Below are 144,179 nucleotides of genomic sequence, written 5' to 3'. Positions count from 1 at the left end.
CCTCGCTGACACCTCAGTCGGCGTGTAGCACAGCAAGCTCAGGTGAATTCGGGGCAGAAGGCTTGGGGCTGAAATCAGATCTGGGAGTGGTGCAGGCCAAGGACTTCCCCAGGCTTCCCCTTGCGCAGCAAACCCTCACCCAATGCCCTTTCTTGCCACAGCTGGTACACACTGAGTCCTTTGCCGGGCAACGAGGTCAGAGATGCTGGTTCTTGCCACAGAAAAAAATCACTCTCTAGCACGGGAAGCAGCAGCTGTTAGGGCTGGGGTAGCGGGGAGCAGCCGGTCCTTGGAAGGGATCACCTGGGTGAGCGAGCTCACTGGCTTCAAGCTCATCGTTTTTGAGCTTGGCCTGTTCCAAAGATTTGGCCAGTTCAATGTGGCCAGGTCCTTCTTTCCCAACTTGAGCAGTCGCTGCCTCATGTACGTCGATTGGACCCCTACAACTAGAGGGTCCTGGATCTGTTCTTCCTCACAAATGCGGCCCATAGCCACTTCATACCTACACTTCTTGCCAAGCGTCCACAGATCCAGCAGGTAGTCATCGATGGTCTCCCCTGGTCATTGGCAATGTAGAGCGAATCGGTGCCTTGCTAGGGCCTCGTTTTGCGACTTCAGGTAGCAAGCCTTCAACACCTTGATGGTAGCATCATATGTCGTGCAGTCCCTGATGACTGCGTACCCTTTTGCTCCTACCCTCGAAATGAGTGTGGACCTCCTGAATTTATCAGTGTGGAAGAAGTTTCTGGTCGCGTTCAGGTAGGCCTGGAAGCAGTCGAGCCAGTATGTGAACTCCTCAGCTGCGTCGGGGGTGGAGTGGGGGACAGAGGGTCTATCAGCAGCGTACCAGGCTTGAGTAGTGCCTCCATCATTTAGGGAATATGCTAATAAAATTGTAGCGTGAATAAAAGCTCTCACAACAGGAGGGAGAACAAATGCTTTTATTTGCTTATAACTATGGGTAGGGTTTCAGACCAGTCTTAGGAAGAGTTCTGGGTTTAGGCGGGAAACCAGGGTTATATGTGAGCAGATGGGGGAAAAGATGGCAGGCAGAGCCAGCCATCAGCACAACACACACAGTGAATCCCAGTTCACTGCACACAGGAGCTGCCATCTTGGGACTCAGGGAACTTGACTGCTGCTGCTGAGCACATGAGGTGAAACTACTGCAGCCAAACCAAGCACCGAGGAAGTACTGTCCGACCTGTAGTGTAGTGAGACCTGTTCGAACTGCAGGAGGAAGGGGTACTATACCAAGGTTCTAAACCTTCCTCTTGCAGCGCCATGTGCAGACCATGACCTGTGTTGCCATCTTGGACTGACCCACTTCCAGCGTTACTTGAACGGCTGAGGACTGAATGGCCGGAACAGGAGGAAGACAACATGGGATGACATCACATCCTGCGTCTCTTCCAGACTCCACCTCGTGCAATCCATGGGGTGGCCGTCTTCAGGATCTCCAGGGCGGCCATCTTGGTGGCAGCCATCTCGAGACAACAGCAGCAGCAACTCAGACAAGAAGCTAACTCTGGCCTCTATTGAGCTGGACCAGAACAGGCCACACCAACTGGCGCACTCTATGATGGATGTAGAGGTAAACGGTCACACCACAGGCTGTCTATTCAAGAGAGGGAGTACTGAAAGTTTTATACAGCCGGGAACAGTCCAATACTATTCCCTTGCAGTGTCCCCTAGCTCTAGCATCCAAATCCCATTCCACGGAAATCTGCAGGTGCTGCACTATGACCCTAACTGTGTGGGGCATAAAGTATAAAAACTTCCAGCTGTTCATGATGCCCACCTCATGAACAAGGCTGGAATTTCCCTCCATACCAGCCTTGGATCTGGGCCAACAGCATGTAGAGACATGCCCAATATTTCTGGATATTTAAGCCTTTAATCACTCGCTTTGTGTTTGATTATGGTTATTGATCGTGCCACACAAAGCTAGAGGAAAGGAAAAATAGGGATGGGGAAGGGGAGATATGGGGTGGGGTGGTGGAATGCAAACAGAAACCAGAGAAGCCAAATTAATGGAATCTGTTGAAAGGTATCCAGACAGACTATGAGGTAAGGTGCTGTTCATCCAATTTGTAGGTGGTCTTTATCTGGCAGTGCACGAGACCATAGACAGACATGTCAGCATGAGAATGGGATGGGGAATTGAAATAGGTTGCCACTGGGAGATTTCCCTATTGCAATAGTCAGAGTGAAGATGCAGAAGGTAGCGATCACCCAGTCTGCGTCCAGCCTCTCCGATGTGGAGATGACCAGAATGGAAGCACTGGGTGCAGGAGGTGACCCCTGCAGATTCACAAGTAAAGTATTGCTTTATTTGGAAGGACTATTTTGGCCCTGAATGGTGGTGAGGGAGGAGGTGTGGGTGCAAGTGCAGTATTTCTGCAGTTACAGGAGTAGTGCCAAAGGGGCGATTGGTGGGAAGGGAGGAGTGGATGAGGGATTCACAGAGGGACCAGTCCCTGCAAAAGATGGAGAGGGGAAGATGTGTTTAGTGGTGGGATCACATAGTAGGTGACAGAGGATGATATGTTCGATGTGGAGGCCAATGGGGTGGTAGGTCCTTGTTGCATGTGGGGGCGGAAGGGTTTAGGCAGGTATGCAGGCAATGGAGGATAAGTAGGTGAGGGCTGTGTTGATGATGTAGAGGGGAAGCCACATTTTTTGAAGAAGGAGGACATCTCAGATGATCTCATCCTGGGAGCAGATGCAACGGAGATGGAGGAATTGCTCCCTCCATGAATTCCTCACTTCACATGTGAATCTGCAGGGGTCTTGTACTGCATCTAGTGTTCCCATTGTGGTCTCCTCTACATCAGAGAGACTAGACCCAGACTGGGAGATCACTACGTTCTGTACCATCGCTCTGTCCATTCCAATAGGGAAATCTCCCAGTGACATTCATGCTCAGTTCCCCACTCCATTCCCATGTGACATGTCTGTCCATTATCTCATGCACTGTTAAACTGAGATCACCCGGAAATTGGAGGAACAGCTCCTCATATTCCACCTGGACACCCTCCAAGCAGATGGCATAATTTCTCTGGTTTCTATTATCTCTCTCCTTCCCCTTCCCCTATTTCTCCTGTCCTCTTGCACTGTCTCCTTCCTTTCCCTTTCCTTTTGTCGCCTTTCTTCCAGCTCTGCATTCACAGAGCCATCCCACTCCCAATCGGTTTTCACGTTTCCTCTCCTGTCTTCCTACCATATTCAATTATTGCCTTTTGCATGTTAGCCTGTGCTTCCCACTCCACCCCCCCCTTCCCCTTCCCTCCCTTCTCTCCCATCTTTTTATTCAGGTGTCTGCCTGCTTTTTTGCTCGTATCTTGTATATCTTTACTTCCTGCTGAATTCTTCCAGCATTTCTGCGTTTTCTGCATTTCTTACAATCACAGCAACTGCAGGCTTTTGTGTTTCACTTGTTTTTAAACAGTGATCTCCTCGTTTTAGATTATTTCACCAAAGAAAATATTCTCTTCATATTCAGGAGTCCTTAAGATCTTATGTGTTTCAAGGTAATCCCATTTCACTTCATGATCAGTGACACCAGCAGATGCAAATTTCGCCTGTCCAACTTTTGTTCATGAAACAACCTGTCCCTTCCACCTCTTGGTACAGTTAACCTTCTCTAAAATGATTCAAACATTTTTTTTTAAATAAAGAGCTCAATTCTGCACTCAGTACTATAGATGTAATTGAAGCATGATTTCCCCACTTTCGTACTTATAATAGAACATATTATATCCTGATCTCTAGTGTAAGATGTGCAAAGTTTGTGCTTTTGACTGAGTTCATGTGGATTTTCCCTACATATTATGGCTTTCTCCAATATCCCATAACAATATCAATTTAAATTGCATGACTGGTTAATATGTTAAAGAAAATTACCTCTAGCATAGTTAAGCAGCAAATTAATTAAAAGGAAGAAGATGTTTGAGAGAATAAATTGCAGAGCTCCATAAGAATAAGAAGGGAAGTGCTCTGCTGGGAGTTGGCACATACTTGCAGTACTGAGTGGCTTTCTTCTATGCCACATTGTCCAACTACATAACAACCTGTGATGGGGCATCTAATGAAATGCCTTCTGGAAAGCTGAGCATAGTGAATCCACTGGTTCCCCTTGATCCACGGCACTTCTTCAGAAACCTTCATTAAATTGGTCAAATATAAATTAATTTTCACAAAGCCATTGATAAACGTTATAATATGAAGGAAATTTCAATAACATGAAAACGTGAATTACCAAAAAAAAGTTTTGAAAATGTTGCTTTGATTTCAAAGGTATTGACAATGGATTTTCGTAGGATTTTTCTCCATCCCTGATGTAACTTTGAGGGAAAGTTAGTGGGAAAAGGGGAAATGGCAGTGTTGACAATACTTTTGACAACCTTTCATTAAAGCTCTGGCAAAAACTTCAAGGGAACCCCCTGTGGAAATTCTTCTATGCAACACTTTAACGAAAATGTTATATACATTTACTCAATGCATTCTATTAATGTTTCTAAAATAATTTCATATCATACATGAATTTATCCCTCGTTAAGATGGCTACATTAGTTCATTCATGTAAATATTTTCTGATTGACTAAAGTCCCTTGTTTTTTCTTTGGCTTGGCTTCGCGGACGAAGATTTATGGAGGGGGTAAAAAGTCCACGTCAGCTGCAGGCTCGTTTGTGGCTGACAAGTCCGATGCGGGACAGGCAGACACGGTTGCAGGGGAAAATTGGTGGGTTGGGGTTGGGTGTTGGGTTTTTCCTCCTTTGCCTTTTGTCAGTGAGGTGGGCTCTGCGGTCTTCTTCAAAGGAGGTTGCTGCCCGCCGAACTGTGAGGCGCCAAGATGCACGGTTTGAGGCGAGATCAGCCCACTGGCGGTGGTCAATGTGGCAGGCACCAAGAGATTTCTTTAGGCAGTCCTTGTACCTTTTCTTTGGTGCACCTCTGTCACGGTGGCCAGTGGAGAGCTCGCCATATAATACGAGTATTATACCAGTAGAATTACTCTTCAAAAGACAACGTGCAATGGTACACAAAGGAGGAAGACAGCGATGAGCCTCACACGTCTGGCTGGGAGTGTGAAAAATCCTATTATTCTATAAAGAATTTAGAATATGATATCCAACAACAGCCTAAATTTAGAACAACAAATGGCAAAACAGACATTTTAGCTTCTTGATTTAGCCATTTAAGTTCCTAGAATACACTGCTGAGGTGAGCAATAAATTTCCAGCTCTGAGGAAATCATTCTATTCATGTTGTGAAATGAAAGTGTAACTCAATCTATGATTTAATGAAGGTGAAGGAACCTTAGAAAGAAAAAATATTACCTCCTCTCATTAACATTTCTTTCTTTCTTTCCCCCTTACTCATGTCTCTGTACCTGTCACACCTCTGTCCTGTCATCTCTGGGCCCCTTCCTCCGCTTCTTTCCCCCTTTATATACGAACTATCATCCTTTCCCTCAAGTCTTGGTAAAGGGTCCAGACCTGAAACATTAACTGACCATTTCTCCCCATGGATACTGTCTGACATGTTGAGTTCTTAACAGCAGTTCTTTGTCTGGTGAAGTAACAATAGATTTTCTCAATGACTGGTAACATGATACATCTCTGTACTTATTGCCAATGGGCGAGAGACAGAGGTCCATTACAAGGTCATTGTTAGTTGGATTCTTTAAGTGAAAGTTAAATGAGTGTATACACAGACAAAGGTGAGTGCATTTCAAGAGAAGTTCTCAATTAAAAAAAGTCTAGTTAAGAAGATGATCAGAATTACCCAGATGCTGTGAATATTTCCACTATCATTTGAATGGATTTTGCTGAATTTACATTTTTTAAATATTATTCTTATGAAGAGCAATCATAATTGTTTTCTTTCAGAATTTATGTTGTTGGATCACATTTGACAGAATATTCTGTCATATTTGACTGAATGAGGCTACGAAAGAATAAACAACAATACAGTCAAATAGAGCAGGGGGCTTCAGTTTCATTTTCATTCTGGTGGGAAATGATAGGGTCCGTGGAAAAGAAATGAATCATGGTTCCAGTAGGTAGTTGCTATTGAAGTAACCCTGTTGAAATAACTTTTCTGTGGATTTTAGATGAGAAAGAATTGGTTGTTGTAATTTTTCATGTGGTCAACTGGCCACGCAATTGTCAAGTTCAGGCTTGTTTATGATGAATGAAGTCACATTTTGGGACTGGTGAAACCATACCCTTGGCAAAGTATTAACTATTTCTTTGAAAACTGTTTTAGGGCTGAGGGAATAAAGTATTGGAGGGATTGAAGAATTGGAGGGAAAATTAAGAAAATCCTGTACACTCATCACTTTTTAGAGATGTTGGTGCAACTTCTTCCCACTTGCCTTGATGTGTTAGTTCCAAGAAAAATCTTTGACATGCGGGTTCATGGGAATTTAAAGGCACTAACCCTCTCCACTACTGTTTTGTCAGTGAAGAGATGTGTTGTCCCCAGGTCTCCCCTTCCTAAAGTTTACAACAAGCTCTTTGATCTTGCTCATATTGTGAGCAAGATTGTTGTTCTGGCATCATACAACATTATTATCTCCATCCTATGTTCTGACATAATTTCCGAACATTCTGCCAACAATGCTGGTGTCGTCAGCAAATGTATAGTTTAAATTAGAGCCAAACCTGGCTACACAATCATGAGTGTATAAGGAATAGAACAGGGGACTAAACATGCAGCCTTCAGGTACCCCAGCAAGGAGGAGGTGATTTTGCCGATCCACACTGATTGGGCCCTGCCAATGAGGCAATTGAGGATCCAGTTGCAAAGAGATGAACAGAGTCCCAGATCCCTGAGTACGATTATTTGGTTGGCTGGATGATATTAACTTCAGAGCTGTAATTAATGAACAACAGCCTGTGGTCCAGGTGATTTAATGCAGAGCGAGATAGCATCTGATGTTGAGACAGCAGGTATATTGAAGAGGGTATGTCCTTCCTATTGCCTTTGCTCCATACCATCTGATCTCTCTCTGTAACACTGCACTTTTGTACATTGTCTTACTTGTGCTGTGTATGAGATGTCATACTGGTCTGCTTGCACAACAACCTCAACCACTGCATCTTGGTCCATGTTACAATAAGCATGAACTTAATAGAATTAACAAGGCGAATCAATCAATGAGTATCTATCTATAGGGACATTGTTTCATCAAAACAGCTACTCATGTGGATGGTGAAAAAGGTGTTTGACATGCTTGCTTTCATTGGGTGGGCTACTGTTTACCAAAGCTGGGACCTCATGATTCAACATTACAAAGCACTGATAAAGCCACACATGAAGTATTATGAGGAATTCTGATTGCCAAGGAAAAAAAAGAAAATCAATACCTTGGAAGGAGTGCAGTCAATGCACAGTCTTTTTCCCTAGGGTCAATGATTCTAGAACTAGAAGGTACACGTTTAAAGTGAGAGGGCAAAGATTTTAAGAGAGGCCTAAGGAGCATTTTTATTTTCAGTCAGAAGGAAGTGCATATCTAGAACAAGCTGCTGGGAGAACCTGTAGAAACAAGTATAATGACCATGTTCAATGACATTTGGGTGGAGAGTTTGCTGAGCTTCTCCAGCATTGTGTTTTTACTTCAACCATGGTGTCTGCAGATTTTTCATGCTTTATTTTTGGACAGAGATACGGGTAGCAAGGATTTAGAAGGATGTGGACTAATTGCAGGTGTATGAGACAAGGCCAGAATGCCAGCATGGTCAGCATAGATGAGTTGGGCTGAAGGGGGTCCAAGCAGTAGGCTTTTCATGTACTGTACCAGAGGTTTAAGCAAAACAGACTTCCCACTGGAAAACACCAAAGTCTTTAACAAAAAATTATGCTAAAAAATGGCAGTATTGAATCCTTTGACACAGGTTGAACTTACATCAGGGCAGAAATCTATAGGTCTCTATTTTGGGACTGCAATTGCATGGCATTTATCATTTTCAATGGGAACATTTCAACTACATTCTGCTATAAGACCAATAACAGCAAAGTGCAATTACATAACTTTTATAGAGATTGAATATCAATTTAATTAACAGCAGAAATGAAACCAACTTTGTCAGTTTATTTTCTTTTTTTTTTGCTTGCTCTCCACCCGACCAGTGTTTGGCAATCATCTATCAGAGGAAGGGGAAATCCATGTCAGATGTCTGGTAAGCTGAGACTCCTGGGCCTCATTTGAATGTTGTCGACCAGCTGTACAATGAGCTGGCAGAGGGAGGGGTTAAGGTCAGGACAACAAGTGCTACTGGATGTAATAGGATGGCCACCCTCCTATGTCCTCCAGGGAAGGAAATCTGCCATACTGATCCGTATGTGACTCCTAATACGACAATGTGCTTGATTATTGTCTCTTCGGTTTATTGACAACTAGAAATGGCCAATAAATGCTAGGATTGCCAGCAATATCTGCATCCTGTATAGAAAAATTACAGGAGCAAATAAAGGGAGGAAACCCAGTGGGTTATCTAATAACTATAGATTCATAATGACAATAAGCCACTGGCCTTCAAATGGAGTCTTCTTGTTTGTTGAAACTAGACAAAATTGATGATTTTATAAAGAGGGAGAACAGATTAATTCATTTGAGCTATAGTATAAAGCATCTGGATTGGAAATGCAATGCAAATCTTGGCTCAACTGTTTGGTCTCATCATTTGGGACTGCTCCAACGTCAAGCCAAAAGCAGTTAATGTGAGTAATTTTGCATGTATTGCTCAACCATCCTTAATATGGAGAAGCAACTGCCTCTTCACGATAAGAGTAATTTTCTGTTAAGTGTTCCGTTTTCCAGTTCACATCCCCTTTCTCACTACTGAAAATGCTAATCTGTTAATTGCTCATCTGTCTTCTCGTCTAGACGGTGTACATAACCTATTGTAATGAATCCTAAATCAGCAATATAATTTGGTTTGTTTAGTAGTATATATCTTCAAGTGTCTTTTTTTATATAAATACCGTGCAAGAATAGTTATTGGACCACACTGCATCAGAAATCCAACACCTCCAAAAATCTCCCACAACTGATACATAATACATTTCTTTCATTGATAGGAATCATGTGGCTCTAGGTGCTAGCGATAATCTGATGACTATTTAGCATTTGATTGGTAAATTAATACTGCCAAACTCAGAATTTCCTATCAAGCCAATTAACAAAAGTACAGAGATTATGATAGGTTTTTGTTATTGCAGGTGTTTTCTCAGGAAGTGGTATTACTGATTTTGCCATCTGTTTTTAACTGTGTTACAAAGGTCAACAGAAATGTTACCTTATTTCTGTTGCTACTGCTGAAGTAATAGTTAAATGGAGCTGGGCCTGTATCTTGCAATCAGAATACAAAATTTCAAGTGCATTCCTTTTCTTACTATTTTAGCTTGATTGCCTTCAGCAGCCGTTGATTCCTGGTTCTCTATCATTCCATCCTCCACTGCTTAGCCTACATGCAGATGGTCAATTGCCATGCAAGCCTGTGGAATAAAAGAGACAAAGTGAGCTGGAACAGTATCTGCTGTCCTCCCTTATCTCTAATGCACCTGGTAATCAAAAATCATCTATCTCAGACTTGAAATCAATAATGGATCAACATTAATTATCATTTCAGATATTTTACATATTTCAATTTAACATAGAGGGTGGCCGCTTGGCCCATCAGGTCCATCCCGGCTCAAATAAATCCCAGCAGTCCCAATGTACCTTGCTATTTACCTGCAACATATTCTTTCTCACACGCCCATCTTTTGCCTGTTCGCTACACTGAGTTACCTTATAGCAGCCTATCTTTGGCATTGCAATAGTGAATTCCAAATACTATCACTCTTTGAATGTGATTTTTCAGCCTTCCTCAACATTTTAATTTTAATTGTCTCAGGCTTCTTTGGGCCTCCTTTCTTTCCCAGGAAAAAGGATTCAGGCAGCACGCTGTTCCTGAACTCAGCAGCATAAGATTGGGGTCATTTTTAACTTCTGAGAACCTCTTGCTTGATACAGATTGGTTATTCCACTGAAACAGATGGAGTACGAAAATGTTGGAAGTTGACCAAAGGAAGGGGAACTGGACCTCAGCTAAGTTGCGACGAGGGTTGAGATGTTAAGTGGGTTCAGAAGAACTATTGCTATTGGTCCTACGTGGGATTTGTTCTTCTTGATGGCTTCCCAAGGGGAAAAAGAGGAAACCATGTTTTTCTCCTGGTCTTTGCTCTTCTTCTTTCCCGATTCACCTGGAAGAGATGCATAGATTCCCAATGATGGCATTAGAACTGGACATTTATGCTTAAAGTTAGATACTTTGGTTTCTGCTAGGTTTCATTCTTGACTATTTCGGAGACAGATTAAAATGTAAGGGAGTAGAGACCAGTGGATATATCCCCTGGCAATGTTAACAGCTTAGTTTCTACTCAATTATAATCAACCACTGGATTTCAATGAAAAGCAGGAATCCTGTCTGGCTTTTCCTTTCCTAGCCCAAGGCTTGAAGGGTAAGCACTGTTCTGAATTACATTAATACAAGGACTGGGAATGGATCACGTGCACACCAGCAACCATCAAGGTAACTAAAGATATTAAAAAGGCAAAAATTGCTTCCCATTCTTTTTTAGCATTAAAGTTAAATGGGGCAATCTCTATCCAAGAAATATATGCTCAATGACTGTAAAGGGAGTTTTCAATTTTTCCAACTGTAGTGAAAATGTTCTGAGCTGCAATAATACTTGGTATTAAATGGCTGGAATCACACCCTCATAACAATAGTATTATTATCTTGTTTTAGAGTAAAGGTGAAAGTTGGGAGAAATTCACACTGATTCCACTTCATCATCAGTTATTTTGCAATATAAAAACAGGAAAATATTGCCTCATTGTTTGTATAAACCATTAAAAAAAGGATCAAGCAGTAACCATGGACCTGTTTACAACATTATTTCCAGAGCTGATAATTGCATAAAATTTGCTGTCACAACACAATACTTAACTAAAATTATCGGAGTATAACTTAATGTATATTTGCTGTCAGAAGTGTCAGTTTTCCAGTAACAACCTCTTGACATAAATGGTTAAGAAAATAGCACAATTACTGAAATATCCTAGAGGAATACCATGCATTTTCATGAGTTCTCTGTATGGCAGTGAGTGCTGAAGCAGGCAGCCTTTCACTGCCAGTCGAGTTGGCAAATAACAGCTTCTCTTCCCTGAAAGACAATTAGAATCAATTAAATTAATTAAATGAAGTTCTACACGGTTAAAACATGGGCAGAGGTTCAAAAGACTGGCATTTAGAATTATAACAATCTTCTGTCTGGAAAAATAGGACCTTATGTTGCATTAAACTGAAGGCACATGATAATAAAACTGGGCATAACTTTTCCTGTTGTTCGGCTCTTCAGTATATATTCTCTGCCTGATTTGTTTCATGAACTTTTGACCACAAAATCTTAACCAAACAGCCACAGTATATTAATTGCTATTTACAGTTCAATGTGCAAACTAATTTCTTTGGACATAAAGAGCTAGTAGATATAATGGTTTATGTATAGATATCTGAGCTGGTAATTTTAAAAATACTGTATAAACAAAGCAAAACCTGAGCATCATCTAAAAAGATGATATTTAGTGCAACTTGGAAAACGTCCAGATGTGTTTATTGCTGCTGGACAATGTTAAGATTGGGCCAACCAATTGCATGTTTGTTTCTGAAATGTAGCCTGCAGCGTGGCAATGCTGATCAAACTTTGAGTTAGCATTATTGTACCATTACTAATCCTTTTACTTCTTACTGTGCCGGCGCAACTTTCAATTACTGATCTTACCACTGGAAAAATGCTGCCAATATAAACTGTAAATGCTGCATGAAGGTTAAATAACAATCAGACCTCCTTAATTTTTTTAACTATTAGGAAATTGTATAGAACCTACGAAATGGCTATTTTAATACCCAAATAAAGTTCAATGTCACTCAGTGAAAAGGCGGCTCTAAGATTTCTTTGGAAACAATGTATCATAGTCTTTTTCAAAGTCTTTGAAAAACCATTAAAAGAGACTTTAAAGTTGCACCTTCAATTCCTCTGTTCCTAAATATCACATTTCTTACACTTTAGCAAACTTAAGCATTGCTTATGCCATGAATTTTTCAAAGGCATTAAATGTATCATGAGGCAATTTTTTTCTCCTCTCCATTTAATTTTAAAGGGTTAAACAAGCTATTTATTTGGCTGTCAAGTTTCCGCATCCTGGGTTTTCAAAACGTCTGGTCTAGTTTTGTTCAGTATCGACACTTGTCTGCATGGTCCGTTGTTGTTAAGCATCGTGTAATATCCATGACAATCGTGTTGTGCTTTCAGCGCTCTGTAGTGCTAAATCTAAGAGGCCATTTCTTGCCCGTAAAGGGCTTTATTTATGTGTATTTGAAAGAGTCTGGTGAAGGGCCCTCTTCTTAAAATCCTCTTCAGCAGGTCATCGTATTTTCAAAAGGCTTTAAATGAAGAGGCAGTGATCAGTACTTCCATCACGTTCTAATAGACTGACATGAGCATTTGGGCTTGAAAGAGGGGGGAAAAAGTGACGCAGATTTGCCCTAAATTGGCCTGATGCACAAAGCAATGAGTGCAATTGACTGGCAAGCTAACCCCTCACACCCCTTCACTTCTAACCGCTCCTGCACAATGAGAAAAGCCGTGGGAAGCTGCTTGGGAGCACAGCGTATCCATTTTCATGGCCCATATGGAAATTTTGTTTTGTGTACAGAGAAAGTGTCTGATAACAGTGACCTTAACTGCCATATGTGTTCAGTGAATAGTAAACAGAGCAAGGCAGTCCAGCTCTCTGACCCTTAGCATATGGGCATCTATTCCGGAGGAGGGCTTTTCACAACACATCCGCTTTCACTGCCATCTTGCCTGGGGCCTGGGGGATTTCTCTAGATTTGTTAATGAAATGCTCTATTGACTCATATCTGAGCTTGCCTCATTAGAGTTGAAGAACAAAATTTTTATCTATGTTTCCTTGAAGGAGACCAGAATGCCTCTCTTTGTGAAGAGGTGTTAAATGCTGAGACCCATCATCTGTGCTGAGCTGATTTATTTTGTCATTTTAAGAAGGTTCTGTGCTGTTCAATGATGCTGAAATCTGGCCTCTTCAGATCAACCATTTTTTGCCACAAGTTCTATTTAAGAAAAAAGTAGTTTTTAAAGCCAGAGGCTGGTTTACAAATAGTTGTTACACAACGCTGCCATGGAGTTGGCTGTCATCACCGTGCCAAGCACAAGTGCAGACGGTGGGTCTCCATAGAAAATACCCACCTGTTATAAAAGGCTTTTATTTTAAAATGTGTTCGCGGCACAAGTACAACTTTGCACCATTGATCTCCCCCATGCTGAATCACTGGTACATTTTGATTTGTTACCTTTAACACACACTTCTCAAAGAGGTTGTGGAAAGGGGGAGAAAAACATCCAGCCACATGCCTCACACCCAGGCCCTGAAACTATTGGCACCATGGCACTGAGTGAAAGATTTGGAAACTAATTTAACTCAATGCGTATCAGAAATGTAATAACAATCCTGATTTAATATGCTACTCACGGTATAGGGTGTCAGACACCTGACGCCATGTTACAAAGCTGCAGTAAAATAGAGGGGTTTACACAAAGTCATAAACTGTGAGAAATGGAATTGAGTAATTAATACAGATATTTGAGGGCTGCAAGTTATTCCAGTCTTGTAGTGCATTATCAGAAATGGCTTGATTTTAATTAATCCATGCAATTAAAAGTTGTGTAAAATTCAGCTTCATCAGTATGCTGTGGTAATTAGCTGTTATTGCTGAGCAAGACACACATCTCCACATTTTCACAATGGTAATTCTGCTTTCAGAAAAATATTAAAAATAGTTCTGAGATCCTCTGTTTAAATGCAAAATATTTTATTTAGTGGAATTGTACACGTTTATATATCAAAGTTTTCACCAACTTGTTGGCAAAATGAAAGCAAAGAAATAAAATAAAATTTTGAGAAAAATAACCAGATTAGTTGTATCATACCTAATGCGAGTAATTTTTGGATATTAACTTCAAATATACACAAGTAACATTTTAAGAAAAGAACATTTGGGAGCAACACTTAGCTATTGATATGACTCAGAGGCTAAAGGTGTGACCTTATAGAAGTTCATAAAATCATAAGGGGCATAGATAAGGTACCTCTTATTCTCAGGGTAGCAGAGTCTAAGACTAGATAACAGAGGTTTAGAGAAAGAAGGAAAAGATTTAAAGGGGACCTGAAGGGCAACTTTTTTTAGACTGTGAGTTGTTGGTATGTTAGAGGAAGAAACAGTCTTACCACATTCAAAATATAGAGTGACATGGATAGGTAAGGTTTAGCGGGATATGGGCCAAATCCAGACAAATGGAAGAAGTACGGGTAGGCAATTTGGCTGGGATGGAAGAGATGATCTGAAGAGACTCAACCCATGCTGTATAACACCAGGGCCCAATGAGAACTTCATCTATCCTGCAATCCTCATAACCTTTGATTCTCTTGGTATTCAAAATTCTACTACTCTCAGAGCAGCTCAGTATCCACAGATCTCCACAGGTACAACTGTTTGAGTAAAAGATGTTGCCTCTAAAGTCAGTTTCAAATGCCCAATCCTTTATTGTGAAATTTTCACTCACTATCCAGCAAAAAAATCCTCCCAACACCTAACCTGTTAAGTCCCTTGAGTTTTTAAATATGAATTCCATTGATATTACTTCATTTTCTTCTCAATTCTAGGGAGAATAGACTTGATCCAATGAATCTCGAAAAGCTGTCACATCGTTGCACAAATGTATTCTTTGGATAATTATCTCTCTTCTTAGGTCAGGTTCCTCACTTCACAAGCCCAATAAAATAAGCATTTTTACTCTTATATTCCAATCCTTCTGTTACAAAAGTCAGTATTTCATTTGATTTGCTATCCTATTTGAAATGCTGGAGTAACCCAGCCAGCCTTTTAGTGCCCATAGGAGACAAAGACGCTGAAAAGACCGGCTGAGTTCTTCCATCATCTGGGTGTGTTTTACTACAATCACAGTGCCCGCAGACTTGCGTGTTTCACTGCTTTCTTCATTGCTTCGTGGAGCAGTAAGAATTTTCTACGACTGTCATTCCGTTTCCCTTGTCCTTTTGTAAAGTTCTGACAAAGGTCATAAGCTTTGTATTCAAATTAATGGGGAAAAATAATTTTTTTATCATCGTGTTATGTTATGTGCAGAGGAACCTTTGAAGGACAGGGTCTAGCATTCAGCAGTTATTGTATTTATTCCTGGTTTGACAAAAAAAATGTGTTATTCAGTAGAGCTTTGGTGCATCACTTTTGGAGTTCAGCCATTCAATTGCTTCCTTGAACCGAAAACAATGATATGGACGAGAATGATGAAGTACAACTTATTTTCTAAATTTCCTTTTTATTTGTGGAATGAAAATAAACATAACCCTTGACTTTTTCCAAACATATTACTCCCCTTGGCATCCTGAATGTTTTTTTTTAAACTAATCCAAGTATAGTTACACCTGTATGAATTGACTTATACGGTCAATTTACAAAGATGAGCCTAAAATGAGCGCATGGGGTTGTTTTTTAAAAAAAATAAGGGGATTCAGTCAAGCTTCTCAAAAGCATATCGCCAGATGACCTGCTAGTGATGCTGGGCAGTGATTGAGGAAGTGGGAGTGGAGTTGGAGATGGAGGAATGCTAGAAAAACTCAAGCAGCATCTGTGGAAAGAAAAACAGTCGACATTTTGGGTCCACAGCTCTTCAGATGACCAGATACAAAAACAATGTGTGGAACAATGTTTGCAAGTTTTCCACCCAGTTAAATTGTGATGCGCAGGGGCCAGGCTTAATTTAGTGTGGATGTTGTGACTTCACCGTTGCAAAGGATGAGTTACAATAAAGCATGTCGTGGAGGGGCACCAGGCACTGGTGGGCTGAATCTGGCACAAGTGGTTAACTATCAACGGAGATTAGCAGGCCCAAATGCTGGAGCTTTCAACCATTGCTACCAACGATTGAGTAGATTTCCTTCAAAGGAGAGGGGATTGGGTATGCAATTCAAAGTATTTCAAAACATCCATTGAGATGCTGTAGTAAGAATGTTAAATGATTGAGCAGATTTTCATTCCTTGATCTACTACATGCAATACAGGTACAAAGAGCATGAGGGAAGATAATGACTCATCTCAGTTCCCATAACATTTTCCTTGTATAATGATTGGGAATAAAGATGGTCTGGAGAGATTTATGACTAGTCTGGGGATAGTCAATGGAAGTACTCAGCATTCATGAGAATGCACTCTCTGTCACAGAAACCCTTACAGCACAGCCAGACATTCCCTCCCACCATTAATGAATGAGATGCTCCACGTCACATCCAGATCCAGGTCACATCACAACCCACTGTTCAAATTGTACTGGGGATTTTTGGTCAATTTGCCTATCATAGCAACAGTCTATGATGGATGCCATTTCACTGGTTCTACACAATGCCCTGGAGCACATGGACAGCAAAATGCATTCATCAGGATGCTCTTTATCGACTACAGTTCGGCAGTTAACATCATCATCCCCTCTTTACTCAAGAAATAGAGGGACAGTGTGGTTGGCTCACAGCTAAACATGAAGAAAAGGTGGAAATGGCCATAGTAGAAATGACAGTCAATGCTTTGGCTTGGCCCTTTTCTCAAGACCCCTTGTCTCAATGAAGGATCCCGGCCTGAAACATAAACTCAACATTTCAGAATCAGTATCAGGTTTATGAAATTTGCTGGTGCAAAAATTACTATATAAATTTCATGCAAAAAAAAATGAGTGGAAGCGAACAAAGTGAGGTAGTGTCTGTGGTTCATTGTCCATTCAGAAATCTGATGGTGGAGGGGAAGTGGCTGTATTTTGTAACATTGGATGTTCATCTTCTGGTTCCTGCACCTCTTTCCTGATGGTAGCAGTGAGAAGAGGGCATTGATCTGGGTGGTGAGGGTCCTTGATGACTGGGGCTGCTTTCTTGAGACACTGCCTCTTGTAAATGTCCTTAATGGCAATGAAGACTGGTGCCTATGATGGCGCTGGCTGAGTTGACAATTCTCTATGGTCTTTTCCTGTCTTGTACATTAGCACCTCTATAACAGACAATGGTGCAACCAGTCAGCTTTCCATGGACTTTGGTGAGGTACCAAATCTCTGGCATGCCTTCATCATGATTACATTGAAATAGAGCCCCCAGGATATTCAGAGATGTTTACACCCAGGAATTTGGTTCTTTACCTTTTCCTCTTTAGACCCCTTGATGAGGACTAGTTTGTGTTCTCCTGATTTCACCCTTCTGAAGTCCACAATCAGTTCCCTAGTTTTGCTAACGTTGACTGCAAGGTTATTGTGGTGACATCATTCAACTAGCTGATCTAACTCACTCCTGTGTGCTTCCTCACTGCCGACTGTGATTCTGCCGACGGACCATGGTGTCATTGGCAGATTTGTGGATGGCATTTGAATTGTGCTTAGCCATACGGTCATGGGTGTAGGGAGAGTAGAGGAGTGGGCTAAGCACGCATCCTTGAGGTTAATTGTCAGTGAAGAGATGTTGTTACTGATCTGCACTGTGTAGTCTTTCATTGAGAAAGTCAAAGATTCTGTTGCAGAGATGCTTGCTGTCCAGTACTGAGGGGATGATGGTATTGAAAACTGAGCTGTAATTGATGAAAAGGAAATCTGATGTAGGTATTGCTTTTGTCTGGGTAATCCAAGGCTGAGTGAAGAACCAATGAGATTGCATCTGCTGTGGAATGATTGTGGCAATAGGTGAATTCCAAAGGGTCTAGGTCATTACTGAGGTATGAGTTAATTCTGGCATGACTAACATCTGAAAGGATTTCATTACAGTAGATGTTACTGCTACTGGGCAATAGTTATTGAGGCAACTCACTCTGCTCTTTTATCCGTGGATAAGGTCTGACCCATTGAGACCGTCCAGCAGTTTGTTTTTTGCTTCAGATTTCAGCATTTACAGCCTCTCCTGTCTCCAGGTTTGAATGATGTTGGGAGATCAAAAAAAAATCAAGTAAAATAGGATAGTTGCACAAATAGATTCATTCATTAATTTGACATGATGAAATATTTGAAATTGTGATATCATTTTGAATTGTATCCCAAACTTATTTGACACTTTTTGTACTGTTTATATATTTTAGTTTCTTTTTTAATTTAGACATACAGCATGATAATTTGCCCTTTCAGCCTGCAAGCCCATACTGCCCAATTACACCCAATTGGAAGAGTGGAATGAAACTGGAGCACACAGGGAAAACCCACACAGACACAGGGAGAATGTAGAAACTCCTCACAGACACAGTAGATTCAAACCCTGGTCACTGGTGATGTAATAGCATCGTGCTAATCGTCCACAACGGTGTGAGCTGAATTTGGGAATGTGGTTTTGATCCCATCATTTGCAGATAGTGTTCCCATTCACAGTTAACACTTACAAGTCTTGAAACCCGTGATGTTGACTGATCATCTTGACCCGTGGATGCTGTCTGGTCTGCTGAGTTCCTCCAGTTATTTTTTTGTCTGCTCAAGATTTGAGCATCTGCAGCGTTTGTGTTTCTCCACACTCAACTTTTTCTTTCAAGGGTATTTAGTTATTGTTACCTGCTGAATGTAAAAGCAGAGGAATTCAGGTTGGTTTGTAGAATGTCTGGACCAAGTAACAAACAGCACATTGAAATTGGAACCTTCCAAACTCATATTCACATGGAGTTTATTTGCAATTACAATCCTTGGTTAGGATAAGTCCATTTTTGTCTTTTTCCATCAATACTTCCTTTAAAATAACATATAGCATCATATGTCTTGTATTTTATAATTATGGATTTCATAACTATTATTATAAGTAACAGCAGTAACACAATTTGTGAACAGACTTTTTGATAATCCCTGAGGAAATATGCTGGATGTAAAATGTGGATAAAGATCACTTTGACGCCTGCATTGTTTAAAAAAAAGATGTGCAAATTTGTTTCCTGAAATTTTGCCAGTTCTTGCTGAGCCCAATGGCCCTGAAAAGTGATTGCTGTTGACTATATTTTACAGATAAAGTTCACTTGTATTTTCCTTTTAAACTTGATGATATTAACATCAATTTAATATTTCAATGCAGTGTCTATGACGTGAATAAATTCCGAACAGTGAAAAAAAATCTGGGTGGTTTCTCCTCCCTTGGGGTCTAAGACAATCTCAAAGGGAGGATGCACAAGGAAAGATCGAGTAATCTCCGCCCAAAGGCAAACAGTCCCTGGATAAAATTGGTGGAAGCTGCTGGGTGTTTACATCAGATATTTCACAGAAATTTTATGAGACAAGACAACGATTGTTATTTTTTCCTTTCACTTTTTAAAAAATGTTACCATCTGTGAGAGTCCTGACTTCCAGTTGACCTTGAACCTGTGTTTTTATAGTGGTCATTTCATTCACACAATGAGCCGATCCTGGTTTATTCTGCATGACCTTTTCTGCTTGCTCCCTCTTGCATTTACAGGGCATTGAAAACTTGGCAGAGAAAAAAACTTAGGTTGATGCACAGCAGAGCTGTAAATAACAATAGCAAGGTCTGGCTAATTAAGGAAAAATTAGTTCTGCTTACAGGGGAGGCTACATCCTCGAAAAAAGCTGTTATGCTTCAAGAGACTGGGCAAATCAACATCTTAATGAACAGCCAACTCTGCTGCATCAGCCTATCTCCGCCAATCTGAAGTGCACAACTAAAATTTGTGAAACAAATTAGGAAAACATTTGATCACAAATATTTAGCTGTAGTATAAGCAATTAACTGATGATGCCCAGACTGCTTGCTCTTTCTGTCCCTGTCTTCCCCCTCGGGGTCCCTGTCTTTGTTAGCTTGCCATGTTGATGTTTCTCAGCTAGTTTTAACTGGTTTTCAATTTATCCCCTGCTTCCACGTCAAATCCTTGGTCTCGCTCACTTTCATTTTAAGCATCTCTGCTAATAAGGGCAGCAGAGATGTTTTGTTTTTCTGTCAATGCAATTTTGTTATACTTTACTACTTTCAAGGCTAGACAGTCCCTGTTTAGTACTTCAAATATGTGTTAAATTGAGATTATGGAAATGGCAGACCTCACCGGTCTGGGAGGAAAGTGTTTCATAAAGAAACAAGGGTATTAAAAGAGTTGCCAGTCACTTGCTGTATGTGTTGATCAGTAGCTGAATGATGTGTCAGTGGCCATGAAGGGCTGCTTGGATGCACTGGCATATCGTCCTAGAATTTGAACAAAATACAACAAATTGTGAGCAGTACATACAAATTGCCAACCAGTTGAGTACAAAACACAAATTGTAGTATACACAGACAAAAGCATCGAGCTGTTACGTAGTCTGCAGTTAGGGTGGTATACACTTAGAACATAGACTAAAATAAACAAAATATTAACATTTGCTTTGAGATTTTTTTTGTACCAAATGAGGAATGCCTAATGTTTTAACATTTGGAAAATTTTAAGAAATATTGAACCAGATTGAATGACAGTTAACTCAATGAAGAACTTTGATACACAAACATGGAATCTGCTGGAAGAAATGTGCAGGTGCATCTGAGCTTTTTTCTTTGAGTGCAGGGGTATTCCAAAGTATCCCGAGCAGAGGGGCTGGTTATATTTCATATCCACCCTTCATTTTTATGCCAGTCATGGAACATCATTTGAATGAGATCACCGATCTTAAATAAAAGAAGCCCAGCTTAACTTTTTATTTATTTTCTTTATTGCTCTGAATAATCAAATTTTTGACCAGTTAACAGCAGTTTAATGTTTTAAATACAATTTTTTTTTCAAATTTTAAATTTCAAAGTTCCTTAACTTAGTTCCATCCAATCGATTATAAAATAGATCTAAAAAATAGTGAAACAAGTCTTTGACAGCATATCTGGTGGACTGATTTTTTTAAAGACATACAGCATGGCCCTTTGTTCCACAAAACCATGCCACCCAATTGACCCACAATACCACCCCATACATTTTGAAAGATATGAGGAAACTGGAGCACCCAGAGGAAACCCACGTAGATATGGGTAGAACATACAAACTCCTTAGAGACACCACTGGATTTGAACCTGGGTCGCTGATGCTGTAATAGCGTTGCGCTAACCGCTACACTAATTGAGCTGCCCTGTGGGACAGTCAGGAAAGTGAAGATGCAGACATGTTGAGAATCAAGTATTTTGAAAACCCTGCTCGCAGTTATTGGGCTAGTTCAATGGATGAGCATGGGTGGTGGGCACGCATGGGAACGAATGAGCACAATTCAGCCCATTGACTCAATTAATGAGAACATTTCGGCCAATCAGAACTGTTTGCAAAATTTTGCACATTGGTGAAGCAAGTAGGAAATAATTATATCAATTACAGCTCCCCTTTTAACTACAAAACTCAGAATTATTTTAATTTATGCATCAAACTCCAGTCTGATAATTGGTGCCTCATTCACCGTAAATATTTTTTTGGTGGTGCACGTCCAGCTTGAATCTTAAATATGGCAGCCTTGATGCATCTGTCAAATCTTTTCAAGTCAAATCCAATCCAATCACTGTTGAAATTAAAGTCAAATAATCTTCTTATAAGAATAATAATCTTTGTCCCACAATTTATTGCCCACATTTACATTTAATTAACATTGCAGTTGGATAGGGAACAAAGGTTTACTTATTGTATTACGTTTACTGAAATTTAGAAACATTCTGATAGAAAAATTCTGATATTACAACAAATGTGTAATAGGTTTGTCAAAATTCAGCTATGTTCCATCAAATTCCTGTATTATGCAATGCAAAGTTGTTTTTGGATTTTCCTTGCAGTAGACATATTGGAACAATTCAAAGCAGGTTGCTTCATGACCATTCATTTCATAGCTTTGTGTCAGTCAATGCACTGTGAGAGTCCACCACAACCCATCTAGTACAGTGGCCACTTACTCATACTGGATATGCAAGTATCCCACTGAATGTAACCAGAAATCAAAGAGCTGAAGCATGGATCAATTCCTGGTAGGAATGGTTGGACGGTTCAAACCCTGTAACCTCTGACTTTCTGCCATATCGCAAGGTGAGAACCACTTGTTCAATCGTAGGTGATCAACTACTGGGAGCCGGTTTTGAGAAGTAGAATTCAGGTGATGAAAACTCTAAATGCACTTGACAATACCTGCAATATTATACCACTGGTGCCTCAAGAGACTGCAAATGCTGGAATCTCAAGCAAAGGTATACAAACTGCTGGAGAAACAGCAGGTCAGGCAGTATCTGTGGAGGCACAAAGATAATGGACATTTCAGGAAGAGATCCTCTGTCAGGACCAGGTGTAGTGGGGAGATAGCCAGTATGAGGAGGTGAAGGGAAAGGATAAAGAAGGAGCTGGCAAGTAACAGGTGGATCCAGGTGAAGAAGGGTTGATGAGCAGATGGAGTGAGGTGAGGGAAGGAAGGGTGGTCATGGTGACCAAGGCTGGGAGATGATGTGGAGACAACAAAGGGCTGTAGGTTATGGAATTTGGTAAGTAAGCAAGATGATGATTATTTTTGACCTCAAAAAGTAATTATACTCCACCTCTTTAGCTACTGCCACAGGCAAAAGTGAAGGGCAAGGTAAATGCAAAGATGAATTGTAGAAAATAGTATAATTTTCTGTAACTTTAGCTTGCTCCCTTATTTTTTTTTATATTTAGACATACAGCACAGTAAAAGGCCATTTTAGCCCACGAGCCCGTGCCACCCAATTAACCTACAACCCCTGATACATTTATGATAGGGGCTGAAATGACTACCGGTCAGTGGCTCTGACATCTATCATCATGAAGTGCTCTTAGAAATTGTCCAGGGCTCATATTAACACTTAATTCCCAGCCACCCTTAACCTTCTCCAATTAACGTATCACCACAACAGCTCCCCGGAACTGCACTTAGCTTCTGAACACTTGAACAAGGAGACCTACATTAGATGATTCTTCATTGACCATAATTCCTCTTTCAACACAATAGGACCAAACAAACTTATCCCCAAACTCCATGACAATCTTTAACAACTGAATCCACAACTTTCTGTCCTATAGGCAGCAACCAGTGAGAATAGGTAATAGCACCTCCTCTGTGATCACCCTCACCATAAAGCCATTTCTTATTATACTTCATGTACAGCCACAACTGCATGGCCAAACATTGTTCCATCTGCATCTGTACATTCGTGGATGACACTGTCATTGTGGGCAGGATCTCTACCAATGACAAGGTGATCAATAGAAGAGAGGCAGAGGTACCAGCTCAACAACCTTTTCCTTAATGTCAGCAAGACCAAGAAACCGGTTGTAGGTGGTCAGAAGATGGGTGGACCTCACTCCCTAGTCTCCATCAATGGTGATAAGGTGGAGATTGTAGGCAGCTTTAGCTTTCTAGGTTTATATATCTCTTGTGATTTGACTTGGTCCACCCACATCAGTGCAACAACCAAGAAAACACACCAGCACCTTCAGAAGCCTGAGGAAATGTGGCATGTCAGATGCATCCCTTAACAACTTTGATAGATGCACCACTGAAAGCATCCCTGTCATGGTGTATATTGCTGCAAATTATGGGAATTGCTCTGTCCAAGAATGCAATAAACTTTTGAGCACTGTAAACCTGGTTCAGGTCATCACACATATCCCCTTCCCCTTCATTTAAAACTCTTATCTTTGGCTTGGCTTCGCGGACGAAGATTTATGGAGGGGGTAAAAGTCCACGTCAGCTGCAGGCTCGTTTGTGGCTGACAAGTCCGATGCGGGACAGGCAGACACGGTTGCAGCGGCTGCAAGGGAAAATTGGTTGGTTGGAGTTGGGTGTTGGGTTTTTCCTCCTTTGCCTTTTGTCAGTGAGGTGGGCTCTGCGGTCTTCTTCAAAGGAGGTTGCTGCCCGCCAAACTGTGAGGCGCCAAGATGCACGGTTTGAGGCGATATCAGCCCACTGGCGGTGGTCAATGTGGCAGGCACCAAGAGATTTCTTTAGGCAGTCCTTGTACCTTTTCTTTGGTGCACCTCTGTCACGGTGGCCAGTGGAGAGCTCGCCATATAACACGATCTTGGGAAGGCGATGGTCCTCCATTCTGGAGACGTGACCCATCCAGCGCAGCTGGATCTTCAGCAGCGTGGACTCGATGCTGTCGACCTCTGCCATCTCGAGTACTTCGATGTTGGAGATGAAGTCGCTCCAATGAATGTTGAGGATGGAGCGGAGACAACGCTGGTGGAAGCGTTCTAGGAGCCGTAGGTGATGCCGGTAGAGGACCCATGATTAGGAGCCGAACAGGAGTGTGGGTATGACAACGGCTCTGTATACGCTAATCTTTGTGAGGTTTTTCAGTTGGTTGTTTTTCCAGACTCTTTTGTGTAGTCTTCCAAAGGCGCTATTTGCCTTGGCGAGTCTGTTGTCTATCTCATTGTCGATCCTTGCATCTGATGAAATGGTGCAGCCGAGATAGGTAAACTGGTGCAACATATAAAGAGACTCAACCCACCCTGTCCACACTCTATTTACCCCCTTACCATGAAAAAGATTCATGAGAGATCACACCCCACAAAATTCAGGGACATGTTCTTTCCTGCTGTAACAGACAACTGAAATAACCTCACAAAAATAAAATCATGTTTTTTTTTGTCAAGTCAAGTTTATTATCATCTGATTGTACAAGTTCAACCCAACAAAAGAGTGTTCTCTGGACCTCATGCAGACACACAGCCAGACATAACACACATATAGCCAAATGCAAGTACTTTATCTATGAAAATAAATATTGCCTTGTACAAATGAGAGTCTTTGCTCTATACCAACTAATTTCTCTCTGTAACTCTAAACCTCTGTATTGTATCTGACTGGTGTTGGCTGTACATCTGGACTGCTTGCAAAATGAACTTCATCTCAACTTTCTCAAGACAATGGAGGTGATTGTGGGCTTTAGGAGGATGAAGGGCCACTCCTTGCTACATATCAATGTAGACTGAGTGGGGTGCACAAAATTCCTTGGTATCTGTTTAAAGGACAATCTAGTCTGGACCCACGTGTCCTCATTAGTCAGGAAGGTGCTGCAGCACCTACTCTTCCTAAGAAGGATGAGGAGGGCAGTGCACCAGCCACCATCCTAACAAAGTACAGGAGCACAATAGAGAGTGCCCTGGCTGGTTGCATCTTAGTGTGATGCACAGCTGCAAAGCATTAGATCAGAGGTCAGTACGGAGGCTGATTTAAACTGCTGAGAAGATCACTGGGGTCTCCCTTCCTCCTATTGACGACATCTACAGGAAGTTCTGCTTAAAGGGGGCTTAAAGAATTGTTGAGGGTCCTTACCATCCAACCTGCAGTATCTTTGAGACACTACCTTCCAGGAAGCTTAAAAACCAGGACTGCCAGCCTGGAGAATAGCTTCTTACACAGATGACGAGACTGTTGAACAATTCTAGAAGCCTGTAAATTATTTTTATATATTTTTATTTTGAATCACTATGTATATATGTCATTTGAGTGACGGCGGTACTGTGTGTCTGTGTGTGTGTGCACTATGGTCTGAAGATAAACTATTTTACCGGGTTGTATATGTACTATCAGGTGACAATAAACTTGATCTTCGTACATGTGACAATACTCTTGATCTGATGTGCTCTAAACAAATATATTTTCAACACAAATTTGAGTCTATACTGTTTTGCGTGGAGCAAATAGGTAGAATTGAAGGAAATGTGAAATATCAGAAACTAGGGGGGAAAAAAATAAAGGAATGCCGTGCCCTTAATTGAAAGAAGTACAAGTATATAGCTGCTTCACCTGGAAGGGATGCCTGGATTCCTGCGAAGGAGGAAGATGAAAAGGTGGGAATTTCAGTTCCTGATTGCATGAGAAGATGCTGTAAGGAGGGAAGAGACAATCGGTGTGGATGGACGATTGGACGTAAGGGTGGTGAAGGCAAAAGCCCGTTCAGAGTGCTGAAAGAGGAGGGGAATTGGAGGTAGGATTTATTCCGCTTAGGTTTGATATTAGACCAATGAAAATAAAATTATATCAAATTTTTGAAAATGCTAAGCATCATGCACAGTGTGCTTCAGGAACATCAAGGAAAATAGTGATATAAATGTTATAAATTGTGGAAAGTGTCAAATCTTAGCAAAGGCTAAGATAGTTTTCATAAAGCAATTTACTATTATGTTAAACTATCTTTGGGAAATCCTGATTCATTTCTGTTATCAAAATTTAATTTATTTGTATATAAAAAATATGATCTTTATTAATATGTACATTAAAACAAAATGTCACATCAGTGCGATTTAAATATTTTAGTTCTGGGAAGGGCCTGATAAATTACTTGGGCATATGTGTTTTCAAAGCTTCTGAAATAAAATTAATAACTGACTGATCTTGGTGTAGGCGTTGCATCTCTGCCTGAAATCATTTTAAGAAATTTGATATAAATCCAGTAAGGTAAACAAATTAATTCCAATGGGAAGTTGTTCTTCATTAGCAAAATAAAGTACATCTTAAATTTAAAAGTCATTTGAATGCATGATAAATATTACATTCAAGAGTTGCCTCATTATTCCAATAAGGGGAGTTTTGAGTTGGGTGACAGGCAGAGTCATGTACACTGTGTAATATATAAAGGCCACAGGCTCTTCAACCTTTTCCTCTTTTTTTTTTGCTATGTGTAAACTTAATGAAGCAAAGAAAGGTCAAAGATTTTAAACAAAGGAAAAGGTGGTATTTAAAGAGGAAGTTCTTTTTAATGCATGATCAATATTTATTAAACAGTCTACCTCAGTAGAAACAACCATCATATACATGAAATCTAACCTGGCTCTGAAGTAAACATCCTCTGATTTATTCTTGGAAAGTGAACTGACAAGTTACTTCAAGCTGAGTATCAACAGCAAGTAGAATGAATGCAAGACACTAATCAGGGAATAGCCTTCAAAAGATAAATGATGTAATCGCTATAGCATTGCTGTAACTTTTGAGTTTCTTGTCATGACAGCTGTAGGCCTTAATGTTGCATGGCAGCTATGCAGAAACCAGCCCCTGCTGTCAGCACAGTTATCATCTTTCATGGGTCATCTATTATCTACAGAATCTGTCATTATCTTAGTCCTTTTCAAATAGTTCCATCCAAAAAAAGAGCCGTGCATTTATTGTATAATGAAGGCATTTTGCTGAAGGAGAGTGTAAAACGAAGGTGGGTTCTATCTTCGTGAATGCAGCTTCAGAGTATATAGCTGGTACTTTGTTTATTCGGACAGATGCACAGAGGCATCTCTGAACTTCTGCCAGTGATCAAAGGAACCGATGAAGTAGAACAGATTCATGGGCTATGTTCTATCAGCCTCCGGTTTACCCACCATTCATCATCCAACGAGTGAGTCCTATCTGAATGATGGTCACACCTCAAACACTAAAAAATAATTACTGCACCAGTTGACCAGGTGTATTGCCTCCAGAAATAAAGACAATCTTGTCCCTGTAGAGAGCTCACTGAAATCTAAAAAAGCTACAAAGACCATTAGAACTCAATTTAGGGGAATGACATGTCAAGTTAATTTGCAGTCTTACAAGATTGTCAAGTGCTAAATGTGTTTGTGGAAGTGAAAAATGTCATTAAGGGAGGTAAAAAAAAGAATAACCAAGACAAGTTTATAAAACTGTCATAGAATCACCCATCGTTAAATAAAGATACAATTTTTTTTAAAGCAGGTGACCCAGTTTACTGAAGAAAAACTATCTTAAAACACAAATTGGTTTGTTGAGGAGTCAAAATGCCCAAGTAGTTCAGTTATATTCTTAATTTTTGACAAAAACAAATGTTGAGGTTTTTTTACAGATCCATGAGTTTGAAGCAAGCAGGTGATATCCTTGACCTCACCCCCACTTGAAGACCTACTGCTTGCAGCAGCTAAGTGTTGTTAGGTCTGTTTGACATCACTGATGGTTGGCATAAACATTCATATTTGTGAACAGGTGATTATGACTTAGTTGGTGTGACAGAAGGGATAACTGCAACCCAAGTGAGTCAATAATGTTTATAGTTTGGAACATAAATTAGAGCAGTCTCACAGTAAAGTGATGTGCACCTTGTAACCGTTTCTACTGCATTCCTGCAGCGGACATACATACAATATTTTACATAATAAACTGTGATGGTGTGTTTATAATAGACGAGCTTGCTTATTTCATGGGAAATAAAGTTGGTCTGAAAAAAAATTAAACATTTGAAAACTTAGTTATTAGTCTTGACACTTTGTCCTCATACTATACAACACTATTTTAGGAATTTATTATGCTAAATATTCAGTCTTTATACTAATTGGTTTAATCAGGGAGTATTTTTCTGTTATACCATAAAAAAATGAAGCCGCAATTCAAAAATTTAATATTTTTAGCTCAAGACAACCTCAAAATACTGTAGAATAACTGTGAACAAATATTTTGCAAAAAATATATCAAGAAGGAATTTAATATTATAAGAATGATTCTGCACTTCATTTTAAAACTTGTACTTTACAAGAAAAAAATGAAGGAGAGAAATGGAATTCAAATTAGAAATGGAGAAAATATTTCCACGCTTTTTAAAATTTGTAGCTTTGCTAAGACTGCAGGATCTTTACAGATGCCTGACTGAACGAAAGCTCAGGTCACACTGAGCTACTGGAATAACAATTTGAGTGCAGCCGCTGGTGGCATTCAGCATATTCATGACAAATGCAGACTCATTTCACAGGTGTATTAAAGTATTACTTACCCCCTTTCAGGATAGAGACATGTCACCAGTTCCAACAGTGAATAGTGATGGCATAAAATTGAGGGAGAAAATATGTAGAAAATAAGCATACATCAGAGGCAGGGTCAAGAACCTAATTTCACAGTGACATACACGTAATTTGGCTTTGAAAATCTTTGTCAATTCTAAACTCATTTGGAAAAGCATAGCTCAAAAGACCGGTGTCTGAATATGAGATAGCTACCCTGAATTCCAATATTTATAGCACAGTTTGCAAATACATTAGCCCTGTCACAATGAAATAAGTGACATACTTACATGCTGAGCGAGTTGGTCCAAAGGTGTTGGAACCGAGGGAGGGGGAGATAAGAAGACAAGTAATTAGTACATTAATCTTTTTTATGATATCATTTTTCAGACCTATATGATCATAATGTAAATTAGAAATAAAGGAGGGTTCATGGAAAATAGAATTAATTTCAGGTAGGTCAATCACTCTACAATAACTGCATTTCAAGCAGAGTGTAATTTATGGCAACGTTTGTCCATTTTCCTGCACATTGCTGATTACAATGCTCTTGCTCACTTCTATCAGTTGAAAGTCAGCTTGCCAGATAACATTCTGCACTATAATGAAATTCATTTGCAGTACAAAAACTTGAGTGAATCAAACAAGCGCTGTTACAGCCCTTAATGGCATTCTATGGATTATTGATTTTTGATTTAGTTTCTGCTCACCAGAAACCCATTTTAACAGCACCATTACCTCCATAACGATTAGAGACAAAAAGTTAATTATGTAATTATAAAGCCAATAACAGACTTGTCTGGTTTACTTTGCTTTAGTCAGTTTAAACATTATCTCTCATGTGCACATCATAACAGCCTGGATGTGAAGAGAGAGATTAACACAATCAAAGCAGATGTGAAATTTAATTCTCCAGGCCATTGCTGTCTGGGAAACCATTAAGTAATCACAGCATTCTTCCTCTATTAAATTCACGTCTGCCACTTCACACACAAAAGGTGGAAAAGTGGAAAAAAGTGCAATGGAGCATTCCAATTTTATTTGACTGGAACGCAAACCAAGCCTCAGGCATACTAAGGTAAAAAAAAGCTCTTAAATGGGATGCCTCAATTTATTTGAAAATGAAAAGGTTGGAGAAAAGAAATTAAAGCCTGTATGGAATCGCTTAGATAAACCAAGGGACAGCCTTCACCTTGGAGAATAAATATAGTGTTAAAAATAAGCAAATGTAAAATTTTTCTGTATAATGATTTTAGGAATACAATTGCACTTTTGCAATATTTCAAATACGTCAGTTTATTCTGAAAATAATGAGATGAAAATGTCTCAGTGTCACTAATGTAATTTTATTTTCTCCAGTAAAATATTTGACAATATCAATTTTATTAGTGATCATATCTTCGGTGCATAGACTCTCAATAATTGAGCCACCATAATAGTCCCTCAGCATTTTGCAATGTAGGATTTCCAGTGAAGTAAGACAAAGCGACAATATATGGATATATTAAATAAGCTACATTCCAATTTGCAGGCTACTTGTTTCATATATAGTATTGGATATGTTAATCATTCTAAATGACTAAATGTGTACAATTTAGAGCAAGACAAAGGGGAAATGCTTCTGTTGTAATTAAGAGAGGAAGGAAAATTCCTGTGTAAGGAAAATTTGGCAAAGAAATCAAGGTAATTATAGAGAAAAAAATATAACATGAATGGAAGATTGGTTCTATTTCCTAAATTATTCACAATATTTTAATGAGTCAATATTTGATCTTTGATATAATGTTGCTTTTGATAACATGCTCATACTAAAAGTTTATTCTTAAAATGACATTATGGATGGATATTAAATTATGATACAGAAAATGGTGGCACTGCCAAAGCTGCTGGAAAGACAATGCTGCCACTGGTGTGGACCCACCGAGAGTGGGGAGCTGAGTCACAGCACTCCCACAGGATCCAACCACCCAGTCCGTCTGCCGGCAGCTCTGAACAGGCTTTAAATAGCCTTTAAAATTATTGCAACGCTGGGTCTGTGCCCAAGATTGTTGTGGCCCTATGATTGGCAGCAGCCATGAAGGGCTGCAGACTCTGGGGAAGCAGAGGACAGGTGCAGGTCACCAGAAAATGAGAAGGAGGAGCAGAAGTGACAACCCACAAGATGGTGACTAAGGCAGTAGACCAGTAAGTGGCTCTGAGGCTGATGAACACACAGGCGGGCTGTTGGCGGCTTAAGGCGAGGAACCCACGCCGGCTTCTGGTGATTGTGGTCGAGGGATTCACACCAGGCTGGAGACTTTGGAACTGGGTTTTGGAACTGGGATGGGAGAGGGTGCCGAGGGCACTAAGAGTTCCTGATTGTGAAGGAGGTTCGGATCTGGAGCTCAGGCTGCTAGTGATTTGAACTGGACTGTGTGGCTGCAGGGGCTGTGGAAGCACTGGAGGCAAATCAATGGACTCATGGTGACTGAGGGGACTCTCTTTTGCTTCTCTTTCTCTGACTGTAAGAGGCGCTTCAGGCAATTTTGTGTAATATTGCACTGTCTTTTATTACATGTCAATAAATTGAATCTTGAACCTTACATAGAAATATTAACTTCAAGTATGGGGAAAGTAGTGGTCTTTTCAATCAATGCCAACACCCTCTTGCTATGCAGTAACATTACTACAACATGATTGCTGTGAGATTGTGATCTCTGAAGAATTTTTAACTTTGGGCTTAACTGCAGTACAGCCTTTATGTTAAGCCATGAGGCAACACAAACAAGATTGGAATTGTTTTGTTTATTGTGGGGCTCTATTTTCATGGTTAAACTCTGAGAATAAAAACTTTGACCGCCAAGGTGTTTCAACTCAGAGATTGAAGGATTTATTTTCAGCATCACCCAGGGATACAATTTATAGCTGGTGTTACAGAATGACAGACAGCTTGTTATAGAACCCAAATAATTTTCATTCCCATTGAAGTTGATTAAAATTTTTAAGCTTGCAAATCCAAAATCGCAGTTTCATGTATGATTGGCATATCAAAAATATTTTCCCTTTGTCTTGTTCAGGATCAAAATTCATTTCTTCATGCAAATAATCTTAATTTTCTTAGGTAAGAAAGAGCTATATCTCACTTAACTTACGTTAGCAATTTTGTTAAAACTTTTTTTTATTCCAAATTTACGATGATTAAATATAAACACACAAAAAAAATCAAAGCTTCTTTGAACCCATGCAGGATATCTGATTATGTTATCATTCTAATATAAAACATCTTGGAAAATATCATTCTCAGCACAAAATTACAGCAATTTCAGAAAATGGCGAGGAATCAAATTACATATAAGCTGAACCCACTGAATTGAATGTGATTATATATATATATACATATACAGATATTTTAAAAAAAGAGTAGACCAATTAAAAAAAAATTATTTGTAGCATTCTCCAATGCATTCGAGCTACATTAGTCTCTTCAAAGTATATATGATAAATTTCCTAAAGTAAGTTGACTGGAGTAAGGGACTTAGATTTAATAGGATGCTACAATGGCAGATTTGATAGGTCTGAATGACAGTACCTCAAAACAACTATAAAAGACCCTTGTCTATTTAGTACTGTAGAAGAAAGGTGCTTTTTATAAAGTAGGCCAGTAGGGGGTGAAGGTACAAAGAAAGAATGGGTAAAAGGAAAGAAACTATGCTTAAGACCTAAAGAGAGCAATCAAACATCACTTAACATCTCAGTTGCTCACAGATAACATTGACATCAATGCCACCTCTGACGATCAACTCTGCCATTTCTTCCTTTCTTTGCTTGGCTGCCCAGTGGAATGCCATCATATAAATTCACAAATAGGCCAACTAAGTATCATATGAAGCATAAAGCTGATTTGACTGTCATCACATCTTAAATAAAGCGTCTTTGCACAATATAAATAGTATCCTAATGGTTGCGGCCTCATTCTCTCTAATAACTACATGAAGAAGTGACATTTCCCAGAAAAAAATATCACAATTGTTTTATTATTCTACACTTCCTTGATAACCTGGTGACAACAAAATAGTACTAATTGGGGTTTCAGCAACAAGGGACTAATTAGTATGTTTCCATTATGATTTTCTCAATTTTATACAAATTCTCTTGATCAGTCATATCTCTACCTCTAAAAGCCTTTATTTTAGATTAAATAGCTTGACTTTCAGGCCTTTTTTTTAGAAGAAATTTATTTGCTTTTAATTAAAACATCAAAAATTAATAATTATGTGAAACCTTGCATTGTTCAACGACAAGGGAAGAGAATATATCCTTCTTGTTAAAACTATGGAAAGCTTGCTTTTATTCCCTGGAGCTTCAACACTGACTGAACTGGCACAAGAACTCTCCAACTGTACCAACAAAAGCCATTCCATCCCCATGCCATCCTTATGATACCTGAGTGAGGTTAACTAATCAACGCTGAATTACGGGCAGTCTGGAGTGGAGTTCTTCAATTCAATAGAAACTGAGTTGAGAATGCCAGAACTCATTACAGTTAAGACACTTAACAGCCATTAGAGAGGAAAGACTTTCCACCCATCTGTCCAAGTGATTTTTTTTATATAAAATTCCAGAGCTGGAGCAATTCATACATATGTGCAGACATCCAGTTTCATGTCCTTGCATTATTTTTCAATGTTATTATTGAACTATTTGTTTAAGGAAAAGAACAGCTTGGATGCACAAGAGTAAGGGCAAGTCATTAAATCCAGAAAGACAACATCTACATTTGGAAGAAGACCAAAAAAAAGGTGCAACATTGATTAAATGGATTTAAAATATTTAAAATATTTACTTCCAAATATATTTTAATTTCGAAATTGACTTACCTGTTTTTCCCTTGTATCTCAAAAATGTCACTCAGAGGCGAGAGCTAAGTACTTCTTGACCCTCTTTCATCAGCTCAATGCCATCTCCTCATTTGCCTGCAGACGTGGTTTTGCTCATCAGTCCTGCACGTCTCCCATTGACACTTGCTCTCATTCCACTTTGCTGAAGAAATCTGCAGTGTGAACACAGTTTGACATTTCCTGACATTTCATGAACTAATTACACTACAAATAATTAAGCATGTTCACATCTGTAACAAACGAAGGCAAAATGGTTGTCAGCACCAATGATTGATGACCTCCCTGAGACTTTATCTGATGAGATTCTCTCCACTACAGGCAGACCTGGATGCCAGCATGTTTGCAATAATGCCTTCAGCCCTTTTCATCTGATCAAACGAACAAAATGCTTTAAGAAAAGGATGGGAAAATTAATGACTACAATGAAATATTTGCATTTTTCCAGGCTAGAAAAACAATGAACAAGAGATGTGACAATCTCAATTATTTGTTGGTGCTAAAAGCTCAGCGACAGCTCCTGCTGGAGAGAGCTGCTGGGAAGCCCTGGGGTATCAAGCAACGTGCAAAAATGGCAGGTGTTGGGGACAACCTTTTTACTTAGAAGGGGCATATAGTTTGTTGATCTTTGGGACTAAACCGAAGGGCCACATTTCATGTTCAGGGAAATATATGACTAGTGTTAAATTCATTTGGAACTCTTATCTGCTTACTAAAACACATGATAATGCATCGATCAACCTATTTCACAACAGCCAATAATATGGAACTTCTCTATTAAGTTGTTTCACTAATGAGTGCATATAACTATAATAAGCCTGCCCCAGATATAATACAAAAGTGGATTCACTAAACTGTCTAATTTGTTAGATATACAAGATTATATAAGTGTATTTAAAATAGGTGCTATAATAATTAATGAATGTTAATCTGTCCATATCATAACATTAAAAAATTTTAATGACCTTTTTTTTAAAAATGTAACAAATAAAATTTCATTTGAATTAATTTTGATGTGGTCCATCATTATGGATTCCTGCCCCTTAGTTTATGTACAAATATAAACATGTCCTTGGACCAAAGAGGACACAATATTTAAACTGTTGTGTTGCAATAGTTGAACAATGGTAAGCTAATGCCCTTCCACAAAATAAATACTCACTTCAATCAATTCTGCATTGTGCCAATTGGAGGCTAAATTGTTTTTGCTGTCTCTTATAAATTCCTTCTACAGATTAAATGATGATGTATAAAACTAACTGAGCATAACTGAAACTGGTGAGCTTAATTATGTTTGTATAGATTTTGGAGTTGGATAAGTACTGTATCAGTGTCCTCCCTAGAAATTTGGTGACATGAAGTGGGTTAGAGCAGGATACTTTAAAGCATGGTCATTTAATGTTAAAAGGCTTGGATAATACATGAGTTAGTTTAAGAAAAATGGCACAAAGCTTTTAAGCATTTTCCCATGACAAATTATGTAATATTGTTCCTGTGCGTTCATTGAGTCTAAAGGCCATCAGAATAAAGCACAACAGGGCTGTAGAAATGTTCACTTAGTAAAATAGAATGAATTTTCTTCATAAACACACCAAAATTTTCCTCTAACTTTCAAAGAATGTCACATAAAGAAAACATTCCTCATGGGTCTGAGATAGGCAGATGAATGGGTTAATTGGTGTAGAAAAAAAACTTCTGCATGATTCCACTTAACGGACAAGGTTTTTTCCTATTTGTTCTTGCTTATTGTTTTCATAATCAGAAATGACTCAGGGCTTCTGCAGAGCATGATAGGGTCAATTGTCTGGTAATTTTGGAACACTTGTCTTGGGTTGCTGCAGGACAACAAAAACTCAATGACATTAGTTTAACCTCAGGTAAATGAAATCCTCTGGGGGAGAAATTGGATCTTGCTGAAAGACATGTGCTGGAATAGCAATGTATGAGTAGTCCACACCGGTTTGACCTGTGGAGGTCACACCTGAAATTCATGCTCCTTCATAATTATCATGACTGGAGTCGAAGCCAATGTCAACCATGCTGTTTACTTCATTAGCACTTATTCATATAGTGCAAAGCTAACAGGGGCTAATTGGCACCTTTTGAAGAGGATCTATTCATGACCTCCACTTTCGCTAGAACAAGTTAGAACCCTTGAGAAGGTTGGTTCCAGCCATGTTGGAACTGGCAGAGAGCACACATCCTCTGATTTAGCTCTGGAAACCTCTCAGTGGATAGGGGCAGAGAGGTTATTGAGATTCAGGAATCTAGAAAGCTAACAGTATCCATCATGAAAAAGGCAGCGACAGGAAAAGGCTGAGACTTAATACCACGAGTAAAATTTCAAAGATATGGGCACAATTCCCAGGAAGTTTGATGATCTCAATAGATGATCATGGTAATTAAGTCTTAATCAAAACTCAACTCACAAAAACTGCCATTCAAGCCTTGCACCGTGCACGGTTCCATACTTTATAATATTTTAATCTATCACTACCCTTATACCTGAATCTCCTTCTCCTAAATAAAACACATTTTCAGCTGTTCAATCATGCCAAACTCACTTTACATACTTTCCTCTCTCTTACAGGATGTAGGGTATATTGTTGCCCCACCCCCCCCCCACCCCCCAAACCATGTTAGACCAGAGATGACCAATGCCATGTCTGTCATATCAATGACCTAGAGGACAGAATGGCGACTGTAATGTGATGGATTCAAAGGAATCCTGGCCAGTGTCAACACCACGGTCATTACTAATGAATTATTTTGTTACCCAATCTCCTCCCTCATCACATGATTCAATTTGATTTAGAAGATGGAGGTGGAATCAACTCCCCGCATATTTTACCATTCACCTATACACCAGGAACAATGTAATTTGTTAACACACCAATCATTAGTATGAGGGAAGAAACCGAATCACCCAAAATAAATCCCTGCAGTTACAGGGGCGGGGGGACTTAAAATCTTCACACAGACAACACCAGAGATCTGAGTGAACCCAGGTCACTAGAGCTATGAGATGGTGGCTCACTGTATTCATAAGGTGAGACATTTACATTTTGCCTTTTCTGTCATCAGGGCCTCAAAATGCTCTGCAGGAAATAAATAACTTTGTGAAGTTAATACAGTCACTCTTGCAATGCAATAGTGAAATAATATTTTCATGAAACAATGGATTAGAAACCAAATCTGTACATTGCCCTACATTATGTTTTATACAGATAGTGACATGACAATAAAGCAATCTTGAAATGTGGTGTACAACTGAGAGTGAAATAATAGTAACACATCTCTGTGTGTTCACGTGCATATGAAAGGACAGAGCACTTGCAGATTGTTTGCACTGTTGAAGATTCAAATAAAACATTCAAAATCTTTAATTGATAGAATTGAAATGTCAAATCAAAGAACTAAAGCATGACCTGCATAAATTTATTGAAATTATTAAAAAATAGATGGCAGAAAATAAGGTACACTAAATTATACAGTAATGGTAGTAAATAAAATATTAAGAAATGGTTAAAACTAGTAATATGTGGAAGAGGAAGGGAATTCAAACATTTCAGATTCATCAAACACTAAGAGCAGCACATCTGTGCAAAGCTCCACAATAAATACTAATTATATTAGGATTTTAAATGAAAGGTAATGGAATGGCCATAGTCGAGTTATCTTTTTGAATCTATATAACTGTTAATACTTTGAAAGTATTGAGGATGGTATAAGGTTTTATTGTAGAGCAGAGAATTTGAGGCATTCGACAAAATACAAAATCTATTCATTGCAATGCTTGGTACGAAGGGACACTTTTTGAAAAGAAAACCCTGAAATATTTAGTTCTCATTTCTTTAATTTTCAATCAAACCAAGGAATATTTGAGTAACCTGACTGAGATTTTTTAAACTTATGAAGGAATGGGATAGGATTGGCCAATACAGACCGTCTTCAGTAGCCCCTTTAAATTGCAGCACCTGGGTAGCCCTCCTGGGACCTAAATGCGATTACTGGGGCAAAGGTGCTGGAACCACTTTTCAAATTGAAAAATATAAACGCCAATCCGGCATTTTAAGGAGGATCCCGCCCCTGCAATGACGCATCACGCACCCACTAGAAGTACTGCCGGATGTTCAGATGCTGGCTGTCCAGTGATACAAGCATGCGCTGACGTCACCAGAATAAGCATATTGGACATTTTCCTGTTTCCAAGGCAAGTTTAACTGGGTTCCTTGATGACCTCTGAGGTAGGTCAAGGACCCGGTTGGATTCCGACAGGGTTGACTGGGTTGGACCCTTTCTAACTGCTACGTAACTGGAGTGTCAACCGGGCAAACTGCCCAATTAACCCCATTTAACACGGCAGTTTGCGAGGGCTAACCCTCTTTTCAATCTTCTTCAGCATGATGCTGAAACAAGCCATGAAAAACCTCAACAATGAAGACACTGTTTACATCCGGTACTGCACGGATGGCAGTCTCTTCAATCTGAGGCGCCTGCAAGCTCACACCAAGACACAAGAGCAGCTTGTCCGTGAACTACTCTTTGCAGATGATGCCGCTTTAGTTGCCCATTCAGAGCCAGCTCTTCAGCGCTTGACGTCCTGTTTTGCGGAAACTGCCAAAATGTTTGGCCTGGAAGTCAGCCTGAAGAAAACTGAGGTCCTCCATCAGCCAGCTCCCCTCCATCGGGCACACAAAACTCAAAATGGTCAACCAATTTACCTATCTCGGCTGCACCATTTCATCGGATGCAAGGATTGACAACGAGATAGACAACAGACTCGCCAAGGCAAATAGCGCCTTTGGAAGACTACACAAAAGAGTCTGGAAAAACAACCAACTGAAAACCCTCACAAAGATTAGCGTATACAGAGCCGTTGTCATATCCACACTCCTGTTCGGCTCCTAATCATGGGTCCTCTACCGGCATCACCTACGGCTCCTAGAACGCTTCCACCAGCGTTGTCTCCGCTCCATCCTCAACATTCATTGGAGCGACTTCATCTCCAACATCGAAGTACTCGAGATGGCAGAGGCCGACAGCATCGAATCCACGCTGCTGAAAACCCAACTGTGCTGGGTGGGTCACGTCTCCAGAATGGAGGACCATCGCCTTCTCTAGACAGTGTTATATGGCGAGCTCTCCACTGGCCACCGAGACAGAGGTGCAACAAAGAAGAGGTACAAAGACTGCCTAAAGAAAGCTCTTGGTGCCTGCCACATTGACCACCGCCAGTGGGCTGATCTCGCCTCAAACCGTGCATCTTGGCGCCTCACAGTTCGGCGGGCAGCAACCACCTTTGAAGAAGACCGCAGAGCCCACCTCACTGACAAAAGACAAAAGAGGAAAAACCCAACACCCAACCCCAACCAACCAATTTTCCCTTGCAACCGTTGCATCCGTGTCTGCCTGTCCCACATCGGACTTGTCAGCCACAAATGAGCCTGCAGCTGACGTGGACATTACCCCTCCATAAATCTTCGTCCACGAAGGCAAGCCAAAGAGTGATTAAGAGTTCCAGCACACAGGCAGCTAAGATTAAATGCATTAGATCTGGACAGGAAACTGACTGTATTACTGTTGAATACAGTTGTGAGCCTTTTGAACTAGTGACTAAAACAGGCACCACGTTAGGACTTTTATAAAGGTTGGGTGGCTGGCTGGAAGAAAAAGAACCAAAGCAATATGGGAACCGAGCCAAAACATAGGATTAGCTGCTTGTCTGGTGGATAAAAACCAACACAAACAGGCCAAGATGTTAGTTTTCTCATTGTAATTTCCAAGTAATATACTAAAAAAAAACAATTAAAAGAAGTTGTGCCATAGAGCATTATCGAAAAGCAGCAAATGTTAACCAGTCAAATTGCTAATGAGGTCAGTCAGTTTGAGTGAACAAGAATCCATGTTTCAACTGAGCCTGTCAAATGGGATTGAGACAGGCTTGGGTCTGACATCTGTTTTATACTTTGTCTGATTTTACTCCAATGAAGCAAGTTCCAGCTTGCCTGTCCTTTACGTATGGTAATCTGCAGGATGTTGCAAGGGTTTGCTATTCAAAGAGACCTGGATATGAGCTTGCCTGAGGAAACAGCCTCAAGCTGCTCTCTGAAGGCACATGTACATGGAGGAGAGCATCAGGATGACCATCACACAGTGAACTCTAGCAAGAGGCTGTGTAATATATCTAGTTTTGTTACCATTGTCATAATTCATTTTTCCCATCTTCAAATAAAGGAATAATCTTTCAATACTAATCTTTCAATCTGTATCCTTCCAAAAAACTTCACAACACATCAAACTTCTTTGCCTTTAAATGACCAGGCCAATAATAATCAACTGAATCTATCTCAGTATGAAATAAACATGCCCTTTATCGCATGACACTGATTCCCATTAATAACAGAACTAATAAAAGTGTAAATTCTTCTTTAATATAACAAATTACAGGAGGGCATAAGCTAGCCCATTCTATGCTAATCTCAATATTCAAACAGTTTTTATTCTTTTATTTCTCCGGCTCCTTTGAAAAAAGAAGTGGATCTTCAATCATGCAAACTTGTTCGTGGGAGGCCCTAGAGCTGGCTTTATCTTGGTGCTTGTTGAAGGAAAGCCAAATTTATCACTGAATTAACGGTGGAAAGGTCAATAATTGCTCTTATCCTGAATATGGACCATCTCAGGCAAATCTCCTCCAGTTACAGAACAGAATACAAATTCGACAGAGGTAATGTTGAACCTACTAAAAAAAACTGGTTCGACCGTAACGAGTAATGTGTTCAATCCTGGCCCTAACACTTCAGAGAAAATGTAAAAGTCCTGAAGAGTGTGTAGTAAATGATTTCTTAAATGGGTCCATGTCAGAGGGGGATAATAAACCAACAGCTCTGGTGCTCTCCTCCCACACCCACTTGTCTGATTGTCTAGTTTTGTTCTCCCTTTGTTCATCTTCCCCATCCCCTCCCCCATCTGATTCCATCTGCCCACTGTCCATTCCCTGCCACCCTCTCCCCACCTGGTTCAATCGATCCATCATTCCCTCTCCATCTGCTTCCACCTATCCCCTCCAAGCCTCCACTCCGACCCCTTCTCCTGCCTGTTCCATCTGCCCACTGTCCTTTCCCCACCTGCATCCACCTCTAGGCTGGCTCAATGATCCAGCTGCCACACAATGAAATCAAAAACGGGCCTTTCACACCATCTACCTAGCTTCGCTTCCCCATCTGGCTCCACCTATCACTTTCCAACCACCAGCCTATATCCCATCCACAATTTGCTGCAATATACCAATAATCATTTCTGTTCCCATGAGTCCTGATGCAGGCTCGTGATGCAAAACAACTTACTCAGATACTGCCTGACCCACTGAGTTCTTCCAGTGTTCTATATCTGTAATCCATTTTCTCTCTAGATCAGAGAGGGATTTCAACTACAATCTGAGGCTAGAGCAGATGGCATTGAAAGGAGATTTAGCAGCAATAAACAAGATTATTTAGACAGGGTATATATCAAGTCAAGTCTATTGTCATCTGATCGCACAAGTACAATCAAATGAAACAACATTCTCTGGTCCTCAGTGCAAAACAGGCAGACATACAACCCGACATTACACACATACAGCAAACAATACACATGCAGGACAAGTATTCAATCTATACAAATAACAAAATATTATTGTTTTATACATGTGAGAGACACATATGGTTAGTGTGAGCAGTTCTTTGGTCATTCATCATTCTCACTGCCCATGGGAAGAAGATGTTCCTCAGCGTGGCGGTGCTGGATCTAACACACCTGTACCTCTTCCCTGATGGGAGCAGCTGAAAGATGTGTGTAGAGTGGAAGAGTGCTCATTGATTTTGCACGCCCTCTTCAGATAACAATCCCATTAGATCATGTAAATGGGGGGCGGGGGGGGGGGGGTGGAGATAGACTCCAGTGATCATCTCTATCACTCTTACTGTCTTGAGGGTTGACCTCTGATTCATTTCTCTGCAGTAACTGTTCCACACTATGATGCAGCCAACCAGGATGCTCTTGATAGAGTTCCTGCAGAAGGTTGACATAATGGTAGCCAGTAGCCTTCCTGACGCTGTAGTGCCTTTCTGATAAGTGAGGAGGTGTTGAGTGTCTACAGTAGGCTACAAGTTCAGTGAACTCCATGGAACTTGGTCCTCTCTAATCTCTCTACTACAGAGTTATTGATGTGTAGTGGAGGGTGGTCGTTCCTGGTCCTCCTGAAGTCCATGATCACCACCTTTGTCTTGTCCATGTTGAGACTCTCACACCATTTCATAAAGCTTTCCACCTCTTCTCGTTGTTGCTGATGAGGCCGACTACAGTCGTGTCATCTGCAAACGTGATGACACTGTTGGAGCTGGATCTGGCAACACAGTCATGGATCAGTAGCATGAATAGGAACGGGCCGAGAACATAGCCCTGAGATGTGCCAGTCCTCAGCGTGATGATGCTCGATATTCTGCTACTGATCCGGACAGATTTTGGTCTTTTGATGAGGAAGTCCAGGATCCAATTACACAGAAGGGTGCTGACTCCTAGTAAGGGCAGCTTCCTTACCACATGTGGAGAAAAGCTGTTCTCAATGCCACATGGTTGAAGGATTAGGGATCATAGATTAAGTGCATGACAGACTTATATTAATTGGGTGGTTATGATTTGGAAATTATTGCCAACATAGTTAACCAGGGCTTTCAAAAGAGAAGTGCATGAAAAAGCTTACATCCTCAAGGAAAGAAGGGGAGAATGGGAACAATTGTATTGCTCAAGAAAGAGTAAGCATGGTCTCAAAGAGCCAAGGGTAGAGCATGAAACATAGAGAGATACAACATGGAAATAGACTCTTCAGCCCACTGGGACAATGCTGACCCTCAAGTTGACCCTATTTACATGAATACTATTCTTCCCATATTCCTATCGACTCCCCCTAGATCCTACCACTTACCTGCACATGCAGAGCAGTAAACAGTAGCAAATTTAGCATACCAATCTGGAGGTCTTGGGGAATGTGGTAGGAAACCAAGTACTTGGAAGAAACCTATGAGGGCACAGGAAGAACATGACAACTCCACATAGAGAGCACCTGAAATCAGAATCAAACCTCATACTGAGGTAGCAGCTCCTCTATTTGGATCACTGTGCTATCCAGTGTCTTTCTATCATATTGATGTGCAAGAACACCTGAAACTAGGATCAGGAGGGCACCAGGCCCCTCAGACCTGCCCTCAATATGATCATAACTGACCAAGGAATAACTAGAATTCTCAATTTCTATCAAAAGTTCCAGTGCTGCACCATTCCTCAGAACTTAGTGGGTCCCCTCATTGCTCAATCATTGTTCAGAGATCTACAATTACATTTCTCTTTGACAAAAGACACATATATGGGGAGATGCCCAAATATTGGAAGAATGCTACAAATAGAAGGGAAGCAAAATACATTTTTATTTTGATTAAAGGTCAATTCATTCTAAAGATAAAACTTTGTTATTGTCATGGCTTAGATTGTAATGCTACTCACATATTTACACAAGAACATAAGAAACAGGAGCAGGAGTAGGCCATCTGGCCTGTTGAACCTGCTTGGCTTATCAGTGAGATCAGTGGTTAAGGTAATCTATGCCCACTAACATTAGACAGCCAAAATACCTTCATGAGCCACACATTTCATGTCAAAGAGCCAAGGTTTGGCCACATCTGGCATAACAGATCGTGCAATGATATTACAGCCCCCAATGACCCAGGCTCGAATTTGGCGTTGTCTATAAGAGTTTGGATGTTCTCCCCATGTTTGTGTGGGTTTCCACCAGTTTGGGTGCTTTGATTTCCTCCCACCCTCCAAAAACTTACGGGGTTTGTATGTAACGAGTGCATTTGGGCAGCATGGGCTTGTGGGCTGTATCTCTAAAAACAAAATGCTTCATCAACTGGGATAATGAATACAAAGGTTAGGATGTCACATTGCAGCTGAACAAAACATTGGTGAGTCAGTGCTTAGGAATATTCTGCACAGTTTTAGGAAGTATGTCATTAAGCTGAAAGAGTGCAGAAAATTGTCAGGAGGACATGCTCAGGACTGAAGAGCTCAAGTTATAAGGAGAGATTCCCAAGGTAGGTGGCAAAAGTTTAAGATGAGAAGGGAAGGATTTAAAGTGGACCTATGAAGCAAGTTGTTCACACAGAAGGTGGTGGGTATAAACTGCCAGAGAAAGTATTAGAGGTAGGAGGTATGGCTACAATGTTTGCACATGTACATGGATAGGGATTTAGAGGGATATCAGCAAAATATACAAATGGGACTAGATCAGGGAGGTACCCCGGTCAGTATGAATTAGTTGAGCCTAAAGGCCTGTTTCTGTTCTGTATATCTGTTTTCCAGTATCAAATTTATTCAGATGGATATTCATTAATGGGCCCAAGCTCAAGAAAAATTGAGCCCATGAGACACAATTTATTCAAAATATTTATTTAAAGAAAGGAAACATTTGTATTTGTCTGATGTGTTTCTTTTATATTACAGTATGTCCCATTGCATTTCCAATGAAACCCCTCTGAATGTGTGGACAGTGAAATAATATACAGGAATCATCCAAAATATCATGAGTAAGTTTCCACGATGATCAGAATTATCGTGAAAGGCTGGAGAGGGCTAAGATGTGGGCAGCGGTTCCAATGGAAGGAGGAAGCTGGTGGTTAATGCTGGGTGCATTCAACCTCTCATTTTACTGCTGGGCTCACCATTGAGTCCAGGAGCAGCTGATGCACTTCACATCTGGCCCTTGGGCTGTATACAGCTCAAAGCTAGAATGCAAGCAGCAACCCAATTCATTTGAATGAAGTCATGGGCCTTCATTGAGAGAAACCAAATGTAGGATAGTAATTTTGTTTAATTTTCTTTTATTTGCTTTCATGTACTAGTTCAGGTTGAATCAAGCATGAAGTATCCTCCTGGTCCTTTGCATGAGAAAATGACACTGAATTTGAGAACCACATTAGTTTTGAACAAGAACTGGTCTTCTATCTAGACAGCCAAAATGTATCCACACCTGATATAACAGACTTTCTTCATCTCCCTCATGTGAATTATCCCAAACACATTCTATCCAATGTTTCCATGGAGGCAGAATCAAGAAAGATTTGGTTAGAAAGAAGTCCTGTGTTTAGTTGATGTATCCCTATAGAAATGAGCAGTATCACATGAAGGAGAACCATCAGGAGAAGAGAAGGGTTGTGTGGAATGCAGCATCAGAAGATGAGGCCATATGGAGTCAGGTAAGCAATCAGGCTAAGGGCCATTGAGGGTAAAGTTGCCATCAGAGACAAGATAAAAGAGATGTGGGGACAGGGTTGAATAAGGGATGGTGGAAAAAAGAACCAAGTGATATAGTTAAACAAAGTTCCGCAAGAAGGTAGATTCCTCGATCTCCCAGACAATGCACAGATAAGCTGGATAGTAGTTGATGAACACAGGGGCAAGTTAGGGATGATGCGACTATGGGGAGAATAAAAAGAGGTGAGTGTGAATGGATGCTTGCTGGTCAACACTGAAGTCTGCAGATGCTGTGATTGTAGTAAAAAGACAAAAAAGCTGGAGCAACTCTGGAGGTCTCGCAACATCCATCGGAGGTAAATAAATGTTACTGATGTTTTGGGCCTGAGCCTTCCTCAAGGTAATACTTTAATTTTCTGTGTTTTTACTTTTTTTTAAGCACTTACTCCAAGACAATTAAGGTATGGTTTGGAGCGAGAGGCTTGCATAATGTATGGGCCTTAATTGCCTCAGAGCATTTTGTGCATGATTGCAATTTATATCATTGCATGTGTGCATCAGCCTTGGTGCACATGAATCCAGACGTATGGAAACACTTGGCTGGAAGTTCATTACACAGCCTCAATGAAGTTGATTGCAATCTGCGATTGAGTTTCAGATAACATTCATTTACAGTGCACATTAAATGTGTGTCTTGGATACGGACTTCTCATCTAATCACTTGTTTTTTGGAAATGTTAATAAGTATAGACCAGGTCACCATAAATAACTTCTCATGCTCAAACTTGAAATAGTATCGTATTTTTTTTACATCCTGAAAGAAGACGACATAAGGACTTTGTTCAATGGTGTATCTGAAGGACTTACAGTGTCATCCAGGTCCTTGCCTCAACTCTCTGGAGAGGGACTACATACTGGAACACGGCAACTCACAGGCAGGGAAAAGAACCACAACTGATTCCTTACTCACATCAATTAAGAGTTGAAGATAGAGGTATGAAAATCATATAATCTTAAGAAGAACCTCCTTCCCCAAGGACTTGATTAAATCTACTTTAATTACATTCATTACATTTTCTTGTACTTGACAGCCTCAGTGTCTGTCAAAAGTTTGGGCTTAATTTTATGAACAGATCAGGCACTGAAGAACAACCACATTTTCCCAACCACTATGCCTAGCGGATGTAGACACCCTGACCTGTTGTCACTCGAGGGCAACATGGCCGAGAATTGGAGGATTTCTGAACCGGAATATGACACCTTTATCACAGCCATGAACTCGGACAAGCTGCCGTGCATAAAAGCCTATATTCTGCTCAACTTGGCTGGCCCAGAGGCCATCGAGAGGGAGCGAGCGTTTATAGATGCACCCAAGATTAGAGATGGGAATCAAATAGTTCAGGTGGCGGAATCCAGGGAGGATCCAGAATGTCTGAAACAAAAGTTCCAGGAAATGTGCAGCCCACAGGTTAACATCACCATGGAATGCCTGATGTTTTATAGAAGGGTCCAGGAAGTAGGAGAACCTATACAGTCTTTCATGTGTGCACACAGGGTGAAGGCCAAGACCTGCAGGTTTGGCACACTGACCTGATAAAGGACCGCATACTGTGTGGCGTGCTCAACAGCACAATGAGAAAATTGCTGCTACAAGACAGTGAATTAACACTACCTATAGCCATAGACAAGTGCTTAACTTATGAAGGGGCAGAGGGCCAACAACAGGTGCCTGGTGGCACCCTCAGAGAAGGCAGCAGATGTAGACATGGTCCAAGCCACACCCAGCGGCAGCCACTACAGAGACATGGTGCCAAGCACCTCCTGATGCCAAGAACCCAGCCAAAGCAGCAGCCACCGGATGCCCTCGTCCAGCAACAGCTGGTGGCAGGATAGTGGTGCGCAGATCTGTCAACGAGGATGCCCCACAGAGGTGTTCATCTTCAGGAACTGCTGTTAAATAAGAAAACAGAAATGGAAAAGGAGGAAAGGTAATGATGGAAAAACGGAAAGAGAAGATAAACAAAATATAAAAGGGCTACGCTGAACTATATGACTTTAAATATTAATGGAATACATAACCAAATTAAAAGGAAGAAACTACTAAATTTAAATGAATAAATGTATTCCATTAGAAAAAATAACATATAGGTTAAGAAATAATATTGAAATATTCGAACAAGTATAGGAGCCTTACATTAAATACAATAGCGAAAACCTACCGGGGACAAACATTACCTAAGTTGATGGAAGGAGAAGGAAAGAAAAGAATGGACTCAGTAGAATTTCTGGTGTATTTTTGTTGAATGACAACATTGTCTGACTGGCTTAATGCAACCTAGATTGTATACCTAAAATGGATGAGGGGGGGGGGGTGGGGGGGTGGCTTGGGAGGAGGGAGGGGGGGGAGAAAAAGTCACTGTATATGTGTGAAAAAGAAATAGTGTATATCATGGCTAATGTGATTTATGGTGTGAAAAATAAAAAAATTTAAAAAAAACAATGTAAACATTCATATAAACCACCTTGCAACAATAAATAAAAATATCTGCACGAAAAAAAAAAGGAACTGCTGTTATAAATACATCCACAAAAAGGAGGAATGCCAAGCCCAGGGAAGGCAGTGCAGGAACTGCCTGCTCTGGAACCATTTGCGCAAGTGCACAGGAGCACTCGAAGAACGAGGACACGAGAAAGAAATCAGAGACCGGTGGACCAAGTGACTAAAGAAGACGAGTCATCCGAAGAGGAGTTCAATATCGACAACCTAACACCAGGCAACTGCAAAAATCTGAGGTGGTCCACACTCAAGAAATGGTGAAGCCTTCGTCACCATGACAGTGAACGGCGCAACGGCAGAAATGAAAATAGTGCCAGATGCAACATTTTACCATTGAAGGAGTTCAACAGAAATCAAATATAAAGAAATCTAAGCGCAGCACTTCAAGCTTGGTGGCATATGGAGGCAGTAGAATACACCCACTAGGGATGGTGCAACTGCTGTGCTCTGCACAGGGATATACACACTCACTCACCTTCTATGGAGTCAAAGAGGACCTACTTCCACTAGTGGGGAATAAAAGCATGCATAGACTTAGGTTTGGTCACCTTTGGAGTGGATGTACACCAAGTAACTATTTCGCCCGACAATTTCACAGAAGCAATACTCTCAGAATACAAAGAGCTATTTGCCATCAAGTTAGACAAATTGCCAGTCACCTATAGTATGCGCATCGACCCAGTTGTGCGACCCACTCGCTGGATCTCAGTTGCCATGAAGGAACTGGTCAAATAGGAGCTAGACAGAATGCAACAATTAGAGGACACCACTGAATGGGTCTCATCCATGGTGGTGGCGAAAAAGAAAAATGCCGCCAAGGCAGTAAAAATTTGCATAAATCCAATAGACTTAAACACAGCACTCAAAAGGCCGCACCATCTGATGTGGACGGTGGAGGAAGTGACCTCTCAGATGACAGGAGCCACGGTCTTTTCCATTCTAGACACAAGGAGTTCATTCTGGCAGATAACACTAGACCACCAATCTTCCCTACTAACAACTTTCGGCAACGCTTTCAGATGGTACATATTTCTGAGGATGCCATTCGGCATCCATTCAGCCAATGAGGTGTTCCAAAGATCCTTGGAACAGATATTTGCCGGGTATCCATGCGCAATCATCATGGACGACATCCTAGTAGGAGCCAAGACCACAGAGGAGCACGATGGCGACCTAAAAAGGGTACTGGACAAAGCAAAAAAAGTACATCTACGTCTGAACGGTATTAAGTGCTGGTTCAGAGTGGATCAAGTAGCATATGTGGGCCACATATTCGCAAAAGATGGCTTCAAAGCAGATCCGTCCAAGACTAGAGCTGTTAACGATGTCACATCATTCCAAAGATTTCTAGGCATGGCAAACTACTTGGGCAAATTCATTCCAAATGCCAGTGAATGGACCATGCCACTATGACAGTTCACCCATAAAGACACAGAATGGACAGTGCCCACCAAAAAGCGTTTGAAGGACTCAAGAAGCACATTGGTGACTCTACCAGTCTTAGCATATTACGACATCAGTACTATTGACATGCAATACATCCCAATATGGTCTAGGAGCGGCCTGGCTACAAGATGGTAAGCTTGTTGCCTATGCATCAAGGTAACTAACGGATACAGAAATGCATTACGCACAAATTGAAAAGGAACTACTGACAGTAGTCTTCACGTGCACAAAATTCAATGACTATGTTTATGGGAGACCGAGACAGACCACCTGCCGCTAATATCCATTATCAATAAATCCATTTACTCCGCCCTGGCGAGGCTCCAGAGAATGATGCTCCGACTGCAAAAATAGAACTTTACAAGACAGGGAAGGAAATGCACCTGGCCGACATATTATCCAGGGCACCCATCACCAGTACAGCACGTCTTCTGGGTGAGCTCGACACGTATGATGTCATGGAAATACACCCCATTTTAGCCTCCAGACAAGAAGAGTGAATAAAACATACTGTAGATGACCGGGTGTCGACAACACTACTCACTTTCATACAGGCAGGATGGCCTGCAAAACGAAGGAATCTGCCATGTGAAGTTCAACCTTACTTCATGTTCAGGGACAAACTGATCTACGATGAAGACATAATAATGAAAGGCCTAAGACCAATCATCCCAGCATCATTCCGCGCTACATATACACCAATCCTCCACAGGGGACTTCTCAGCATCGAGGAAGCTAAGCGATGTGCCAGGATCTTGTATACTGGCCTGGTATGGATGCAGACAGGTTCACGGCTGTGCAGTCTGCCACAGTACCAAAACCCACCATGTCAAAGAACCCTTTCAGCCGTACCTGCCGTGGTGCACTGTGGCAACGGATATCTTCGAGTGGAACAAACAATACTTGGTGTTAGTAGATTCCTACTCCAGCTGGTTGGAGATAGACCTCCTCACGGAGACATTGTCATCGGCAGTGATCAAAAAGCTGAAATACCACTTCTCCATTCACGGATTGCCACCAACAGTGCTGTCTGACAACGGCGAACAATTTACCAGCCAGAAATTCAGAGACTTCGCAAGTGCCTGGGACTTCCAACACATCACGAGCAGCTCGGAATTTCCTCAATCAAATGGGCGAGCAGAGAGAGAAGTCCTCAGCACAAAGAATGTTATGGAAAGATCACTTAGGGTCAAATCAGATATATTCCTGGACCTATTGTATCTTAAAAAGTGGCCAGAGACAACATCCTGGGCTCACCGGTGCAGCAGCTCATATCTTGGCAAACCAGAAAAACGCTGCCAAACCTTAAGGAAATGTTGAAGCCTGCTCCCACCAACTCTGACACAATCCATTCCCAGTTATTGCATAAACGCGCCCTACAAAAGAAGCATTATAACAAGATGAGCAAACCCCTTCCCCCACTCTGTGAGGGTGAGACTGCCGGATACAAACTCCCAAAGGATACAACCATTTGGCATTGGTAAAGAAAGCTTGCAACGAGCCCCGGTCGTATCTGCTTTTGTCAGAGGGGAAAGAATACTGGAGAAATTGGCGTCACATTCTCTCTCTACGAGAGCTGTGCATGTGGGAGGGAGAAACTGATAAAACCCCAGTCGAGGGTGGAATGGTTGTTTCCCCTCCCCAGAACTTGCGGTTTATTGCGTTTACTTTTATTTCATAAAGTGTTTGGCTATTTAGTGGCTCTGGCCTCCTGCATCCCTCACTGAGGACCAAACACATACAGGGGGTTATGCATATATGTACTTAACAATTGGTGCACTAATGCAAAAATTACAGACAGTCATTGTTCTTCTGAGCTGGAGTACCTGACAGATAAATGCAGGTCTATTTACCTTTATCAGGAGCTTACAATTGTCATAGTTAGAGCTGTGGTTATCCAACTGCATGAGAACCAACAAGGTCGGGTCAGATACAGCAATGAGCTCTCCGAACCCTTCTCGATTGACAACAGCGTGAAGCAAGGCTGCGTCCTCGCACCAACCCTCTTTACTATCTTCTTCAGCATGATGCTGAAACAAGCCAATGAAGACGCTGTTTACATCCGGTACCGCACGGATGGCAGTCTCTTCAATCTGAGGCGCCTGCAAGTTCACACCAAGACATAAGAGCAACTTGTCCGTGAACTACTCTTTGCAGATGATGCCGCTTTAGTTGCCCATTCAAAGCCAGCTCTCCAGCGTAATGTGTCCTGTTTTGCGGAAACTGCCAAAATGTTTGACCTGGAAGTCAGCCTGAAGAAAACTGAGGTCCTCCATCAGCCAGTTCCCCACCAGGACCACCAGCCCCCCCACATCTCCAAACGGTCCAAACTCAAAACGGTCAACCAGTTTACCTACCTCGGCTGCACCATTTCATCTGATGCAAGGATCGACAAAGAGATAGACAACATACTCGCCAAGGCAAATAGCGCCTTTGGAAGACTACAAAAAAGAGTCTGGAAAAACAACCACCTGAAGAAACACACAAAGATCAGCATGTACAAAGCCGTTGTCATACCCACGCTCCTGTTCGGGTCCGAATCATGGGTCCTCTACCGGCATCACCTACGGCTCCTAGAACGCTTCCATCAGCGCTGTCTCCGCTCCATCCTCAACATTCATTGGAGTGACTTCATCACCAACATCGAAGTACTCGGGCTGGCAGAGGTCGACAGCATCGAATCCACGCTGCGCTGGGTGGTTCACGTCTCCAGAATGGAGGACCATCACCTTCCCTAGATCGTGTTATATGGCGAGCTCTCCACTGGCCACCGAGACAGAGGTGCATCAAAGAAGAGGTACAAGGACTGCTTAAAGAAATCTTTTGGTGCCTGCCATATTGACCACCGCCAGTGGGCTGATATCGCCTCCAACCGTGTATCTTGGCACTTCACAGTTCAGCGGCAACCTCCTTTGAAGAAGACCGCAGAGCCCACCTCACTGACAAAAGACAAAGGAGGAAAAACCCAACACCCAACCCCAACCAACCAATTTTTCCTTGCAACCGCTGCAACCATGCCTGCCTGTCCCGCATCTGACTTGTCAGTCACCAACGACCTGCAGCAGACGTGGACATACCCCTCCATAAATCTTCGTCCGCGAAGCCAAGCCAAAGAAAAGAAAAAAGAAAAAAGATAGCTTTAGGCTATCTTCTCAATACTACAAAATTACAACAGAGCTCCTACTCAGAAGCAGGCCACGTTATAGCTCATGCAGATTTAAAGGCAGTCCTCCTGAAATTTGAACAGCATAGGGGATGAATACACTAGATAAAGTCTACTCAAACATTAAGAATGTCTTTAGGTCAATACTTCTACCACATCTTGACCAGTCAGATCACATCCATATTCTTAATCCCAGGATACATTCCCCTGAGAAGGAAAGATCAACCCACTATAAAGACTGTTAAGGTATGGCCAGAAGGAGCTTCCTTGAAGCTACAGGATTGCTTTGAAAAGACTATCAGAGACATTTTTGAAGATCAGGATTTGGAGGTGTACAGAACTGTGTTGACAATGTCACCTTCGACAAACGTATTCGGGTGTATTCCAACCAGAAGCCCTAGATGACAAAGGAGGTCAAGACTTTTCTCAAGGATCGTCGCACTACCTTCAGGTCTAGCAATAGAGCACTAAATAGTGCTGCCAGAACCAACCTGAAGGGAGGCACCAGGGACAGTAAAGTGGCCAAGAAAAGGAAGATTGAGGGGTACTTGGCCATCGCCACTGCTTTTCACACTGCACTAACCCACCTTTTACACCAGGGAATCTATGTGAGGATGCTTTTTATAGACCAGCTTTGCTTTTAACACCGTCATCCTGGGCAGGCTGGCTACAAAACTTGCTAAATTAGGATTTTCCAAATCTATTTGTCTCTGTATTAAGGATTTTCTAACAAACTGCTCGCAGAGGGTTAAAATTGACACTCACCTCTCCTCTACCCTTTTACTCATTATTGTCTCCCTACAAGAGTGTGCATTGAGTCCCATGATTATGCCTCCACGTATTCTACCAACACTATCGTCAAATTTACAAACAACACAACTGTGTTTGGATTTGTTTCAAGAGGAGACGAGACAGCCTACAGGGATGAAGTCCAAAGATTGACAGCATTGTGTTCAGAGAACAATCTCATGGGGGGCGTGGCAAGATGGCGTAGGGAGCGGACGTGCCTTCCCGGTCTCCCCCAGGCAGTTATATAAATACCCGTTTTAAGAATATTTCTTTTCTGTTAAAAGTCTTTGTTTTGTTTATCAATTGTTTTTAGTTTAAAATGGCAAAAAAGATTAAGGAAAATAGAGTTCAAATACAGAACAAAACTACACTCTCCGACTTTGGAAGAAACTCGGCCTACTTGCCCAGACAGAACCACGGAATCAAGGCTGGAATCTTCTTAAGAACGGAGCTCATTAATTGGACTGTTGGATAAGCTGGCCTTGGACAACCCTCTGAAAGATGGTGATGAATATTGATTTGAAATGTTTTATGAAGATAAATTGCAGTAATTGGCATTGGTTGCCCGTGAGTTTTAAAAATCCAGATAACATTAAACTTTATTAGTGGTTTTTTTTGGATGGAATATCGGAAGGATGAACTTATTATCTATAAATACAGAACAAAATTACATTCTTTGACTTTGGAAGAAGTTTGACCTATTTGCCCAGACAGAGCCAGAGTTGGTGCTGGAATTTTCTCAAGAACAGAACTTATTAAAGTTGATTTCGGACTCCTTTTTGAAAGATGGCGATGAATGTTGATTTGAAATATTTGAAATATTTTCTGAAGATAAACATATATATGGAACTCCTTGACCTGCAATAAGGTTTATCAGTGATTTTTTTTGGATGGAATATTGGAAGAGTGAATTTATTATCTGTGAGTATGCATACATTGCAAACAGATTTTAATAGTTTTGAAAAGGTTTTTTTTTAAACTAAACAACAAGATCAGTTTAATATTGAGAAAATTGGAAAAAACGGAAACTTTATTAAATTTGGAAACTCAGTAGAAAGAAACTATGAACAAGATTGATGATTTATAAAATTAAAGTTGAAGGAGTAATGTCCAAGAAGAGTTAAAAATTTTGAATAAGTTTTTCTTGAAAATAAACAATAATTTCAATTTAACATTGAGAAGATTGACAAAGTGGAAAATTTGATATTAAATTGGGAAACATAGAAGAAAGAACTTATGAATAACATTGATGCTTTAGAAGATCAAGACCGAAGGAATTATGTTCAAGAAAATTTTAAAAGATTTGAAAAAACTTTGTTTGAAAGTAAGCTACAAATTCAACTTGAGACTGAGAAGAATGGAAGATTCGGTGTTGAACTGGGATGTTCAGAGGTGTTTTAATTCAGTGGATGAAATTCAGGAAGACTTGAAAAAAAAATTAAAAAAAGCTTTTATTGATTGTAAACAATGTTTAACTCAGTGTTGGGAGGGTGGAAAGGGTGCAAAATTTAATATTAAGTTTGGATTTTCAAATAAAAGAGTTTATGAATAAGATTGGTTAAATTGATGGACCGGGGTTTTATGGATATAAGAAATGATGATTTTTCGGTTTATACGTGTATTTTGTCTGCCTGGGGGGGGGGGGGGGGAGGGGGTGGTTCTTCTCTCCCGAAAGTCATAGGCCACTTGTGGTTTATACCACACCCATTTGGGTTTTTGGGAATTAACCACCACAAGGTGGTTTCCTAAGGGGTTAGGGGAGCCAGCTCTTCAGCGCTTGACGTCCTGCTTTGCGGAAACTGCCAAAATGTTTGGCCTGGAAGTCAGCCTGAAGAAAACTGAGGTCCTCCATCAGCCAGCTCCCCACCATGATTACCAGCCCCCCCACATCTCCATCGGGCACACAAAACTCAAAACGGTCAACCAGTTTACCTATCTCGGCTGCACCATTTCATCAGATGCAAGGATCGACAATGAGATAGACAACAGACTCGCCAAGGCAAATAGCGCCTTTGGAAGACTACACAAAAGAGTCTGGAAAAACAACCAACTGAAAAACCTCACAAAGATAAGCGTATACAGAGCCGTTGTCATACCCACACTCCTGTTCGGCTCCGAATCATGGGTCCTCTACCGGCACCACCTACGGCTCCTAGAACGCTTCCACCAGCGTTGTCTCCGCTCCATCCTCAACATCCATTGGAGCGCTTACATCCCTAACGTCGAAGTACTCGAGATGGCAGAGGTCGACAGCATCGAGTCCACGCTGCTGAAGATCCAGCTGCGCTGGATGGGTCACGTCTCCAGAATGGAGGACCATCGCCTTCCCAAGATCGTGCTATATGGCGAGCTCTCCACTGGCCACCGTGACAGAGGTGCACCAAAGAAAAGGTACAAGGACTGCCTAAAGAAATCTCTTGGTGCCTGCCACATTGACCACCGCCAGTGGGCTGATAACGCCTCAAACCGTGCATCTTGGCGCCTCACAGTTTGGCGGGCAGCAACCTCCTTTGAAGAAGACCGCAGAGCCCACCTCACTGACAAAAGGCAAAGGAGGAAAAACCCAACACCCAACCCCAACCAACCAATTTTCCCCTGCAACCGCTGCAATCGTGTCTGCCTGTCCCGCATCGGACTTGTCAGCCACAAACGAGCCTGCAGCTGACGTGGACTTTTTACCCCCTCCATAAATCTTCGTCCGCGAAGCCAAGCCAAAGAGGGGAGGTGGGGGGGTGGGTGAAAATTTGAAAATTATTTAGTATCTATTACGTAATATTATACTAAGTCAATTTGAAATGAATGTATGGAGATACTATAAATAAATTTCAAAAAAAAAGAGAACAATCTCATCTTGAACTGTTCAAAAACAAAAAGAACTTATAATAGACTTCAGAAGGAACAATATAGTTCCAGACCCATTTACATAAAAAGGGACAGTGTGGAAAGGGTGACTACATTCAGGTTTCTGGGTATGCACTTTGTTGAAGATCTCTCTTGAACTACCAATACTATCGCAGCAGTTAAAAGGGTACAGCAATGATTCCATGCCCTGAGGATTCTCAGGAAGGTCAAATTGCTGGTGTCTCTTTATTGCAGCTCCATCGAGAATATGCTGGCCTACTGCATTCCAACATGGTTTGCCAGCTGCTCGGCAACAGACAAGAGGGACCTTCAGAGGGTCATCAGTCCAGCCCAGAAAATTATTGCTTGCACACTGCCCTCTTTGGATGATCTATACAGAGAGCAGCCAAAACACTGAAAAGACCCTTACCACCCTGGTCATCATCTGTTTGACCTGCTTCCCTCCGGTAGACACATCAAGTCCATTAAATCACATTCAAACAGAGTTAAAAACAGTTTTTACCCCAGAGCTATACATGAACTGAATACAGCCAAACATTGAATATTGCATTGTCTTACTGTGTTATTGTTTTTATATTTTATTTGTTTGATGCATGTGTGCGTCATCAGGATGTGTGCTCAATTTCATTGTACTTGTGCAATGACAATAAAGGTTATCTTATCTTATCTTATATGGAACATGACAGGGAGAATGACAACACAGAAAAGGACTCACTACCAGGGAAAAAAGAGAGGGACAAAGGTTTTTAGCTGAAGATCTTATTCACCAAGACTCACCATGGAGTAATGCTCTTATCAAAACTTGGATGAGATACTCTTCCTTGAGTTCTCTTTTTCACAAAAAGGAGGAAGTGCCTGATATTTTCAACTCCCAATTCCTCCTGTCTTTTCATGCAGTCCCTTGGGATTGAGGATAGCTTACTTCCACTTCAATTCTGTAGGTGCTGAAGTGGGTCTTGAGGCAAATTTGCAGACTTGAAGCAGATGTGGCTAACAATGTATGAAAGAAAAGGAGCCTGGATGGTCGTTAGAAGTAGCACAGTCCTTCCAATGATTATGTTGGGCTTCTGCGCACACCTGACTTACAGGCTCGAGGTTCTCAGTGCCATCTACTTTGAACAGTCTTGGGCCCGGGAGGATTGTTATGATGTATTTATTAAAGAGGCCTTGAGAAAATTCTTGAATCGTTTCTCTGGTCCACTGATTAATTTCTACCCATTACGGACTGTCCAGTTTGTGAATCTGGCATTAGGCTTATTAATGATGAAGTCTTCCCATTGGAGATGACAATGTATACTTAGGTCGGCATTGTTGGTTTTATTGCCCTAGGGACGAATACTAGCATTGATCTTCTTCTGCAGGCCAGTGGACTTCATCGATACATAATTCGTGGCTGATTACAGTACCCTCAAATGCCTGTTAAAGCCAATCCAAGTCTCCGAAACCTGAAGGTGAACGGGGATCACTGTTGGAGAAGCAGACAGTGATCAAATCTGAAGTTTTGATTTTTATCAGGTGACCAAAGGTGGTGCTCTAAAGGTGATGGCAAATTTCATTACCCATTCTGTGAAAAGGGTCTTCCAAGAAAGTATCAACCTTCCCTGCATTTTCTTAGAACTTGGTGGGCAGTGTTGTACAATAAGGATAGGTTAATGGAGGTCAGATGTTAATTGTAAAACCTGTCCTCTTGTTTGCTCTAGTAAAGAAACCAGCAGTGATCGTGAACTCAGCCTCCTGAAGCATCCAGATACATGAGCCATCTGCGTACTACAGCTTACCCACTGCAATGGTGGGAATCTTGTTTCTGAGGTGGAGCAAGTTGAAGAGAGTTCCACATTTTGTGCAGATGTCAGTGCGACTAAGAGGCTGCCCTTTTATGAAACTAATTTCTTCTAAGATACCATAGGAGCTATAAACATCATCTCTCTATCCTTGTCTGTGGCTCATTTGATGAGTGGTTCAGTTTCCCGACAGATGCACCATTCACAAGTATTGTCACCTGATGTTCAGGCACAGGATTGTCTGATGTCGTTTTCTGCATCATCTCTCTCTTCTTCGAGTCACCGGGAAGTTTTAATTTCTTGGATACCTGAAATGAAAATAAAATATTGAGTTGTACCGGGGAGAAAGCAAAAAGCAGAAAGTGCACATTGCCACCATATACAGATTGTGAGACACGAACATCATTCTCTATAACACAGTCAATGAAGATTTTGCTTCTTGAACATTTTTGGGTGCATTTTATGAATTTTTGGTTGCTGATCACAAAAATCGCCTTTGCATTTTCCTATCATGGACCCTTTTTAAAAAGATATAACCTATTTTTATCACTTGCTGTCATATTTTAAGTCCACTGCCCACAATACAAGCTGGGTTGGTTAGTCCAAGCATGCCTGGGCATGCACTCAATACAGGAGTTATGCAAATATTCTCTTAGGCCTGGGCATGTTTAGTCAGGATAGATGTAGACAGATGATAAAAGCTGCTCACATATACAGATGCTGTGCATTACATTGCTTATAGATTGAACATATGTTGATGCACATGTTCTTCAGATAATAGCATCATGAGTGTATTTAGCAATAGCATTTATTATCTTCAGTAAGATTCAATGTTGCAACATCTGGGATACATTCTAGTACATTTGTGGAGAGTATGAACTCAAGGTTCAAAGATGCAACATGGCTGCACTTTTTAAGAAAGCCTATAGCCACTTTTAGGTGGCCACAATACCCGACTGTAAAGCTGCCTGTTGTACTCCAATACGGCTGTTGGGTGGCCACCTGAAAGTGGAGAACCTGGCCAGGAGGTTTACCTACCCAACCCTTCTCCTATAGGTATAATCTCCTGCTTCGAGAATCCCCGTGGCACCTGAAAGCAACAGTGGCTGCCAGGGGTGGGCTGATGATGTCGCGGTGACGTCGTCAACCACGACTTTGGCCTATATTATACTGCAGTGAACCCGAGAGACGCGTGAGGTCGGGGCGGGATCCAAAGCCTGGTGCCTCTGTCCAACTATTTATTTTCTCTCAGCTCTCCCACTGACCTCCTGTCGAGCCATGAAATCAATTCATTCACGACCACATACAAATTGCAGGGATTCGCGGCAACCTCTCCGTTTACCAGTTTGCCCCAGCAGGAGCACCTTATCTCTCCTAGGCAATTACCTAATGAATAACAGCTTTCCCTGCCAGCTCCCCATCAGGGTTTGAGCCCAAAACACTCTTGGCATCGAAAGCAAGGTCAATATTCTGAATGGAAGCAAAATTTTGGCAACGTGGAAAGCGACACCTAGTCCCGATAGAGTGAATTGATCAGAGGAGGCTTGAGGGGGCAAACATTACCCCAGTGGGGCCTCCATCACAGAGCATGGTCAAAGCAGAAACTATCGCCATTGTTCGAAAGGACAAGCTCTTGCGGTACCGTAACCTCAGGAGCGACTGGGAACTGGGTTCAGTCTAAACGGTTCTTGTAGACCAGCATAAACAGAATGGACTGAATGGGCCCTTCTGAGGCACAGTGGTTCTACGAACTGATATCACTTGGCTCATTAGGTAAACAATCGCTGTAACTTTAAGGTTAAAGGGGGTGGGGAGAATGAGCCACAAAACCATGTATAAAGCTAATCGGCAAATAAACATGCGCTCCTAAATACTATAGATTTGTACACGTACTTCTGCAGAGTTATGGATGGGAGACATGGACGAAGGTATGCGAGTTTGGCCATTTGTTGCTTGTGGTCATTGCTAAGAATTGAAATAAATAATAAACTTTTCTCCAAGTGAATGGAATAATGAGCTGGGGCTGTGACTCCTATTCTGGCCTTATAAACTTTGACATCTGCGATGTTCGGCATTCGCAATTCTCAGGTGAATTGTTAAATTGTTAACAATTCAGTCACAAATTCTTGTAAGGGAATTAGATGTGAGGTGGTGCCAATGACCAGTTTCATGGCGAGTTCAAATATAGAGAAATACGCTTGGAAAATAAGGTAAACCCACAGGCTAATAAGGGACCCAGAGGGAGGCGAAAGAATGCATTTCTTTGAAATATGCAAATACAGTAATGAATTATCATCGAAAAGTGAAAAACAAACTTGTAGCTTCAGATGCATCGTGCACATTTTAAAAATGCAAAATCATTTGGGCGCACAAAGTTCAGCGGAAGAACATTCGTGCTCAGTGTGGAGTCTGGGGTAAAATAGAAATGGAGAAAATATTAGACAAATCCTATTTGCATACTCGTGGGTAATTCAGCAATGACTTGTTTCTGAATATATTGCAAAGGACAGAATAGCAGGTGCACAGATTTAAGCCAGTTGAGTCTGTAGCTCTCAGGTCAAGACACAACGCTGTTCCGGGACTTCTGTCTTACCAACTAGGGTCTTTACATTCTGATGATCGCTCCTTTTTGGTGAGCTCGCACCGGCTATGATTTTGTCTCCAGCCTCTCACCCATCCCTTTCGGGAGATGGCTTCAGGAGGCTTCTCAGCATTGACGCAAATGATGTCAAGGCAGCGTGGGCGGGACTAGGCCACAGTTCCGAGGAGCCGACATTCGCTTGGACGTGGCTCTCCATCAGCTGCCACATTCAGGTGACAGAAAGGCATCCTCTCCGCAGCCACCTGAACGTCTCAGCTGCCGCGTCTGTGCACCTGAAACCTGCTTATGACTCTATTTTGGTCGTAAAATTGGTGACCAAGACGCACTGGGTTACTCATATTTGTTGTGCAACATGTGCAGTCAACCTGAGAGTTTGGGCCAGAGGTACTAGGAATTAAACGTTAAATTCAATAAAAGCTCATTTAATGTTTTTCCAACATCCTACGCGATACAGCAAATCTGAAATTATCTTTGTGTTCAGCTTGTTCAGGAATAATAATAATAATTATTATTATTGTTCAGGAAGCAAATCTTTCTCTATAATCCATTGCTGTCTCCTTGCTCTGCCTTGGTGGCCAGAAATTAATGTTGGCCTGTGCTGAATTCACTGTCAGCCAAAGAGTGCAAACTGTGTAGGACCATGTAAGCGAACAAGAATCCAGCCTTATCCTTTCCCTTGATCACTCACCCATTAGCTTAGTGAGACTTCAGCTGCACATTTGTCCAGAATTTACAGCAATGCACAAGATCTTATACTAGATGGGGATTTGTTCTTCACATTATAGAATGGATGGATCTTGCTGAAGTTCTAGAGTTAATTACAAAGTGGTTGTTGACAACTTTTTAAAATCCTCTGGTTATTTCAGGAACATATTTTCATATTGCTATATTGTGCCTCCAGGTATTCTAATCAAATGCATCATAAATCATTGGTCAGTAAAACCAGATGAGGTTACTTAAGGTGCAAAACCAGGTAATCTCTGTGGAAATACCATATATTTTGGCATATAGGTCGACCCCCACTTTCAGCTTAATTTTAAGGGTTTTATGGTATATCTGGCATATAAGTTGACCCCTATTTTTCAAGCTGTCTGGACCTCCCGGGAACAACTCAAACAATTTCAAAACACCCCCATTGCTAACTAACAAAGTTGTAAATTAAGTAAGTTTAGAAAAAATCTCGGCCTACTAGACGGCAACAGCGATAGCCCACAGAGCTGGAGCGGCGACATCGTGATCCAAGAGGGAGCAGAAACCTTGGCCTACCAGGCAGGAGGGGCGATGGTGACCTCAGGATGGGGAGGTGCTTCCAGCATTGACATATGCTGAACTGACGTCAATCTGTTTCTATTCCAGTGAATTTAAGGTCTCAAAAGTGTATCCAGTGTATGTCGACCCCGCCCCCCCCACCCCATCCTTTTTGAGAATTTTTTTGGGTTCAGCTTACATGCCAAAATATAGGATACATAGAAAATCAGCATTTTTTTCTCTGTCAACCATTTAGAAATGTCATATGGGGATAGCAACGCTATTACAGCACCAGTGACGTAGGTTTGAATCTGCCGCTGTTTGTCAGGAGTTTGTACATTTTCTCCGGATACTCCGATTTCCTCCCACCCTCTAAAACCTATGGAATTAGTAGGTCAATTGAGTGGAATGGGTTTCATGGCTGAAACTGTGCTGTATTGTTAAAATGAAAAAAAAATTAAATAATTAACTATTTTGTACCAAGATGACATTTATTAATTGTCTTATCTTGAAAAAATGATGTAATATCTATTTATTTCTAAAAAGTGATAAAAAAAAGAGAAAAACTCCTTTGTAACTCTCCCATAAACCATTTTCCCAAATTCTTTCAATAAGCAAATTTTAACTATTTCCATATTTGCTTTCCTCTTACCATTATAACCTCTGATTCTACATGAAGTACAACTATCAACATGGATGGGATAAAAGGACTGTTTCAATTATCACAGGTGACTTTTTGCACTAGGATTACTGAGAATATGCTATCTATCGTATGTACTCATCGTCTCCTTTAAATTTAATTTGTTTAATATTATAATTTTTCTTCACTAGTACCTATTCGGCTGCAGCATATAAAAATTTCCATGCTTATGTGCATTGTATAAATGTGTACAATAAACTCATCATTTCAAAGTTCTCTCAGTATTCATAAATTGCTCGAGATTTGTCCTAAGCTTCTAAATATCATTCAAAACTCTTCAGTGGCTCCTTATAACCTACAATACAGTACAAAAGATTTCTAGCACTGGAACTGCAGGCTGTTTTTTTTAAATTAACCAACCATCTGTCCATGGATACCATGATGCAAAACAAGCAGAAGTAGGCTTACAACAAATGCCTCCACAAAGCCTGATGGAAGCCCCTCTAACATATGCAACATTCATAAAATGTAAACAGCATATATTCTGAACATGAACAGACACACAAAAATGAATTCAAGACTGCAATCCAGTCCTGAGGTTCAGAAGATATTAAATGATAGCAAAACATGTTGATGTGATATCCATATTGTAAGTATTGTATGCAATACATCATGTCATATGAACCATGATTAAAGAGAGTGGTATGTTGATCGAAGCTTCAAAAACATATTTCATTGTTTAAGAAGAAAACATTTTATATTCACTTAAAAAAAGTCTTCATGAACATCGTTGTTGGGTACAGGATACTGATTTGAATTAATTTGTTTGTCACATACTAACCATTCATTACTTGATATGGAACTCTTTGTTTTTGACCAGGTTTCAAAATATTCACATAGTCAGAATATGCCACAGTCAGTTACTTTGGTAACATTGCTAACGTAGATTGAACAAATTAATTGAGAAAGTTTATAGACATAGTTATCCACTGTCGATGCAAGAATATAAGAAATACTCAGCATGTCAGGCAACAGTAACACACTTGAAATGTTGGTTATACACCTTTATTTTTGCTATATAAAGTACACTGTTGGACCTGCTGAGTTTCTCCAGCTTTGTGCTTTTACATCAGACGGCATTTAGGTAAAGTGAAAGGAAGTAAATTTCCACAGTTGTTGACCATTCATAGCTATAGAAAAGCTCAATACAGATATCAGTTACCATCTTTATAGTGTAAACAGAAATTAATACTTGGAATAAGCTTCAAGGAACAGTAGCAGAGAAAGAACCCATGAAATAATTTAAGTTATAGGATGAGAACTCTTCATTTCAGCCATTGAACAATGTAGTTGTTTATCCCTGTGGATTTGTAACATGATGATGAAGATTTTGGGCAAGAGGTTTAAATGCACTCAACAATTTTCATGAGAAAATTGAATGAAAGGTCCTTTATGGGATGCAGCATCCATACTCTTACACTGTGCCAAAAGTACATTGAATGCCAGTTTAGTTGTGCAGCTCTCTGGTATGGAGGGAACATGGATCAAAACTGCTCCAACTTCACACACAATCATGCGTTCCAAGTGGTGCGTGAGGCGCAGAGCAAACCAAAGTCAGCTCAGCTATGAATTTCCTTCCATGCCGTGAGGGAATAGCATTGCAATTCCATTCCAATAAGAACAGCTTGTGACCTTTGATGGGAAAAATTTACAGCTCAATTTGCATTACTGGAAAACATGTGTCAACATTTAAGAAAACATTATAATTGTAAGTGTGGGGGGAAAAAAGTCTTCTTATTAAAAAAAAATCATTTTTGAGATAATTTCCCTTAGATTTGTTTTGTCAGCAATATTCACCAAAAACAAAATCAAAGATTAATTTGATCTATTCAGCACTCACAAGGGCCAACTAAGAATGGTGACTGAGGATGTCAGGCATGTGTGTGAAGTTCTGCCATTCATCAAATAATCATCACTTCTCTTATGCACTATTCTTTTCACATTGGACAACTCTATTAACTGAAGAATCATTCCATGGAATTCTGCTGTACTGATCCTGCAGCACCGGTTCCCAACCTTTTCTTATCCACTCACATACAACCTTAAGTAATCCCTTACTAACCACAAAGCACCTATGGTATAGGTATATGAGTGAAACAAGGTTGAGAACTACTTGTACACCAACTTCCTTGTAATTCATACATGAAAATTGTCAGATGTTTTATGTACAAAGATGCCAAAGCTTTCAATACACCAACATCTTAAAGTGTTTTTTTCTTCTGTTCTTTCTATCAAAATAAATAATCTCACATTTCTCTCTCCCATACTTCCTCATTATATTCCATCTGCCATTTTCTTGCCTTTTCAAACTTGCATACATTGTCTTTATTATTGATACAAGTTATGAACAAATTAAGACATAGCAGTGATCTTTTTGACACCTTTCTAGAAGCACCTTGCCAACTGGAAAATGACCATCTATCCTTCTTAGTTGTTTGATCATTTAACTAATTCCACAACCATGCTGTTACATCTGAACCTTTATTCTGCTCAACAATCTGGCATATAAAGCATCAAGATCTACTGCATTTGTTGATTCCTCCCATCTACCCTGCTAGACATGTATTAGAACATCCAAACCTTATTTCCTTTCTTAATCATTCTGTCAACTACATCAAGTCATGCTACAATTTTCTAAGAGACTAATCACCTTTTCCTTAATAAAAGTTCTGCAAGTTCTATGCAGATTAAAGGAAAGGTTCAGTAAAACTGTAGCCATAAAATGCAGCAAATTTGAAAATTGATTGCAATGAAGTATCAAGGTATGTGTCAATCCATTTCTGAATGTTTTAGTCACATTATTGCTACTTGCAAAAATAAATGATGACATGAGATTTCCATGAAAGATTCAGTCTCAATGATCATTAAATCCACTGAGACCGAGGAAGGTAACAATAATATTTGCTTCCTTCATTCTTATTGCAATAAAATGACTGGCTCTTTACACATATACTTGTAAGTTTCGTGCGTTATTCTCAATTAAGTTAGAGTTTTATTCAATATAGTGGAATATGGAAGTTCATGATGATAGGAAAAAATGGTATCATCAACAGTGAAAAGGATGCAGGTAGATTTTTTGTGATAATTACATTTCTCATTGCTGTTCTAGCTTGAAGATATTGGTGTATTACTGGTGGGAACAGCAAAATACATCTCTGCAACATCATGTTCTTGAGGAAGTATGACCTTACCACATAAAGCACAAAGAAATCCAGAACATCTCCAGGAGTGGCGAAGGACCACCATATTCCATTTGAGATATGGGAAAGATTTGAGAACCATTGTCATTGAGAATGAGGGACTTTCAACAAAATGCCAAAGTAGTGCAACATCCCAGATCTCCTCCTTCCCACTTACCTAAACCAGCGGTGTTTCTTCAAATCTGCCCCAGTTATTACAATTTTCCATAGATGCTGACTGGTTGCTCTTCCATTTTAAGAGCCCCTTCATTGATTATTGCAGTATTATAATTTTCCATAGATACTGACTGGTTGCTCTTCCATTTTAAGAGCCCCTTCATTGATTATTGCAGCATTACAATTTTCCATAGATACTGACTGGTTGCTCTTCCATTTTAAGAGCCCCTTCATTGATTATTGCAGCATTACAATTTTCCATAGATACTGACTGGTTGCTCTTCCATTTTAAGAGCCCCTTCATTGATTATTGCAGTATTATAATTTTCCATAGATGCTGACTGGTTGCTCTTCCATTTTAAGAGCCCCTTCATTGATTATTGCAGTATTACAATGCTTGGTGTGGGGGTCCCAGCATCAACTCAAATTTATTGTCATCCGATTGCACAAGAACCCAATGGAACAGTGTTCTCTGGTCCTTGTAAGAAAACATGCAGGCATAGAGGCAGACATAACAAACACACAGCATACACATGCAGAACAAGTATTTCATCTATACAAATAAGTAAATAGTTATTGCTTCATGAATATTCATGAAACAATATTTATTTATTTGTATAGATGAAACACTTGGAAGTGTGAGCTGTTCCTTTGGTCGTTCAACTTTCTCATTGCCCATCGGAAGAAGCTGATCCTCAGCCTGGTGGTGCTGGCTCTGATACTCCTGCATCTCTTTCCTGATGGGAGCAGCTGAAAGATGGTCTGTGCAGGGTGGAAGGGGTCCTCAACAATTTTACGCGGCCTCTTCAGAAAATTATCCCAGTAGAGTTCTCCTCATCTTGGCTGCGGCTATTCAGCATCCCAAATAAATAATTGGATATAAAGTAATGATCAACTGGAGAGCGATTTTGGAACATCAGATATAAACTTCACCATAAAGAAACAATCAACAAAAATGCTCACGTTCATCCATTCAGTGGCATTAACTGAAATGGACAAATAAGATGCTTCCCAATCCAATATTCCCTCTGAATCTCCATCACAATTTTCCTGTGTACCATAAAAGGAACCCCTGGAAGAGAAAGCCATCAGGCATACCTTCTTTCCATGTTCATTTCCATTTGCAGGTACAATTTATCTAATAAGAAAAAGACTTAGATCATATTTAACAGAGATAACTGAAGACAATTTTAGTCTAAAAACTATAATATTTCCCTTAACAAAAAAAATTACTTACACAGTTGGTGCATAATATTCCCAGCACTTGTACTTTACAATCTTTAAAGGTTCCAGTCATAAACTGTAGCTCCTCAACAGGATGAGATGTGTTCAAAAATACATATTGCTCAACACAGCCTGATAAGTTGGCTCTTCCAAGCAAAGACACTGAAATCACCAAAAAGCCTGACTAATCCTCCCTTTTCTTTGCAGATCTCACGATGTACTTGGCTAGTTAGAACAGGTAAAGAAGTATAAAATGCAATCCAAATTACGTGCAGCAAACTGCATCTCTCCTACAATGAGAAACCCAGCTTCTCTGTTATCGACAGCAGAAAGGCAGCTGAAGGAGATTGTCACTAAAATATGTGAAGCACGGTTGCTTCTGCAGAGAAAAGAAGAACATTAAAACACATGGATTACTTCCTCCTCCATTCTCCTCTCCAGTTTCATATCTTCCGGAACAAAAGAAAAAAAGGAAAGAGGATTTATAGAGAAATGTGCGTATTTACATGTTTTAATATTATGGTGCTCAGGATCCATCCCAACAATGATTAAGATTTAAAACAACCACAACAAAAATATCCAATTTTGGAGGAATAATCTTAGTCATTGGACACTTTTCAATAAAACATGTATAACTAATTAGTGGATCAACACATATAAAACAATATATTGAGAAGCTTTCAGGGTCAACATTAGAATATACAATCTCTCTTTTAAAGAGCCGTGATAATGCATATCACATTTCAAGGCAATCATATATTGATAGTTTTGGATGAAATAAAAAAATCTTTGGTATTTACTGATGTAACTACTGCTTTGTAGCACAGCCCAAATTGCTTTACTTTTCATAATGAGCCAAGTGCTGAGTTTATGAGGCAAATGTGGTTTCTATTTTTTTTGTTGACTGTCAAGATAGCAAATGAAAGACATAATATGAACTAAAACAAAGAACATGCTTGATGAAGTGAATAGTTTTCTTTTTTGCGGGGGGTGCAAGCTGCTATAATTTAAACTGCTGTTCGTACCAAGTAGCATGAATCATGGATTCAATGCAAATAAGTGTTGGAAACAAAGAAAATTATATTTGTAGCACATGACACAGAGCAAACGCCCTGCAGAAGATTATCATGACTTTCTGTCAGTGGCATCTCAAAATTTTGCTTCAAATGCTGGAGGAACTCAGCAGGTCTCGCATTGTCCGTAGAACAGAGAACATGACAGCACAGTACAGGTCCTTCAATTCACAATGTTGTGCCGAACTACATATAACTAACCACCCCCTCCCCACCAAACAACTAAACCGTCCCTACCTCATAACCAGTTATTTTTCTTTTAAGAGTCTCTAAAATACCTCTATTGTTCCAGCCTCAACTACGACTCCTGGGAATGCATTCCAGGCACCCAGAGCTCTCTGTGTTCTCGGGGATACATACAGAGACAGACATCCAGAACTGCTGGAAGAACTTCAACTTGGTGAAAGACGGCCTTTGGTGTGCCCGAAACCTGCTGATCTTTCAGCACATGGAGATGTTGGTGTGGGAATGCTGCCGAATGGCACATTCCAGGCTAAGGGCTGCACTGAGGCTTGGTGCAGCTAACGTTAGGGCATTGTGGGGGAAAAAAACCACAGTTGAGAGTCTTTCCATTACCATGAATTGTGAGGGTAAGACTGAGGGGTAGACCCTCAAATGACACAGTGGGGAGCAACGACCAGGTACCACAGTGGTGGCAATGCTGCTAAATAGAAAATTAATGTAGCAATGTACATTGTGAGGATGCAAAGATATTTTAAAAAGATTTTTTGTCAATTATTCATAAAAAATTAAGTCTATTTTGGGGGGAAAAATTGTTATACATCTTTACCTCCCAAGGTTGCTGTGAGACCTGCTGAGTTCCTCCAGCATTTTTGTGCTTTTACTATAATCACAGTGTCTGCAGACTTTACTGTTTCACTATAAATTTTGCTTGTTTATAAATATGCAGTAAATTACTAAAAATTTCTGCGTTTCCTTACATGAGAAATTGACTTTTCAACTTGTGTGCAAGACCTTGGATTTAGCTACTCATTGGAAATAATCCTCCACTAAACCACAAAACAATTTTAAATCGCAATTAGGAGTCACCGTTCTACCTCGAACAACATAAAACTCCATATTATTGGCCAAATTGCTGGGATTATCAAGCATGACATACCAAAACTGTTTTTTTTTTGTGTGTGGCACTCTCTTTCATAGAACATGCACAGGAACAGACCTTTCAGCCCAGGTGTCTATACTGAACATGGTCCAAATCAAACTAAAACTCTGCTCCTTGCACTTGATAGATTTCCATGCATCCCCTTCATATTCCTATGTCTATCTTGAAGTCTAGCTATTGCAACTGGTTCCATTAGCCCTTTCCAGGTACCTATGTAAAATATTTGCCCTGCGCTTCCTCCCACCCACCTGACATGCATGTTCTCTAGTGTGTGGGTAAAAGATTCTGAATGTCAGTCTCGATGCCTCTCATGGTTTTATAAACCTTTATCATGGCTCCCCCCCACCATCTACATTCTTGAGAAACAAATGAAGTTTTGTCCAATCTCTCTCCTTATTTCATACTCTCTACCAGGACAATATCCTGGTATCTTTTGTATTCTTTCCAAAGCCTCCACATCCTTCTAGTACCGATAATAAGAGTGACCAGAATTGCACATAATATGCCAAATGCAGCTTAACCAAAATTGTATATATCTAGAAGATGTATTTCTTAGCTTATAAGCAATACTCCACCCAATGAAGCCATGCATACCATACATATGCCTTCTTTACCATCCCATCTACCTACATGGCCACTTGCAATGAGCTATGGACCTGGACCCCAGATATTTCCACATGTTAGAGGTAAACAAGGAGTCTTTGATGCTGGAGAACTAGAATAATATCCAAAAGTGCTGGAGCAGCTCAGCGGGTCATGCAGTTTCCATGGAAAACAATAGGGAAATTACATTTCAGGAATATTAGGTGTCAACATTTCAAGGAATTCCTGATTCCAAGTGAATTTTGATGATTCCTAATGAGTGCTGAATCTTGAAACATCGCCTGCCTTTTGGTTTTCATCCATACGTGCTACATGCCTTGCTGAGTCCCTCCAGCACTTTTGCAAATAAATGCCTTCAAGAGTCCGGCTGCTAACTGAATGTATTCCCATAGCACTTCACCTCCCTAAGTGCCACACCTCACACTTGTCTGGTGTAAACTCCATCTGCCATTTCGCCCCCCCCCCCTCCCCATAACTGTGGCATGCATGACTGACCTATATCCTGTTTCATCCATTGGTATCCCTCCACACTGTCCACATACTTACCAATCTTTGCATCATCTGCAAACTTACTAACTTATCTTCTCACTTTTTCACACATGTATATCACAAACAACAGATATCCCAACACCAATTCAAAACTATCAACTCACCATGCATCTTCACTTTCTGAATCTGTCCAGACTGAGGGACTTTGTCATATGTTTTATTAAAATCCATGTGGACAGCATCCACTGTCCTACCCTCATCAACTAGTTTGGTAGCCACTTACATGGAATTCCAATTACCTAAAGACCTCGCTGCATGTGTTGACAAGAGGACATGGCACAACAAGCCAGAATAGCAAGGGACAGCAGAACTAACATCACTAGAGTATCACATGCCCCAAATGTAAGGGTTTCCCCTTTAAATAGTGACTGCCATGATAGGTAATAATACATGACCAAGCTTAAGAAAAAGGGGCTCCTTTGAAAAGCAGGTAGAATCTCAATAATAAATAAGTCTGAAGCTGATATTATGAAAGGGCAAAATAAAATGGCGTGCAGATATTAATAAAAAGCAAACGTGATAGTGAACTTCAGAAGGTAATGGCATCCTGATAACACTTCCTGCACCATCAAAAGCAAAATGGTTTATTTAATGGTAATGTGGACAAAACTAGTTCAATCTGAAACCATTCGCAATGACTGTGATGTACTAGTTTGGGGCAAAAGCAGAGTGAGACAATGAATGAGCACAGCATTTGAATAAAGAAACGATCCTTCATAGTAAATTTAATTCCTTTCTCAGCTGTGTCTTAATGCAAACGATCAGTGTGTAGACTCACAGATGAGCAAATACAATAAAAACTGTTGAGGAAGCAAATTTTGACATGTAAAATTGCTCTGTTGATGGAAAAAAGCATCCAAGAATGCTCGAGAATTTAATCCATCACGAGCAACTGGTTTAGCTATAGTCAACGAACAGAGAACCATTGAAAAACTCAAGGCTGTGAAACTGATTCAAAAATGTACTGAGGACACAATGCAGTCAGTCGAAGTAGCTATAATTTACCACAGTCTTGCCAATTTAAAACAGCCAAAAACATTAGTTGCCAAAAGAACTGTAACATTTCAATAGTTTGTAAACCGATGTTCAGACAAACAAAGTAAAAACACAATGCTGGAGAATCTCAGCAGGTCACAAACTGTGTACTTTATATAGCAAAGATAAAGATATATAACCAATGTATTCTATGTATATAAATATGTATAATAACCTGAGCCCACAACATTGTTTATGTATCTTTATCTTTGCTATATAAAGTACACTATTTGACCTGTCGAGTTTCTCCAGCATTATGCTTTTACTTTAACCACAGTGTCTGCAGACTTTCATGTTTTACTTCAGATAAACAAAAGCAATTTTAGTATCATTTAAAATGAAAACAAAAATAAGGACTTCATATTTTGAAAGTGTGCTGAGATGGTGAAGAACCAAAATTATACTCTCTCCTTGTGACAAATGAAATTTGAAGTAACCAGAGATTTATGTGTAAAGGATCTTTCTTGATTGACAATCAGTGGACTGATACAAGAATTGATATTGCTGCAGGCTGTTCAATGATTAGTCAAGATACTTGTCAAGCAAGTTCCATTAAGCACTATTGTATCCAGGTCAGGATACATTAGGGTAAATGGAGTACACTTTTCAACACAGCATTAAGTACAATAACCCATCATTCTGGTGAACTATGAAAATAGACTCGGCCTTAAGTTAGACTGAAAGATGGGGCGAGAATGCACTGATTTTTCATTAGTGGTTTGTCGGGAATTGTTGTTTAGCTGTAGTATCCGTTCATCATGTTCTCAACATTGGTGTTTTTACACAGTGGAGGAAAATGGGGTCATTAGTGAGAACAAGGGTACAGAGCCACAACAGGAGCTGACCAATTACAAAAGGGTTGTGCATTCGTGTAACAGCTCAAGTATGATGTAGCCCAAGATTTATGACAATCACATCCTGACATATGGCAATGTTAATAAGTTTAAATACGGCTATACTGGTTTAACACAAGTACAAGTCCGACAAAGAAGTACACTGGCACATTTACATGGAACCAGATGCAAGTTGAATCTGTTACAAGCCCAGACCAAATCCATATGCTCTAAAGTGTAAAGTTCAGAATGAATTGGTTAAGTCGAGGTAAAATGATGTGTTTGTGAAATCTTTCCAGAGTGGCCAGCCAATAATGGTCATGTTCAAGGCAGGCAAAATAATATTGCTGTATGGAGACTATAAAGTTAAACCAGATCATGCTGTAGGTTATGAACAATATCTACAATCTCTTTGAAAGAACGATACACAGTTGATAGTCAAAGGCATTCACAAAATTGGACCTCTCCCATGCCAATGCATAATTCAGTGTTGACAAGAATATTCAACTCTCCTCAACTATCAATCTATTCAAATAGTACTACTCTTTTGGAGTTACCGTACAAATGTCAGGTTATTTCCCCAATATTTTCAAGGTTACTATAGGTAAAAACGTAAAAGGTCGATCATCACATGTGCAAGCAAATAAAACCTATTGATTGCCATGAGTACAAGTGGAAGAGAATCTTCTGGTTTTGGAGAATTATATGACCATGATATGAAGTTGAAGCAAAGACAATGTTAGTTTAAAGCAAGGAGTGATGTTCCCTGAAGGTTGATGCCTATGGTCCCTCATCAGGCAAGAAGGGGCCCCAAGTAGATTACAATAGCCCAGTACCGTAGAATGTAAAATTTTAATGCCAATCCTGGAGATGGTCGAGCATAACATGCCATTCCTTCCAGATCTTGTTATGTCATTCATATCATGAAAAAGAATGTGATAGATTTGACAGAAATGGTTTTGGCTGATGAATTTGAACTCCATATTAAAGGCACAGGCTGTCAGTATGAAAGTTACCCCCCCCCCCCCCAATAATGCCTCAATCTGGATGGTGCTTTCTTCTGAATTATTGATAAACACATTAAAGGTTTGTCAAAATAGTTGGAACAAATCATTCAAAGCTCCTTTATAATCATACCATGACCAACCAAACTGTCCAGAGAGTGAGTAGTTCCCTCCCCCCTTTGCACATCTGGTTCATTCCAGAGGGGAGTGACACCTATGGTAAAGGTTTGCAGAACCAAGAGATATTTAGTTGAATTTGGTGACAAGTCTGGATACTGAAGCATATGATCATAAAGCAAATTCAATTTGAACCCAGTGATGATGTCAGGAAGCAAAATCCTAAATCCAAGCAAGTTCAGCAAAGAAACAAAACTTTCTCTGAATTTAATTTCAGAACCAAACAACCCAGCAGCTTATGAAATTGGTCAGATGATCAGAAAAACACTTCAAACCAATGAATGGATAAGATTGATTGAAATTCGTATATTAATGAAGTACCAGCACCTCCCTCTTATCAGTGTAAAAGGGGTGCAAGCAAAAATACCCTTCTTTAAAAACAGAAAGGAGCAGACTCTCATTTCAGTATGCTACAGAATATTGTTCCCCGGTGTTTTTAAAAATATGTGTGCATATGCGTGAGTGGGTATATGTACTATGAACCAATTGGACAACAGCTATACACCTGCTTCATTACAATGTAACAAAGATCTGAGTCAAACACAGAATACTCAACAAGGATGTAGTTTAAGTGGTCTGCCTTGCATATGATATATATGACCTGTGCCTAAATGCATTTGTGGAGACTTTACAGGTGTTTTACGTTAGATCCCACTATGTAGAACAAAGCACAAACACCAAAGGCCAGAACCATGCCAATTCAAGCAGTCAAAATTTACACACTACATAATAAAAGAAATAAATCCCTGTCACTTGACTGGAACACTGTGCTGAGTATATATTTATCATTGGTTATCAATGTCACAGGAGAGCAGGGCTGGAAAATGTAAATTTGAATTCCAATGGGATGTCTGAACCAGTGTGGTGTAAACAATGAAAGATAGCTTAACATTCGAGTGATCACTCACAATCATTGCTGCTGCGACAACTCTATTTATTTGAACACAGCAGGAGTCATTGCCAAGTTAGGCTACTTAGTTCTGCCCCTGTTTGGGATGGAGGGGAAGCAGTAGTTCAAAACTGCAGAGAGAGAATGTTTATCCACTTCACTGAAAGCTAAAATACAGGAAAGTTATTTTAAATTATGTAAAATAGCCTATTGATATGACAAAGCATAGCCTGCTCATTATTTAACTATCCTTTAATTAAATGTACATTGCAGTACAGTGTATTTGCAAATGAGTGAATGTAACTGTGGTTGCTGCTTGCCTTACATTTACACAGTATGAAATAAAGTTGTTTAATAACTTGAAGCAAGCTTTGGTTTGCCAAATGAAAACATGTTGCTCGATGTGCAGAAGACAAACTTCCATAACAACAACTTTAATAAAAATAAACCATCATCTTTTCTCTTTTCTGTAAGTTAAAGGAATCCTTTATATTGACAACTTGAGGCAATAAGTTTATACAAGTTAAGAAAGCAACAATCGGTCGAAACAGTTGGCGGACAATGTAGCCAGATTAATTAGTGTTATACATGCAACACAAAGAAAGGAAAGATTTAAGTGCAGCCGTGGCACTAGATCCAGAAAAAAGCACTTGATAGATTGGAATGGGACTTTTTGTTTAAAGTATTAGACAGATTTGGGTTTGGACAAACTTTTATAAATTGGATCAAGGCATTTTATAATAAACTTAAAGCGAAGGTAGTAACTAATGGACAAATGTCTGATCCAATTTATTTGGCAAGGTTGTTCCTATCTCCAGCTTTGTTTCTTTCAGCTATAGAACCATTACTGAGATAATTAGGAGTGATTTAGAAATTGTGTGGTTTCAAGTCAGTCGGGGAAATACAAAATCAGTTTATATGCAGATGATGTTTTGACATACCCGAAAGAACCAGAGATTTCCTTACGTAAATTAAATACAAATTTTGAAGAATATGGAAACATTTCAGGTTATAAAGTAAATTGTGATAAAATTGAAGTTATGCCCCTTACACAAGGATATTATACACTTTGCTGAAAAAATACTCAATTTAAATGGCCGAAAGAGGTGATTAAATATTTACGGATCTGAATAGATAATACTTTAAATGATTTATAAAAATTGAATTATTTACCATTGCTTAAAAAGTCAAAGAGGATTTTTAAAAATGAATTATTCAATAACATTAGTTGGTAGAGTAAACCATATTTAGATGAATATTTTTCCGTGGATACAATATCTTTTTCAAGCTTTACAAATATTGCTTCCACAAAAGTTTTTCAAGAATTAAATAAACATTTAAGAAAATTTCTTTGGAAAGGTAAAATCTCATGAGTATCTATAGAAAGATTAACATGGAAATACGAATTTGGAGGTTTGCAACTTCCTAACTTTAAGAATTATTATCAAGTGGCTCTATTGAGATTTCTTACTTCTTTATTTGAGGGATGAGGAAAACCAGCATGGGTCAAAATAGAGATGGCTAAAATAGGAGAGAAATGAGAGCAGAAGAATTTATATATAAATGAGACTCAAAGTTAATAATTGATATGAAAGAAGCACCTTTGCTTAAACCTTTGATTATTATCTGGAATAAGATAAATAATGACATTGGAAAGAAAGGAAGTACATCACCCAACATACCTTTGATTCAAAATAATCTTATACCTCTTACTGAAGACAATCAATTTTTAAATATTTGGTCTCATAATAGTATTAAAAATATAGAAAACTGTTACGAACAAGGTTAATTGATGTCATTTCAACAATTAAAAGATAAATATGGAATAACTCAGAATACACTTTTTTTTGTTATCTCCAATTGAGAGGATACTTGTGGGAAAAATTAGGATCAACAATGTACTTAACGGTCTGTAGTTAGTTGAAAGTTATTATTAGGAGAGGTTATACTAAGATATTTATTTCTGCAATGTATCTTTTATTACAAGCAGCTACTTGTAAAAAGGGAGTTCATAAATATAGACAGAAATGGGAGGCAGATTCAAACATTACAATAGATGACAAAAGATGGACAGATTTTTGTCAAGATTATAGGACAAATATTATAAATGTTAGATATAGTTTAGTTCAATATAATTACTTACATTTAACGCCACAAAAATTGCATAAAATGAAATTGGATTTATCAGATGAATGTTTAGATGTGGTGAAGAAATATGAACTTTTTTTTTACATTCTACTTGTTCATGTTTTAAAGTTAAAATGTTCTGGGAAGATTTAGGGAAGTTTTCAGAACAGATTACTGGCCTTGTTTTTCCTCAAAATCCAGATTTATTTTTGTTGGGGAATATAGAAGGAGCATGACATAAATTAAAATGATCATTTTATCAAGTGAAATTTATTAAAATAGCATTAGTGGTGGCAAGGAAGTGCATTGCAGTGACTTGGAAACCAGATGCAAATTTAGGTATGGAAAGATGGAATACAGAAATGCAAATCTGCATACCTTTGGAGAAAATTACATATAATTTAAGAAATAAATATATTACTTTCCTACAAATTTGGAGCCTATATATCCAAAGTTTAGGGACAAATATGTAAAAATGTATTTCTGTCCTCTTAAGACAGGTAACAATCTTCTTCCCAAAAGTCACTATATAGATACTGTAAAATCTCAGTTTGTGAGCTGATCCTTTGTGTAATCCAGAATAATATTATTTTTTTCACTTTTTCTTTCTATTTATTCATATATTGTAACTATATATTATATCCATTTATATTATATGCTTTTAGTGGGGGGAGTATAAGTGGGAGAGGAGGGAGGGTGGGGGCAGCAAAATCACCATGTAATCACTGTAATTTCTAATCCAATCAAATTTTGCTTATGTAAAAGTATATAATTACATGGATGGAGAATTTTACCTAAAATATTCAAAACAAAAAAATCAACAATGCAAGGAAGTTGAACCAGCACAAACATTTGAAATGTTATTGTAACATCAGTTCAAAAGCATGATTGCACCTTTGGCAATGTCAATTCACTTCTGCCACATGGCTTACTTCAAAAGTTTGTCTCACCAGTTTTCACATTTCTCATCGTGTCAGCAATCAGAAAGGTCCTAAAACTGTACTGATCACACTGGACAATGTGCATTACTCTGAGCTGCAGTTAAGAACTGTTCCATAACTTTGCAAGACATGCTCCGATTTGAAATATCTTTGGCTTGGCTTCGCGGACGAAGATTTATGGAGGGGGTAAAAAGTCCACGTCAGCTGCAGGCTCGTTTGTGGCTGACCAGTCCGATGCGGGACAGGCAGACACGATTGCAGCGGTTGCAAGGGAAAATTGGTTGGTTGGGGTTGGATGTTGGGTTTTTCCTCCTTTGCCTTTTGTCAGTGAGGTGGGCTCTGCGGTCTTCTTCAAAGGAGGCTGCTGCCCGCCAAACTGTGAGGCGCCAAGATGCACGGTTTGAGGCGTTATCAGCCCACTGGCGGTGGTCAATGTGGCAGGCACCAAGAGATTTCTTTAGGCAGTCCTTGTACCTTTTCTTTGGTGCACCTCTGTCACGGTGGCCAGTGGAGAGCTCGCCATATAATACGATCTTGGGAAGGCGATGGTCCTCCATTCTGGAGACGTGACCCATCCAGCGCAGCTGGATCTTCAGCAGCGTGGACTCGATGCTGTCGACCTCTGCCATCTCGAGTACCTCGACGTTAGGGGTGTGAGCGCTCCAATGGATGTTGAGGATGGAGCGGAGACAACGCTGGTGGAAGCGTTCTAGGAGCCGTAGGTGGTGCCGGTAGAGGACCCATGATTCGGAGCCGAACAGGTGTGTGGGTATGACAACGGCTCTGTATACGCTTATCTTTGTGAGGTTTTTCAGTTGGTTGTTTTTCCAGACTCTTTTGTGAAGTCTTCCAAAGGCGCTATTTGCCTTGGCGAGTCTGTTGTCTATCTCATTGTCGATCCTTGCATCTGATGAAATGGTGCAGCCGAGATAGGTAAACTGGTTGACCGTTTTGAGTTTTGTGTGCCCGATGGAGATGTGGGGGGGCTGGTAGTCATGGTGGGGAGCTGGCTGATGGAGGACCTCAGTTTTCTTCAGGCTGACTTCCAGGCCAAACATTTTGGCAGTTTCCGCAAAGCAGGACGTCAAGCGCTGAAGAGCTGGCTCTGAATGGGCAACTAAAGCGGCATCATCTGCAAAGAGTAGTTCACGGACAAGTTTCTCTTGTGTCTTGGTGTGAGCTTGCAGGCGCCTCAGAGTGAAGAGACTGCCATCTGTGCGGTACCGGATGTAAACAGCGTCTTCATTGTTGGGGTCTTTCATGGCTTGGTTCAGCATCATGCTGAAGAAGATTGAAAAGAGGGTTGGTGCGAGAACACAGCCTTGCTTCACGCCATTGTTAATGGAGAAGGGTTCAGAGAGCTCATTGCTGTATCTGACCCGACCTTGTTGGTTTTCGTGCAGTTGGATAATCATGTTGAGGAACTTTGGGGGACATCCGATGCGCTCTAGTATTTGCCAAAGCCCTTTCCTGCTCGCGGTGTCGAAGGCTTTGGTGAGGTCAACAAAGGTGATGTAGAGTCCTTTGTTTTGTTCTCTGCACTTTTCTTGGAGCTGTCTGAGGGCAAAGACCATGTCAGTGGTTCCTCTGTTTGCGCGAAAGCCGCACTGTGATTCTGGGAGAATATTCTCAGCGACACTAGGTATTATTCTATTTAGTAGAATCCTAGCGAAGATTTTGCCTGCAATGGAGAGCAACGTGATTCCCCTGTATTTTGAGCAGTCTGATTTCTCGCCTTTGTTTTTGTACAGGTTGATGATGGTGGCATCACGAAGATCCTGAGGCAGTTTACCTTGGTCCCAACAAAGCTTGAAAAACTCATGCAGTTTGGCATGCAGAGTTTTGCCGCCAGCCTTCCAGACTTCTGGGGGGATTCCATCCATACCTGCTGCTTTGCCACTTTTCAGTTGTTCGATTGCCTTATATGTCTCATCCAGGGTGGGAACCTCATCCAGCTCTAGCCTTAGGGGCTGTTGAGGGAGCTGGAGCAGGGCGGAATCTTGGACTGAGCGGTTGGTTCTGAAAAGAGATTGGAAGTGTTCTGACCATCGGTTGAGGATGGAGATCTTGTCGCTGAGGAGGACTTTGCCGTCTGAGCTGCGCAGCGGGCTTTCGACTTGGGGTGAGGGGCCGTACACAGCCTTTAGAGCCTCGTAGAAACCCCTGAAGTCGCCAATGTCCGCGCTGAGCTGTGTTCGTTTGGCGAGGCTAGTCCACCACTCATTTTGGATCTCCCGGAGTTTGCGCTGAAGATGGTTGCATGCGCGACGGAAGGCTTGTTTCTTCTCTGGACAGGACGGCTTTGTAAGGTGAGCCTGGTGGGCAGCTCGCTTCTTTGCCAGCAGCTCCTGGATTTCCTGGCTGTTTTCGTCAAACCAGTCCTTGTTTTTGGCAATGTCAATTCACTTCTGCCACATGGCTTACTTCAAAAGTTTGTCTCACCAGTTTTCACATTTCTCATCGTGTCAGCAATCAGAAAGGTCCTAAAACTGTACTGATCACACTGGACAATGTGCATTACTCTGAGCTGCAGTTAAGAACTGTTCCATAACTTTGCAAGACATGCTCCGATTTGAAATATATACTGTTATGTAAAGATGTCTGCAATGCAAATTGGCATTGAAGGTGAGAAGCACCTTAACTAGTTTGAATATGACCAATGTAAAATCAGTGTCAGGCATTATCACATGCCAGGAATCCCAGCAACTTCTCTATTTTGAATTGGTGAAAACTTATGGCTCAGATACTAGATCTTTGGATCAAGGAACAGTACAACAGCTGAAAATTATTCCAAACAGCACACATGAAATATCAACAGAAATGACATTGTAGCCTTCAATATTTTTCTCCTGAAAGTCCGATAAGTATCGATGTACAAATAGTCCATTATGAAAGTTTTTGATTTCAACTATTATTTGAAAACAAAAAACATTTTCCCATATTATTCATAGAAATAAACATTGTATTATAAATTTTGGATAAAACTTGCAACAGGTCAGGGCTACTTTTCTTTTAAAGTATTTAGAACCAATCTAGCTTTGTTATCAAAAAGATTGCAAAATGCTGCTAACATACAGCATTGTGCAATGTTAACAATTATGGATTGAGGGGAGGGAAGAATCTGAGAGAGGTTTTCAGGTAGAACCAAAGGTACATTTTCCAGGGCTTGGCAACATCCACCTATTGACCACATCCTGAGGCACCGTTTTCTATAGCTGGAGGCTGAGAGTCAGTTGCACATGTGTAGTATCTAATTTGCAAAGACCTATGACAACCTCAAACATTGGGACAGCATGAACAGAGACTGTCAAGGCAACCATAACTCTTACATTTTGTGCCGGGGGGCATTTTCCAGGTTATGACAGGGAACATGTGTAACATCAACAATTTTGGCTGCCAAAGGTGTACAGATAAGAAGGGGATTGAAGATACTGGAATCTTGTACATTTTTATCAGCACAGTATTGAAGTCAAGAATACAAGTTTTATTTCCATTCTTGTAAAGGTGTGATTGGTGATGTATTTAATCTTCTTTGTGTCAGCTGTAGCTCAGGCAGTAGCATTCTTGTATCCAAGTCAAGCGCTTAGAAATTTGAACACTAAAACCTAGGCTGAAACTCTGGGTACCTGTATAGTACTAAGGTAGTGTTTCAGTGTCAGATGTAATGTCTGTTTGTAGTCATTCAGCATGGTAACAGGCCCTTTCGGCCCACGAGCCCGTGCCATCTAAATACCCCAATTAACCTACAATGCCTGCACATTTTGAAGGAATTGAGGAAAACGGAGCACCCGATGGAATCCCATGCAGTCACAAGGAGAATGTGCCATCTCTTTACAGACAGCGCTAGACTTCGAGTTGAGTCCTTAAACAGAAACACCATCTGTTTTCACAGATTAATGTAAAATAACTTACAGCATTGAGTTGGTATATTATGCCTGGCATCTTGACCAGTATTTACCCTGCAATCTAGATTTCTTTGAAAAAATGATCTAATCATTATTACATTGCTTTTTCTGAGAGCTTACTCCGCACAAGTGTTTCCGTGACTATGCTCCAAAAATGCTTAATGAACTGAAAAGTTGTTCGGGACATTCTGAAAAGGACATGATATACAGCATTCTTCATTTTTTTCCTTGGGTGGATGTCGTGCTTCTTGTAGCAGCAGTACAGGAACAGCCTTCAGCAGTTTCTCCTCCCCTTGGTATTACTCTCAATTCCATCAAAATCTACGCCAATTTGGTGTGTAATCAGCTTGGTTTGTCATCACTGTTCTTTTGCTGGAGCTTAATTACCTCTTAATTGAGACTCACAGCTTATTTATTGAATTTATTGCTGCTCTCTTCCAAATGGTGGACACACCATGCAGGAGGGAGAAAACCCTGCACAGAATTAAAGCAGCAAAATTGCATATAAAAGAAAAGCTTTTAGCAAGCCAGAATGATTGGGGAAACAGCAATTTATAGGCTTATCTTTCTATTCAGGTAAAAGATTGAAATGATTTTGTCTGACATGCCCCTGAACAACATGGAAAACCAGGTGCAAGCCTGCAGATTGGTTACAACTGCTATTGTTGCAGGGAAGGGGAAATTTGAACCAATTTACTCCTTTTTTGACGTATGATGCCAGTTGTTTAAATCAATTCATCATATCCAAAGTTACATTGGAGAGTTCAGACCTGTTTTGGTCATTTTTATCCCTGCCCCAACTCTTCATTGTTTTATTCTTCCAGTCTTCAATATATTAGCTCAGTGTCAGGGGTTCGCTGGACCCCAAACTCAACAAATCAAGTTTCCCCAAGTTTTTTTTTATCAGATTGCTTTCCATAACCCTAAATGTGAAAGGCCACTGCTACTGCTAAGCATTCTCCCTGCAACCTTCCCCTCACACAATCCCAAGGATGGAAATTGGATGAAATGAAATAAACATTGTATGTAATAAACTGTGATGGGGAGGAGACATTTTCCTACCTCTTTGCAAACTGGATTTGTTTAGAATAGTGGTTTTCAAACTTTTTCTTTCCACTCACATATCACCTGAAGTAATCCCCATGGCATAGGTGCTCTGTGTGATTCATAAGGAATTACTTCAGGTGATATATGAGTGGAAAGAAAAAGTTTGAAAACCACTGTTTTAATCGTACCTAATTCACTTGTTATGTGCACGGTTTCATAACTCCAAAGAAAATGGGCCAATGGCAACTTTTTCTCAAGCAAAATATTTCAGTAACAATTGGGTCTAGAGCAGTGGTTCTCAAACTTTTTTCCCCCCCACTCACATATCACCTTAAATAATTCCTAACTAATCACAAAGCACCTACTTAAGGTGGCATGAGTGGAAAGAAAAACATTGAAAACTGCTGTTCTAGAGGGTGTGCAAGGGTCCTTGTCATTGTTCATCCCCAGCAGCAGTATAACAGATGGCAGATGCTAAAGATGTATGCAGATAGACATCCAGTCAGCTGGAAGATCATCCACTCGGTGAAAGATGCTCTTTCGTCTGCCTAAAACTTATAGGTATTCCAGCACAGTGAGATATCAGTGAGGGAATACTGCTGACTGGTACATTCCAGACTGCAAGATTATTTGCTGAGAGATGCATGGAGGCTTAGTGCAGCCAATGCAAGAGCTCTGTGGGGAAGCACCACAGTTGAGGATCCTTCCGCAACTGTACATTTAAGGGCTAAGATTGGTCAGGAAGCATCTCAAACAACAGCAAGGGGCATAACTCTGAGGGGGCTCCAGAGGCAATGATGCTATAAATGGTTACTGCTACAGTATACAGAAAAAAAATATTGATAGTACAAATGTTAAAACTTTGCTGTTTTTCCTTTGTGCATTTACAGCTGTGACATCACGGATGTGAAAAGAACGTGCACTGCATCTGTTTTTAATTGTGAATAGAGTCTATTTTGTAATGATTTTTAAAATGGAGTACAATAAAAGAGGGAAGGAGAAAGTGGGAAATAGGTTGGTCAGTTTAACATTAGTTGGATGAAAATGATTTGAATACATTGTCAAAGAGGATAATTGAATACTTGAACAAATATGGCTCAATAGAGGGAATTATGATTAGTATATCATGTCTGATTAATCTAGTTAAAACCTTTGAGAAAGCTCACGAACACGATGGGCATTGTCGGCATTTGCCTCGGCTCCAGCCGTACATCATCAAGGTAAAAACAGATGTTGGAAGTAATTTTGTGAATAGATTGTCAGACAGAAAATATAAGTTAGAAACAGACAAAAGGGATAAATAATACAAGAAGCAGAAAAACAGAATGCTGAAAGCTTGATTAAACAAAGAGAAGCTGCTCAGCAGGTCGGGCAGCCTCCGTGGAGAGTAATGAAGAGTCAGCTTTTTGGGTCAGGACATTTTATTGAAATAAAATGCGCTGTTTTGTTGCTTAAACTTTTCACTCGACAGACACACTGATGTTTTGAACCATATTAAGTCATATAAATGAAAATAATGTCTTATGCTGTCTGATCAACTGAGCATTTCCAACATTTCAGATTTCCGGTACCTGCAGGTACTTTGCTTCTAATTCTCATCCGACCCATTTTGCAGCACTCCTTTGTGCATCTTACAGATCGTAGGGCTATATAGGCCACGGAAATGTGTGCATGTTCATTTTGAGTACGTGTGATCTATGACTTGTTCTAGTGAAAAAAAAGCACAATGTTCAAACCAAGATTAAATAAATTCAGGGGGATGAACAGGAAGTATTTAATCATCTCAAATGCATGGGTTCTAAAACAATGAGCATGTTGGACAACTATTTAGGTCAAGATCAAGATTGAGCAATTTTTAGAAAAATAGGATTTTCTTGGATAAATATCACAGTTTGGTGAATGGATTTCAAATATAAATCAATATTTTACTGGTCTTGAGACACTAAATGTCATGCTCTTCTTCATTAGAGCACTCAGATCTATTTGAGCAGAATGGTTTCAGGCCTATCATCTCCCAAAGGCCCTTCCTGTTTGGCAACTACTTTCAGTCCAGTTATACACACCTTGACTTACAAACTTTAGTTTCTCTTCAAACATTTTGCAGCATCTGCCACCCCTCACTGGAGCAACAAGTGTAGCTATGGAGCAGGATCAGAACATCATTTCTTGTGATGGGGAAGGTTTTCGCCACTATCAATGTCTACACATTTTTTTCCCCCGCCAGAATGTGACAGAGCCATTGGGAATATTTTCAAATATGGAACACAAGAGCGACCTCACAGCAGGTCTGTACTCCAGGAGAGCCAAATTTATCCTCCTCCTGGATTCCAGGCCTCCTGAATATGGAGGAAGTAAATTATTGTCCTACATGCTTTGAGATGAATTTTCAAATGATCCACAACCATAAGGAATTTCATTGCCTTGGTCCACCTCAACCAACATTCCCCCTCTCCTTGATCTGCCTGTCTCCACCTCATGAGACGAACTCTCGACATATCTTCTACAAACCCACCAACACCTACAGCTATCGCGACTACACCTCTTCCCTCCCTGTCCATTCTTCACTCCCTGACCACTGTATGAATTCCATTTCCTTCTCTCAATTCCTCTCTCTTTGACACATCTTCTCCCAGGATGAGGACCTCCAGGCTAGAACATCAGAGCTGTCCTTCTTCCAACAACATGGCTTTCCTTCTACTGTACCACAATCAACTTGGCCCTCACCCGTATATCCTCTGCCCTGGGCCCTTCTTCCCCCATGCACAACAAAGACAGAATTCCCCTTGTCCTCACCCACCAGGCTTCCAGCCTCCGCATCCAACATATCCTCCTCCACCATTTCCACCACCTACTATGTGATCCCACCACATTCCCCTCCCCTCCCCTCTCCACCTTCCGCAGGGACCACTCCCTCCGTGATCACTCCTCCCTCCCCATCAAATGTTCCCTTGTCACCTACCCCTGTCACAGCAGGAGCTGCTTCACTTGCACCCACACATCATCCCTCGCCACCATTCGGGGCCCCAAACAGTCCTTCCAAGTAAAGCAACATTTCACTTGTGAATCTGTAGGGGTCATCTACTTCATCTGGTGCTCCTGTTGTGGTCACCTCTACATTGGAGAGACTTAGCACAGACTGGGAAATTGTTTTGTTGAGTACTTCCCAGTGGCCATCCATTTCAATTCCCTGTCCGATTCCCTTGCTGAAATGACTGTCCATAGTCTCATGCATTGCCAAACTGAGATATCCCGCAAATTGGAGGAACAGCACCTCATCTTCCATCTGGGCACCCTACAACCGGTTGGCATTAACACAGACTTCTTTGGCTTCTGTCAAACCCCCTCCACCCTTCATCCCCCATTGCCTTTCTCCTAGCAATTGTCCTCACTCTCTTTCTCCTCTGTCTCCTTTCACAGATCTAAAATCAATTCTCACCTCTCCTCTTATCCAATTAACACCTTTTGTTGGCCTGGAGTCCTCGTTAGTGTGATGCCTTCCTGTTCTTTGCTTGTTCCTTGAAGAAGGCCTCAGGGCCAAAACATCGGTAATATATCTTCACCTCTAATGGATGCTGCGAGACCGGCTGAGTTCGTGTTTCGCTTCATTGCCTCAATACCTCGTTGAGTAGCAACTATACATGGTTTATGCCAGTCAATGTCTGACATCCATGGTGCAGTGTCAAGCCTTTCATGTTACAATAATCCATCATGCCATCATTTCTCAGGCACACACAAAGATTGGTTACTTGGAGATTCAAGTTCCCTTCTGAATCCTTCACTCCCAACTAAGTCCAATGGCAAAGCATAAAAAAATGAATGCTCAGAGTTAGAACCTTGCTCCCATAGTCAGTCTGAGAGGAGGCCGCCAATGTTCTGAACTGATTCCAGTGCCTTTACTGTTCTGCAAGTATTTTGATGTTCGCAGCAGAGGAAAAACTCAAAATCTGTGTTCACCTTTACTATTCTCATAATGATACGTGCTCTGCTCGTGCTCCGTGGTAGAGGAAGAAGTGGATATGGGAGGAGGCAACAATGACTGCACCCATCTTTCTGGCTCAGTTATCAAAGAGCATCTTTCCAGGCTACTTTTTGTTTTAAATTGAATCACAGCTTCTCCACTTTACTATTTTATCTGTTTATAATCATTCCTGACCAGAATCACAGAGCGGATGGTTGGCACAGCAGTCAGTGTGACACTATTACAGCACCAGCGATCATTGAAATTCGATGCTGTCTGTACATTCCCCCCATGTCTGCATGGATTTCCTCCCACTCTCCAAAATGGTTGTCGGTTAATTGGGTGCTATTGAGCTGCTTGGGTTTAAATGGCCGGATTTGGCTTCTATTGTGTGGTAAACAACAATATTTTAAAAAATTAAAGAATAATATTCAGGACAGCTGAGTCCTTTTACTGCCTGGGAGAGGTCCAGTAAAGACAGTGACATGAGAGAAGTTGGGATGCTTGTCTTTTTCCTGAACATGAGTCTTTAATTATAATCTTCTACTGGCTTCTTGTTCAGTTTGGTTTTTGATTTTTAAGTACCAGTATTTAACAGAGAGGGATACTTGAACCTCCATCCATCACCATCACCACTTCCCATCTTATCTGGTGTTCCTTCCTTAATGCCATCTATGGATGCAGCTTGGCTGCAAGATACCCAGTGATTTGCAGTGAAGGAAGTTGCACTATGGTGCTGCCAGACAAACTCATTTGACTTCAAGCTCCTCATCTGAGCCAATTTGCCTGTTAGACAACAGCAAAAGGGGCTGTGGCCATTGAAATCAAACTGGCCTCCACTTCAGTATCGGAAAGGGAAAGCTTGAGATTCATGCCAAGCTAGATCCAAGATGAGAGGAGGACTCCTCATTTACTTTGCCATTGCAATGTAAGCTTTTCAGTTGGCCTGCCAATTGATCAGTCAATTCACAGTTCATATCCGTCAGCTTTTGACTGCTACCTGCTCCCATGAAGTCCCACGCAAGTGACAAAGGAAAGTTTTGCAACTAGAAAATCCATGCCTATACTGTCTGCACTCTGAATCAGAAAGTAACGTGATTGGAGAATCTGGTGAGGCTCTTTAGCACTATTTACATTTGTGTCCCATTAAATCAGCTGTTTAGTGTCCTGGGATAGGAATGGCACTTTTGCTGTTTGTACTTGACCAGTCTTAATGGGATATTGCACGCGTTCACACTTGTAAGGATCCATCCCCTGGGTTAGGACTGTTCTACCTTCTACCAGTGGCGCCATGATGCATCAAGCGATGGTGAATCTGCCCTAAATCTTAATCAATGTATTAAGATCTTATATATTTGAACAAAATTAAACATGCCTAATTATAATATAATTAAGCTTAACACACAGCACACTATGAGCCCTTCAGCCACTGTTGTTGTGCCAATCTATATAATCCTTTCTAAGGGACCGTGGGAAAGGGCTAGCAATAAATAGCAATAGTGGACAATTTTTAAACAGCGTGGGAAAGTTGGTAACGTTATCGCGTATAATTTATACAGCATAGGAAATTTGGCAGTGCTATCGCGCACAATTTATAAATATTGTGGGGGAAAATCGATGACAGACCTGCCCTTCCACAATGCCGTGCAGCAGAGAAAGGGCTATATGCATAGTTGCATGCAAGGACACTCATGGAGGGGTTTCTCTGTCACACAGCATTCTGGGAAGGCAGGTCTGTCATTGCTTTTTCCCACGGTCTTTATAAATTGTGCATTATAGTGCTACCAACTTTTCCACGCTGTTTAAAAATTGTCTGCTATTGCTATTTACTTCCTCTCTCTCTCTCTCTCTCTCTCTCTCTCTCTCTCTCTCCTGCTGTGACTTTACCACAGTAAAGTTTATACCTTCATTTTAGTATTTTCTTCTTTCACATTCCTGCACTCATGCAAAAACATGGGTCATTTCTATCCCAGAAAACCATTGCCGGTTCTACACTTGCATGATTGCAATGCCAACGTCTGCAGACACTGGGGATTGTACTGGGGTAGAGGCAGTCTATCTCTGGCGTGAGATGACATCATCTCACACCAGCATTGAGAAGATTTTTGTTTCACACTAGACCCTTTTTAGGCCGATTGGCCATTAATTCCTGGGACTACTTGCAAGTTGTGAAAGGGGCTTATGACTACCACATCCAGGCTAGCCACCACCTCTCGGTGGGGGGGGAAGGGGAGTGGGTGTTGACCCATCGAACCACTGTTTATCCATTGCTACTGATGACAATTGTTTGACACCCTGTCCTTCAATATAGGGATTCCAGCAAATACATTAAAATATATGAGAATGATTAGGGGCAGCACGGATAGCGTAGCAGTTAGAACTATGCTGTTACAGCGTCAGTGACTAGGGTTCGAATCCCGCGCTGTCTGTAAGGAGTTTGTACGTTCTCCCCGCATCTACATGGCTTTCTTTTAGGTGCTCCGGTTTTCTTCTACCCTTCAAAATATACCAGAGGTTGTAGGTTAATTGGGTGCAAATGGGCGACACAGGTTCATCGGCTGAAACAGCTTGTTACGATGCTGTATGTCTAAATTTAATTTAAAATTTATTAAATGATAATAAAAAAAATAGCTGGACTAATTAAAAAATGCCCATCGCTGAATACCTAGCCTTGCCCCTCAATTTAACCGGGCACAGGTTCACTCTGGACAAACTCCATAAGAAGTCCAAATTCAGCAAGGACCTATTAAAATCCAAAAGAATGGTCAACAAGTTTGGGAATTCTATATTTGGGTTAAAATCCAGCATTTCATTTCACTTACTTAATTAAATGCCAGTAATACAAGTTCTAGCTCAATCAACAAATTGCTAGAGAAACTCAGCAGGTTACATCGCAAAAATAACTCCATTCTAGCTCAATCATTCTATGAATAATTCGTTATCAATTAGCAAAGCTCCTTTGTAAAACATACAATGCAAAAATATATAGTTTAACATTCACAGGTAAATAGGCAGTTTAATTTAAAAGACATTTTAATAAATTTTTTGGGCCCCTCAACCTACTGACCTGTAGGGGGAAAGGGTTGATGTGGTTGTGGTGAAATCAGGTTCGACATTACTCCACAGAGTAAGTATGATCAGTTAGCAATGCCCTTCAACCAGAGGCAGCACAGTAGATGAAAATTCTTGCTTGAGAATCAATTCTCAAAATCTAAGCACATACTGGAATCAATTGAGAAGGATTAAATGAGACAGATTAACGGCATTTTCATGAACTCCTTAAGTCATTTATTTGGAGTTCTGTGAATTGTTGTGGTTGTATACCTACTTCAATTTATAAAAAGCATGCATTTGGCAAACAAGCTCAATCTAAGCCTCACCTAGCCTTACAAAAATATACTTAATACTTCTGACACTTTGATATATCTTTAATCTAATTGTCCCATTTATTGTGTTTTATTGAGTGCATTTATTCTTTGCATAGGATTGCTCACTCCAAGATGTGACATCTCCTACATTTTAATGAAAATGAGTTTTGTACTTTTGTTGTCCAAACTTGTGTTGTGCAGTTTAGTATGATCCTTCCATTCCTCATATTTAGAATAGAATAATACTTCATTTCTATTTTTAGTACAGACACATTAAACTCTGTCTAAGGGTTTATAGTTTCTTGGACATTTAAGACATAAATGATCACATAAAAGTTTAATTTTGTAGCAGTCAAATGTTTTTCTTTTTATTTGTGCTGCCAAGTAATGCTACCTACCTCTGTCTGATTACAGTAGCATTTGCCTATGAACCGTGTAATGAAAAATGGGCTTCAAATGCTTTGTTAAGTGCTGCCGCCAGTGGCCACTGAGTCATTAATTTTCACTTGTGCAAGAGATTTAAAGCAGCAATTACATGCAATACAATATCATTTTCATTTAAGCTTCTTGCTGAACTTCCAAAATCAGATTATTCACTTAACATAACAATTTTAAAAAATTAATGATTTTTAAATAATTTCTTCACACATTTGGAAGATGGTGTTAAAATGTTTGTCAATTTGTTAAATTGGCACTTAAAAGTTCACATCAACAATATCACATTAATTATTTTTTTTAACCAATGCAGGTTTATTTATCCTGTTGTGCATCGTTTTCAAACCTTGCTCCATGTGTATTTTTCGTATAAAGATCAAATACAATTCTGCTTTAAATAGCCCAAATATTCATTTTGAACTCCTTATTTTGTAGATAATCAACACTTAAAATGATCAAATCAACTCCACATCATCAACTAGCATTTCAAATCTGTATTTTTAATCAATAAAATAGATTATAGAGCGAAGAATGAATACTCTAACACAGCAGCTTCAAAACCAAATTGAAGGTATTTTTTCTCCCTTTAGCATTTATCGCATTTACAAACATTTTTTATCAATTCCAAATGCACAATGACATCATGCTAAAATGCATATCCGTGGTTCAGAGATTATTAATTAAAAATGTTAAACAAATTATAACGTCAAAGTGTATGTAATTAATTTGCTAATAAAATCATTTATATTCTTATGCAAAATCTAGGCAATTATCATCCAAAAGACTATTTAGTGCCATACCCTTCTTAAGTGAAAAGATGGTTTAAACATGCAACCATACACAACAATTTCTCATTGAGTGCCAAATTTAGTACATAGTGCTACAAAGGCTGGGATTATCCCCCTCTGTTAAATACTTAAAAATCAAAAACCAAACTGAACAAGAAGCCAGTAGAAGATTATAATAAAAGGATCATGTTCAGGATAAAAACAAGCATCCAAACTTCTCTCATGTCACTTTCTTTACAGGGCCTCTCCCAGGCAGTGAAAGGACTCATCTGAATGTACGTAGCAGCTCATTTTGAAACCACCCCTTTGAACTGGATTCATGGGGGTATTTGCATAAGAAGATTTCAGTGAAGAGAATGGGCTGGTACTGCATCTGGTCATTAATATGCCTGGTAATTCTGCATATTGTAGACCCACTGATGCATCACTAAAGACTCAAAATCAAGGACAGTGATGCCGATGCTATTGTTTGATGACTTTTTTTCTAGAAGGATTGAATTTTCTATAAGTGTTTACTTGGTGAGCACTGTTCGTACAAATTACATTCTTATATGAAAACCAGGACCCAGAGCTCGCTGGATATAAATTAAACATGAACTGAGAGACAATGAGCATGAGTTAATATATGTTAGCACTGGTGGTTACTGCTCATTGCCTGAGGCTCCAACCCAAATGAATGTTTGCCTTCCAAAATATCTTGACAATAGGTAATATTTTCATTTTGTGCTGCAGCGCATAGCCTGTGGTTCACCCCTGTTTTGGTTCTGCCATAGAGGGTCTCAATATTGACCAAAGATTAAACAGTGAAAGAAATAAAAACCAGGAGCTTCACCTTTTTATGCGCAGTATTTTGTTTTCAACAAGCAATTGATGCAAAGTCCATTGGACATAAATGGTGGGTTTTATAATGATTAAACAGATTCTTTATTTACCTGTAATATCTTTGTTTTTTCCCTCTCTCCAGCTGTGAACAAATAAAGTCGCCTCCAGTGTTGATTTGTGTCAGAAGCCCACATTAAAACATGCCGTCGGCGCTCCTCCACCTTCCAACAGTAACAAAAAAAATAAAGTGACGTTTCAGGGCATCGGATGTGCATCCTGATAGAGGAGGCATCCTCTCAGATATTGAATCTTAGCTGAACAAGGGGCAAGGTAACGCCATTTATTTGATACAAGTAAGTATTAAAGAAATAAATACTTTCTAAGCTGATCAGGGTTCTGGTGGAAACAATTCATCCTGCAAATGCAGTCGGATCCTAATGTAATGTTTTTCATTTTAGTAAAGCAGTTTACAGGGAGAAAAAGATATTAGCTTCAAAAGATATGAGACATAAATTCAAAATAAATATGCACACCAGTGAATGTTTTATTTTTCTTGCCCTATTTTATTTGAACTAAGTGTATTAGATTGTTTCTTCACACTGAAGCATTGTCATAGGTCGCATCGAGCAATCCTATCTGAGGGCAAAATATTCGTTTTTCTCATTCTGCAAACCTCAGAGAAGACATCAAAGAACACGGAGATGTGCTCTTTGTTTTGTTTGGTCCCTGACTCTCAACATGTGGTTTCTTGAGTCTGAACATCGGCACCTTTTAACCTATTCTGTTCAGCTTAGCCATCAGCTTCAATTGAGCATTAGTGAAACTATAGTAACCAATAATCTCCATGTAGCTGAATAGAAACTATGTATCTTGTCACACAAAAACTGTCCGAACATCACAGTCCCAGACAAGTTTCTTTACAGGCACTTGGCTCCCTTCATCGAAGCCCAGCCTGCTTCATTGAAAATGTGTCAAAACCCTTTGCCTTCTGCAATGCTATCTGCGTTAATGGTCATTTATATTTAACAAACACGACGTTGTTCCCCGCAAGACACAACCATCTGATTATCTATCACAAATGTTTTCATCAAGTCGCAAATGGAGGAGGCTTGAGTAAGGGTGAGAAAAAGGCGGAAAGCCTGCAGGAGAGCATCCAAGCCTCTGGAAGCTTCCGAGAGAGAGCAAAAAAAAACCTATTTTTTTTTCCCCCTGCATGTGTTTGTCACGATCGACCACAGTGCCATGAGCAGCAGGATGCTGCCAACAGCCTTAACAACCCTGGTTTCATTAAGAGGAGCAAACAGTGCACAGTGATGCTGGATAGCAGCACACAGCCAGCAAGAGGCAGACTTCTCCCTGAGCCTGGCTGGATCTGAGGGCTCATCACACCAATGAGTAATTAAACCAGCACTTCTACAGCAACTGTCATTTTCCATTTTGGGGCTTCTGTTGAAGCAATGCAGCAGTAAGTGGCTGAAGGTTGACCTGACATAACTTGGCAACTGCCAGCCGTCTGCTCCTGGCAGCTTGGCATATTTGGTCATTTAGTAGGTCCTTGTGAAGATCAAAAGGGTTAAGATTTTTTCTCTTAAACAGCAGGGAAAAGAACATCAAAAAGGTGTAAATTTCATTTCCCCAGTTTTGATTGAGTCAAGCATGAAATGAAATGTAATACTCTCAAGTGGCAAGGGTTTACACTATTGATGTTGTTACTTCTGCTTCAGAAAGCCCAATCAGCTGACAGCAAGTTGAACAAGCTAACTGAGAGTTTAGGGTGGCCAGATGGAGGGTTTTACCATGTCTGAAAAGAAAGCTTAGTACCCTCCTCCCCAAGCCAAGTCAATGCTGGCTGTGTGAAATTCTGGCCCGACTACATTCTGCTTTTCATGGTTGGTGGCTATCACCATGCGTGTATGATAAAATCCCACAAGGAAAAAATAAAATGGCCTGATTAAATATTTTTTTTTTGGTTTTGTGTTATTCCAAGAGGTTAGGGTTTAAATAATCTTCTGCAAAAATAACAGGTGGATCCTGGCTTGTGAATCAATCTATATTGCTTTATTGTCCCTTTGCTGGTGTCCTTTGACCTCATCAGATTTAGAAACATTTAAAGTGAAGTGAAAATAATGAAAGAGGTTGAAGGGTTGATGCATATAAATAGTGTTTAACTTTAAACTTGCTGAATAAAACTCTGAATGCCACCAATTCTGTCCTGTGATGAGCAATTGCCATAATCTTGCACCTTATATCTTTGAAACAAACTTTCTTTAAAATTTCTAACAGGTTTTCTTTTTTGGTCTCATTTAAACCACTTGTTCCCACTATTGCATTCTTAAATTTTATGCTGCCACTGCTATAGAGTTGGAAGCAGAATAGAGTGGCTTTTGTAAAGACTTAATAGAATCTTTAACGCTTCCAACAATCCACTCCCATTGAGTTGCATTAAGTAGATATTATGGTGGGACAAAGAGCTAAATAGCTCAACATCAACCTCATTAGGCATGCAGGCAGGCCTTGAACCATTTCATGCTGAAGCCTATTGTTAGTGCACACACCAGGTGAGCTTTAAATTGCAAATGATACCCTGAAAAGGAAAGAGAAGTGTCAGAGAATAGGCCCGCAAAAAGAAAATGGTTTCAGAGCAGAAGAAAATGAAAGCCATTGTTAAAACTGGTCTGACCGTGGCAAATGCAATACATCATGGCACGAAGAAACTGAATGCGCACTTGAGACTTCTTGCATTTTTCCTCACTGCACTTTACATCATTGTGTGAAATAAGCGAAAGATATAATCTTGAAATAAACAAAACAACAGCTGAAGTCAACTCCGAATAAAACCAAACACACACACATTAAAATAATATAGCAAGAACACACTTATAAGGACCTATTCACAGCACCAGTCTGAAAGATTTTCTCTCCTGAAGTAAATATACTTATTCATGTATACCAAGCCTAATCGCTTCTCAGATCAACATATTAATAAAATGGTCTCTGAAGAATTGCTTGTAACTGCAAAGTGTTTAAGTAACTGACATTAAGATGCTGAGCCACTGAAAACATATTCCCCGGCAGAGCCCTTCTCTGTCACCTTAGCGGATGAATAATTGTGCCTTTGCATATTCCTTGTCATAAATGGCAGGAATGAAGGGACCCGGAGGAATGCACTGGCAAGATTGGTGCCATACAAGCAGAGTAAATTAAAACAAGGATTATACTAAACATGATTGGGGATGACAAGCAGGGCAATGGTAGCCACATCATGTAGCTTTCTGCCCATATGGTCTTTACAAGGTCCATATTTGTTGTTCTTAATAATAGTTTGCTTTAGTAAAAAAAATCTGAAGAACAAAAACTCATGGAATATCTTCACGAGAGATTTTATGCACTTTCTGTCTTCTGGTTAGTCAAATTTTAAAAAAATCTTCTTTTCCAAATACACATTGGGCATTTCAGAAAAAAACACTGATACAGTGTGAATTGTGAGTTTATTTGCTCCTTGTTGTTTCATGCTTAAATGAATTTTGCTGAGAGAAATGAATGAGACCAGTCTGTAAACTATCTGGTAGAGATTGAAACAATCACTTGATAGCTAGAACTAATGAAGAGCTTCTTCCAAAGGCTCCTTGGAAAACAACTGCTGTTTCTTATCAGGGGCATTATAATCGAATTAACATTTATTTCCTTGTAACACTGATCTTTCAGCACTTCCACTGGCCCATATCAAACTTTCAGGATGCAGCCTATTAGACCAAAAGCCAGATTAAAGACATCGTCATTAGAAAAACAAGATTTACCTCCTTTGTTTGCATGATTTCTTTGAGGAAGAATCTGCACCATAGCCACAGTTGTCCATCAAGGAGCGTAAATATCATTGGAAATTGGGGCAACGCAAATGCTTGAACTAAAAAGAAAAGAAAAAGCTAAAAAGTAAGTACATTTTCAACTCTGAAGCTATGAAAAAATGTTTGCATTGGTTAAATCCTTTATTTATGTTGACATCAATCTGCAGTAAAGTTTTTCTTTAAATACGAAAATCAAATGAATGTATAAAGCTGAGAGGATCAATGTTACAGTCTCTGAGAATTTCAAAATATTCGAGATCAAAGCTACCACATCCAGAAAATCTTTCTGGGTGCGTGAATGGGTTGGCTCTCATCCTTTTCCCTAATTTTTTATAATTCCTGTGGGGTTTTACTTTAATCTAGCCTGCTTCGTTCTCACCTCCAGACTGATCCTCCCAGGGATGTTATATGATAGCACCGGATCATTATCCTTTCAAGCACGGGGGTTTTTCCCTTCATTAATTTCTCTAAGAAGATTACAAAGTACATGTTTGTTGTTGTTTACGCATCTGATTTCCCTAAGCTCTTTGTTTTTCCAACTGGTTTACACTTTAATGCCCTTGATTGAATTTCAACGAGAAAGGATCAACTTCACTCGCTCTTGCTCATGGAATGATTGGAAGCGGTTTCACAGTTAGGCTTATCACAGCATTTCTTTAAAACGAAGCTCAAAGATTCTGAAAGAACAATATCCCTTTACTTCACCTGGATTGAAATGAAGAAACCAGAATAAAATGCTTTCATGAACGTTCAATGACTGATCTGAATGCCCCCTGCTCTACTCACTTTACACCTACAACTTGTGTAGCTCTGCACGACAGACAATAACACCATCTACAAATTTGCCAATAATATCACAGAAATGGGATGTACTAAGGAAGGGAATGAGTCAGCATACAGGATGGAGATTGAAAACTTGGCTGAATGGTGCACCAACCACAACTGTACACTCAATGTCACCAAGACTAAGGAGCTGATTGTTGACTTCAAGAAAGGAAAGGCAGAGGTATACAATCCAGTGATCATTGGGGGATCAGAGGTGGAGAGGGGGAGCAAATTGAAATATTTGGGAGTCACTACCACGAAGGATCTTTCCTGGACCCAACACACCAATGACATAGTGAAGAAAGCATGTCAGCAGTTCTTCATTCTCAGCAGTTTGAAGAAGTTTGGTATGAGACCAAAAATCCTGGCAAATTTCTACAGAGGTGTGGTGGAAAGTGTGCTGACCAGCTGCATCACCGTCTGCTATGTATGGGGACACCAAGACCCCAGAGTGTAAAGCCCTTCAAAAGGTAGTGGACACAGCCCATGACATCACAAGCAAAACCCTCCCCATGAATGAGTACACCTAGAGGAAACGCTGCTGTTGGAGAGCAACAGCAATCATCAAAACCCACACCACCCAGCACATGCTCTGTTCTCACTGCAGCCATCAGGAAAGAGGTATAGGTGCCACAAGACTCGCACCAACAGGTTCAGGAACAGCTGCTACCCCTCCACCACGACAAACTGAATAAGAGACTCATTTAAAGAATCTTACTGTGCACTTTATTGATTTTCTTTGTTCTCTCTATATTGCACAGTCAGTTTGTTTACATTTGTTATCTGTCGACAATTCTTTGCTTACATGTTTACGCTGTGTACAGTTTTTTTTGCATTACCAATTAGTGGTATTCTGCCATGTCTGCAGAAAAAGGAATTGCAGGTATGTGATGTCAATAAATCTGAATCGAATGCTCTGAAGAAACTGAACCAAGCTGCGCAGGCCGCGAGATTTCCAGGCCATTATCATTGATAATGAAACGTTTCCATAAGGTATGGGTCTCTAGCGTTGCAAAGGGGGGTGTTTTGACCCAGTAGATTCATCTTCCTCATCAGGTACTTAGGTCTGATCATTGCTGAAGTCAACAAATGAAGCCATTTGAAAAAAAAGGTATGGGTCTCTAGATAGCATAAAACTTTCAGTGCAGTTTAACCACCTAATAAGGAATAAAATCCCTTAAATAATCAGTGTTTGGAATTGTATGGGGGCGGGGGGGAAAGAGTGAAGTAAAAATGAATTTGTTATTTTCTCCACGTCAAGTACATCTCCAAATGTTTTCCATTTCACTATTTTTAAAAGTCCCAATTTATACCCTCATAAAATGGTGACGATTTGTTAAACACATCTACATGACCATTAACATTTCTTCAGTGCTGGAGAAACTCAGCAGGTCTCATAGAACCCATAGAGCCATTTCTTCCATATCTTTATAGCCTCACTGAACAGAGTTGGCAGGCTGTTTCTCCATGGAAGGCATCATCTTTCTGTTTCCAGCAGATACCAACCTGCACATATCTCCCAATAGAGTGCACTGAACAGCAAGCAGAAGAGAGAATCTTCACTGGTTGCTTCCTTTTCTGAACTGTGGACAAAGAATTGTTTTTAAATTATGGCTCCCAGGTTGCCTGAGTTCAGAATACATCAGGAAGATTTTAAACCATCACCTACCACCTCCCCCCACCCCCACCAACATCACATAAACATACAGCAGACTTCAAAGCTGTATTGTAGGTGATGAGCTCGGGGACTCCTGTACCTTTGTACTTCGCCACATCTTTATCTCATTTACAGCTCAAAATCTGCCTCTTGTCTTTGCTTCAGCTTGCTCTCTCTTACCTGTGCACCTGATTCTATCTTCATGAAATTCTCCAGAAAAGGTACTTCTATTGCTTTTTTCCCCCTCATTACAGCAGAGAAACAGGGCCCTTTGGCCATTCTAGTCTGTGTCAAACCAGTTCTTTTGCTTAGTCCTCCATACCTCTCCCATCCATGTATCTGTCCAAATTCTTCTTAATTTTAAAATGGAGCCTGCATTCATCTGGCAGCTCGTTCAACACTCCCATCACTCTCTGGGTGAAGACATTCCCTCTCATGTTTCCCCTAAAATTTTCCCCTTTCATTCTTAGCCCATGTCCACTGGTTTGTATCTCACCTACCCTCAGTGGAAAAAGTCTATCTACATTTACTCTGTCTGTCCCCCTCATAATTTTAAATACCTCTATCAAATCTCCCCTCATTCTTCTACACTCCAGGAAATAAAGTCCTAGCCTGTTTATCCTTTCCCTGTAACTCAGTTCCTGACATCTGGGCAACATCCTAGTAAATCTTCTCTGAACTCTTTCCATCTTATTGACATCTTTCCTGTAGTTAGGTAACCAAAACTGCACACAATACTCCAAATTTGGCCTCACTAATGTCTTATACAACTTTACCACAAATCCCAATGCCTATACTCAATACTTTGATTTATGAAGACCAATATTTAAAAGCCCTCTTTACAACCCTATCCACCTGTGATGCCACTTTCAGGAAATTAAAGGTAAAGGTTCCATTATTGTCACGTGATATTAGATTTAGAATGCAACATACATGAAATTCTTTAACTTTGTCTACAGTAAGGAAGATAGAGAGTCTCCACTTTGTCCAGCACCCCTCACAAAAAGGAGGCCCCAGCAAGTAACAAACTTGGGACCCTTGGTTTACAAGGCCAGTGCTCCAACCACTGAGCCAGATCCCTTTGTTCTGCTGCACTCCTCAGTGTCATACCATTTACCATGCATGTCCTTAATTGGTTTGTCCTTCCAAAATGCATCACCTCACACTTGTCTGTAATAAATTCTAACTGCCATTTTTCAGCCCATTTTTCCAGCTGGTCTAAATCCCTCTGCAAGCTTTTAAAACCTTCTTTGCTGTCCATAATGCCTCCAGTCTTAGTGTCACCTGCAAACTTGCTGATCCAGTTTACCAGATTATCATCCAGCTCATTGACATAGATGACAAACAATAACGGTCCCAGCACTGATTCCTGAAACACACCACTTGTCACAGGCCTCCAGTCTGAGAAGCATTCATCCACCACTACTCTCTGGCTTCTCCAGTCCAGCCATTGTTGAATAGACTTCAGTACTTCACCATGAATACCTAACGTCTGAACCTTCCTGACTAACCTTGAATGTGGGACCTCGTCAAAGTCCATGTAGACATTATCCACAGCCAACCCTTTGTCAACTTTTTTGCTAACCTCCTTGAAAAACTGTATAAGATTGGTTAAACACAACTTACCATGCAAAAAGCCATGTTGACCATCCCTAATCAGTTTCTGGCTATCTAAATAACTGTATATCCAATCCCTTAGTACACTTTCCAATAATTTAACTACTACTGACGTCAGGCTCACCAGCCTATAATTTCTAGGGTTTCTGTTGGAACCTTTTTTAAACAATAGAAAAATGTGAGCTCCCCTCCAATCCTCTAGGACATTTTAAATATTTCTGCCAGAGCCCTTGCAATTTTGTCCTTTACTATCCTGGTAAAAGATGCTGCATTATTTTAGAAAGGATTTTACTTCAAGGATGGTGTACAAAAGTAGTTACAACTTGCCGTCACTACTTTGGCGAGGCCACATCCAGAGAACTTCATACAAGTTTAGTCCCATTCAGGGAAGGATATACAGGAGTTTAACCTTTTATCCAAAATCCTTGGGACCGGTTAACAAAATAATATTAAAATGGCGGTACTTTCAAGTAATTGAGGGGGTGGGGGGGGGTCACAGTAGCATTAGATGGGGGGGGGGTGGTAAATGAAGTGAGACCACTCTCTCCCCGCTCACCCACCTGAGTTGTGCTGCTCTTTTTTTCCCCACTTGGCCACCTGAGCTGTGCTGCCACTCTCTTCCTACTCGCCCACTCAAGCCGCTTCCTCTCTCAAACACCCTTTCAGCAAGGTTACTGAAATTCTGCTGGAGAACAATCCCTGTATTTTTAACTAGAACATACAGTAAAACTTCAAATTTAAACTGGCTCAGACCTAAACACCTGAAAATACACTGTACATACAATTTAAAAAATGTTCAGTTTTCAGAATTTCAGATAAAAGATTACGTACCTGTATATGGCACTAGAGGCAGTTCAGAAAAGGAGTTGTTCTTTTATATGGTAGGATGGAGTAGGATGGATGCTCATGTTGTTCCATTGCTTAAAAAAAGGCTCTAAAAATAATCCGAGAAATTATAGGTTAGTGAGCACGATGTCAGTAGTAGGCAAGTTATTGGAAGCTGTTCTCAGAGATCTGACATACAAGTATTTAGATAAACAGGGTCTATTTAGGGATGGTCAATATGGCTTTGTGCACAGTAGGTCAAGTTTAGCCAATATTATAGAGTTTTTCGAGGAGGTTACCAGGAAAGTTAATGAAAGAAAGGCTGTGCATTTTGTTTACATGGACTTTAGTAAGACCTTTGACAAGATCCCACATGGGAGCTTAGTCAGGAAGGTTCAGTTACTCATTGTTCATGGTGAGGTAGTAAATTTGATTAGACCGAAAATAGTAGTGTATGACTGCCTCTCTGACTGGAGGCCTGAAACTTGTGGTGTGTCTCAAGGATCGATGCTGGGTCCATTGTTGTTTGTCATCTAGGGCAATGAAATGGATGGTAATGTGGTAAATTGGATCAAGCAAATATCTAGATAATACAATGATGGGAGGTGTAGTAGACTATGAAGAATGCTTTAAAAACCTGCAGAGGGATCTGGACCTGCTTGAAAAATAGCCTGCGAAATGGCAGATGGAATTTAATGCAGCAGATGTGAGAAGGACTAACCAAGGTGGGACATAGATGGTAAATAATAAGACACTGAGGAATGCACTGGACAGAGAGATCTGGGAATACAGATACATAATCCCCGAAAGTGGCATCACAGGTACATAGGATGGTTAAGAAAAAAAGCTTTTGGCACATTGGCCTTCATAAATCAATGTATCGAGTACAGGAATTAGGATTTCATGGTGAAGTTGTGTAAGACATTGGTGAAGCCAATTTGGTCACTTAAGTACATGGAGGATATCAATAAAGAAAGAAAGAGTGCAGAAAAAATTTACTAGGATGTTGCCAGGTCTTGAAGAACTGAATTACAGGAAAACTTCTTGGGTTAGGGCTTTATTCCCTGGAATGTAGTAGAATGAGGGGAGATTTGATGGAGGTTTACAAAATTATGATGGGCCATAAGAGTAAATGCAAGCAGGCTTTTTTGGCTGAAGCTAGGCAAGTTAAAAACTAGAGGCCATGGGCTAAGAGTGAAAGAAGCAAAGTTTAACGGGAACATCAGAGGGAACTTCTTAATGCAGAGAATGGTGAGAGTATGGAACAAGCTGCTATCTGAATTGATAAATGAAGGCTCAATTTTTTGACATTTAAGAAAAACTTGGACAGGGACGTGGATGGGAGGGCTAGGTCCAGGTGCAGGTCAATGGAACTAGGCAGAATAATAATTTGGGACAAACTAGAAGGGCCATGAGGCCTGTTTCTGTGCTGAGTTCAATGTCTCTGGTTCTATTTCATATTTACAGGCACAAACATTTCAATTACTTCTTGTGCCTTTGCATTTATCAAAAATTAACAAGCTTCCAGTCTGAATAGTCTCAAATTTATATTTCTTTTCCAGTACACCCTTTAATCGATGACTGAGAAATCCACCAAATTTTCAGTCATGTCTTTAAAATATAATTTGTACATGTTCCCTGGAGGGATGGGAAGAATGTTAATAAAAGACTGGTCCAAAGTGCCAAAATTCAGCATCGTGAAGTGAAGGGCCACAGTTCTATTATCAGTCTCTATTCTTGGTTTCATCTCCTTTGCATCTGAAGCAAATAACCCACCTCTGAGACAGCAGACCTCCAGTGCTGACTCTATGGAGATCGCACGTTGTCCCTGTGATTTCATGAGTTTCCTTCAGGGGTTATGGCTTCCTCCCACATCCCAAAAAACTTACAGGTTGGTTGGTTCATTGGCCCGAGTGCATGGATGAGTGATAGAATCTGGCGGAGCTAATGAGACAATGAAATGGGATTAATATAAATCGGGTTTGATGGTCAGTGCAGGCTCAGTGAGTTGAAGGACCTCCTTTGTGCTGTATTATTCTAAAATTCTTCTGTATGGTCAATAAGTAGCTCTTCAAAACTTCCGAGAAGTTGGTCTATGAGTAGCATTGACGGAAGCCTGTTGTTTCCCTCTGGCCTATACCGGCACCTAGCAAAAAAACCAAAGAACAATAGAATGAGAATAATTTTCATAATTATATGCCTAATCTGTCATCATATAACACAAAATAGGGAGGAACAAACTGACCTCATTTGGTTCCCTACATGTTGCAATTCTGAAAGGCAAAAGAACAGAAACAAAACATTTTCAGTCATTACTATTGACGTTGAATGGACACAAAATACAAAATGCAAGAACTGTTGATTCATCACCAAATATTATTTTTATAATATTTGCTTCTCAAAACATTATACAAACCATACAACTCTAACATTCTATATATTTTTTTAAACATTTAGACATACAGCATGGTCACAGGCCAAAATGGCCTATGAGTCCAGACACCCAATTTACACCCCATTCACCTACTACATCCCAGTAGGTTTTTTAAGGATATGATTCTTTTAACCAGTCCATTGTAAATTGTTACTTCATATATTTCTGTGATTATGCTAAAAATATAGACTTTGCAAGTATAGTATTGAACTGCATCAACCATATGAGGCATATTGGCAAAGACGTAGGGTAGACAACTAAAATCTTGGTAGATTCTAATTTAAAAAAAGTGATCTGCTGCATGTGACAAAGGAAAAAAAATTGAAGATATGCAAGAAGTTAAAATTTAATCCACTTATGATTTCTGTCATTACTTGAGGTGACAGCTTTTTTTGTTGAGTTTATTACAATAAAGACTTGTTTAAATTTTAATTTCTATATAACATCAATTGGAATCTGATTGAGAGAATGCTCAGGAAACGGTTGCAGATTGGCCTTTATAATCTCTCTGGAGTTCACACTGCAAGATGGTACCAGTGCAGAATGTACTCAACCTTCTCTTTGCCTCAAGCCCTTGCACCACAGGAAATGAATAACTGTCTAAATTGCTCTGACATATAATAACCTAAAGCTCTGGAAAAACCTACAGAGTGAATAAACGCTCCAGTTTGTGCTGCTGCGGAGATAAATTGATTGGGCAAAGCTTCCACTCAAAATAAAACTCATTTGAGGCTTTATATACACCCTCCTCAAACTGTCATATCATTCTATATATTTACCAACAGCCCAAACCTATCACTCCTTCTTTCAAATAATTTTCATTCATTCTATTGAAGCTCAGTAGCCAATCCATACACTCTTATCTTCGGTTATTTTCTCAAGATTTCCAAGGATGTCTCCATCCTGGCCACAAGCTACAGTAATCAAAATACAAATTATATTTTGAATTATTGTGAACCTGAATCTTCATGCTGTAACCTTCATCATCTGTCCTCAACTAGTCCTGGCTGTGTAAAAACGAAGGTGGGCTGATGACTTTCTGTCTAATGATGTTAACTACCTTTTATGGGATAAATATGATCCCTGATCGCTGAGAGTCTTTCCCTCTCTCACACACAGCTGTTCAAACCATGTAGTTAAATTACAAATTTTTTTTCTGGTTAATAAGGAGAAAATTTTAAGAACATATAACATGCAATATGATCTGATCCTTGTGCATTCTGACTTTCTTTCTGTAACAAGCAGCTTAGCTGAGTTCGTCTCATAGGGAGGTTTTACTGAGTCAAGGCTTTATTCCACGGGTACTTACAGAGTTGGAGTCCGAGGAGCACATTGTGAAGGGATTAGTAGTTTTCCCAAACACCATTGTGGAGAGAAGCAGCAAGGAGGGAAACAGAAAAAAGAGAAAGGACAAGATGTAATTGATTTGGTTTAGTGGACAATGACTTGTGTATCATAGCAGGATGAGCTAAGGAAGAAAACAAAAGAGCAAGGCCACCAAGGAACAAAGTGCCTTTCCATAGAAGGAGGTAACTTATATTCATCTACTACAAATTAAAATAAATCCGAGATAGGCAAATCCAATCTTCCATTTGTTCTACCATCATAGATTACCTGATTATTGATTTAATCTTTTAAGTGCTTAAAAAATACTGCTTTTGTCTTGTATTTCATCTGTCAGTCCCATCCTGTTTTCTGCCCAGATTGAAGGCATTATGTGGTAATTTTACAATGAAGAACATCATTTTCTAATTATACTAAATCATTCACAACCTTAACTCATACTATCTCATTATAATAAAATTATTTTGTCTGGGGTTAACAGGAACAATTTTTCAAAACTGTTCTATGCTAACTGAAAGAGACTTAAGAACACAGAAGGTTAACCTCAAGTGCAACTTGAACCTGTAGTAATGCCTCACTAATATAATCAAGAGGCCAGTGATATTATGTCTGGTTTTGCAGCCTATAGCATGGAGGGCGAGAAAATCGTTATCCGAACAAGCTTAGCAATAGATAACAATTCTCCAATCCCCAAAAGAGATGCAAGGAGGTTTCCCACAATCAGTGCACGTCTGCAAATGCCTTTCCATAGAAGGAGGTAACTTATATTCATCTACTACAAATTAAAATAAATCAGAGATAGGCAAATCTCTGCTGATCACAATCATCTAAAATAATATTTCTCATTTTTAAAAAAACTTCACTGTCATAACCATCATTGTGTCAAACAGCTGCTTTGATGGCTTTCTCAGAGCCACTCTCTGGGCCACATGCAATCATGACTCCAACCTGAACTGAGAATAGAAATGTATTAATAATAAGAGGAGATGAACCCAGTTTACTTTCTGTTACACCCCATAAATGAGTGCAATTGTGCGTAACAGAACATAAATATAGATGGAGATGAGTCGCACTTAATCTTCACGCATAATATGTATCGTGTGCATTTCCTGCACAGCAGAATCTTTCAACAGTAATAGGCCAGAGCTTGATTACAATATGGCGTGATTTACATATTGATTACATTTTCCTACCTTGACACAAGAAGCATGCAGCTTCATAATTCTGCTTCTATAAGGATGACCATTCAGGATTACTGGGTTGTGCCTCCAAATATGAAATGATTTTAAAAACACAGAGTTGTGTATTTGCTGCAAGTGAGTGAGCCTGTGTTCCTTGAATAGATTTCAATACTTCTATTTGGCCAATTTAGTGGTCCAGTACAGTTAATGCAATGAAAATATCCGTATGGAAATGTCAGCACCTTTAATGTTGCATTATTTTAACAAAGAAAGGGAAGTGACTTGATCTTGTCCAACTGTATCTGCAAGTTAAAGATTATCAGGAATGTGTTTCAGTGAAATCTCACACGTTGCAAACAAAGTTACTAAAAAGCTTTATGATCCAGCCAGTATCTCTCAAGGTCATTGCACCCCCATCTTCTATGGGTTTGGTTCATACAAGACTGCTTGAAAGGACATTGGGAGCATCAGTCAGTTCCCAATGCACTAGGACATCAGGTAGGTGACTAATGAGTGTAAAACTAGCCAGTAAAGTTATTAATATTCTCACAGAGAAGCAGCAATAGGATGAAAATGCCACAGATGCCAAGATTTCTGAATGTTCTGGGCAATGATGATTGCAGATTTATGCCTAAACATGACTCAATCTACACATAATAACTCCACAATTTTGAAGTCCATCAATGTGCAGTTAGTTTGCGACTGATCATGCAGGATCACGAAGGTACTTACATCCCAGATAGCAATCACATTTTCTTTGAGTGATGTCATATTTTGAATCAAATACATGAATAGGCAGGGCAATCCTTGAACATCAAAGAATGGAATTGCCTGATCAGGACCAAAACAGTTTGCAGAACAGATAAACATGGAACAGGCTTGTCAACAAGAGCAGAGGAAGTAGTTGAGGAAGGTACAATTATAATGATCAAACAGATGTACAGAAAGGAAAGGCTTAGAGGGAGGAGAGCCAAAATCAGACAACTCGCTCAGGTAGGCAACTTGGTTGGCATGAACAATTTGGGCCGAAGGGCCTGTTTCCATGTTGGAAAACTCCTGACTCTATGATTCTATAACAAACAAGAGAGCAAGTAAAAATAATTCACAGTTCATTTTGTCCCATGTACATATGATTTTTGTTGTTGATTATATTTTCCAAAATAGAAAAGTTAAAATAATTTGCTCACCTAAAATCAATGTAACCAATTGGTAATTTGAATATTTAGGACAAATACTTGGGTGTATTCATGGTTGTTTCAAATTCAGTAAAACAGAGGTTGTTACGTACCAGACAGCAGCAATAGAAATGAGCCCATACAGTGTTATATTTAAAATATATTTTTAAATTATTAATTAACAATATAACACTTTCTCTAATTTATCTACTTAACCTTCAACTCTGTGTGTGTGTGTGTGTGTGTGTGTGTGTGTGTGTGTGTGTGTGTGTGTGTGTGTGTGTGTGTGTGAGATACTCCAAGCCACTACAGCTCAGGCACAATTCTGGAAAGGCAGTTCAAAGTTCAGTCTCACAGGTTTTAAGTTGATCAATAAACTAATCATGGAGTAGGTGGGAGACCCTGTTGTAAACTCATGAAATCCTTGTTGAGATGCTTCTAGAGAAATGTCCTTTTCAAACAAGTGGCAATAAAAACTCCCCTTTTCTTTGCATAGGGGACATGAAGTGTGTGATTCTTGCAAAGCTTCCAGCACATTTTCATGGGTTAGCCGAAATGCATAATTTCTTCTGTTTTCAAAACCCTTTCATGGGTCAGCCTTTCCAAGTGACCTTCACAAAGGTTAAAATCCAACTGCAGAATTCCTCTGCTTCCAGAATCCTTTCATGGATCAGCCGTTCAGTGATCTTCCCTTTGGTCACGGTGTGACATACTCATTCCCCTATAACATGGATGTATTACTTTCAAGAGCTTTGCTCCAAAGTGCTGTCTCCTTAAAATGGCCCCTGAGCGAACAGCGTACTGTTGCTTTAATATGTTGGTCTCATGGTCTCTGTACCTGTGCCTCCAGGGACTTCCTTTCTCTTCAGAAGTATAGAATTTGAGTATGTGCTGTCCCCATCCTGTCAACCCACAGTCAATCTCCAGAACCTGCAGGGCTGGCAGTTTGAATTTTTTTCTCTTAAAGTGACAGTTCCACTCCAATGAAAATGAACTGAAAATGGTAGCACGCAATAGAGATACAAATTGTTTCTTATTGCATTGAAAGCATAAATATTTCTTACTTTATCCAGAATGAACGATTTCATTCTGGAAAATTTTACAAAGTGCATTGTTTAAGCATATTACATTACAGCATTTAATCTCAATTTGATCCATTAGGTTCTTTGTCCAAGGAGCTTTGTTCTCAAGATTTTCTTTAGGTTCTCTCATTATAACAAGATTTTCTTTAGGTTCGCTCATTATAACAAACAAAAGACCACCAGACATGCAGAGTGATGTCAAAACTGCAAACAATTTGTGCAGTAATTTGCACAAAACCAACTTCAGCGTTGGTCGTGAAAGATCACACACAAAAGCTGGTCTTAACAGCATAAATTAAACTGTATTGGTTCTATAGGGATCATCATCCCCCTGCCCATGTTATTCTGTCAGACAGTTCCTCCTCAAGATTTCTCTTAGAGCTGTGTACTTCTATGTTTGCACCTTTCCCTGGCTGATTATTTTTCCCACTCCTCCCCACTGCCAAATGCACCCCCATTCCTTGGGGATTCAATCCTTTGTGTCACAACACAACTCCAACACTGACTGGAAGCACAACTCTCGAAGCCTTTTCCTCCCTGACCCAGCATCTCTCAACCCCTCATTATGAGATTTTGATAGATTACAATGCTTAATGGATGGCCTCAACAGAACTATGCATTTTTGAAACTGGATAGTAAGAATTTGGTCACGCTGCATTGGACTTGCATTCTGGTGGGTGTGACATTTTCCGTGTTCTTTTTTGATGGACAGTCAGGTTACCAATCATAATACTGGCTTACACATGCAGGTTAAGCAATGCAGTGAAAAGATGTCCACTTTGCTCCTGCCTAAACTTCAGGTTTGTTTGTAGAGCAAAACAAAATACAGTCTGCAGCAGAGGGAAGCAATGTGCAACAGTCTTCTCTCCCAATGGATCAATTTGACATCTATCTGAAGATCCAGTTGTGATATACCATCTTCATTCTTGAATGACCATCTATCTGCTTAGTAAATTAAATATATGTGTTTCAGAATTGGAATTGAGCGGCACAGTATTTTTAACATTCAAATTTATTGGTGCACATAAACAGTTTTGGAAATCAAAATACATCACCAACTTTGTGACTCATATCACAATTATTTTTTTAAATCAGCTTAAACGGCTACTTGGCACTTTGTACCTCTGATCGCTCTTTGAAGTGCATGCTAGAAATTGTACTGTGCAGACATTTGCAGCTCAGCCATGCATACTGGCATCCAGTGATATACAGTGTATGTCTGGATACCACTTCTGGGATTCCAGTGCATGAGCCATTCACAGAAACGCAGTTCTGTATGATTTTAAAGGAAGTTGCATGGGCAGCTGCTAGGCTGAGACACGGAATTGAACCCAGATCCTCGATCTCCTCCTGAGCTTTTCAGCTTTGTGAAAACTCTCCAACCTCTAGCTTTTGCTTTACCTAATTTCCCTTCTGTACACAGTAGTGGCAGAGTGTGAGGAAGCATTTTTCCTCACATCAAGCTGATTGAGTGCACATGGGTAATCTAGAATTTCCTCATTGCAAACTTGAGAACAAAAAAGTGCAGCCACAGACTAATACAAACCAGTCGATAAGCTGATTAATCTTCATCAATCCTGCATATAGTCCTATTATTTTGAAATATCCTCAAATCTCTGGATGTTGAATTGGTCTCAAGGCAAATATTTCAATGGCCACATTGATAAACTCCATAATATCAAACAATTGTAACAACAATCAACGTTTACAAAATCAATTCAAGTCAAGTTTACTGTCATCTGATTGTACAAGTTCTATCTGACTGCGCTCTCTGGTTCTTGGTGCAATAAAAAAAGCAGCCATCCAGTCAGACATAACACATACAGACAACAACGCAAAAACGAAACAAAAAAAAATCCAAAAACCTGTTTCGCACTGTTATGGTGCATTGTATATCACAGCACATGCATTCCACATGGTAGGCTGGACCAGGTGGCAGGAGTCAGAGGGTTGTTACACAGATTGGAGGCCTGTGAGCAGAGGTGTGAATAGAGGGCTTGGAACTGGGTTTATCATTTATATTGTCAATTAAGATGAGAGCATAGTTGGCAAGGTTGGTAAGTTTGCAGGCAAAACTAAAATTTGTGGTATAGTGAATGGTGAAGAAGATTATCTAAAATTACAACAGGATCAAGATCAATTGGGGAATTGGGCCCAATGAAAGGCAGATGAAATGAACTTGGACAAGAACAAAGTGTTGCATTTTGAGAAGCAAAACCAAGGCAGGACTTGAACAATAAATGTCAGGACTTTGGAGTGTTCTGTAGAACATAGGATTCCAAGTATATATTTTCCTAGATGGTGAAGAAGGCATTTGACATTCTTGTCTTCATCAGTCAGGGCATTAAGTACGAGAGTTGGGACATCATGTAATAACTGTACAAGACTTTGCTAAAACCTCACTTAGACCTGGGACTTCTTTTCTGAGGCTGAGGGACATGGATGGTAAATGGTCAGTCTTATTTTTTTTTCCCCAGGAGAGGGGTGACTAAAGCTGGAGGGCACAGGGTTAAGGTGAGAGCCAATAATTTAAGGAGACCTGGGCGGGGGCAACTTTTTCCACAAAAGAGGTTGGTGGTTACATGGAAAGGGCTTCCAAAGAAAGTGTACAATTACAACTTCAAAAGACATTAACACAGTTACATGGATAGGAAATGTTTCAAGGGAATGGGCCATAGGCAGGCAAGTGGGGCTACCTCAGGTAGGCAACTTGGTCAGCATAGATAAATTGGATTGAACGGCCCATTTATGTTCTGTATAACTCCATGAGTCTAGCTCCTATGCATCCCTATTTCAAGAACCCACTGATAAAACATACCCTGGGATATAATCCTTTCTCCAGTCATTACTATTATAAAATAGAATTGATCTTTCCTGCAAAGAGCATCATCATGGAAAATAATAGAAAATTTTTGGGAACATGATGTGTAAGTAAAAATGTGATGACCTTCAGTTTAGTTTGTATTTGAATTATATTTGGCCGATTCATTTTGATAAGTTCAATATTTCCATTAAATAAATAACAACATGAATATCTATCCTCTTATTTACAGTTCAATCACATCACTGGATCATGATGGACTGGGAGCATGACCTGTACTCTCTGGCCATAATAATCTGGGCAGGTTACAGAGGCTCCTTATTAGCTCTTCAGTCTCATTATTTGGGATGTTTGGGATGTGGATGGTGACTCGACCTCATGTCCAGAGATTCCACATGGATGGAGCTCTCCCCTCCCAAATCTATGAGAGATTTTAAAAGTCTTAAAGGTTTCTCGAATGCAGATGTCCTTCATAAGCATTAAAATTGAACTTAGATTATTTAAAATGAAAATAAATGTAGAATTAAAATGCATCAATAACTTCGAAATAATTGAATCACTAAAGTGAAGTAAAATTATTTTTAAAACTAGCTTTGTATTTTGATTCCTAACCCACAAGCAAATAATCCCCATTGAAATCAATGGAGTCTTACATTCTGTGCCATTCTGAGTGAGAAATTCCACAGTGTAATACCAGGGAGTCCCAAAAGTATGGGGTTCTTCATTAGCCTCCAGTGGAGAGTAGTGACAGATGCAGTGCCATCTGTTACTTAATAAGCCATGGAGGTCCACATTCAAAAATATATGTGCAAAAGTCCAAGATGAAGAAGGTTCCAATCCTGGGCACTGTCTCCTGCCAGTGATAATCACTTCAAACAAACTGATTTTCTTAAAAAGGAGACACTTAAAATGCTATGCACTTCAGTTGAATAATTCATCACCAAGGAGTAGCTTTGGGTTTTGTAAAGTTCTTGCTTAATACTGTATTCTCAGTAAAAGATCCTTTTGATTTCTGTATTCTCGGTAAAAATATCCTTTTTGTATTGAATTCTGTTCAATCCGACTGATTCTTCCCATTTTCTGTTTCCCTTGCTGAGTTACATTATAAATACTTCCTTCTGCTCTCACTTTTAATGTCAAAAGCACTCTTATTAATTCATGGCCCATCCACAAAACACTTAGAGCGTTGACCAGACTCTTCTTTCAAACTGCTCTCCTGTTTCCACTCTCTTTATATGGGTCATCTCCCTGTCTATCTTCCATCTTCCAACTCCTTTTTAAACCCTATTATACAGTTTATATCATATCTATTTAATAAATTTGTGATAATGCTATCCTGAATTTATTCTCAATCTACTTACCTCTTTGCTACCTTTAATGCAATTTGTTATCCAGCACACTTGGACTTTGTTTATTCTTTTTCACCCATCAATCTCCACCACTGGCACATCTTAGCTCTTTGTATGCCACCTGCAAAATACATGATTATTTCCATGTAGACTACTTTAACAATGCCTTTGCAACTAAAATAAAGCACCAGACACATACCAACATCACCAACCCTTTCTCCTTCCCAAGTAAGGCAATCCCAACGTGGAAATATGCCATTGATGCTGCTTCGTCATTGGTTCTTAAGTCTCTGAACTTCCTTTGCAGTAAGGCCATCAACTGCAGTGGTTCAAAAATGCATATTTTTACTATATTTTTTTAACCTCTAATTACTATTAAAATTGTTTGATTATTTTTAACTCATTCCACAGAATACAAGTCCTGGAGATATCAATAATGTTGATCCCTGCACTGACTGACTACTCCCAAATATTATCCTGTCATTTCTTAAATTCTTCGCATTTTGTGGCTATGGAAATATCCTGAGCTTTATCTTCCCCATGGTTGCTTCTGAAATATTATGGCAGCAATGCATATTTTGAGGCTGGCTTGAGATCGGTGAGAGTACACCATAGGCAAACACTTCTGGAGTGGAATTTAATTATTAATTTATCATTGAAATCCATAACCAAAAGATCAGCAAGCCTGAATGCTGGGGTATTGTCCAATTAGAATCCATGGTATCTGTGGTGGAGAAACAACATGCATCAGAGAGGCAGGGCTCAGAATTTAGTCTGCTGTCTTTGAGGGATTCCCTGCAGATGTCAGTGAAATTGCCACTTTTTTCAGGGCAGATTTCAAATTTCTCAGTCCATCTTGCTTGGCTGCACAGATATCACCTGTAGACTTTCCAGCAGAGCTTGTGCAAACTTTGAAGTACCGGTAAGGTCCCGTTCTATCTGCATTTCCATTATTAAACAAATGAATGCCCCACTCTGGCCTTTCATTCGTTACAATGTTGTTCCTCTCTACTCACCTCTTATTTGTTCTTTTGTTTCTCGGCTGTGAATTTCACTATGGCTCCCTTCTGAGCCTCTCTTTTCCCTTTTTTTACTTTCCAACCATCTGCTTAATGCAAGTCACCCTCCAGAATGCACTTGTACCTATTTGCACTATAACACAATCTAGTTGGACCAAGTATCATGTTTCCATATTGTAAATTCTATAGACATTCCTCTTCAATACACATCAAGTTTCAATTACACACCATCTCATTTCCTTCTTCTTCAGATTATCTTAAGGCTTAATATTCTATAATCCAGTGACTATTCATTCATTAGTTTTAGGAACTTCCTCTTGCATATGATTGAACTGCTTGCTAGCATTTTGTACAGTGTCATCTTTGGCTTGGCTTCGCGGACGAAGATTTATGGAGGGGGTAAAAAGTCCACGTCAGCTGCAGGCTCGTTTGTGGCTGACAAGTCCGATGCGGGACAGGCAGACACGGTTGCAGCAGCTGCAGGGGAAAATTGGTTGGTTGGGTGTTGGGTTTTTCCTCCTTTGCCTTTTGTACAGTGTAGTATGTTACAAAATACACCATAAACACTAACAACACTTTCTTAATAATATTTCACATAATGATTAAAATTTAGTGAACTGTTTAAAGTTGGGTGAATTTGATACAAACTTTGCAAATATTATTTCCACAGGAGAATGATAATAAGCTCTGATTAAAATAACTTAAAACCAAAGCTCTTAAATATTAACAATACAGAAAATACTGTACATAGTTATAATTTGGCATGGGCATTGTTAAAGAGATACTGAAGTGAAAATATTCTGTAAGTGTATTTGCCCTGCTGAACATGAAAATTACATTTTGATGTAAGATAAATTCAAAATTAGTCAAAGTGCAGTCTGGTCCTTTTACACTCACAACACATATTACTGACATTTATAGATGAACAAGAATTAAGGTAAAATTGTTTAAATTTATTTGTGAATTAAAAGAAACCTATGTGTGCTTAAGGAATTGGAATACATTTGAATATTTAAACCTTTGGAATATCTGAAGAACATGGCCATTCAGTTCTTTGAACTTAGTCTATCACTTTATCAACCAATACACAACTTTGATCACTTATTTATACAGTGGAGATGTGTCTCCGTTTAAACATCTTAATTAAGCTTGCCTCCCTCTCACTGGGCATTATTTTTTCCCATAAATATCTTTAGGTCAAAATATTTGCTGGATTCACTATTACCAATCTAGTTTTCATCATATATTTATTTGCATTTATTTGCCATTTTCATCATTAAACAATCTCATGACACTGTGGCGACATACTGATATTAGACATACAACTGTGTTTAAGCATACAGCAACCAAAACTTCATCAAGTATATTTCTTGTTGTAAATTTCTGCTATTTCTGAGATTCTATGCCTGTGGTTGTTAATTTGTAAAATGGTTTTACTTTTTGTGCAAGATTTGGGAAGCTTGTTTTGTGAATGGAAGTGGTTTTAGATAAAAAGCATACAATGTCAGTAGTTCAACTTGACTCTTGGTGATACTAAATGAAATAGTACAGGTGCTACCCTACTTACGATGGTTCGACTTATGATTTTTCAAAGTTACAATGGTTCAAATCCGTCCTTTCAATTTCAAATTCCAATCTGTTCCCGTGCTTGCGATATGCGGTACGCTACTCTCTTGCAATGCTGTGCGGTGGCAGCATTGAGCAAGGGTATCATACAGCATACTCTCTCGAAATGCTGATTCAACCACATTCGCAGCCTCTGTAGCAATCACGCAAATGAGTGAAATTGATGACCCTGTCGCTTCAGCGTCCCCACCATCCAGCGATTAATTTTAGTTCAATGCTTCAAATATTCTTCATGCCCAGTGTACTTTCAGCTGTGTACATTAATTTTTTTTTACAGTGTGGAATAAAGGTATGCAAAATTTAATTATAAAAATGGAAGGTGCAGTACTTTTTTTTCGATGTACAATGGGTTTGCGGGAACATAACCCCATCATGAGATGAGGATCACCTGTATCTAATTGTCATTCCGGCAATTTTGTGTGGAATTGTTTGCCAGCTACAGTTTTAAATACTGTGTGGATAAAAAAACTTTTCATTGTGTTGGATAGACACAGAGTTTGTATTTTATTTCATGGAAAAATGAAGGACAATTTTCTCAATCTGGATTTACTCTTGTCATAAAATAATCATCTTACTATCAAGGCCTGTGATTATTTGGAAACAAATAGGTTGGCTAGAAAAAAAAATCTAGCATTAACCTAATTACAAGAAATGTAATGTTTTTGTTGTTGTTTAATACAAGTCCTTAGGGTACTGACATTTATCTCATATTTAAAATTTTGATTTTAACAGAAACACATTTTAAATTTATTTTTCAATCATGTAAAAGAAAAAAAAATATTGTTCCAAACCCATTTAGCCAGGAAAAGGTTACAACAAGATACACTTGAGGCTTTCCAGGGAGTAACCAAGATGGTCCCCATGGAATAACATTAATCGAATAAACTAATCTTTGCTGCAGAGATTAACTGAATGGGTTCAGTCGTGTAAAACTCAACAGAATGCCAAGTATCAGGACAATCAGCTGCTTCAAAGGTGCTGGAGGCAGTGGGAGAGCCTCCCTGTTGGGCCCACCCCACTGATGCTGCAAATTTGGTAAACTTCATAGAAATTTAATAAGTCCTGCTGCTTTGTGTTTGCCTTCAGAGGAAACAGTCTGATGCTGTGAGGCACATTTGTGATAATGTACAGACATTTGGGAAACTACAATCGTTGTACTCGGGACCTGGGCTCATGCAGCTTTAGCCAGTATGCACATCCTCATGGTGAATAATATTTTAAGACAGCGAATTGGTTAAAAGATCTTACCTGTTACATAAGTAAACAAATTCATTTTGTGAAGCATTTATGCCTTAACTACAATTTCTGTCATCCCTCAGCACTGCAGACAAGTCTCCACCAACAATATTCATTTCCATTTACAATGATCCTATACAATAGATGAGCAGATAATGGAATAGATGAGCGAATAATGGAATAGTTGTCAGTATTCCATTAATGAATACATAATACTGTAATGATAACAATAAGTTTACGATCATCTACATTGGCACCAAAACTCTTACTTGCTGCAGCCAAACAGGTTCTTCATTCAAAAAAGGCAATAGAATACATTAAATCAAATTAAAAAATATAATAAATATAAGAGATAGATAACAAATGTCTACTGATACCAGAGTGCAAGAAAAAAGCAACATGACAATGGTGCGGAAAGTCCTCTTGTAATGTTGGAGCACTTCTTGACAAGTGCAACAAGGGGAAGTTCAGAAGCCGGTTTACACCCTATTGCAATGGACAGCACCCAGACTTCAGTTCATTAATAAGATCAGCATTTTTTGATCAAAAGGGGGTTCTATATCTGCAGTGATAGGAGGGAATGCATTGGTTGGTTGGTTGGTGAAAAGAAGTGAATGGTGGGGAGATGGTGTTGCAATTATGTCAGATGGGGACACTTGAAAATAGAAAATCCAGCACGCCCATTTTACATGAACTAATGCAATTTGATAAATCTGCTCTGTTTTCCTCCAGATGTTTTTTCCATTTTCATCATTCCCTGAAACGTCTAAACCCAACTCTTTCTATATCCTAATCATGCATCTACTTAACTCACATAACCGTGGTTAAAAAAGATTGGAAGATGATTAGGTCCTTTAATTTCATCCTTAAAATTCATGATTGCTAACAGGACAACTTTTTTATTTGCTCTATTGTCTCGATTCCCATAGCTGACAATCTGTTCCACGAGGTAGGCTTTTTAATCAATCAACTAGACAATCAAATGTCACTGGCTATCTGCTCCATGTAATTACTTTTGCAATTAAACATCGACCTCTAGTTGCCTCATCTAATTAGAGGGATGGGCAGATTTTCATCCAGATTGATTTTTTAATAAATATTGACTTAAAATATCATGATCTCATCATATTCCTTCATTTCTTTGTACCAAAAATCAAACAAATGGTCAAATTAACAAGGAGACTGATTCTAGCACATTATAGGCTTTTCTCAGTTCAGTATGCAGAATTATAGTGAATAGAGGCACAGGCAATATCATGTTAATACCTTATGAGTGAAAGAAAATGACAATAAAGTGAATAACAGATTAAGTGTTCATTTTTCAAATACAGAAAGAGAAGTGAGAAACCATATCTCATTTTTCAATAAGATCACGCAAATTTAACGATCCCTTAAATGTTAATAAATGTTGATAATGCATATATTTACTAACATGAATTACAATCAAAATCTGCTCAAACATGAAGAAATTACTTCCATTAGCTATTGTACGATATTTTGAAAGTAACACAGCCCACTCTAGTTTGACATAGGTTTGAGGATGTGAAATTAACTTATTGCAGCCCCATAAATCTACCGAGACTTCTTGAGAATGTCCAAATGTAATAAAATGAAGCAAGCAGCCTGACTTTGCTACCTTATAAGGACTTACTGTCCAGTGACTGTATTAAAACTGCAATGAATTTGTAACTATTTCAGATGAGAAAAATTTGAATACCATTTTGAATTGAATTTTGTTGCACTTTTATTTGTATTCAATCTCCTGGATTCACGTTAATGTTTTAATGCCAAATAAATTAACAGCATATTTTGTTTTATAGTGTGCAAGAGTAAAAAATACCAGTAAGGATGTACAAAACTCAGAGCAAGTCTCAATGGGATTTCTGTGAATAATTTTCACACCTGATTGCATTGAAGGAAGCATTCATCCAGATTCACTGGAATGATTGCTAAGATGAGAAAGTATTGTTATGAAGACAGGCTTAAGATATTGTCTCGTTTTCAATGGTGAAAAGAAGGCAATGAATATATATATGGAGAGTATAAAACTGTAGAGTTCTTTGGAAAGGAACATTTTCTCAAGTTCGTAAGTTAATACAGTAATTAAAAATAAGCATATAAAGGGAAAGGGGTTTCAAAAAATTAACTTTTCTCAGCTAATGCTTAAGGATGAAGTGCTTTACTACAGAAAGTGGTTGAGGCAACATTAGGGCCATGAGAAAGAGAGGGGTATCATAAAACTATTGTTGGATTACTTTCATGGAGAATCAACGTGAACACAATAAACACAAAAATCAGTCCTGGGTCTTCGGCCTCGAGCATTGTCTGTTTCTCCTCTATGAATGCTGCTTGGTCTACTATTTGGTTTAGTTGTTTCTGTTTTTGGTTCTGGTTTTCAATGTCTGCAGGTTTGCTTTATGGTTTGTTCCATTACCAACTATTCTGTGCAGGATTACATACACTCAAACACCAATGGTCAACTTGTAAAATGTACAACCTGCTGCCTGGATTTATACATTTTTCATGCCAAAAATGACTCCAAATAATATTTGAAGTTTAACCTTTCCCATTAGAGGAATTTTAGCTTAGAGTCAGAGAGAAAAAAGAGAGACACCTTCTGTATTGCTCCAACCCTCACTCCTAAAAACATCAAATTAGTTCTGGTCAGAAATCCGGAATTTCAACCCTCCAAGAGGCATTGGAAGTGAGCTGGTAGATTTTGCTGGAATCTTGAGCAAACCAAAAAAATATTGCCGGAGCAATTTAGCAAGTCGGACAGCATCTATTGGTAGAAATGGTCAGTCATTATTTGGGATTGGACCCTTTATCAAGGGAAGAGGGTGATGTTACATATATAAAGGGGAAAGAAGCTGTGAAAGAGGACCAGAGGTGAGGAGGCAGGTTAAAGGAGAGATCTCAAAGTGGGGATAGGGAAAGAAAAGTTAGAAAAGGAGAAAAAGCACAGGAGTAGGTAAAGAAGAGATGGAAACAGTAGAACCACATGGGCGTGGGGGGGGGGGGTTTAATTTTTTTTAAAATCAGTGTTCATACCATCAGACTTTAGGCTGTCTCAGAAGAATAATAATGTGTTGTTCCTCAAGTTAATGTTAGGATTGACCCTGAGAATGGAATATGACAAGTATCCTGCTGCAAAAATGCCAGAGTGAAATCTCTTGTTGAAGCTACTTGGGAACGCAAAGTACACTAACAAACTACAAACATAATTTAAATTGTCACAATAAAAAAGTGTAATAAAAATAAAAGGATATATATAGTCAGAATGTGCAAAATGTGGTGCTACAATAGTGAGCCCATATGTACCCAAATTTAAGCTGCATCAAAATGTATGAAGTCAACTGACCCCCCAAAAAATTATTTAGCATGGGACGCCATATGATTCAGCACACGATGAAGAAAGCTGGCCAATTCCTTGCTCTGTCCCAATTTTTTTTTTATTTTTTAAATTTTCACACCATAAATCACATTAGCCATAATATACACTTTTTCTTTTTCACACATATACAGTGACTTTTTCTCCCCCCCCCCCCCCCCTCCCTCCTCCCAAGCCACCCCCCACCCCCCCCCCCTCTCATCCATTTTAGGTATACAATCTAGGTTACATTAAACCAGTCAGACAATGTTGTCATTCAACAAAAATACACCAGAAATTCTACTGAGTCCATTCTTTTCTTTCCTTCTCCTTCCATCAACTTATGTAATGTTTGTCCCCGGTAGGTTTTCGCTATTGTATTTAATGTAAGGCTCCCATATTTGTTCGAATATTTCAATATTATTTCTTAAACTATATGTTATTTTTTCTAATGGAATACATTTATTCATTTCTATATACCATTGTTGTATTTTCAAATTATCTTCCAATTTCCAGGTTGACATAATACATTTTTTTGCTACGGCTAGGGCTATCTTAACAAATCTTTTTTGTGCATCCTCCAAATCAATTCCAAATTCTTTGTTTTTTATGTTACTTAGGAGAAAGATCTCTGGATTCTTTGGTATATTGTTTTCTGGTATTTTATTTAATATCTGATTGAGATCTTCCCAAAATTTTTCTACTCTCTCACATGTCCAGATTGCATGAATTGTTGTTCCCATTTCTTTTTTACATCGAAAACATCTATCAGATACTGTTGGGTCCCATTTATTTAACTTTTGAGGTGTAATGTATAGTCTGTGTAACCAATTATATTGTATCATACGTAGCCCGTATTTATTGTATTTCTCATCGTTCCAGAACATAAATTCTCCCATGTTTCCTTTTTTATCTTTATATTTAAATCTTGTTCCCATTTTTGTTTAGTTTTACCATTTGTTTCCTCATTCTCCTTTTCTTGCAGTTTAATATACATATTTGTTATAAATCTTTTGATTAACATTGTATCTGTAATCACATATTCAAGGTTACTTCCCTCTGGCAAACTCAAATTGCTTCCTAATTTATCCTTCAAGTAGGATCTCAGTTGGTAATATGCCAGCGGTGTATCTCCAGTTATATTGTACTTATCTCTCATTTGTTCAAAGGATAAGAATCTACTTCCTGAAAAACAATTTTCTATTCTTTTAATCCCTTTTTTTTCCCATTCTCTAAAGGAAAGGTTATCTATTGTAAAAGGGAGTAGCTTATTTTGCGTCAATATTAGTTTTGGTAATTGGTAATTTGTTTTATTTCTTTCTACATGAATCTTCTTCCAAATATTGAGGAGATGATGTAATACTGGAGAAGTTCTATGTTGTACCAATTTTTCATCCCATTTATATAATATGTGTTCAGGTATCTTTTACCCTATTTTATCTAATTCTAATCTCGTCCAGTCTGGTTTTTCCCTTGTTTGATAAAAATCTGATAGGTATCTTAATTGTGCGGCTCTATAATAATTTTTAAAGTTTGGCAATTGTAAGCCTCCTTGTTTATACCATTCTGTTAATTTATCTAGTGCTATCCTCGGTTTCCCCCCTCTCCATAAAAATTTCCTTATTATTTTCTTTAACTCTTTGAAGAATTTTTCTGTCAGTTGTATTGGCAATGCCTGAAATAAGTACAATATCCTTGGAAAAATGTTCATTTTAATACAGTTTATCCTTCCTATTAGTGTTAGTGGTAGATCTTTCCAATGCTCTAAATCGTCCTGTAATTTTTTCATTAGTGGATTATAATTGAGTTTATATAATTGGCCTAGATTTTTGTTTATTTGTACACCTAGGTATCTTATTGCCTGCATTTGCCATCTGAATGGAGATTCCTTCTTAAATTTTGAGAAATCCGCATTATTCATAGGCATTGCTTCACTTTTATTTACGTTTATCTTGTAACCCGACACTTCTCCATATTCCTTCAATTTCTTATATAATTCTTTTATTGATAGTTCTGGTTCTGTTAAGTACACTATAACATCATCCGCAAATAGACTGATTTTATATTCCTTGTCTTTTATTTTTATTCCTTTTATATTGTTATCTATTCTTATCAATTCTGCTAGTGGTTCTATAGCTAGCGCAAACAATAAAGGTGATAGTGGGCATCCCTGCCGCGTTGACCTGCTTAAGTTAAATTGCTTTGATACATGTCCATTTACTGTCACTTTCGCTAACGGTCCCTTATATAATGCTTTAATCCAATTAATATACTTCTCCGGTAAACTGAATTTTTGCAATACTTTGAACAAATAATTCCATTCTACTCTGTCGAAGGCCTTCTCTGCGTCTAAAGCAACTGCTACTGCAGGTGCTTTATTTCCTTGTACTGCATGAATTAAGTTAATAAATTTACAAATATTGTCTGTTGTGCGTCTTTTTTTGATAAATCCAGTTTGGTCTAAATTTACCATTTTCGGTACCTGTTCTGCTAATCTGTTTGCTAGTAGTTTAGCTATTATCTTATAATCTGTGTTTAGCAAAGATATTGGTCTATATGACGCTGGTGAGAGTGGATCTTTCCCTTGTTTTAGTATCACTGTAATTATTGCTGTTTTACATGAATCTGGTAAGCTTTGTGTTTCATCAATCTGGTTGATTACATCCAGGAGGGGCGGAATTAATAAGTCTTTAAATGTTTTGTGGAATTCTATTGGAAATCCATCCTCCCCTGGTGTCTTATTATTTGGTAATTTTTTTATTATCTCTTGTATTTCTACTGTTCCAAATGGTTCTGTTAATTTATTTTGTTCCTCTATTTGTAGTTTTGGTAGTTCAATTTTAGTCAAAAATTCATCTATTTTCCCTTCTTTCCCTTCATTTTCAGTTCGGTATAATTGTTCATAGAATTCTCTAAAGTTTTCCTTAATTTCTTTTGGATTATATGTAATTTGTTTGTCTTTTTTCCTTGATGCCAATACCATTTTCTTAGCTTGTTCAGTCTTAAGCTGCCATGCTAGGATTTTGTGCGTTTTTTCACCTAGTTCATAATATTTCTGTTTTGTCTTCATTATATTCTTCTCTACCTTATATGTTTGTAATGTTTCATATTTTATTTTTTTATCCGCCAATTCTCTTCTTTTAGTTGTATCTTCCTTCATTGCTAATTTTTTTTCTATTTACTATTTCCCTTTCCAACTGTTCTGTTTCCTGATTATAGTCCTTCTTCATCTTGGTTACATAACTTATTATTTGCCCTCTAATGAATGCTTTCATTGCATCCCATAGTATAAACTTATCTTCCACTGATTCCATATTTACTTCAAAATACATTTTTAATTGTTTTTCAATAAATTCTCTAAAATCCTGTCTTTTAAGTAGCATGAGGTTTAATCTCCATCTATACATTCTTGGGTTCAGAACCCTTCTCCATTAACAATGGCGTGAAGCAAGACTGTGTTCTCGCACCAACCCTCTTTTCAATCTTCTTCAGCATGATGCTGAACCAAGCCATGAAAGACCCCAACAATGAAGACGCTATTTACATCCGGTACCGCACGGATGGCAGTCTCTTCAATCTGAGGCGCCTGCAAGCTCACACCAAGACACAAGAGAAACTTGTCCGTGAACTACTCTTTGCAGATGATGCCGCTTTAGTTGCCCATTCAGAGCCAGCTCTTCAGCGCTTGACGTCCTGCTTTGCGGAAACTGCCAAAATGTTTGGCCTGGAAGTCAGCCTGAAGAAAACTGAGGTCCTCCATCAGCCAGCTCCCCACCATGACTACCACCCCCCCCACATCTCCATCGGGCACACAAAACTCAAAATGGCTGCACCATTTCATCAGATGCAAGGATCGACAATGAGATAGACAACAGACTCGCCAAGGCAAATAGCGCCTTTGGAAGACTACACAAAAGAGTCTGGAAAAACAACCAACTGAAAAACCTCACAAAGATAAGCGTATACAGAGCCGTTGTCATACCCACACTCCTGTTCGGCTCCGAATCATGGGTCCTCTACCGGCACCACCTACGGCTCCTAGAACGCTTCCACCAGCGTTGTCTCCGCTCCATCCTCAACATCCATTGGAGCGCTTACACCCCTAACGTCGAAGTACTCGAGATGGCAGAGGTCGACAGCATCGAGTCCACGCTGCTGAAGATCCAGCTGCGCTGGATGGGTCACGTCTCCAGAATGGAGGACCATCGCCTTCCCAAGATCGTGTTATATGGCGAGCTCTCCACTGGCCACCGTGACAGAGGTGCACCAAAGAAAAGGTACAAGGACTGCCTAAAGAAATCTCTTGGTGCCTGCCACATTGACCACCGCCAGTGGGCTGTTATCGCCTCAAACCGTGCATCTTGGCGCCTCACAGTTTGGCGGGCAGCAACCTCCTTTGAAGAAGACCGCAGAGCCCACCTCACTGACAAAAGGCAAAGGAGGAAAAACCCAACACCCAACCCCAACCAACCAATTTTCCCTTGCAACCGCTGCAATCGTGTCTGCCTGTCCCGCATCGGACTTGTCAGCCACAAACGAGCCTGCAGCTGACGTGGACTTTTTACCCCCTCCATAAATCTTCGTCCGCGAAGCCAAGCCAAAGAAAAATACATTCTTGGAGGGATGTCCTCAAGCTTTACTGTCAATATTAAGGGTGAATGGTCCGATAGTATTCTAGCTTTATATTCTGTTTTTCTTACTCTATCCTGCATACTAGCTGATAACAAAAATAGGTCTATTCTTGAGTATGTTTTATGTCTAGCCGAGTAGTATGAGTATTCCTTTTCTTTTGGGTTTTGTTTCCTCCATATATCCAAAAGTTTCATTTCTTGCATTGATTTAATTATAAATTTGGTTACTTTGTTCTTTCTGTTAATTTTTTTCCCCGTTTTATCCATATTTGAATCCAAATTCAGGTTGAAATCCCCTCCTATTAGTATGTTCCCTTGCGTATTAGCTACCTTCAAAAAGATATCTTGCATAAACTTTTGATCTTCTTCGTTAGGTGAATATACATTAAGTAGATTCCAAAACTCCGAATATATCTGACATTTTATCATAACATATCTCCCTGCTGGATCTATTATTTCCTCTTCTATTTTAAATGGCACATTTTTATTAATTAATATAGCCACTCCTCTTGCTTTTGAATTATACGATGCTGCTGTTACATGTCCTACCCAATCTCTCTTTAATTTCTTGTGCTCCAATTCAGTTAAGTGTGTTTCTTGGATAAATGCTATATCAATTTTTTCCTTTTTCAGTAAATTTAGTAGTTTCTTCCTTTTAATTTAATTTAATTAATTCCATTAATATTTAAAGTCATATAGTTCAGCGTAGCCATTTTATACTTTGTTTATCTTCTCTTTCCGTTTTTCCATCATTACCTTTCCTCCTTTTCCATTTCTGTTTTCTTATTTTCAACTCTTTATAAGACAACATTCTTACAACATCAAACATTTTCCTTATTCTCCTATTTATATCTTCTTTATCCCCAATCTCCCCTTCCCCTCCTGAGTTGTCCTTTATCCCTTGTCGGACAACCACATCTCCCCTCTCCATTTGGGTTTGCGAATTCACTCGCAAGCGTCAACTGATTTTGCAGTGACCGCTATTCCCCCCCACCCAGCCCCCCCCAGAAAAGATTTCGCTTTTCATATGTAACAAAGGTCACTCTTTTAATTCCTTCCTTATTCTCTCTATTCCATTACCTTCCCTTATTAATTCTTGTCTATACTATCTATATTTTCCTCTAAGTACAGATACATTCACGTATGCACATTGTATCTATTCACTCTTATACCTCTTTACCCACATACATATCAATCGTGATCATTTTTACTCTCATTACCCGTCTTCATCCCTCAGTCTATTTTTGTAATTGTTCTGCAAATTTTCGTGCTTCTTCTGGATCCGAGAATAGTCTGTTTTGTTGTCCTGGAATAAATATTTTCAATGCTGCTGGATGCTTTAGTATAAATTTATACCCTTTCTTCCATAAAATTGCCTTTGCTGTATTGAACTCCTTTCTCTTCTTTAGGAGTTCAAAACTTATATCTGGATAAATGAAGATTTTTTGCCCTTTATACTCCAGTGGTTTGTTGCCCTCTCTTACTTTTTCCATTGTCTTCTCCAGTATCTTTTCTCTTGTAGTATATCTTAGGAATTTTACAAAAATAGATCTTGGTTTTTGTTGTGGTGGTGGTTTAGAGGCCAATGCTCTATGTGCCCTTTCTATTTCCATTTCTTGCTGTAGTTCTGGACATCCTAGGGTCTTAGGGATCCAATCTTTTATAAACTCCCTCATATTCTTGCCTTCTTCATCTTCCTTAAGGCCCACTATCTTTATGTTATTTCTTCTGTTATAATTTTCTATAATATCTATTTTTTGAGCTAGTAGTTCTTGTGTCTCTATAGCTTTTTTATTAGATTCCTCCAATTTCTTTTTTAAGTCTTCTACCTCCATTTCTGCTGCTACTGCCCGCTCTTCCATCTTGTCCATTTTCTTTCCCATTTCTATTAAGGTCATATCTATTTTGTTCATTTTCTCTTCTGTGTTGTTTATTCTTCTTCTTAAATCATTAAATTCCTGTGTCTGCCATTCTTTAAATGACTCCATGTATCCTCTAACAAGAGAAAGTATATCCTTTATCTTGCCTTTCCCTTCTTCTTCTATTTCACTGTACTCTTCCTCTTCCTCTTCTTCTTCCTCTGGGTTGGCCATCTGTTGTTTCTTTGTTGCCCTTTTCATCTCTTCTTTCTTGTTTCCATTGTCTTCTGTGTTCTCTTCTTGCTGCAGGTGTTCTGCAGCTGTCGTTACCGGCTGTGGAGATCGACTCCCCAGCTGGTCCCCCCTCCCGTCGGTGTGTTTTTTTTCATGCGCGGTTGCGCACTTTTACTCGGCTCAGCGAGCCATTTTTGTAGTCCAATTTCTACCGACCTGAGGAAACGGGCTTCTCTCTCCACAGCAGGCCTCTTCGAACAGGTAAGGCCTTCTCCTTCTTTCTCCGTTGTCTTCTCTTCCTCTCTTCTTACCGTTGATTTTGATTTTTCTTTTTTTGTCGCCATCTTCTTTCCACCTTTATACTCACTTTTCTTTAACTTTTATTTCTGTGCCTTTGTGTTTTCCCTTGTTTTTCCCGACTTTTCTGGAGAGGGCTGGAGTTCACCGTCTGGCCACTACTCCATCACGTGACTCCTCCGTCCCAACTTTCAAAGTATATATTCAATTTGCTTTTGAACATCTCTCACCTTTGAACCTACATCACCCTCCCTTTCATGAAGTAATATTCCAGATTTTCTTAATTCAGAATCAGAATTTATTGTCATGAACCTGTCATGAAATGTGTCATGTTACACCAGCATTACAGTGCAAACATTTATTTAAGCCACCTTACAAAATAAATTTTAAAAAATAATAGCGCAAAAAAAAATGTCAAAGTGAGGCACTGCTTGTGGTTCATTTTTCATTCGGGAATCTAATGGAAGAGGGAAAGAAGCTGTCCTTGTGCCGCTGAGTGCTTGTCTTCAGGCTTCTGTTCCTTTTTACCGATGGCCTGGATGGTGGGGGTCCTTGAGGATAGAGGCTGCTTTCTTTAAGACACCATCTTTTGTATATGTCACAGGCCAACATAACAACCCTCTGGAAGTTTTTTTTTTCTGAACATTGGCACCTCAGTACCAGACAGTGATGCAAACAGCCAGAATGTTCTCCAAGGTTGAAGTTTTCGAGAGTCTCATCAAACTCCTCACAAAGTATAACTGCTGGCGGACCTTCTTCATGATTGCTTCGACATCGAGGCTCCAGGACAGATCCTCGGAGATGTTGACACCCAGGAATTTGAAGTTCTGCTCCACTGCTGAGCCCTCGATGAGGACTGGCTCACGTTCAAGCGACTTGGTTTTGCCAATGTTGAGTGCAAGATTGTTGGTGTGACACCACTCACCTAGCTGATCTATCTCCCTCATTGCCATCTGTCATTATATCGCTGACCAACAACATTTATAGCTCTCTGCCAAAATCTTATCCATATCCTCCAGATATTGACTGATTCTCCAACCAGAATGTCCCTAGCTACTCCAATAGAAGTTCCTAATTTTACAACCCTTATCCATTTAAAATTTTAAACAAAAAATTGGGCCCTAATATTCAGGTTCCCAAATTCTTGTTCCAGTCTATAACCTTTCAGGTACTTTTACTTTAAAGTTAGGTTTTAGCTGTCAAAGAATTTGGTCAATTTTCTTGTACCAAATTATGTGATCCATTTTGAATAATAATGAAAGGGTAAACATACACTTATCATGATACCCTACCATGAGATTTAGTTTTTGTCTTCTGAATCATTAAGCAAAATGTTCTTTCTTAAACTTAGTGAAATCTGCATTATTCATTGGCATCGCTTCACTTTTATTTGCGTTGATCTTGTACCCCGATACTTCTCCATATTCCTTCAATTTCTTATGTAATTCTTTTATTGATAATTCTGGTTCTGTTAAGTATACTATGATGTCATCTGCAAATAGACTGATTTTATATTCCTTCTCTTTTATTTTTATCCCTCTTATTTTATTTTCTGTTCTTATCAGTTCTGCCAACACGTACAGTGAGGGAGATAGTGGACATCCCTGACTAGTTGACCTGCTTAATTTAAATTGGTTTGATATATATCCATTTACTGTCACCTTTGCCAATGGTCCCTTATATAATGCTTTAATCCAATTAATATATTTCTCTAGTAGGTTGAACTTCTATAGTACTTTGAATAAATAATTCCATTCTACTCTGTCAAAGGCTTTCTCTGTGTCTAAGGCAATCGCCACTGTTGGCGTCTTATTTCTTTCTACTGCATGGATTAAGTTAATGAACTTACAGATATTGTCTGTTGTTCGTCCTTTCTTAATAAATCTAGTTTGATCTAGTTTTACTATTTTTGATACACAGACGGCCAATCTGTTTGCTAATAGTTCAGCTATTATCTTATAATCTGTGTTGAATAAAGATATTGGTCTATACGATGCTGGTGTTAGTGGATCTTTCCCCATCTTTGGTATTACTGTTATTATTGCTGTTTTGCATGAATCTGCATGTTTTGTGTTTCTTCAATCTGGTTCATTACTTCCAGGAGAGGAGGAATTAATAAGTCTTTAAATGTTTTATCGAATTCTATTGGGAGTCAGTCCTCTCCTGTTGTTTTATTGTTCGGTAGTTTTTTTAATATATCCTGTATTTCCTCTATTTCAAATGATTTTATTAATTTGTTTTGTTCCTCTTCTTGCAATTTCAGTAGTTCAATTTTAGCTAGAAACTCATCTATTTTGTCTTCTTTCCCTTCATTCTCAGTTCGATATAATTGCTCGTAGAATTCCTTGAAGTTTTCATTGATCTCCGTTGGGTTATATGTAATTTGTTTGTCCTTTTTCCTTGATGCCAATACCGTTCTTTTAGTTTGTTCTGTTTTAAGCTGCCAAGCTAGTATTTTGTGCACTTTTTCTCCTAGCTCATATTTCTGCTTTGTCTTCATTATGTTCTTCTCCACCTTGTACGTTTGCAGTGTTTTGTATTTTAATTTTTTGTCCGCCGATTCTCTTCTTTTTGTTGTATCTTCCCTTGTTGCTAATTATTTTTCTGTACTTGCTATTTCCCTTTCCAGCTGTTCTATTTCCTGATTGTAGTCCTTCTTCATCTTAGTTACATAACTTATTATCTGCCCTCTGATTAAAGCTTTCATTGCATCCCATAGTATAAATTTATCTTTCACTGATTCCGTATTTATTTCAAAGTACATTTTAATTTGGCGCTCAATGAATTCTCTAAAATCCTGTCTTTTAAGTAGCATGGAGTTTAATCTCCATCTATACGTTCTCGGTGGGATGTCCTCTAGCTCTATTTCTAATAATGGGGGTGAGTGATCTGATAACAATCTAGCTTTATATTCTGTTTTTCTAACTCTCCCTTGGATGTGGGCTGACAACAGGAACAGGTCTATCCTTGAGTATGTTTTATGTCTACCCGAATAATATGAGTATTCCTTCTCCTTTGGGTGTTGTCTCCTCCATATATCCAAAAGTTGCATTTCCTGCATCGATTTAACCATAAATTTGGTTACTTTGTTCTTTCTGCTAGTCTTTTTTTCCAGTTCTATCCATCTTTGAGTCCAAATTAAGGTTAAAGTCCCCTCCTATCAGTATATTCCCCTGCATATCTGCAATCTTCAAAAAGATATCTTGCATAAATTTTTGATCCTCTTCATTAGGTGCATAAACATTGAACAAATTCCAAAATTCTGAAAATATCTGACACTTTATCCTGCTGGATCTATTATTCCCTCATCTATTTTGATTGGTAAATTTGTATTGATTAATATAGCTACTCCTCTGGCTTTTGAATTATATGGTGCTGCCGTTACGTGCCCTACCCAGTCTCTCCTTAATCTCTTCTGTTCCACTTCAGTTAGATGTGTTTCCTGCACGAATGCTATATCAATTTTTTCTTTCTTCAGTAAATTTAACAGCCTCTTCCTTTTGATTTGGTTATGTATTCTGTCAATATTTATAGTCATATAGTTCAACATGGCCATTTCATACTTTGTTTACCTCTCATTTCCGCTTCCTCATCACCACCTTTCCCCCATATCCATTTCTGTTTTCATTTTTTGAACACATTGTAAGACAACACTTCTAAAACATAAAAATATTTCCACTATTCCCACATCTAAAATTCCCTTAACCCCAAATGTCCCCCCCTCTCTGAGTTGCCCCTTGTCCCTTGCTGGGCAACCACAACTCCCCTCTCCATTTGGATTGCGAACCCACTCGCAAGCGTCAACTGATTTCGCAGTGACTGTTATTCTATCGTACCCAACCCCCTCCAGAAAATACTTTTATCTTCACATATAACAAAGCTCCCCCTCTTTATTTCCCCCCTTACTTCCTTTCTTCCCCTCCTTAGTTCTTACTTATACATTTTATTTTTCTTGTTTATATGAAGTTTGTCGTCATTCTTTGTTCTTGTTACATCTCTTCATCTCCCTTTCTGTTTTGCAGGCATTCTGCAAAATCTTGTGCTTTCTCCGGATCTGAGAAGAGTCTGTTTTGCTCCTCCGGGATAACTATTTTAAGCACCGCTGAATATCTTAACATAAATTTATAGCCTTTCTTCCATAGGATCGATTTTGCTGCGTTAAACTCCTTCAGGAGCTCAAAACTTATGTCTGGGTAGAAATTTTTTTTTGACCTTTGTATTCCAGTGGCTTTTTGTCTTCTCTTTTTTTTTCATTGCCTTCTCCAATGTATTTTCTCTTGTCGTATATCTCAGGAATTTTACTAAAATGGATCTTGGCTTTTGTTGTGGCTGTGGTTTCGGGGCTAATGTTCTGTGTGCCCTTTCTATTTCCATTCCTTCCTGCATTTCTGGCATTCCCAGGACTTTGGGGATCCATTCTTTTATAAATTCTTTCATATCTTTGCCTTCTTCATCTTCATTAAGGCCCACTATCTTTATATTGTTTCTCCTATTATAGTTTTCCATTATATCCATCTTCTGCGCTAACAACTCCTGTGTTTCTTTAACTTTTTTATCATTTTCTTTTTAAGTCATCCACTTCCATTTCTACGGCTGTTTCTCATTCTTCCACCTTGTCTAAAGGCAAAATGTTCTTGAAACAAGTAACTTGGAATAATGCCTTAACCCACAGTGAGGATGGCACTGCCAAGAGAAAGGAGACTTCAGTGTTCACAGAGAACAGTTTGGAGACTCCAGTCACTCTGCACTGAGGACATTTCATTTTCCAGTCGTGTGTGAAATGTTTCAGCCACCAAGAGCCTTTGAAGGTATTTGAATTGGCTGGGGTGATATGGCTGATATTACCTGAGTTGAGATCCAACTGCAATACAGTGCCTGGATCTCACACTTCAGACATTGAATGCCATTGGTGACAGTGCAATTTTTCATATAACGCCTAAGTTGATTACTGTCTGAAACTTGTACTTTTTTATGTTTACAATGTGGCACTGATTCCCAGAAAATTCATAGTAGAAACTTCTAATCGGTCTGGATCTACCAGAACTGGGTCTTAGGGACCACTTTAATCACTGACGGGCATTTAATAAAAATAGATCAGACCAGATAGATAGGATGCTATTTATTGTCATGTAATAAAACAGAAATGTAATCTTACACAAGTCTGAAATAAGGCAGTCAAAGATATCCTTTACAGTCAGAGAAAGAGAAGCAAAAGAGAGTCCCCTTCGAGTTACAGAGTGTCCATGGATTCGCCTCCAGTGCTCCTGTAGCCTCAGCAGCCAGAGAAGAGTCCCATTCATTTCAAACCTTTGGCAACCTAAATCCAGATCCAAACTTTGATACACTGTGGAAGCCTTCAGAGTCAGGGCCCTTCAGGAGTCACTTTTGCCCTCAGCACCCTTTTGAATCCCGGGTCCGATACCTGGTTCTCATGAACCAGTCTCCTGCAGCCCATGGCCTGGAATGAGTCCTTTGACCATGTCACCAGCAGCTCACAGCTTGTATGGGTCCTTCAGCCATAGAGCCCCTCGCTGGTCCATCTTCGGGTGGTCTCTCCTGATGCTCCTTCTCAATATGGAGGGGTGGAGGAGGGGTTGGAGGGAGGGTTCTCAGCACTACTAGTGCCCTGACCCAGTCCACTGCTCCCCCAGAGTTTGCAATCATTCATGGCTGTTGCCGAACAGATGCTGCCATCTTGAGCCCAGACTCTGCAGTCACAGGATTTTAAATAAACCATGGTTGGCTCCTTCAACAGGCCATTTAAAGTCTCGACGGAATCATCGGCAGTAGAACTTGGCAGTAGGACCCTGCAAGGGAGCACTGTGTCTCTGCTCCCGGATTGCCTGAGGTCCACCCCAGAGGCAGTCCTGTCATTACAGCAGCTCCTGCAGTGCCGCCTTGTTTTTAAATAAAATGTTGACATCAGTTAAGCAATGCCTCCATGTTAAAAACAAAATATTTTCCTAGAGTTTCTCTTCATCCTATGGGTCTATGCCCACTTTTCTTCTGGGTATACAGATGTTGAAATACCACCTTAACCATTTCCTTAAAAAAGAATGGACCTGCAGCATCCATACTGCCTTTTTCCTGTGCCTTTTGAGCTCATAATGTAATGAAAATACATTTTTCATGGCCACTTTATTTTTAAAATAAAAGTGATTTGACAATGAAACCTGTAAACACATGAACCTCAGTGCAGCAAGTTTGCTGATGTACACCATGACCTCCTAACCCCGTACCCACAATCCACCCAAACAATGACACAAAGAAAATGGGAAAACTCTGGGGAGAAATTGGAGGGAAATAACTTTAGGAAGTCCTGTCAAACTCTCAGTGGCATCCAAACATATTGGAAATTATTCACTTTAATGTAAAAATAGCACTGCAGATTAATATCCAAATGGCAATAGTCTAGGACATGGGGACCTGCAACAAGACCTGGGTGTCCTTTGATGCCAACAGGTAGTTAAGAAATCAAATGGTATGTTTTCCTTCAAAACAAGACGATTTGGCTCAGGACCAGGAATGTGAAGAATCTGAGGGAAATCGTATCTCCAGAATTATGTTCAATTCTGGTCTCCTTACCTGAGGAACTATATTCCTCAGGGGAATAGGGGTGACAAGCTTTTTAATTTTGACATACAGCATGGTAATGGGCCATTTTGACCCAGGAGTATGTATTGGGGGTGTAGGTTAATTGGGCAGGATGTGCGCTACACATCTAAATAAAAAAAATTAAAATTGACCACTCCTGCTATGGAGGGAATGCAAGGGCAGCTCACCATACTGATTCCTGCAAAGAAGTTAAATTGGGACAATTAGATTTTTTTTAAAAGAACAAGGGAACCACATTGAAACATCTGATGCAAAGGGACAGATTAGATGCAAGAGGAATGGTCTCCGTGGTGGGAAATCCAAAATCAGGGGCTATTGTATAAGGACACCAGATAGGTCATTTAGGATTAAGATGAGAGTGTCATCACTCAATGAATATTAATCTGTGGAGCTCTCTTCCATAGAAGGCTGCATCCAAATGTACAATGCATCACAGGATGCCAATTGATCCAACATGTTACAGAATATGCTACACACTATCCACTTGAGGGAAAATCGTGAAATGAACATTCAAGAAAGAATTAGGATTGAATCTACCATGAAAAGATATTGGATTATATGGGGAGAAAGTAGGAGCAGAGTGCTTAGTATGGATGACAAATCATGATCATATTGAACAGTGGTGCAGGTTCTAATTGCCAAATGATCTGCTCCTTCTTCTTTCTTTCTTTCTTTGGCTTGGCTTCGCGGACAAAGATTTATGGAGGGGTATGTCCACATCTGCTGCAGGCTCATTGGTGACTGACAAGTCTGATGCGGGACAGGCAGACACGGTTGCAAGGGAAAATTGGTTGGTTGGGGTTGGGTGTTGGGTTTTTCCTCCTTTGCCTTTTGTCAGTGAGGTGGGCTCTGCGGTCTTCTTCAAAGGAGGTTGCTGCCCACCAAACTTTGAGGCACCAAGATGCACGGTTTGAGGAGATATCAGCCCACTGGCGGTGGTCAATGTGGCAGGCACCGAGAGATTTCTTGAAGCAGCCCTTGTACCTCTTCTTTGGTGCACCCCTGTCTCGGTGGCCAGTGGGAAGCTTGCCATAGAACACGATCTTGGGAAGGCGATGGTCCTCCATTCTGGAGACGTGACCCACCCAGCGCAGTTGGGTCTTCAGCAGCATGGATTCGATGCTTGTGGACTCTGCCAGCTCAAGTACTTCGATGTTGGTAATGAAGTCATTCCAATGAATGTTGAGGATGGAGCGGAGACAGCACTGATGGAAGCGTTCTAGGAGCTGTAGGTGATGCCGGTAGAGGACCCATGATTCAGAGCCGAACAGGAGCGTGGGTATGACAACGGCTCTGTACACGCTGATCTTTGTTTGTTTCTTCAGGTGGTTGTTTTTCCAGACACTTTTGTGTAGTCTTCCAAAGGCGCTATTTGCCTTGGCGAGTCTGTTGTCTATCTCTTTGTCGATCCTTGCATCAGATGAAATGGTGCAGTCGAGGTAGGTAAACTGGTTGACCGTTTTGAGTTCAGTGTGCCCGATGGAGATGTGGGGGGACTGGTGGTGATGGTGGGGAGCTGGCTGATGGAGGACCTCAGTTTTCTTCAGGCTGACTTACAGGCCAAACATTTTGGCAGTTTCCGCAAAACAGGACGTCATGCGCTGGAGAGCTGGCTCTGAATGGGCAACTAAAGAGGCATTGTCTGCAAAGAGTAGTTCACAGACAAGTTGCTCTTGTGTCTTGGTGTGAGCTTGCAGGCGCCTCAGATTGAAGAGACTGCCATCCGTGCGTTACCGGATGTAAACACTGTCTTCATTGTTGAGGTCCTACAGTAACTGTAATTTGCAAATTAGTTATTTGCAAATGAGGTTGATTGGTTGCTTTGAGCCCAAAAAGGCAACCAAGTGAGCAGATGTTGATACTAATTTATCCCCAGTTTTTTGATCTAGCCCAAAATAGGTACACTCAGCATGTGCATTCAGTATCAGAGCTCCTGAATTGTTCTGTGGGTGAATTGCCCTTAATTGCAAGACTAAATTGCTGGCCTTAGAGAGTTTATAAAGGATTATCATCACATTGTTCATAATGCTTTAGACCATGGGTCCCCAAACCTTTTAGACCTTCAACTCCTTCAGGGACTAAATGATCCTTCATTGACCCCCAGGTATGGAATCCTGGCAGTGGACGGAGGGGGTGGGGAGGGGAGGGAGGGGTGGGCTAGACTTGGGGGGGGGGGTGCTGGGTAGGGAGATGAGACTTTAGGCCAGATAGTCTGGCTTTTGAGCCCTCTGTTCTCTGTTGAGCACCACCTGGAGCCAATTGTTAATTTGTCCTCCATTTGGGGGTGTAGGGCCTGCACCCCCAAATGGAGGACAAATTAAGGGGCAGAAAGGCCACTTACCTGTTAAATGCAGCGTCCTGGGGTCCACAGGCAATACGTGGCCGGCTGGTGTATGGGTGATGGTGGGGGGGGGGTGGGGGGGGAAATGTGATGGCAATGCTCGCAGTGCTGGCTGGCGCATGCACGATGAGGAGGAATCATGACAGAAGTTCATGGCAGGTAAGCCTCCCCCCATCCCGTACTGGAGGGAGATGGGTGTGTGGGTGGTGTAGAGGCACTATTTTAATTCAACACCCCCCACCCCTCCTGTGTTATTGACCCTTTTGACCCCCTGAACGGTCCCATCAACCCCTGTGGGTTGATATCAACCACTTTGAAGACCCCTACTTTAGAACATTGTCTTTCACCTCAATTTCGTTTAGAATAGGGGCATTCTAAATATGGGAAATTATTTTAAAATGCACCAAATGCAAATCACTCAAGTTCTCAAAAATAATGTAGCAATTTAAAATTGCGTGATGTCACAAATATTTTACCTAAGGGAAACAGAAGTAAGAATTTGAATGAAGCTGATGTACTTAGGCATGCTTCACTATCAATGGAAATGTTTTAAAATCATTTTAGCAACCAGCAGGCTTTGTATGATTCTTTCTAAATATTTAAGTAGTAACTGCCATCAAATTAAAATCCTACAAAGTTGATCAGATCCTTATTTATTGATAGATGTAGTTGTTGCCTTTTCCATATAATCCTGCTACATATCAATGCCGCTCAATAATCTTCCATTTCAGACCAAATACATGTCTTTCTATTCCACATGGATATCTTTCAGAAATGTGTCACTTTGTTTACTCACAATGAATCAAAATATCTTTTTATTACAACAGCAAAAAAAAGTTAAATACAACAGTTAGTCCTCAACTCACATTACTAACTGCAATGCACTAAAGTAATGCATTTGCAGTACGTGAACTGTCAGTGTTTGAAATCTACAAACTCAAGTCTTCAAAGCCTTTAGCACCTAAACATAAAGGGCCTGAAATTCCACAGGGGTTCCCTCAATCTCCTGTTATAACTTCAGCAGCTACAGCAGGAGATCAAGACAGCCCCTGCAGAATTTCGGCACCAGATTATTATTTTTCATTCCTGCTGACTACTGCTGTAACACATCCTAAAATAACATGGTTTATTTTTAGTCCTCATTTAAAGTATATAAAACATATTCACCAAAGCATCCTTCGACTGTAGTACACTTTGTTCTTCTCATTAAGAGGTTTGCTCTGAAATTCCACGGAAGGCCTTCTTTTAATTCAGTGGGAGGCTTGTAGAACTCCCAAGTAAACAAAGGAAAACAGCTCTATTGGATGGTTGGATTTTTGTCAATGTGTGATTGATTTATGAAGGACATCACTTCTATTTGGTTGCTTCAAGGCAAATGACAAGGCAAGAATGCCAAAGGACAGTGGCTCCCTGAGCAGGCAGTTCCCAATGTTTGTTCGTGGTGCAATTATAGTTCTACTTGTGTCTGCCATAACACTCAGCGTAAAGGTTGCAACCTACCACATAAATAATGAGATTTAGATTCAGATTTCAGATTTATTGACATCACATACAACCCTGAGATTCTTTTCCTGCGGGTGAGGCAGAATCACCATTTATGGTTAGTGCAAAACAAAATGTGCACAGCGAATACATGTGAACAAATACAGAACTGTAAACCATAACCATATAACCATTTACAGAGTGGAAACAGGCAGATAATGAATGTTACCAAACTGACTATGCAATACAGAGATAATTTAAAAAAAAATAAGGTGTACAAGTAAGAGTTCTTAAATTAGTCCCTGATTGAGTTTGTTGTTAAGGAGTCTGATGGTGGAGGGGTAGCAGCTGTTCCTGAACCTGGTGGTGTGAGTCTTGTGGCACCTATACCACCTTCCTGATGGCAGCAGCAATGTGCTGGGTGGTGTGGATCCTTGATGATTCCTGCTGTTATCTGACAGCACTGTTCCCTGTCGGTGTTCTCGATAGTGGGGAAGGTTTTGCCTGTGGTGTCCTGGGGTGTGACCTCTACCTTTTGGAGGGCTTTACGCTCCTTACCAGTCTGTGATGCAGCCGGTCAGCACACTTTCCACTATATATCTTTGGATTTTGCCAGGGTTTCCAGTGTCATACCAAACCTCCACAAATTCCTGAGGAAGTAGAGGTGCTGACATGCTTTCTTCACGATGCCATTAGTGTGTTGGATCCAGGAAAGATCCTCCAAAATGATGACTCCCAAGAACTTAAATTTGCTCATCCTCTCCACCTCTGATCCCCCAATGATCACAGGATTATATACCTCTGGCTTTCCCTTCCTGAAGTCAACAGTCAGCTCCTTAGTTTAGATGACATTGGAGTGCAATATTGATATTGAGCTATCAATAGCCAAGTCACCTTTACTTATCGTCTATACCATGCTCTCACGGTAAAGATGAGATAATGTTTCTCCAGGACCACAGAGCATACTTACATAAATGTAAGTTAAAATAGAAGTAAAACACATAAAATATTAAATATTAAGATGTATACCGTAAGAGTTCCCAGTACCAAGGTACTTTAAGCGCATATGTTCTGCGAATACAGTCTGAACGTATGGGCCCGATTGCTGGTGAATGGCCCATTCTTACGTTTCCATTAATGCTGCAGTACCTCCTACCAGATGGCAGAAGGTGAACAGTTTACATGAGGGGTGTGCGGAGTCCTTCACAATGTTTATTGCCTTTAGTCTACAGATATTCTGCTTTGACGTCCTGCTTTGCGGAAACTGCCAAAATGTTTGGCCTGGAAGTCAGCCTGAAGAAAACTGAGGTCCTCCATCAGCCAGCTCCCCACCATGATTACCAGCCCCCCCACATCTCCATCGGGCACACAAAACTCAAAACGGTCAACCAGTTTACCTATCTCGGCTGCACCATTTCATCAGATGCAAGGATCGACAATGAGATAGACAACAGACTCGCCAAGGCAAATAGCGCCTTTGGAAGACTACACAAAAGAGTCTGGAAAAACAACCAACTGAAAAACCTCACAAAGATAAGCGTATACAGAGCCGTTGTCATACCCACACTCCTGTTCGGCTCCGAATCATGGGTCCTCTACTGGCACCACCTACGGCTCCTAGAACGCTTCCACCAGCGTTGTCTCCGCTCCATCCTCAACATCCATTGGAGCGCTTACATCCCTAACGTCGAAGTACTCGAGATGGCAGAGGTCGACAGCATCGAGTCCACGCTGCTGAAGATCCAGCTGCGCTGGATGGGTCACGTCTCCAGAATGGAGGACCATCGCCTTCCCAAGATCGTGTTATATGGCGAGCTCTCCACTGGCCACCGTGACAGAGGTGCACCAAAGAAAAGGTACAAGGACTGCCTAAAGAAATCTCTTGGTGCCTGCCACATTGACCACCGCCAGTGGGCTGTTATCGCCTCAAACCGTGCATCTTGGCGCCTCACAGTTTGGCGGGCAGCAACCTCCTTTGAAGAAGACCGCAGAGCCTACCTCACTGACAAAAGGCAAAGGAGGAAAAACCCAACACCCATCCCCAACCAACCAATTTTCCCCTGCAACCGCTGCAATCGTGTCTGCCTGTCCCGCATCGGACTTGTCAGCCACAAACGAGTCTGCAGCTGACGTGGACTTTTTACCCCCTCCATAAATCTTCGTCCGCGAAGCCAAGCCAAAAGAAAAGATTCTTCATGGTAGGGAAAAAAAACCCAAAGATCTTTTCCGCTGATACCAGAACCAGCACTGAAATTAAACACATAAAATGCCCTGATGGCAATTTTGGTGAGAATTGAAGGCTGTCAAACAAGCACTATAAACAATAACCCCAACATTGCATCGTGATCTGCCAGTTGAACATCACAGTCAGCCAACTGCTCATAACCCACCAAATGACAATTAACTGAATTAAGGTGCAAATGCAGAGAGCTCTTTGATCACCCAAGCATCTTCCCAATCATTTGCAGAATTTACTTAGGTAAACTTAATGGACCAATTTTAAAGATATAGTGTTGTCTAAACAAATGTATTTATTAGGCAAGCAAAACCAATTAATGCAATCAAAATAAATGCAAATTGAGCAAGAACAAAAGCCAAAATGTGGATGCCACAAAAATTCTCTGCCATGCACTTTAAAAAGTCTACTTATATGACTGCAAACCCTTAGCCCACCATGCAAGACTACTGCTGTGCTTTAGTGCAAAATTTAATATATATTTTATTTTAATTTAACTTTTAATTTTTTAATTTATACATTCAGCAGGATGACAGGCTCTGTCGACCCATGAACTCATGTCGCCCAGTTGATACCCAATTAACCTACACCCATGGTACTTTGTGAATGATGGGAGGAAACCGGAATCCCCAGGGAAAGCCCATGCAGGCATGGTGAGAATGTACAAACTCCTTACAGACAGTGCAAGATTCAAACCCCGGTCCTGATCTGTAACAGCACTGCACTAACCGCGCCACCCTAATATATTCTATTTTCCATTATCTAAAATCTGTTCACCCCAATATACTCTTCTTCCCTGGGCTAATGTTTCTAGGGTCAAGCTCATGCATATAGGATTTCTATTACTGTGGTCCATGATTGTAATCCCCATCCACATGTGATTTGTCCGTTGATTTGGCAAAGTTTTATCCGCAAGAGTGGAGGGCTCAAAAAGACCAAATCCTTCTGTTACTGATATCAATGCCTTCAGAATCAAAGTTAACAAACCAAAGGTTTAAAACAATGTGCAATAGAAAGGATATGTCAGCATCAGGCTGCTGAGGACTGGTGAGTTTGTTGCCAAATGATACACAATATTTACTACAAGATTCACTGAGCAGTTAGAGGTACATAAATCTAATTATCAAAATGTTCAATTGCTGGTGAATGCCCATTTTTACGTTTGCTAAATCAGAACATAATTGTGTGGATATAAAAAGATAGAAAAATATTAATAGATCATTTCACTCTACAGTTAAATATACAATGTACTGAGAGAGAGAGTGTGTGTGTCAGAGTGAGAGGAGAGAGAGAGAATGTGTGAGTTACCTCCATGTACAAATGATATAGTTGACACTATTACAACAAGGTAATGTTCACTTCTAATTCACTGATCCGGTCAATGACATTATAGCAAAAACAATTACTGAATCTTTGTGAAGCCTTTACACAGGGCATTTGAAATCAACCATAATCACTGTTTCATTTAAAGTAACGTAGAGATTTTCTTTCCTCAAGGTCTTCAATTAATTAGTTTGTTTTCTCTAATTACTCACGATCACCTATGAATTAAAATTATATTTCATTTCTTTGAATTAACAAACTTCCTTGGCAGCAATAGAACTTCTGCGTCCAGAGTTCATGCCTCTTGTTCATTGGTCCAGTGACAACTACTGTACCATGTTTCCATTGAGAAACAAGAGGAGAAAACTTTACAAAGTGACTAGGTCTTAATTAAAAGGTCCTGACCTGAAATGTAGACTGATCATTCTGCCATTGGGTGCTTGTTAACCTGCCGAGTTCTTCATGCATCTCATTGTTTGACCATGTTACCATAGTTGGATAAGTTATTTATCATAATCCCAAAACAAATGCTGTACAATCAGCTTTTCATGATTTATCAAAATATTAATTCCATAAAAATAATTCTGCATTTTAAATAGCATTGAGCAGCAGGTGTGCAAAGATCATGCATTATTTGTGAATTGTGTGCCATTGTGGCAGCTATTAAAATAATAGGTCCACAAAGTGAAGCTGGAGGGACTCAATGAGTCAAGCAGCATCCGTGCACAGAAATGGTCAGTCAATAGTTCAGCTCTGGACTATTTATCGAGCCTAAAGTAGGAAGGGGTGATATCAAGTATATCCAAGGGTGGAAGACATAAGGAACAAGCTGGAGAGTGACTAAAAGGTATTGGATGGAAGGTGGGAAAGATGGAGAGACAGGTAGAGAGAGAGAGAGACTGCTTGCTCGGGGAGGAATAGAAAGAAGAGTAAGTACAGCCTGGTGGTGCTTTCTCTGATACTCTTGTATCCCTTCCCTGAAAGGAGCAGCTGAAAGATGCTGCGTGCAGGGGGAAAGAGGTCCTCAATGATTTTGCAGGCCCTCTCCAGACAACGATCCCGGTAGATCACATTGATGGATGTGAAGGAGCCTCCAGAGATCCTCTTTGCTTATGGTCCTGTGGACTTACTTTCAATCCATTTCTCAGCTATACCACATTGTGATGCAGTCAGCCAGTACACTCTCGACAGAGCTCCTATAGAAGGTTGACATAATGGTAGACTTGCCCATTTAAGACTTCTCAGGATGTGCAGTCTTCCTGACAAGTGAGGAGATGTTGAGTGTCCACGATCGGTCACTAGTTAAGTGAGCTCCAAGGAACTTGGTGCTCTCTCTACTACAGACTTATTTATATGTAGTGGAGTGAGATGGTATCAAATCCACATCCACTACACATCAAACCTGAAGTAAAAACAAAAGCAGCTGGAAACGCTTAGTAGGTCTGGAAGAATCTATGAAAAAAGAATAAAACAAAGGAATCCACCTGACCATCTGAGTCATTTCAGTATTTTCTGTCTTTATTTCTCCTTACAGATACTTAAGTTTTGAATCGGTCACAGAGTCTTCCGGTGGCATCAAAGTCCACGACAAGCCTCTAACATCCAATTTCAACTGGTGCATTTTTTTTATTAACAAACACAGCAGCCACAAAATATAGGAAACCAATGGCACAGCATGCTACTATTTCAAGTTTCTATAAATTGAAGTTGTCCTTTCTCAGAATTCCATTTTAAATATTACTGCCCACCTCAAACCCAAATAAACCAACATCTTACTCATACTGATTCACCTGAAAGCAATTCTACTGGAAGCCGATAACACAACCACTAAACCTCTCCCCCTGCCTTCTCCACCACCCCGGCCAGATGCACAACACTCCATCACAGCCCCAAGCCCCTTTCATTGACAATAAAATGCCACAACAGGATCTTGAAAACCTTGGCATATTTCATGAGCCTTCTCTCAGTTGAGGCAGACATCAAGGAGAAAATTTAACATGGTCTTCAATCCACAATCACCACTTTTGCTTATCTGGAGAGAAGTGTTCAATGATCAAGTCCTCAGTCCCAGTTCTAAGCTCGTAGTCGAGAGAACAATGGTGATCCCCTCCCGTGTAAAAACACAGTGCTGGAAAAAGTCACCAGATCAAACAGTGTATTTATGTAGCAAAGAGAAAGATAGTTAACCAACATTTCAGGCTTGAGCCCTTCATGACGGTATGAGCAAAATGTAGACAAGCACCTGAATAAAATGGTAGGCAGGGGCACAGGTCCACAGGCAAAACATAATAGTTGGATACAGCAAACATAGGGATGAGGGATGGCTCTGTGAATGGAGAGGAAGGGTGAAAAGTTGGAGGATAGGAGCCAGAGGGATAGCAAGGAGCGAGTGATCGGGGGTATGGTCTAGCAGAAAGCAGAGAAGTCGATGTTAAGGCCATCCAGTTGGAGAGTGCCCAGACGGAATGTTAGTTGCTCCTCCAATTTACTTTGGTCTTGGTTTGGCAGTGCACAAGGCCATGGACAGACATGTCGGCGCAAGAGTGGGGCACAGAATTGAAATGGTTGGCCACTGGGAAATCTGTGTCATTGATGTGGCAGAGTGAAGGTGCTCAGTGAAGCGATCTGCTAATCTGCATCCAATCTCTCTGATGTAGAGAAAGCCACAACGAGAGCAGTGGATGCAGTAGATGATTCCTGCAAATTCACAACTGAAGTGTTGCTTCACTTTGAAGGACCGTTTGGGGCCTCGAATGGTGGAGAGGGAGGAGGTGTGGGCACAAGTGTGGCCCTTCCTGCGTCACAGGGTAGGTTCCAAGGGGCGACTGCCGATTAGTGGGAAGTGATGAGTGGACGAGGGAATCACGGAGGGAGCAGTCCTACGTAAGGTGGAGGGGTAAGGAGAGGGGAAGTTGTGCCTGGTGGTGGGACCATGTTGTAAGTGACAGAAATTGCACAAGATAAATGTGGGATGTGGAGCCTGATGGACAAGGCGAATCCTGTGTTTGTTGTGTCTTAGGGCAAAAGGCACCATGACAGATGTGCGTTAAATGGAGGAGATGCGGGTAAGGGCTGAGTTGATGGTGAAGGGGAAGCCACGATTTTTGAAGGAGGAAAACATCTCGAATTATCTAGATTGGGAGACCTAATTCTTGGGAGCAGATACGACAGAGACAGAGGAATTGAGAGAAAGGAATAAAGCCTTATAGGATGTGAAGAAATGTAGTCGACTACACTTACCCTCACATGTGCACATTTGAGACATGGACGACTTATAGGAAGCACCTCCACACACTGATGAGTTATCACCAAAGCTGGCTTTGCCAAATCGTCCTAATCTATCAACAGGAAAAGAGAATCAACATTATGGTCCAGACCAACACAAAATCTCAAGTTACAACTCAAATGAGCAGGTTACATTGTGGGTATGTATGCCACACCAAACTCCAATTGCAGGTACTCTAAACGCTGTCACAGCAAGATGCAACCTCGAGAAGCCATTCTCAAATGGGGACCGCCTGGGGGGCCATGGGATATTTAAATAAAAGCTTGTTTTCTTTTCACCTCATGCACAACACTCCATCACAGCCCCAGTTTTTTTTATGTAGTCGGTAGGAGAGAAGTAGGGAAGAAATCGAGACTTGACTGCTTCACAGGGAAGTGAGGCCCCGTAAACTTTGAGCAAAGTCCGGGGTGGGGGGAGGCGGGGGAAGAGGAGGGGATATAGCCAAAGAAAGGTTGAGAATGGCTGACCTAAAGGACAGAGAAAATATTTCAAAAATATTCTGAAAGTGTCCTTTAAAAAAATGTAATGTTCTCACCTCTGTGTAAAATGCCCCTGACTTGTTACTGCTAAAAGTCCAGGTCAGCACTAAGGATCTGCAGTCTCCTCAAGAACATGCGGCAGCCAGCAAAATAAACTGCAGTTCACCAGCATTAATGCTCACCTGTTCCTACCCAGCATTAGGGGAAACTGCCAGTGTCACATTGACCACATAAGTTACCTCAGAACCTCAGCTGGATCCTTGGTCATAAGGCCCTGTCTGAAAATATAATTACTCATGACTAAAACTAAAAATATTATCTTCATAAGACTTTTAACCTATACAAAACAATAAAATGTAAAACATTCAAACAGAAGTGAAAATAATGTACTGATGAACACTACCAAGTGAATACAGTTAAAATTATGAGTTTGCTAAAAAATGTCGTTTGCTATTGTGAAATAAATGGACCAACAGAAAGTTATTCTTTTCGGTGAAGTAACATTTTACGCCAGATCCTGTAGCCTTTTGCCACTTGTTTT

At 39.9% G+C, this 144,179-nt stretch overlaps 2 long non-coding RNA genes across 7 annotated transcripts; both read right to left on the bottom strand.

Moving 5' to 3' along the window:
• Positions 1-7,917: 7,917 nt before the first annotated feature.
• On the bottom strand, positions 7,918-20,343 carry LOC138743982 (uncharacterized). Of its 3 annotated transcripts, XR_011345160.1 has the most exons (6): positions 20,206-20,337; positions 18,553-18,721; positions 17,994-18,087; positions 11,132-11,224; positions 9,407-9,508; positions 7,918-8,154 (listed from the first exon to the last, which is right to left on the bottom strand). It is a non-coding gene; the product is annotated as an uncharacterized lncRNA (long non-coding RNA). The 3 variants fall into 3 exon arrangements; XR_011345161.1 differs by lacking the exon at positions 7,918-8,154 and having other exon boundaries at positions 8,174-9,508; positions 20,265-20,343; XR_011345159.1 differs by lacking the exon at positions 7,918-8,154 and having other exon boundaries at positions 8,174-9,508.
• A 13,403-nt stretch (positions 20,344-33,746) lies between these two features.
• LOC138743981 (uncharacterized) lies at positions 33,747-143,860 on the bottom strand. 4 transcript variants are annotated; one of them, XR_011345154.1, is made up of 15 exons: positions 143,695-143,860; positions 143,114-143,211; positions 115,498-115,618; positions 111,617-111,725; positions 102,464-102,491; positions 101,995-102,364; positions 100,225-100,327; positions 97,626-97,702; positions 95,247-95,353; positions 94,130-94,242; positions 91,560-91,670; positions 89,104-89,258; positions 83,650-83,785; positions 56,639-57,950; positions 33,747-33,913 (listed from the first exon to the last, which is right to left on the bottom strand). It is a non-coding gene; the product is annotated as an uncharacterized lncRNA (long non-coding RNA). The 4 variants fall into 4 exon arrangements; XR_011345156.1 differs by lacking the exon at positions 83,650-83,785; XR_011345155.1 differs by lacking the exon at positions 94,130-94,242.
• Positions 143,861-144,179: the final 319 nt, after the last annotated feature.

Source organism: Narcine bancroftii, chromosome 10, assembly GCF_036971445.1.
Source record: "Narcine bancroftii isolate sNarBan1 chromosome 10, sNarBan1.hap1, whole genome shotgun sequence".
NCBI classification, from domain to species: Eukaryota; Metazoa; Chordata; class Chondrichthyes; order Torpediniformes; family Narcinidae; genus Narcine; species Narcine bancroftii.
The sequence above is the reverse complement of the archived record's forward strand: the minus strand, read 5'-3'. Positions and strand labels throughout refer to the sequence as shown.